General features: G+C 35.6%; 1 protein-coding gene and 3 pseudogenes across 1 annotated transcript; 1 reads left to right on the top strand and 3 right to left on the bottom strand.

The window, feature by feature from the left end:
- Window positions 1–9,585: 9,585 nt before the first annotated feature.
- Window positions 9,586–12,080, bottom strand: LOC140504939 (cold shock domain-containing protein E1 pseudogene; annotated as a pseudogene).
- Window positions 12,081–56,561: 44,481 nt separating this feature from the next.
- Window positions 56,562–58,148, bottom strand: LOC140507650 (ADP-ribosylation factor 1 pseudogene; annotated as a pseudogene).
- Window positions 58,149–75,083: 16,935 nt separating this feature from the next.
- Window positions 75,084–75,984, top strand: LOC140507649 (oxidoreductase NAD-binding domain-containing protein 1 pseudogene; annotated as a pseudogene).
- LOC140507648 (sodium-dependent phosphate transport protein 3-like) lies at window positions 75,981–103,671 on the bottom strand. Its single transcript, XM_072615654.1, has 6 exons — window positions 103,552–103,671; window positions 98,567–98,797; window positions 98,383–98,458; window positions 98,021–98,107; window positions 87,916–88,034; window positions 75,981–76,316 (listed from the first exon to the last, which is right to left on the bottom strand). Exons 1-6 carry the CDS (start codon window positions 103,669–103,671, stop codon window positions 75,981–75,983), a joined length of 969 nt encoding a protein of 322 aa, XP_072471755.1.
- Between the last annotated feature and the right edge of the window lie 40,508 nt (window positions 103,672–144,179).

Here is a 144,179-nt window from a genome sequence, read left to right as displayed (position 1 = left end):
AGTAGTAGTTACTTGGGATGAAGAAGTTTATTGCTTTAAGTTTTTTTAAATGGGCCACAGGATGTGTTTTTTAAGATAACTTTTTTCTTAACAATCTTCCTTCTACACACTTATTCCTGCTTTATCTATCCTTAATCTCATACTTTGTTATTCTCTGAATTAAGCTGCCTTCAACCTTTATTGTTTACTGAAAATATTTTCTTTCCATTGAGGATGTAGTATGGTGCTGGAGAAACCAAATATACACACACGCATATATGTTTTGTATATATATATATGAAAATTTGGAGGTTGTGAATTTGTAACTGTATTAATTATTAGAACATAATACTGGAGAGGCAACATAGCACAAAGCTTCACATTCTGACCCTAACCTACCTTTCCAGCTTCGTTATACATTAGTCTTCTTTTTCATATCTATGATACAGTCAATAGCATTGCAACTCCCAGATGACCAACTTATACTATACCCTTCCCCAAAACTTGGATTCACTTTATCTTCATTGAAAGCATGACAGATTGTCTCTATGGTTATGTATGATACACAAATGCCATGGTGTATGTGTATGAATCTATGTATGCACATATATATCTTCATATGTATGTGTATGAACACACACACACATACACACACACACACTCACTTTCTGTTTTGCCTCTGGAGTTAAATGCCAAATTCTCTGTTAGGCATTCAAAATACTTTGTACCACCCCCATAGCACAGATTACAACGTCTCTATGCAAATACACCTTTCTACACTAAGATCTCATTTCTAACTACTGATATAATAATTGAGAGGTTATTATTTCTGAAACACTGTGTAGAAGACCCTATTAAGATAAGAAAAAATAATGAGGTCAGGGTATAGTCAAGATGGCAGAGTAGAGTCATGGACTTGCCAGAACTCTCTCCCAAGTCCCACCAAATACCTGTAAAATTACTTTAAACAAATTCTAGAGCAGCAGAAACCACAAAAAGACAGAGTAAAATAAATTTACAGTCCAAGACAACCTGGAAAGTTGACAGGAAAGGTCTCTTGCATAAGACTGAGAGAGGAGTGTAATCCAGTGCAGTCTGGGCCAACAGAAATTGGGCCCCAGCAAACATGAAGCAGGCATCAGGGGACTGAATCACTGGCAGCTTTGGTGGTTTCCATATTTCTCAACCCACAAAAGCCAAAGACAATTAGTAGAAATGGTCTGGTGGACCTGGGTAAGAGAGAAACACACTCCATACCTACCCATAACCTAGCCCTGGCCCCAACAAATCAGGAGCAGGTGTTAGGAGGGAGTGAATCAACAGCAGCTGCTTCTTTAGGAGCTCTGAGCTCACAAACAGCAAGGGTATTGAACAACTGGTCAGATGATTACAGGGGTTTCTGCTGGCACCAAGGCAAGATTCTGTTCCTTTGCCCATACTTGCATCTGGGTCCCAGTCCTGGGTGGCAGTTCTAGAATGAGGAGCAGCACTGGCATAGCAGAGCTTCTGGTAGCAGTGGAGAGATAACCTTCCTCACAGTTCTAGGACAGAAAAGAGTGCTTGTGAAACAACTCTGAGTTACCGCACTTATCAGATTGGTTAACATGACACAACAGGAAGATAATAAACGTTGGAGAAGATTTGGGAGAGTTGGGACACTAATTCCTTGTTGATGGAGCTGTGAGTTGATCCAACCATTCTGGAGAGCCATTTGAAACTATGCCCAAAGGGCTACAAAAATGTGCATACCCTTTTACCCAGCAATACCACTTCTAGGACTGTATTCCCATGAGATCATAAAAATGGGAAAGGGTCCCATATGTACAAAAATATTTATAACAACATTCATTACGGTGACCAAAACCTGGAAATCAAGGGGATGCCCATCAATTGGGGAATGGTTGAATAAATTATGCTATATGAATGTAATGGAATACTATTGCCCTATAAGAGATGATGAACAGGAAGACTTCAGGGAGGCCTGGAAAGATATATGATCAGATGCTGAGCAAAAGGAGCAGAACCAGGAGAACTTTGTACACAGCAACAACCACAGTGTGCGAGGATTTTTTCTGGTAGACTTAGAACTTCATTGCAATGCAAAGTCTTAAAAAATTCCCAGTGATCTATTAAGGTAAATTGCCTTCCACATCCAGAGAAAGAGCTACGGAATTCAATCACAGATTATAGTAGATCATTTACTTGTGTATCACATTTTGGGGTTTTTTTTTTTTATAATTTCTCCCATTCATTTTAATTCTTCTATACAACATGACTATGGTGAAAAAGTATTTAATAGGAATGTATGTGTAGAACCTACATAATATTACATGGCATCTCAGGGAGGGAGGGGGGGTACAGGGGAGGAGGAAGAAGGGAAGGGGGGGAAGAAATAATCTAGGTTGTATGGCAGTGATTGTGGAACACTGAAAATAAATAAATAAATTATAAAAAAAAAGAAAAGAGTGCTTGTGGCCACTCATAGACCAGAGTATAGGCCAGGAGAGGAGGAAACACCTCAGGTTATATCATACCACCTTGAAGGAACTGAAAACTTACAAGTCCCTAGAAGTATTTCTGTAAATAACTGAACAAAACCCCTGAAGTTTGGAATAGTATGCTCTTTACACTAGAAGCAGAGCCTTACCATAACAAGGAGTTAAAAATAAGGTGATAAGCTGCAAAAATGACCTAGCAATGGGAAAAGAAATATTCCTAGGAGAATTTCTTTTGGAATCTCTTTCAGGAAGTGTTCCATGGATTCTTTCAATATTTATTTTACCCTATGGTTCTAGAATATCAGGGCAGTTTTCCTTGATAATTTCATGAAAGATAATGTCTAGGCTCTTTTTTTTTGATCATGGCTTTCAGGTACTCCCATAACTTTTAAATTGTCTCTCCAGGATCTATTTTCCAGGTCAGTTGTTTTACAATGAGATATTTCACATTGTTTGCTATTTTTTCATTAATTTTGTTTTATAATTTCTTGATTTTTCATACAGTCATTAGTTTCCATCTGTTCCATTCTAATATTTAAGGAATTATTTTCTTTGGTGAGCTTTTGGATCTCCATTTCCTTCTGGTCAATTCTGCTTCTTAGAAATTATTCTCCTCATTGGCAGCCAAATTCCAGTATTCCTAGGTCAAGGAGAAAATATTGCAAGCGGCTGGAAAGAAACAATACAAGTATGTGCAATTGCAATCAGGATAAAACAAGATCTAGGACTTCTACATTAAGGGATGGAAGGACTTGGAATATGATATTCCAGAAGGCAAACGAGATAGGATTAAAATCAAGGATAGCTTACCCAGCAAAACTGAGTATAATGTTTCAGGAGAAAAAATGGTCGTTCAATGAAATAGAGGACTTTCAAGTATTCTTGATGAAAAGACCAGAGTTGAATAGAAAATTTGACTTTCAAACACAAGAATCAAGAGAATCATGAAAAGGTAAACAGGAAAGAGAAATCATAAGGGACTTACTAAAGTTGAACTGTCTACTTCTTAAAAGGAAAGACAATGTTTGCAACTCTTGAGACTTTTCTCAGTATTTGGGTAGTTGGAGGGATTATATACATGCAGAGAGAGAGTACAATGTGAGTTGAATAGAAAGGTATTATTCTACAAAATAACATTAAGGGGTGAGAGAGGAACATATTGGGAGGAAAAAAGGAAAATGTAATGGGGCAAATTATCTCTCATAAAAGAGGCAAGAAAAAGTTTTTTCAATGGAAGGGGAAAGGTGAGAGGTACCTCTGTCACATAAGAATCCATTTGGAGGCTTGATATAACATTGTTTCTGAGGGAAACAGAAAAACTGAGGCAACTACCTGGTTTTTCTCCACCATCTCCAACAACTACCTGGCTCTCCCTCCTCAGAAATCCTACGGGTTTGTTCCAACTAAAAACCATAGCCAATGAGCCTGATGGGGAAATTCAAAACAAAGACATTTAATGAAATAGTATAGTAAGAAGTTACAACAATACATGCTTCTCATAAAACCAAGGCACACTATCCCAGAAATGTACCAGGGGTAGGGAATGTGTAGCCTTGAGGTTACATGAGGCCCTCTAGGTCCTCAAGTGTGGCCCTTTGACTGGATCAAAACCATAGAACAAATCCCCTTAATAAAAGGATTTGTTATGTAAAGTTTGGACTCAGTGAAAAGGTCGCACCTAAGGATCTAGAAGGTCACATATGGCATTGAGGCTGCAGGTTTCCCACCCCTAGACTCTGCACTATCATAAGGAAGAGTAAAAACACTTAAGAAATATGAGAATATACATGTTTAGGGAACTTTGTTGATCAGTAAGATGCATGGAAGGGTAGACATATTGAATAATATTTGCCTAGGTAAAAGAATGAAAGATTCATCTAGGGAGCATGAGTGGCTCCCTATACACATCTGGATAGGGTAACTGACATATCTAATGTAGTAGAACCACCAGTGTTTCTGACGTTGTTACTATATTATGTCCTTTGGGTCAATTCCCCATTGGTCTTTGACGGCCAGCATTTCTGCTACAAACATAGAAATTGTCCTGATCTTGTTTTGTTTTCTAGATTGTGGCATGAATTTTAGTTCTTAACTGATGGGCTACCTCTTCCTCGTATAAGGAAAAGTGGGCTCAGATGTCTTTCTTTTAGGTTAAACCCAGAGGCTTAGGCTATAACTCTTTTTGAAAGTCAGGACCCCTCATATACCTAGTTATAAGAACAGGAAAAAACTTCTAGGGGTTTGGCTTTCTTTCCATCATAATCGAAGTCTGTTAGTTATCAAAGCCTGGACTGTAATAGTCAATTCCTTTCCAAAGGGATAATTCCTTACCATAGCAGCCAAGATCATAGAACTCAGTGTAGCCAGTCAGTCAGAGTAGCTATATAACCTGTTGGTTTTAAGTTTATTTATTTATACATTTGTTTATTTTTAAAGCATTTATAATATATTTAGAGGCAGTTAGGTTGCACAGTGGATAAAGTACCAAACCTGGAGTCAGGAAGGCTCATCTGCCTGTATTTATATCTGGCCTCAGACACTTACTAGGTGACTGATTTTGGGCAAACATTCCACCCTGTTCCCCTCACTTTCCTTATCTGTAAAACAAGCTGGAGAAGGAAATGGAAAATTACTCCAGTGTCTTTGCCAAGAAAACCCTAAATTGGGTCACAAAGAGTTGAACAGGACTGAAAATGACTGAAGGACAATAATATTTTTAAAATATCAATTTGCATAGTATCATGTGCCTATTAATCATAAGTAGAAGAATGTACAATCTGAGTCCCAAAGCCCATTTGCACATCACTGTGCTCATGTATCTTTCAACATCCCATATTTCTGTGAGAAGTAGAGTTGGAGAGAGGTAGAGACAAGAGACATCCCATTTTCTAACTTCCAGCATTGAGAGAGAAGATACAGGGTTCCAATTTCTTTTAAGGTCCTTGAAGACAGGGAAAGACTTTTAGAAGGAGCTATAATGTAGAGGAGCTGGTAATCTTTATCATGTCCTAATCCCCATTTTGCTTCACTAAAGACTTTGAGGGATTTCCCTTTGGGTAAGATCAGAGAATCTCTCTCAGTTTATCTCAAATATCTTGCTCCCAATAGGAAAGCTCATTTACCATCTATTTTAAGTTACATTTTTCAATGTATACTTTATCTGATTTCCATTTTGCTACTGATGGACTAATGAGTTCATCTCCTATTTGCTGTCTTTATTCATTGTGGAACCAGCATCTGGTGAGAAGTCAATCAAGCCTTGAATAAATTTATCTTGGGACACTCCTTCCCCGTTGAGGGACAGTGATCAAGGGTAAGGTTTGAACCTAAAATTATTTCCCTTAGACAGACAATATTTAAGTGAACAGAAACATATGATTTTGCCGTTTCATCCTCTTTTTCAGGAAAGCAGAAGGTCAGTCTCTGACCCCACTCTCATGTTTCTCCTCCTCAAAAGAATAAAAGTCTACTTTGAAGAAGGGTAGGGGAAATAGACTCTAGAGTAATCTACTCTTGTCTTCCTGTGAGCTAATATAGGCTAAGCTAATATAATAAAAATGACAATTCTACCAAAATTAATTTACTTATTCAGTGTCATACCAATCAAAGTACCAGATAATTATTTTCTAGAGCTAGAAAAACTAATATCAAAATTCATCTGGAAGAACAAAAGGTCCGGAATGTCAAGGAAATAATGAAAAGAAATGATGGGGAAGGTGGCCTAGCCCTACTAGTTCTCAAATTGTGTTGTAAAGCAGCAATCATGAAAACCACCTGGTACTTGCCAAGTAACAGGGGGCTACACCAGTGGAATAGGCTAGGTACTCAAGAAACAGTAGTCAATGAATATAGCAATCTATTGTTGGATACACTGAAGGAACTCAGCTTCTAGGATAAGAATTCCCTGATTGACAAAAACTGCTGGGAAACTAGATAACAATGTGATGGAAACTGGACATATAGCCATGCCTGGTAACATATACAAGAATAAAATCTAAATTGATCTATGATCTAGGTATAAAGATTGATACCATAAACCAATTATGGGAGCAAGAATAGCATATTTGTCAGATTTGTGGAGAATGGAAAAATTTATGACCAAATAAGAGACAGAGAAAATTATGAAGTGCAAAATGAATAATTTTGAATACATTAAATTGAAAAACTTTTGCACAGGGAAATCCAATGCAATCAAGATTAGGAGGGAAACAGAAAACTGGAAAAGAATTTTCACAACTACTATCTATAATAAAGGTCTCATTTCTAAAATATATAGAGAACTGAGTCAATGTACAAGAATACAAGTCATTCCCCAATTGATAAATGGTCAAAGGATATGAACAGGGAGTTTTCAGAAGAAAAAATCAAAGCCATCTATAATCACATGAAAAAATGCTATAAATCACTATTGATTAGAGAGATGCAAATCAAAACAACTGAGGTAACACATCACACCTATCAGATTGGCTAAGATGACAAACAAGAAGATGATCAATGTTGAAGAAGATGTGGGCGAGTTAGAGCACTAATTCATTGTTGGTGGATCTGTGAGGTGATCCAACCATTCTGGAGAGCAATTTGGAACTATGCCCAAAGGGCTACAAAAATATGCATACTCTTTGACTCCTCAATATCACTTCTGGGACTCTACCCCAAAGAGGTCATAGAAACAGGAAAGAGTGCCCCATGTATAAAAAATATTTATAGCAACTCTCTTTGTGGTGGCCAAAAACTGGAAATCAAGAGGATGCCCATCAATTGGGGAATGATTAAACAAGTTGTGGTATATGAATGTAATGGAATACTATTGTACTATGAGAAATGATGAACAGAAACCCTTAACAGAGACCTGGAAAGACTTAAGTGAATTGAAGATGAGTGAAAGGAGCAGAACCAGAAGAACTTTATACACAATAACAAACATAGAGTGGGAGGAATGTTTCTGGTAGATTTAGTACTTCATTGCAATGCAAGTACTTAAAAAATTTCCTATGGACTCTTGAGGGAAAACACCTTCCACATCCATAGAAAGAGGTATGGAATAGGAGTACAGATAGAAGCTGACCATTTTCTTTTGTATTATGATTTGTTTCATTTTATGCTTTCTCCCATTCATTTTAATTCTTCTATGCAACATGTTTTTAACAGGAATGTCTGTGTAGAACCTATGTGAGATTGTATACTGTCTCAGGGAGGGACTGGGAAGGGAGGGTAGAATGTGGGGGAGGGAGGGGAAAAAAAGCAAGATATATGGAAGTGATTGTTGAACACTGAAAACCAATAAAATAATTTAATTTTCCAAATAGATACAATCTTATTACATAAAATTAAGAAAATTTTTCACAATAGAATGAGTGACTAAAATCAGAATAAGCAGATAAATTGAAAAAAATAATCTTTGCACCACATTTCTATGATAGGTTCAATTTCTAATATATATAGAAGAAAAAGATTCAAATTTATCAGATAAGAGCTATTTCACAAATTACATATGGTCAGTAGATAGGAATAGTCAGTATTATTTTTTTCACTGATATTATTTCATTTTTTTCCATTTACATGTAAAGATAGTTTTCAACATTTTTTTAGGTTTTCTATTTTCAAATTTTTCTCCCTCCTTCCATTGTCTTCCTTCTCCTCAAGACAGCAAGAAATCTAATATAGGTTATATGTGTTCAATCATGAATTAAACTAATTTGGTGTGCAGACCTCTCTAGGGAAGGGAATAAGCATCTATTAAGCAACTACTATGTGCCTGACACTATGTTAAGTGTTTTACAAACATTATCTCTTCTGATTCTCACAACACTGGAGATGTGCCATTACCATTCCATGAGCATTCTTCGTCTATAAAATAGTAGTAGACTGACACTTGAGTTGCAAAGATGATCTTTAAAATTATTTTTATTTTTTGGATACCTTCATTTTAGGTCCCTTAAAAATATTTTTTTTCTGTATAGAGGCATCAGTAGTAATGAATAGAGAACTGGCTTTGGTTTAATCACTTCTAATACTGTCTATAGCTGGTTTGTGGGCAGTTAGGTGGTGTAGAAGGTAGACTGCCAAGCCTGGAGTCAGGAAGATGCATCTTTGTGAGTTCAGATCTGACTTCAGCCTTACAAGCTGTGTGACCCTGGGCAGGTCACTTAACCTTATTTGTCTCATTTTTATCATCTGCAAAATGACCTGGAGAAGGATATGGCAAACCACTTCAGCATCTTTGCCAAGAAAACCCTAAATAGGGCCATTAAGAATCAGACATAGTTGAAATAACTGAACAACAACATAGCTGGTTTCTACATGATTGTTTGTATGTTGTCTCTCCTTTTGGATTATGGGCACATTGAAAACAGGGACTGTCTTTTACCTTTCATTTTATCAATAGTGTGTTTTGTTTCTTTTTTTCAGGCACAACTTTATTTTTTTTTATGTTTTTGTTCTTAAATCAGTAAAAGAAACTGGGGTCTAGAAGCTGGAGTATCCTAAGCAGCAAGTTTGTTCAGTATTCTTTTGTTTTTTTAAATATGTTTAAATTACCACACACTGATTGCACACCTCATCCAAACGAAATTCTGCACCATACGTACTAATCACAGTAAAGTTATTAAAAGAAAAACCCTTATATATACTCTGGAAGATACTTTTCACTGAAATCTAACAACTTCACTAAGAGGACTGTGACAAGAATATAAATGAGATATGAAAAATAACATTTTAACTTTTGACCATCAACTTAAGGAAATGGTTTAAATGCTTACACAAATTTTTAATTTTTTAAAAAAGGTAATATAGTCTACCCACATATGGTCCTCAGAATTAAAGCATAATGAACCGGAAATAACAGGAAAAGAATGCAACTGAGAGCTAAGGCAGAACACCTTGCCAAAAGTAATGAAGGTAGAGTATACACTAAATATCAAGTGCAGAATTTCATAAGGTCGACCAGATAACTGTCTATATTTTTCACTTACACAGGCAAAGTAGTTTTGCAATTACCAGTTGCATTAAATGTACCAAAGAAAGCTTCTAAAATTGAGACTATAATTTATAAAATTGAGCCTATAATTTTAAAATGGTTTTCTTAAATTTATTTTTTTTAAACATAACATACAGAAGGTGTTAGGAGGGAGATATTCAGAACCCTTCACGAGAATGCCCCCTACCCCACCAGATCATATCTGATTAAGTGATGTGCTTTTTAGATGGGGTTAGTCAATGACACCAGTTTGACAAATCTTTCTTTCTGCACCAATCCCATCGAGTTATCTGGTCCCCTTGACTGATGAAGAACCATTAGGTGAGGAGCACTGCCATCATCTAGAGTGATGTTCTTCAAGCCGTTGACCAATCGGTCAGGACAAGGAGCTGCAGCAGCCTTGAGATCTTCACAGACACACCAGACGTTGCAGGCACCACATTTGCTAGTACATTTATTGAGAATCACTGAAAATTCTACCTCATCTCCAGCCTGTAGCTCAATGCCATCCTGAACTTCCTTCACATGGAAAAAGAGTTTCTTGCTGTCTCCAGCTTCATAGTTAATGAAATCAAACTGATCCTTCACACATTTCTCGGTGACCCTACATAGGGGTGTGATGTTGTAGGCCATTGTTTGCACATTCTGACCCAGGACACACAACTGTAGTTTGACACTTTCCCCCTTCTGAAGGCAATTCCCTTTGTTAGCCATCCCAACAATACCAAATGGATAGATCTCACCTTTCATGTCCCCCTCCTCCACAATCTTAATTATGCCTTGGTATTCAGTCTGTGTTGGATCCACACTCCTCAGGGAGCAGATGACTTTACCTGAGTAGATGGTTGGATCAACTTCCTCAGTTGTGCCATTAACTGAGCGTGTTCTGTTCAACTTTTCTGCACTGACTTTGTTGCTTTTGCCTTTTGACAAGCTGTATTTGACCATATTCCCCAATTCCAGGCTATCAACATCACCAGAGAACTCACTGTAATGGAAAAAGATTTCCTTATAATGATTGGCTGCTTCAACAAATTCAAAATTATCCTTCAGGGTTGCCACGTAACCCAGGAACCTGTTGGCATTGGAGTTATGACTTAAAAATCAGACACAAGGTGCTGTCTGCTGACGAGTCCTCTTTGTTTCACTTGCAACAAATTCAACCTCATCTCCTATCTGAGGAGGAGTGGAGTCTTCCAGGTCTTTGGCTTGATATGCAATGGTCAGTTTCACCCCACAATCGTCATACACAATAATTCTATCTTCAGCCTCCTTTTCTTTGCCTTTATTTGGACTAGTGGTTTTGGGATTGGCAAAAGTGGCTTCTTTCTCTACAGTGCCAACAAAACTGTGATCTGAATGGGTGTGGAATGAAACTATGTCCTTAGGAAGCTTTTTAATCTGAATAGCATGATTTCTTTGAGCAGGCAGCATATCACGAACCACAGTAAACTCTACTTCATCGAAAATATGGAACTGGTTCCCATCCAAAATTTCACTGAAGTGAAAGAGCATGCGGGCATCATGATCCACACACCTTGATAAGCCCTAAACCATCTCTCATGGCACCAATCATACCCATTTCTCTGGTTTCATTAGTGCATTGAAGCATTGTTGAGAACTTCTACGTTGACTGCTCATTCTAACTTGTCATGTTGGTCTGTTGAAATGTTAAACCTAACACAGTAACTTTTCAATAGAGTCATCTTGCATATTGTATCTTTGTCTCCAAAAGAAAGTTCTTCAGGAATCACAAAATCTACTTTGATGTGTCCAGACAATGGATCATTATGGTTTTTATTAGGTACTTTTGAAATAACTTTGGTTACAGTTCCATCAAAATGTTCAATGTTGATATCTTCAAAAATAAATGTTTCTTGAGGCAGAGGTCTGACATATGTTGTGACTTCTTTACCATTTCTGTCTTTGATTGTGAATTCCATGTCATCTCCAGGCTGTAAGGCTTCTAGGTCACCCTTAAATTCACTGTAGTGAAAGAATATCTCCTTTACAACACCACCCCTTTCGATAAAGCCAAATGCTTCCTTCATGGCACAAACTACTCCTTGACAGTGACCTTGCTTCTTTTTCAACAGCATAATATTACTAGCACTTAGAGCACCAGTATATTTATTTGTGTCAATTATAAAATTTATTTTATCTCCATGCTCTGGCTGAGCATCTGCTTCCATGTGTTCGGGAGTGTAAGTCAGATAAAACACTTCCCCTTTGTGTTCATAGGATGCACTCCCTGTTGGACTCTGACCCGGGACAGCTGGAGACTTACTCTTTAAGTTGTGAGAAACAGTGCACACAACTTGTCCATTAATTGTTTCTTCTGGTAGGATTTGTGGTTTATTCTTCACCAATTTAACAGCAATAGATTTTCCAGTTCCCTGGCCAGATAATACTTCAAATTCAACATCATCTCCTCCTTTTAGCTCTTGCAGGTTGCATTGTATTGTGAAGAGTGGAAAAAAAAGTCTAGCTTGATGTTCTGAATACTGAATAAATCCGTAAGAGGTCAGCAGTTTTTCAATAACCCTAGTTTCATGCAGTGCTGCTGAAGTACCACTGACATAACTGTTGTGCCCATTGTTGTGGAGAAGGTTTGGTTCAAAGCTCATCTCACAGTGATAGTTAAATATTGCACTTTCAGTAGTATTTACTGATTCTTCTTTTTCAGCGCATGTTTCAAAGGATGAAAATTTCTAGTATATTATTTTTTTAAAAGAGAGAGAGAGTGAGAGGAAATAATCCACCAAGCTAACAGAGATCCAACTGCTGCTGCAGTGAGCAATGAATCTCACAGTACAAAACTGAAGAAAATAAAGACTACTAGCAGCATTGAGAAGTGCTCTTGTGAAGCTGTTGAGTAGGCACAAACTTCTTGTTTCAGATCAAGTGTTGCATCTTCAGCTTAAGTTTATTCTTCTTTGGTCTTGTTGGTTGTTACAAATGAGGTGTGTTCCCTGCCTGATCTGAACTTGAAGCAGCAGTTTCAGGTAGTAAAGTCTGTTCTGTTGCACTTCATATCCAATAGCTCTCCAGCGCCACCATGTATCAATACTGTTTAGCACAGTGGCTTACACGTACTAGGAACTTTATCAGCTGACTTTGGAGCCAAAATGACTAGGTTCAATTTTTGCCTTCAACAACATTGATTTCATGACCCAGGGCAAATTATTTAACCTCTCTGTTCTAGACAACTAACTAAGTCTATAAATTGCAAAGAATATGATGACCTGCAGTAAAGAGAGTTTCCACATCTGGAAGGAAGGAAACATGAATTTTATAAATATTTCCTACTTTACAGATATCTCATTCCATCTTCCCAATAACTTTGAGAGGGAGTATAAAACCAAGGACTCCAACATATGCAGGAGGGTCTCCTATCATAGGTTCTTAGATCTGACTTTCTAAAACGAAAACAACTTTTGAGAGGTCAACAATCACTTTAGTAAAGGACACATAACATTCACTTAGTTCAGGGGGAAAAGTCAGCACTCTGAACTTCAGAGAAAATACAGAGAAATCAAAATCAACAAACAGGGCTTCCAGCTGCCTAACTGTAAGCAATACACACATCACAGATCAATAGACAGATAACTGTCTGACCATACACACATAGTTACCAGAGAGAGAATACATCTGGGTTTTCAAAGCCAGAGGGCTCCTTAGCAGCTGCCCAGAGTCTCCTCTGGTCAAATAAGCACTTCCAATATGTAAGCCCCAAAGTAAAACCTCACCTCAGAGTATTTATACATTTTTAAGTGCCAGAGGGTATCACAACCCTTGAGAATCTGTGCCTCATTAGAAAATTAACAAAAGATGTCGGCCTTCCTGAAAATCTCCCCTAATCAGACTCCCCTTAATGGCCAGGCCCATTAATGGATGGGGAAGATCTTTAATCTCATTAACATTACATGAAAGGGCTATTATCCCCATTTTCAGACCAAGAATATAGAAGTGATGTGTCCAGGGCCATAAATGTAGTAAATGTCTGAGGCTAGATTTAAACTTAAGTTATTTTGACTCCAAGACCAATCGACTTTCCAATGAGAAACCTACCAGCCTCTAGCTGTATCAATGAGATCACATATTCCTTTTCCTCTTCTTGAAAATAATCAAATAAAATATATTGGGGAATGATAGATCTTCCCACCCCCACCCCTAGTATGTTTAGATTACATTTTGAGGTATTATGTAATTTATAGGAAGACACACTATGGATTATACTGTAAGCTGATCAGTTAATCATAAAATGACAAAGTTCATAGTTAATAGAGAGAAGGGAATAATGAACCATGTGCCAGAAGTGAACATACACACTGTACTAACAAAACCAATGCTCTTGCATAAAGCAAAGGGCTTATCTGTCAAATATACAAATTCCAGACCTTAGAAATTAACCCAGATCTACACATTTAACTATTTTCAATGCAGTAATCATACTTTGGATGGAAAAAAAAAAAGGTAAATTAAACACAATCTTCTTTAGCTCTGGCAGTAGCCAGGAACATTATTTTTAATCCACAGAAAGTGCAGTCTTGGCTTCCTTTCCAAATATGTTATGCCAAAGTTGAGAGAGAATTATAATAGACTGGATGGGAGTATGCAAGGATTTCTTTCATCAGGAGATGCATTTTGTGCAAAAACATCCCAATCTGTTGAAGGAAATAACAAACAACTCCTGCTTTATGTACAAGATGTAGTTAGCATTGTTAGAAAAGGTATCATCCTGCATATTTGTTCTGGTTGCTTTATAGTTATCTCAGAAAAGACTTTACTCTTAATTTTTTCATTTTTTGTTTTTGAGGGAGCTCCTGTAACTCTTTGTAATCCTGTATTTCCAGAAGCCACATTTCTTACTGGCTCTCTTCCTCTCTCACACTTGCACCACTCTGGTTTAGACCCTCACCAGCTCCTGACTGAACTATGATAATGGCTTTCTAGAGATGGAAGTTAATAATTTTGCTACCTGAGGAAAGCTATAATAAACATACCCTCAAATTAGCTTGGGGTGCTGGTGTTGTAGATACAGAGATAGTATCCAAGACAAGAGTACCTCTAGAGAAAATCCATAAGCATAAAGGTATTATAAGGGAAGCTACCACCCAAGAAAAAACTCACCTGATATGCAAGAAGGGTGTGAAAATTTTATCATTTGGTAGCTTTCTATTTTTAATTAGTCATTTTCCTAACTAGATTCCTGAAGGTTGAAGAAATAAAGACATTTTAAAATGGAAATGGAAATTTAGAAATTTCACAATCTCTCAAAATTATTATTTAAAATGTTTGTATCCTCTAAAATCCCTGGGCTAAGCCTCAGTAACCTATCTCCAGTTATCCCTCGGTAGAATGGGAAAACTTTATTGTGTTATTGGAATCTATTCCTGAATGACTGGGGAACTGGACCTATTGCTCAAAGATCTGATTTGTTTAATGCTTAACTCAGGACATAGCTTATGCTGAACAGAAACCCATCATATCTCAAGATTTATTTAAGGAATGTGAGGAGTTTTCTCCCACTATATATCTCAAGTAACTCACATGTCTTATCTGGAAATTACAGTTATGCAGCACAATCTACTACTGTTTATTTCTGTGATGTGAAACTTACAGATACTCAGGGGGGAGTGAGCCACCTCATTTAAAGCTTTTCTCTCTTCTGAATGACTTCTTTATAATTTACTTCACTTTAGAAATCTTTCATTGTCAGATTGATATTTCTAATTATACGTACTAATAAAAATTTTAAATAATTCCCTAATATTTCTATTGTAAAGTAGAAGATGCTTAAACTTGCATTTAATGACCTTAATAATCTAATTCCAGCTTCATTTTATTTTCTTCCAGAAGAAATAACCAGCTGTTATTCTAGCTATTATTTCTCTTCTTTTTGATTTTATAAGACATCATTCATACCAGGAATGTATAGTTTGATGATCTGTCATTTCTCTTTTAAGTTTTAGTTTAGAGCTAACATAACAAAACAGCAAGATGATAAATATTGAAGAAGATGTGGGAGAGTTGAAACACTAATTCCTTGTTGGTGGAGCTGTGAGCTGATCCAACCATTGTGGAGAGCAATTTGGAACTATGCCCAAAGGGCTACAAAAATGTGTATACCGTCTGACCCAGCAATCTTGCTTCTTGGCCTGTATCCCTAGAGATCATAAAAAAGAGATCATAAAAATGAGAAAAGGTCCCACATGTACAAAAATAATTCTTGCTCCTGTCTTTGTGGTGGCCTAGAACTGGAAATTGAGGGGATGCCCATCAATTGGGGAATGGTTGAAGAAATTGTGGTATAAGAATGTAATGGAATACTATTCTGCTATATAAGATTATGAACAGGAAGACTTCAGAGAGACCTAGAAGGACTTACATGAACTGGTGTTGAACGAAATGAGCAGAACCAGGAGAACATTGTACACAGTAACAATCACGGTGTGTGAGGACTGTTTCTGAGAGACTAAGCCTTTTACACCAAAGCAAGGACATAAAACCTTCCCAAAGAACTCTTGAGGCAAAATGTCATCCACATCCAGAGGAAAAACTATGGCATCAGAATGCAGAATGTAGCAGACCATTTTCTCTTGTGTTATGTTTTGTTTTGGTTTTTCTCATGGTTTCTCCCATTCATTTTAATTCTTCTATGCAACATGACTAATGTGAAAATGTGTTTAATAAGAATGTATGTGTGGAATCTATATAAGATTGCATGCCATCTCAGAGAGGGAGATGAAAGGGAGAGAGGGAATTTAAGACTTATGGAAAGATTGTTGAAAATTGAAAACAAATTGATTAATTAAATTTAAAAATAATATTGTGTGTGTAGAACCCATGTAAGATTTCATGCTGTCTTGGGGAGGGAGGAGAAAGGTAGGGACAGGGGGAGAAAATTTAAAATTTATGCAAGTGATTGTTGAAAACAGAAATGTAAAAAAAAAAAAAGATTTAGTTCAGGTCAAATCCATTCTGTGAAGTCAGTTAGTCAGCCAATTTATATATGCTCATTGATGGACTGATTATTTTTTTCTTATCCCTTTGACACTTTAAAAAATATTTTATTTTTAATTTATGAAATAAAACAAGCATTTCCAAAACATAGTATAATAAAAAGATCATTTTACATGAAATTATAAATTTATTGTGAACAACTTGCTCTTTCAAGTATGTAATAAAGTTATCATGTACATTTTTTTCGCTATTTTCTTCCTCCCCCATCCTAGAGATGGGTATCATTAGATACAAATATCTATATATATGCAAACCATTCTATACATACTTCTATTTATCAGTACTTTCTCTGGATGCAGATAGTGTCTTCCTTCAGAGGTCCTTTACAGTTTGGGTATTTATAATAGTCAAAATTGTTTAGTCACTCAAAGTTGTTCTTAAAATAATATTGCTCTTAATATATACAATACTCTCTCTCTTCTACCCATTTTACTCTTCATTATTTCTTGCAATCTACTCATGTTTTTCTAAGATCATTGAGGCAATCATTTCTTATAGCATAGTAATATTCCATTATAATTATATGCCATAACTTGTTTAACTTTTCTCCAATGGACAGCATCCCAGCAATTTCTAGTTCTATGCTGCCAAAAAGAGAGGTGCAATATATATTTTAGAGCATATAGTTTCTTTTCTTTTCCCCCTAATCTTTTGGAAACGTACCTAGCTGAGTCTTTGGGCATAATTCCAGATTGCTCTCCAAAGTGGTTGGAGCAGTTTACAATTCCGCCAACAATGAATAGATGTCTTAAGTTTTCCACATGCTCTGCAACATTGTTCACTTTATTCTTCAGTTATTTTAACTAATCTGATGGGTGCAAAATGCCAGTTCAAGGCTGTTTGAATTCACATTTCTCTAATCAATAATGATTTATATTTTATTATGTGACTACAAATTGTTTTGGTTTCTTCATTGGGAAATTCCTTGTTCATATCTTTTGACCATTTATTAATTGGGGAATCACTTGTATTTTTTAAAGATTTTTGAAAAGTTCTTTGGCATTTTCAAATTTTCCTAATGCACTCTTGCCCGCATGTAATTCTATCTTATATCATCATTATTTGTAACTAGATTGTGAACATCTCACATCTCCCCCAGCCAAATCTAAATTCTTTTTCAGGTAGGGGATATTTAATATTTGTCTTTATACTCTCATACTCTTCCAAAGGGTCTTGCACATAATTTTTTCTTAATAAAAATTTGTTGAAATAAAAGTTATTTCACAAACCAGCATATCAAAAATTATGGAACTGATTCGTATTGTCTAATACACAGATAATGGTTTACTTAACATTCTCCTGGTTTACTTTTACTCTTCCTCCTCTTCCTCTTTTTTTTCCTCCTTTTCTTTCCTCCTCATCTTCTTTGTCTTTCTCTTCCTCCTCCTTCTTCTTCTTCTTCCTCCTTTTCCTACTCCTCTCTCCTCCTCCCCCTCACTCTTCTCTTTCTTTTCCTGCTGACTAAGCATATTTTGGCTTCTAGTCTTAGCTAGATGTATCTTGATACACGATTATAATGAAATATTATTGTGCCGTTAAGATATGATGAGTATGCTGAATACTCTGAATACTCATCATGAAAAGACTTTTATCAACTGATGCAAAGTGAAAGAAACAGAGCCAGGAAAATAATTTGTGAAGTGACTACAATGTAAATTCAAATAACAGCTTCAAAAAAAATTGAAATGAAGTATTGTAACATTTTAAAACTAATTTTGGTGCCAAAGAAGGATATTAGAAGACACATCTCCCCCACTCCTTTTTTGAAGTGTGAGTTCCACAAATGTGGGAGATTTTATACGTTATCAGTTTTTTTTCCAATGAATTGCTTGGATTTATGAATTTCTTCTTTTTTTTTCTTTTGAAAAAATCTTTCTTGTAATGTATGGTTCCATAGGAGAAAGCAGTAGAGGAGGAAATCTAGGTAATATAAAAATATCTTTTGTTTTTGGCACATTGTAAGCACTGTATAAAAATTTATTCTATTTCCTTTCCCTTTGAGGAAATGCTTCTCTTCGTAGTTAAGTCCATTATCTTTAATGCTTCTACTATGTGCCAGCTATTGTGCTAAATACTGAATACTAAATAATTTTTCAAGAAAAATGTCCCTTACTAATGAAAAGAAATGCTTGGGAAGGTGGCCTAGCGCTACCAGACCTTAAACTGTACTATAAAGCAGCAATTATCAAAACCACTTGGTATTGGCTAAGAAACAGAGAGGTAGACAAGTGGAATAGACTTGGCACTCAAGATGCAGTAGGCAAGGAATATAGCAACCTTCTGTTTGATAAACCCAAGGACCCCAGCTTCTGGGATAAGAACTCATTGTTTGACAAAAATTGCTGGGAAAACTGGATAACAGTGTGGCGGAAATTAGGCATAGACCCATACCTGACACCGTACACAAGAATAAAGTCCAAATGGGTACATGATTTAGGTATAAAGATTGATACCATGAATAAACTGGAGAAGCAAGGAATAGTGTATTTATCAGATCTATGGAGAAGGGAAGAATTCTTTACTAAAGAAGAGATAGAATGCATTATGAAATGCAAAATGGATAACTTTGAGTACATTAAACTGAGAAGTTTTTGCACAACCAAACCCAATGCAACCAAAATCCGGAGGGATGTAGTAAATTGGGAAAAAATTTTTACAGCTAAGCTCGGGGATAAAGGCCTCATTTCTAGAATATATAGAGAACTGACCCAAATGTATAATCATACAAGTCATTCCCCAATTGATAAATGGTCAAAGGATATGAACAGGCAATTTTCAGAGGAAGAAATTAAAGCTATCTATAATCATATGAAAAAATGCTCTAAATCACTATTGGTTAGAGAGATGCAAATCAAAACAACTCTGAGGTACCACATCACACCTATAAGATTGGCAAACATGACAGAACAAGAAAATGATAAATGCTGGAGAGGATGTGGGAGAGTTGGAACACTAATTCATTGTTGGTGGAGCTGTGAGCGCATCCAACCATTCTGGAGAGCAATTTGGAACTATGCCCAAAGGGCTACAAAAATGTGCATACCCTTTGACCCAGCAATATCGCTACTAGGACTATATCCCCAAGAGATCATAAAAATGGGAAAGGGTCCCACATGTACAAAAATATTTATAGCAGCACTCTATGTAGTTGCCAAAAACTGGAAGTCAAGGGGATGTCCATCAATTGGGGAATGGCTGAATAAATTATGGTATATGAATGTAATGGAGTACTATTGTGCCATAAGAAATGATGAACAAGAAGACTTCAGAGAGGCCTGGAAGGACTTATATGACCTGATGCTGAGTGAAAGGAGCAGAAGCAGGAGAACTTTATGCACAGCAACAACCACAGTGTGTGAGAGTTTTTTCTGGTAGACTTAGATTTTTGTAATAACACAAGAACTTCTGAAAAAAAAAAAAAATCCCAATGGTGGACCTCAAGGCAAAAAGCCTTCCACACTCAGAGAGAGAAATATGGAAGTCACTCACATAATGTAGCAGATCATGTTTGTGTATGTGTATCTGTTTGTGTATCATGTTCTGATTTGTTATACGGATTCTTTCATTTATCTTAGTCTGACTACATAGCATGATGATAGTGAAAATATACTCAATAGGAAAGTATATGTAGAATCTATACAGAATTGTATGCAGTCGTGGGGAGGGAGGGAGGTAGTGGGGGGTGGGTGGGGAGGGATAAAATCGCAATTGTATGGCAGTGATTGTTAAACATTAAAAAAAATAAAAAAATTAATAATAAAAAAAAAAAAGAAAAAAGAAAAATGTCCCTTTCCCAAAGAAACTTACATTCTAATGGGGGAAATCAACACACAAGAAGGAGCTTAAAAGCATTGTGGGAGAGGGGAGGTAGAAGACACTGAGTGCAGAGTGCAAAGTCCAGAGAGTCAGAAACATTCTGGAAGGGAATGAAGAATGACCAGCAAGTACCCTTCCTGAAAATGTATACCCAAATAGAAAAGAGTATAGGTCAAAGGGGAAGAAGAATGTTTCAGTTTGAGAATGTAGCTGAGACATTGTTGTAAATTCCAGAAAGCCCAAATCACATGCGGTTGGGAAATGAATGACCTTTAAAAGCCCCAGGTTTTACCCTGAAACAAAATAGCCAGCAGATAATTGACATTGTATTCTACATGGAAGTCTTCATAATGTTGGAAGACCTAGAAGAAGCATTTAATCTTCTAGGTTCATCCTTCGTCAAGTATTCTGGGGGCAATTCAATAAGAATTGAAAAGTATGAAGCGGTATTGGTGGGTAGCTATAACATTTAAGGGAACACTCACTTCAATGAAGGCATATTATCTAAATAGAATAGAGAAGAAGTGATTAGAAAAGTTAGAGTGACTTCTCCTTTACTCTCTAGCGAAACAGAGGAAAAACCATCAGGTTGCCAGTTCATCCTGCAAGTGCCTTGTATCTGAGACTTAAGCATATTTTCACTTGAACATTCTGCTTACCTCTATAAATAAATCTGGGACTAAGAGAGAATGAAATTAATCCAGTAATAGACATAGGAAAAGATCAATAGACTGACCTATGAGCTTTTTGTGACAGAAGATCCATATTCAATTATGAGAAATAAAATCCCCAAACTAAGTCATATATGGTTTGATGGTCACATACAGATACTGCTCACACAGAGCAGGCCTTAGCACTGTGTCTCACACACATGAAGTGCTTTAAGAATATCTGCTGAATTAAATTCTCAGAATGCACAGTCCTGAGAGCATGGATTGTTTGTGCATAGGTATCCTTAGTTCCTGTCATAGTGGTGGGCATTTAGAAAACACTTGTTGAATTATATGGACCACAAACTTGGCTCCTCCCTCTAAGGTATCACTGCATTTTTGTTCACATCTCCCCTATATCCTTATCGTATTCTACATTGTATTTCAGTTATTTCAATATGTATCTTATATAATAAATTCCTTCAAGAAATAGGCTCCTGTAGGACTGTGAGCTCCTTGAGGGTGGGAACCATCTTTTGCTTTGTTTTGTATTCTCAGCTTACTAGTACTTAGCACAGTACCTAATACATAGTAGGTGCCTAATAATGTTTATTGATTGGCCTTTTATATCTGAATCTGCAAAACCCAGTGCAGTCAGTACAATGGGGAAAATGGACACTTAGCAAATGCATCTTAGAAATAAATTTAAATGAATTTCCATGTGTATGGTAAGAAAAAAATAAGTTAGGAAATGAGAGGGAGCATGACAAATGAAAAGGAAGGGAACTGGTACTTTTTGGTTAAGATCCAAATTCATATTATTTTGGGCAAAAGTTCTGTGCTAGAAGTAAAAAGATACTCTAATCCAATAGGTCTTATATTTATAGAAACTTCTGGAAATATCAGTGGCTCCCCCAAATTAATATTTTATTTCACAGTGATTTTCTGTGATTAAAGTTACATTAATTTTCCACAAGATGGCAATATAAGAATCATAATACAGCTAATTAATATTGAGTGATTTGATTTTGCTTCAAGATAATTACTTATTTAGAGGAAACTATCAAAGGATGAGGTCTCTTGTAATTATTAGCTTTTACTTGACAGTTCGAATTTCTTCATGATAGCATATTAGTGCTTCTGTCACCTTCTAGGGCTCCTACTTAATTTCTTCCCGGATTAGCCAGTTGGCTAAATAGATCAGGTTGTCGATTCAATTCAAATCAATTCAGTATGCATTTAGTACTCCCTAAGTTTCAGTCACTGTGAAAAAGTGAAAATGAGGATATGATTCCCATATCAGGTAAACTTTTAAAAATTGATTAAAAAATTACAAAATTGATTGTAGTAATTTTGGCATTGCATAGATAGCCTAAATGAATATTTTTTGCCCCTTATCAGAGATCCTATCACTAATGCACATGAAAAGGATTAGAGCATCCCAGGCAAAAGAAAGGAGATATTCATGTCATATTAGACACTATCTAGACAAGAAGTATCAAACATACCCTGGGGACTTCATACAGTCCATAAAACTCCTGATTATAGACTGAATCAGATTAAAATGTAATTGAGAAATGTTCAATAAAATAAATAAAAATACAATAAAACGTGGTCATATGTGGTTTTCTAACTTAATTTATAGCCCATGAGGACTCTAAGTTACTTATGAGTGATCAGTGCAAGTTTTCACATTATGTAGTCTGATCAAATCACATCTTGGTACTTCTTCCATTCCCTAACACAATCTGGAAAAGTAGAAATATAAATATATGACTATTCCATATTTCCTTAATGATTTATACATTGATTGATTCTCTATGTAAAAGTGGATTGAACTAAAAATCACCTGCTTGTTAAAAGACAGTACATAGGATAAGACAAAATTGACAGTTTCAAAACTAATATATCAAAATCTGCAAGCACACATAAAGTAAAGCCTTAAAACTTATTTTGGTCATTGATAAGTAGTTGTTAATATTTTAATTGTTGATACTATCATTGCAATATATTGACAGTTTCAAATACTATTTCATGATTCAGTTGTCTTCTATATGTATAAGCATAAAAAACATATTTGACTTTAATAGCCTACAGTTTAAGAATTAACTTAGGGATCTTAAGCTCTTTTATATATCTTTCATTATTCACCTTTGAACTGTTCACTGAATTATTCATACATTTATCTTGCCATAGGGTAAAAAAATTATCTGAAACAAAATTAGAACTTCAGTCTAAGGGTAAAAGTCAGAATGTAAACAAATCATTTGTAAAAATATTTTACAATGTTAGTGTTAATTTGTTCCTTATTTGGAAAAAAATAAAGCTCAAGGTATCATATGGGAATGGGATTCAAGAGATCTGGATTCTTATCCAATTTCTAACACTAACTAATTATGTAACATTGGACAAATTGCTGACATTCTCTTGTCCTTAGTTTGCACATATATAGGAGGGGACAGACAGAAGCCTAGATGACTTCTATGATCAATTTCTCATGTCTATATTTCTCTGGGAATTGTAACCCATTTGCTTCAGGACACTTTTCTCTGGATTATGGATATGTAGTTCTTACCTGACTGATCTTGATGCTGATGATGACAACTGCAACAGAAGCTCACTTTGAATAATATTTTGTAGCTTACAAGGAATTTTACTCAAAACTATCTCATTAAGTAAGTGGGACAAATGATGGCACCATTATGCCTTTGCACAGGTGGTCCCCCACACTTGGGATTTACTCACTCTTCACCTCAGCCTAGACTTCTTCAAAGCTCATCTCGATACCACCTTGAAGCCTTGGCCATTAAGTAGATGATAAGTCTAATACTGAAAACAGAAAAGCATTTAAAGATCAAAGTAAAAGCTGTGATTATGATTCATAGAAATGTGCTTGTGAGTTGACAACTATATTACATGATACTACAACATCAAGACATCGTAAAACTTGAGTCCATCCCTTGATTAGCTGAAAAGATGACTACTTGCTTTCTGAAGTTGTATTACAAATCACTCAAAACCTTACAACATACTTTAGCAAAAGATCAGTGATTGTAACTTCTGGACTTCATCACACATGTATTTATATAATAAAGAATCAAGTCAGTAGGCCATTGCATTCCTCTGACATCTTTCCTCTCTGATGTGTATATATGTGTGTGTATGTATGCATATCTATTTACATATATACACATACATGTATATACATACATATAAAAATATACATACACATGTGTGTGTGTGATTGAGATAAATTTGAAACCACTTCAAAAATACAGGCCAATATATAAGGATTTACTTGAATTATCTAGATAATTGCCTCATGTCTTTACCTGGCTTGTATCTATACACTCTGAGTTTGCTAAGTGGACATTGTTGTTATTCAGTCATGTCCAATTTTTCACGAAAGTATTTGGGGTTTTCTTGGCAAAGATACTAGAATGGCTTGCCCTTTCCTACTCAAAGCTCACTTTACAGGTAAGAAAACTAAGGTAAACAGAGTGAAGTGACTTGCCTAGGGTCACATGGAGGCTACATTTAAACTCACAAAGATAAGTCTTCCTGACTCTAGGCTTTGTGCTCTATCCACCAAGGCACATCATGCCCCAAGTGGAAATTATGAATTACTATGCGTGAACATTTTTCATGTAGTAGTAATGAAAACAGAAGAAATTTTAAAACTGAAATAGGCAACATTGATTAATTAGTTAGTTAATAAATATCAATGTGAATCTCAATTCTGTTACTTTTTAATTGTGTGGACTTGGTCAAGTTATTTTGGAGTCCTGAGTTTCCTAATATGTGACATAAAGGGGTTGTTCTGTTTACCTTCCCCTTGAAAGAATGTGAACTCTATGAGGCAGGAGATTTTTATTTTAAATAAACCTTTAAAAAAATCCTTGAGTGTAGCACAATGCTGTGTACATCACCAGCATTTAATGAATGCTTATTGGATTGAATTAGAAGGATGTGGATTTGATGATTGCATTTTTCTTTTCCAACTCTAGCATCACAGAGTTAAAATGATAAGCAACCTGTAAGGTCCCTAATCCAATCCTTTCATTTTACAGATAAAGAAGGTAAGTTCCAAGAGAGTTTAAGTAACTTACTCAAGGTTATATGGGCAGTAAGAGGCAGAGAAGGGATTTGTACTGGGGTCCTCTGATTTCCAGCCCAGTACTCTTTTCATTGTATCATTTTGTCTCATTTTTATAACAGAAAGGGACTGGTATAAGGAAGTCTCAAGTGAAAAAACTCCTACCAGTGCAGGTCAACATTTTCTCAGCAATTTATGGTCTTACAGAGTTAGCTAGATCACTAAGAGGTCGAGTTGCCCAGGCCACACAACCAGTATGCATCAGAAAGCAGAGTTTGAGTTCATGCTAACTCTCAGTTAATAAACATTAGAATTGCCACAATAAATTGTAACTCTAGAGTATTGAACTGGATTCAGGATGACCTGTATTAAAATCCTCCATCAAATAATTACTGACTTCAAAACTCTTGGCAAGTCACATCACTTCTCTCAGGCTCAGTTTCCTCATCTGTAAAATGAGAGAACTCTAAGTTCCCTCCCCAGCTTCAAAACTTAGATCTTGATGAGCCTTTGATGATCCCAGATATGACAATTTCAAGCTTCTGAAAGAGAAAAGGTGAGTCACGTCAGGAAGTTTGCAGATGTCTTTTGAGATTGAATTTTATCGTTAAAGAATTATTTTCATAGCTTTTTTTCAATTATTCTCATTATCTCTTCATTCTGACATATAGCATAACATGCATCAGAGAACAAGGAAAAGCTAATTTTTTGTGTTTGTGAAATAAAGAAATTGCTCTTTCCTTCTCAACTGACTGGAAGTTTTGTTATCACTGTGTTTTATGTAGCAAACTAATCTTCTGGACACATTTCCCCCTACTCTCCTAAATACCACATATGAAATTGGCCAAGGAAAGTCAAACATCCTGGTCATTTTACAATAAGGCAAAAGAACTGAGAGTTCTCCAGTCTCAGATGAAGCCAAAACATTATGCCCAAAGCACTGTTGGCACAAATAGGAATCAAAGACTCTCATTAACTGGATTAAGAATGAAAACTCATTTGAAATACTGAAAAAGTATTGGTAGCAGTGACTTTAAATCCATTTTGATCACTTAGCTAAGCAATTTATTTAGTTCTTTAATTACTTAACCTGTCCCAGGGAGAAAAGCAATTGATAATAAACTTAAAGAAATTAGGAAATGGAAGATACTTTGTTTTAATTCCAAGTACTGTCCGTCCCTTTCCAGTCCCCATCCGTATTCCTATCCTTGCCAAGAAAGTAGCAACAGATAAATAGTAGGAGGCTGTCAGCTCAGCACCAACTCTGCAACTTATTATTTAGGTATTAGAGTTTGGTTTCAACATTTAATTTTAACTACTTTCAATTTTCAGAACATCAAATGTACAGCATGTGTAATAATATCAAAATCAAACAATTGATGTTCAGATTACCTCTGCTTCATTACAATGATCATTAAAACAATGAGACTCTGACTTTGAGATTATTTGGTACAGCTTTCTATAACTTTTTCTTTTTTTAATAAATTCATTTATTTTCAGTTTTCAACATTCACTTCCACAAAATTTTGAATTTCAAATTTTCTCCCTATTTTTGCTCTGGCCCTATTCCAGAAGAGTATGTATTCTGATTGCCCTTTCCTCCAATATGTCCTCCCTTCTATTACCCTCCCCAACCCTTTCTCTTCTATATTTCTGTAGAGTAAGTTTGATTTCTATAACCCATTGACTATATATTTTATTTCCTAGTTCTATGTAAAAAAAAAACAAAACCCTCTAACATTCATTTTTAAAGGTTTGAGTTCACATTCTCTCCCTTCCCCCATCACCAGCCCTCCTCATTGGGAAGACAAGGAATTTGACTTAGGTTATACATGTATAGTCATGCAAAAGACCTCCATAACAGTCATGTTGTGATAGACTAACTATATTTCCCTCTATTCTGACTCACTCTCCATTTATTCAGTTCTCTCCTTTGACCTTACCCTCTGCAAAAGTGTTTGCTTCTGATTACCCCTCCCCTCAATATTTTGTTGCTTCTATTATCCTCCCCCATCTCCTCTCCCCTGCTTTCCTATAGGTAAGATAAACTTCCATACCCAATTGAATTTGTACGTTATTCCCTCCTGAAGCCAAATCCAGTGAAAGAAAGACTCACTTATTCCCTCTCACCTTCCCCTTGTTCCCCTCCACTGTAAAAGCTTTCCCTTGCCTCTTTTATGTAAAATGATTAACTACCTTCTAACTTTTCCTTTCTCTTTCTCCTAGTACATTGATCTCAACCCTTAATTTTCTTTTTCAAATTTCATTCTTTCATATTTGACTCAACCTGTGTCCCCCCCATATGTATATATATATATATATGTATATATATATATGTATATATATATGTGTGTGTGTGTGTGTGTCTCACACACACACACACACACACACACACACACACACATTTTCCCAGTCAATTACTTGACTTTTGAACTTTGTTAAGTAGAGGTCTCCAGAAGCAGCCTCCTCTTCAGCAGTGGCTACAGCTGCCCTGGACCTGGGTTTAGGGCAGGGGTTGGACCATACTCCCTTCTCAGCCAGGTGAGAGATTCTTCCCACTGACCTCTGAAGCTCTTTTTAGCTTTTGTTGGCTGAGAAGTCTGGAATCTGCAGCAGTTTGCAATCCACCTGCAATTCAATCCCCTAAGGCCTTCTTTAATTCTGTCTGTGCTGACACAACCCATGCCACACTGCATTCTACTCCCAGTCTATGCTTAGACCCTTTCTGTCGACTTTCCAAATTTTCTTGGGCTGGCAAATTGCTTCAGTCTGTCATTTTGTGACTTCTGCTGCTCTAGAATTTGTTTATGGTCACTTTTCACAATTCTTTTGATGAGCTTGGAAGGAAGATCTCTAGCTGGTCCCTGCTTCTCCTCCACCATCTTGACCCTAACTTTGTAGATGAAGAAACTCAGGCCTACTAAGGCCTAAAATCTTGCATAGCTCACATAACTGGAAGATTTTGGGAAGAGACACGACTTGAACTCTGATGGCTTTATTCTCAATCCAATATATTTTTTACTATACCATACTGCTACTTAATATGCATGATCAGCCTGTTATATGGAAATGGTGATTTAAATCTAAGTAAATATGTATATACATATATAATATATGTACACATACACAAATTTTACAAAATTACACACACATATTTATTTCCAGGTAACTTTTGTTTTAAGGTTATTAGCAAAGTGGGTCATTGATTGACCATTTGTCAAAATGGTTATAGCCTGATTCTATTTCATATTAGGTTTTCCTGGTCTTCTGAAGCTGACTGAGGAGAGTGACGGCTGCATGCTTAAGAGACTCTCAAGGTTGGAAGGAACTTCAGAAGCCATCCTGAACAAGAATCCTCCTGTAAAACATACCTAAGGAAATATTATTTAGCCTTTAATTGAAGAACTCTGAGTAGCAAGGTGGGACAGTGGATAAAATATTAGATTTGGAGTCAAGAAGACCCAAATTCAAATCAGGCCTCAGACACCTACTCACTCTATGATCCTGGGCAATATATTTAACCCCAGTCTACCTCAATTTCCTCATCTAAAAATGAATATAAGAATAGTAACTATCCCTCAGGGTTGTTGTGAGGATGAAATAACATATGTAAAGCCCTTTGCAAGCTATAATATTATTGTTATTTTTATTATTATTGTTGTTTTTATACTGTATACCGAGGGAACCCACTACACTTTTAAACAATTCTAATTTTGAGGAAGTTTTTCCCTCATATCAAGCACAAATTTCACCACAGTATTCCCACTGTTCTTATTTCTGCCTATGGAACCAAGCAATATGAGTCTAATACCTTCTGTATGACCTACCTAATGTATTCTACATTATAACCATTTAAATACTTTATGATAACTATTAAGTCCCCATGAAGTTTTTTCTTCTCTCCACTAATATTTCCCAGTTCTTTCCACATTGCCTCATTCAATGGGATTGCAGTACCTCTACTCCAAGAGGGGCTAAAGAAAGTATAGATCCAGGAGTATGGAAGGATTAAATTAGTTTAGCTCCTAGAAGTTATGTGCTATTTGATGTTTAACAATTGGCTCTCCCAAAGAGGCAAAAAATTATGCAGGACATACTTTTAAGTTTAATCTTCAATTAAAGTACAGACAAATTTGTAGCTTTTGGTGATTTCCAAAGTGTAAATGCTCACACTAAAATTTTATCCTTGACTCTCAAGTTAGTTGGAGTATTCAAAATGATGAGTTCGAGTATGAGAAATACTTATTTATAAAGATGGATGTAAAACAAATCCCTCATTTTGTAGGTCAATCAATCATTTTACAGGTCAACCAGTTAGGTATTGATGACAGTCCCAGTCCTCAAAGAAGTTACAATTTAAGAGCAGGGAACATGATGGAGTCTATTATAAAAGATTGCAACTGATGGGAAATGAAGAAATATCTGGGGAGTTCTCTTCAAATAGAGTCTTTGAAAGGAGGCCTTTTCTCTGCCATCCAGCCCTCCAATCAGAGGGGCAGAAGGTATAGATGAAGTGGGAGTACCAAGACTGATGCAATTTCGCAGGATGATGAATGTGCTAATAAAAGTTTCCTGGAATATGATGGGTAGCGTCCCAATGAGTGAAGTTGGTGGCAATGAAATTTTGGGGAGTAACATGAATCAGTAGCTCTCTACATTTTCATTTGTTTCTCTTTTTCCTTTATTTCCTTTCACACAACTTTCATGGAATGCTCCCCCTCCTCTTTCTGCTAGCTGACATCATTTAAGAATAAATTCAAGAGACCTTCTATTCACCTCCTTGGTATTTCCCATCTGAGATTACCTCAAAGTAATATGTATATGTATGTATGTAATATATATATTATATATATACACACATATAAATATACATAAATATGTATGTATATAAATACATATACATACACACATACACATACATGTTTGTGTGTGTTTATTTAATTTGCCAGTATAAAAGAGTTATATCTGAATATGTCCAGTGACCCAGTGTATAGAATCCTACCCCTGGAATCAGAAAGATATGAGTCCAAATCCTTCCTTAGACACTTAATAGTTGTTTGACATTGAGCAAGTTACTTAACCTTGCTTTGCTTCAGTTTCCTTAATTGCAAAATGAGGATAATAATAGCTCATATCTCCCAGGGTTGTTGGCAGGATCAAATGAGGTAAGCACAGAGCATGTATTTAACACGTGTTTGTCTACTTCTTTCCTTTTATGTAAACAATTGTTTAGAAATAGTCTGACCAATTACAATGGGAATTCCTTCAGGAGAGGGACAATTTTTGCCTTTATTTCCCCAACTTAGTGCCTCATATATAATTTGCTTAATAAATATTTTTAACTGAATGACTGACTGATTTCAAGGAAAACTGATGTAAACATAACTGATTTTTCATATCAAGATCATTTTTAGAATGCTGTCCCTGCTATTTACTTTCCTGAGGTCAAATAACTAACATGTAGTAGAGGCAGCTATCTGATCTCAGGCAAGTAAGTAGCAGAGACAATATTCTAAAAATGGTTTTCTTGATACAAAAAAAAAAAAAGTTATGTTTCCATCACTCTTCCTTAATTGAATTGTTTTTTCTAGCCCTGGGATATTGATATCCTTAATAAGATAAATTTTTTTATTATAGGAAACTTTCTGATGTGAAAAATTCTTTCATACATGCAACTCTTCTACACCATTGTTGTTCTGGATGCTTAGATTAAGCAATTTGGCAGTTATCACAGAAGCTAATGAGTTAGAAACATAAACCAGGGGTAGGAAAGCTGCAGCTTAGAGGCCATATATGGCCTTCTAGGTTGTCAAGCACAGCCCTTTGACTGAATCCAAACTTCTCAGAAAAAATCCTTTTATTAAGAGGATTTATTCTTTGAATTTGGATTCAGTTAAATGGCTATATTTGAGGACCTAGAGGGACAGAATTATTCTGTGAAGTTTGGATTCAGTCAAAGGACTGTACTTGAGGAACTAGAGGGCCACATGTGGCTTTGAGGCTGAAGGTTCCCCACTACTGATTTAAACTCAAAAATTCTTACTCAAAGGCTAGCCCTCTATACATTAAGCCAGGGTACCTTTAATTTGCTCAGAACTGTGGGAGACAGAACATTTCAAAGGAGTTTTTTAAAGAAAAGCAAGTTGAACAAAAGGTCTCTCCCTCCCTCCCTCCCTCCCTCTCTCTCTCTCTCTCTCTCTCTCTCTGCAAAAAGCATCATTTCCAAAGAACTTATAGGCAGACAACAAGTTAATGCAAGAATTAAAAACATATGACATTAATACATCGTGAACTTTTCTACTAATGAGGTCAGTTATTTGAAGTTTTAAGTACATTCAATTTCATAACTAAAGTATTCTTATTTTGTTGAAGAAACTTACGATGTTATCTGAGAGCAAATAGTTCTATTGGGAAATGGCATTAGCTTGCCATTATATTAATTCAAAACATGAACTCTTTTATGTAAAGCTGATAGTCTCTTTCCTGTTTGCTTCCTCCCCCTTATACTTGGTACTTGGTTAAAGGTTCTCTTCATGTAATGAAGAAATTAATTGGTAAATGATCATTCTTCTAAAGCAGTCAAATATGTCTATTGACTCACAGTTGAATCAACTTTGTACTCAGAATATTTTTTAATCTATGTCCCCTAATGTTCCTTACTTTTAAAGTAATTAACCTTATGCTTTATCTCAGAGAGATCATAAATACCTTCACTGTATAATGAAATTGGCATATTTGATCTCTCCCTCTTATAAACATTCATAGTATTTGTATCTTTTTTCATATAATTTTGTTTTTTTAAATTACAAGTTCTTGAAGAAAACACTACGATGAAGATTAGAATTGGGCAAGTAGAAACTAATGACTCAATGAGGCAACAAGAATCAGTCAAACAAAATCTAAAGAATGAAAAGATAGAAGAAAATGTAAAATATTTAATTGGAAAAACAACTGACCTGGAAAATAGATCCAGGAGAGAAAATCTAAGAATTATTGGCCTGCCAGAAACCCATGATGAAGAAAAGAGTCTAGACAATATCTTCCAGGAAATCATCAAGGAAAACTGTCCAGAAGTACTAGACTCAGAGGGCAAAATAGTCATCGAAAGAATCCACCGTTCCCCTCCCGAAAGGGATCCCAAACTCAAAACCCCAAGAAATATCGTTGCCAAATTCCAGAGCTATCAAGTAAAGGAGAAAATACTACAAGCAGCCAGAAAGAAACAATTCAAATATCAAGGACACACAGTCAGGATCACACAGGACCTTGCAGCTTCTACATTAAAAGATTGAAAGAATTGGAACCCAATATTCCGTAAGGCAAAGGAGTCGGGACTTCAACCAAGGATCAACTACCCAGCAAAGTTCAGCATAACATTTCAGGCAAGGAGAAAGTCATTCAACGAAATAAGGGATTTCCAGAGCTTCCTGACCAAAACACCAGAACTCAACAGACAATTTGATCTTCAAATGCAGGTCTCCAGAGAATCATAAAAAGGTAAACAGAGGGGAAAAAACAAAAACAAAAACTTGCTACTCAATTAGGGCAAACTGTTTACCTCCCTATAAGGGAAGATGATACCTGTTAATCTTGAGAACTGTGCAGCTATTATGATAAAAGGGATATATGTAGAGGGAACGGGCATAAAGTAAATGATGTCATGTCAAAAATATGATTTAAGTATGAGAAGGGAATGTAATAGGAGGTGTGGAAAGGGGGAAGCAGAAAATGGCAAATTATATCACAGGAAGAAGTACAAAACTATAGTAGAGGGAAGGAGGGGAGGGAGATGAGCATTGTTTGAGAGGTACTCTCATCTGATTTGTTCAAAGGAGGGAACAATAATCTTAAGTAGATAAGCCTAACTAGCTCTATAGGTAGTAGGAGGGGGAGGGGGAAGAAAGGGGAGGGTGGCTAAAAGGGAGGAAAGAAGCAATAAGAGTAAAGGGGACTAAAAGGGAGGGGGGTCAAAAGAAGGAGGGGAAGGCTGCAGGAGGAGGGGGAGAAAAGTGAATACTATTGAGGAGGGGAAGGGAGACGGGAGAGCTAAAAGCACAAATGGTGGGAAAGAGGATGGAGGGAAATACACAGATTGTAATCATAACTGTGAATGTGAATGGAATGAACTCTCCCATAAAACGGAGACGGATAGCAGAATGGATTAAAAGCCATAATCCAACAATATGCTGCTTACAAGAAACACATTTGAAACGAGGGGATACACATAGGATAAAGGTCAAAGGATGGAGCAGAATATATTGTGCTTCAGCTCATGTAAGAAAGGCAGGAGTAGCAATCCTAATCTCAGACAAAGCAAAAGCAGAAATAGATCTAATCAAAAGGGATAGGGATGGAAACTATATCCTGCTAAAAGGCACCATAGACAATGAAGCAATATCATTACTAAACATGTATGCTCCAAGTGGTATAGCATCCAGATTCTTAGAGGAGAGGTTGGGGGAGTTGAAGGAAGAAATTGATAGCAACACTATACTAGTGGGGGACCTCAACCTCCCCCTCTCTGAACTCGATAAATCCAACCTCAAAATAAACAAGAAAGAGGTTAAGGAGGTAAATAAAACTCTGGATAAGGTAGATATGATAGATCTTTGGAGAAAATTAAATGGGAATAGAAAGGAATATACTTTTTTCTCAGCGGTACATGGAACATTTACAAAAATTGACCATGTACTAGGACATAAAAATCTCACAATCCAGTGCAGAAAGGTAGAGATAATCAATGCATCCTTTTCAGATCATAATGCATTAAAAATTACATGTAATAAAAGGCCATGGAAAGAGAAACCAAAAATCAATTGGAAACTAAATAATCTAATTCTAAAGAAGGGTTGGGTTAAAGAAGAAATCATAGAAACAATCAACAATTTCATTCGAGAGAATGACAATAGTGAGACAACATACCAAAACTTATGGGATACTGCAAAAGCAGTTATTAGGGGAAGTTTTATATCTCTGAATGCTTACATAAATAAAATAGAGAAAGAGGAGATCAATGACTTAGGCTTGCAGTTGAAAAAGCTAGAAAAAGAACAAATTGAAAATCCCCAAGTAAATACCAAATTAGAAATACTGAAAACCAAAGGAGAGATTAATAAAATTGAAATTAAGAAAACTATTGAATTAATAAATAAAACCAATAGTTGGTTTTATGAAAAAACTAATAAAATTGATAAACCTTTGGTCAATCTGATTAAAAAAAAGAAAGAAGAAAACCAAATTACTAATATTAAAAATGAAAGGGGTGAACTCACCTCCAATGAGGAGGAAATTAAAACAATAATTAGAAACTACTTTGCCCAACTTTATGCCCACAAATTCGATAATCTAAACGAGATGGATGAATATTTTAAAAAATACAGATTGCCCAGATTAACAGAAGAGGAAGTTGAATACTTAAACACCCCCTTCTCAGAAAAAGAAATTGAACAAGCCATCAATGAACTCCCTAGGAAAAAATCTCCAGGGCCAGATGGATTCACAAGTGAATTCTATCAAACATTTAAAGAACAGTTAATTCCAATATTACATACACTATTCTTGAAAATTGGGGAAGAAGGAGTCCTCCCAAATTCTTTCTATGATACAAATATGGTTTTGATACCCAAACCAGGAAGAGACAAAACAGAGAAAGAAAATTATAGACCAATTTCCCTAATGAATATAGATGCAAAAATTTTAAATAAGATTCTAGCAAAACGAATACAGCATCTTATCAAGAGATTAATACATTATGATCAGGTAGGATTCATACCAGGACTACAGGGCTGGTTCAATATTAGGAAAACTATTAGCATTATCGATCACATCAACAACAAAGCTAACAAAAACCACATGATTATCTCAATAGATGCAGAAAAAGCTTTTGACAAAATACAACATCCATTCCTACTAAAAACATTGGAGAATGTAGGAATAAAGGGAACTTTCCATAAAATAATAAGCAGTATCTATCTAAAACCTTCAGCAAGCATTATATGCAATGGGGATAAGCTAGATGCATTCCCAATAAGATCAGGGGTGAAACAAGGTTGTCCATTATCACCACTATTATTTAATATGGTACTAGAAATGTTAGCTGTAGCAATTAGACAAGATAAAGATATCCAAGGAATTAAAATAGCCAAAGAAGAAACTAAGTTATCACTCTTTGCAGATGATATGATTTATCTAGAGAATCCCAGAGATTCAAGTAAAAAGTTACTAGAATTAATAAACAACTTTGGCAAAGTTGCAGGGTACAAAATAAACCCACACAAATCTTCTGCATTCCTATATATTAACAACAAAGTCCAACAGCAAGAGATAGAAAGAGAAATCCCATTTAAAGTTAGGGTAGACAGTATAAAATACTTAGGAGTCTACCTGCCAAAACAAACCCAGGGATTATATGAATTACAAGACACTTTTTGCACAAATAAAGCCAGATTTAAGTAAGTGGAAAAACATTAGTTGCTCATGGATAGGCGGTGCTAATATAATAAAAATGACAATTCTACCCAAATTAATATACTTATTTAGTGCCATACCAATTAAACTATCAGACAATTACTTTCTAGAGCTGGACAAAATAATATCAAAATTCATTTGGAAAAACAAAAGGTCCAGAATATCAAAGGGACTAATGAAAAGAAATGTTTGGGAAGGTGGCCTAGCGCTACCAGACCTCAAACTGTACTATAAAGCAGCAATTATCAAAACCACTTGGTATTGGCTAAGAAACAGAGAGGTAGACAAGTGGAATAGACTTGGCACTCAAGATGCAGTAGGCAAGGAATATAGCAACCTTCTGTTTGATAAACCCAAGGACCCCAGCTTCTGGGATAAGAACTCATTGTTTGACAAAAATTGCTGGGAAAACTGGATAACAGTGTGGCGGAAATTAGGCATAGACCCATACCTGACACCGTACACAAGAATAAAGTCCAAATGGGTACATGATTTAGGTATAAAGATTGATACCATGAATAAACTGGAGAAGCAAGGAATAGTGTATTTATCAGATCTATGGAGAAGGGAAGAATTCTTTACTAAAGGAGAGATAGAATGCATTATGAAATGCAAAATGGATAACTTTGAGTACATTAAACTGAGAAGTTTTTGCACAACCAAACCCAATGCAACCAAAATCCGGAGGGATGTAGTAAATTGGGAAAGAATTTTTACAGCTAAGCTCGGGGATAAAGGCCTCATTTCTAGAATATATAGAAAACTGATCCAAATGTATAATCATACAAGTCATTCCCCAATTGATAAATGGTCAAAGGATATGAACAGGCAATTTTCAGAGGAAGAGGTTAAGGCTATCTATAATCATATGAAAAAATGCTCTAAATCACTATTGGTTAGAGAGATGCAAATCAAAACAACTCTGAGGTACCACATCACACCTATAAGATTGGCAAACATGACAGAACAAGAAAATGATAAATGCTGGAGAGGATGTGGGAAAGTTGGAACACTAATTCATTGTTGGTGGAGCTGCGAGCGCATCCAACCATTCTGGAGAGCAATTTGGAACTCTGCCCAAAGGGCTACAAAAATGTGCATACCCTTTGACCCAGCAATATCGCTACTAGGACTATATCCCCAAGAGATCATAAAAATGGGAAAGGGTCCCACATGTACAAAAATATTTATAGCAGCACTCTATGTAGTTGCCAAAAACTGGAAGTCAAGGGGATGTCCATCAATTGGGGAATGGCTGAATGAATTATGGTATATGAATGTAATGGAGTACTATTGTGCCATAAGAAATGATGAACAAGAAGACTTCAGAGAGGCCTGGAAGGACTTATATGACCTGATGCTGAGTGAAAGGAGCAGAACCAGGAGAACTTTATGCACAGCAACAACCACAGTGTGTGAGATTTTTTTCTGGTAGACTTAGATTTTTGTAATAACACAAGAACTTCTTACCAAAAAAAAAAAAAAAATCCCAATGGAGGATCTCAAGGCAAAATGCCTGCCACACTCAGAGAGAGAAATATGGAAGTCACTCACATATTGTAGCAGATCATGTTTGTGTATGTGTATATGTTTGTGTATCAGGTTCTGATTTGTTATACGATTTCTTTCATTTATCTTAGTCTGACTACATAGCATGACTATAGTGAAAATATACTCAATAGGAAAGTATATGTAGAATCTATACAGAATTGTATGCAGTCGTGGGGAGGGAGGGGGGAGTGGGGGGTAGGTGGGGGGGATAAAATCACAATTGTATGGCAGTGATTGTTAAACATTACAAAATAAAATAAATAATAAAAAATAAAAAAATAAATAAATAAATAAATAAATAAATTACAAGTTCTTATTTCCTGCCATTCACACCAAAGGAAATTAAAAGAAGCAAAATTCTTACATATATATATATATATATATATATATATATATATATATATATATATATATATATAGATAGATAGATAGATAGATAGATAGATAGATAGATAGATAGATATAGATATATACATATATATAGATATGTGTGTGTGTATATAGACATGCGTATATACATATATATGTGTGTATATATGCACATATAATGCGTTTGCATATATATACATATATACATGTATACTATATTCATAAGAGTTCTTAAGTCTTTCAAAATTCTTCATTTTTACCATGTCATTGTTATAGTGACAATTATTTTTCCTATTCTACTCACTTCATTCTCCATGTGTACTTGCACAAGTCTTCTCAGGTTTCTCTGAAACTGCCTCTTTTGTGATTTCTTATAAATAACATTATAAATTAATTATTAATATTATTATTGATATAGCATAATTGTTCAACTATTCTTCATGAGTAATAAAATTAGACTTTATATTATGATTGTTTATAAAGTGACTTAAAGCACATAAATACAAACACTGTAAAACCATGAATTCTTTGAGGGCAGGTGCTATGGGCTTTTTTTTTTTTGCTTCCACAATACTTAACAGAGTAGTCTCCAGGTAAAGAGCATTTAAAAAATGTCTGTTTAATGAAGGATAGTTAACATCAATTCACTTGACCATTTATTAAGCAACCATTCTTCATTACATCCAAGACACATGGTATACTGACTCAAGAGTCAGAGGACCCGAGATCAATCCCACCTCTGATACCTGCCAAGCTGTGTTACCTTGGGCAAGACACTTAACCTCTCTACCCCTCAGTATCCTCATCTGTAAAATGAGAGGATTGGACTGGTTGATCTCTGGTACCTCTTACAGCAATAGGTCCAAGATCCTAGGACAGTATATGGTTGAGCTGCCTGTAACACAGTACACAAGATTCGTTCTTTGTAGATGAATTATTAAAAAGTAAACTGAAGTCATATTAAACTCACACAGGAAGTGAAAAAAAAAGGATAGGGTTCAGGACCACCCCAGAAATAAGAAAGATATATTTTCCTTGGTACTTTATTCATTTTCCTGTCTTTGAACATCAGAGGTGAATGTAAGGATTTTTACTTTCTATAGCAATCAGCAGGAGTGGAATCCATTGGCTTTTTCCACTTTATACCTCACAGGAGCAATTTAGCCTGGAGGACTGACTGTTAGAATGTATTTGTTGTCTGTTGGCATGTTTCCTATTAGATGCTTCCTTACCAGTTTTCCTCTCTCAGGGCATGTTGGCTTTGGAAGAACACAGTTTGCTTACCTATTCATAAGTAGGGACAGAATGGTGAAGTGGAAAAACTCTTGAACTTGCAATCAGAAAATGTAGCTTTGAGTCTTCAGTGCCATTTTTTTAACTGTTACCTTGGGCAAAGCATCTAGATTCTCTGAACCTCAGTTTCCCCGCTTGTAAAATAGAAAAGAGACTCAATTTCCTCAGATGTGAAAATTGTACGATGAGGCCAGACATCTAAGTTCCACTTCAGCTCTAAATCTTTGATTCTGTCGTCTTAAAATACATGCCATACCTATGATTACTATGAAGAAATCTCTTTATAAATGATAACTAGTAAGTGATTTTCAGTAATTCTCCTAATAAGGGAATAAAAGTTTCGAATAGCTAAATCTACTCCATTGGTCATTCCTAATGGCTCTAGAGTGATAAAGTTAGATTCCCTCTGATTACTGACACCTTATACCTCTCAGATTTAACAGCTCTAGAAAAATCTGCTTAACCCAGAACTTTTTAAAAATTAATTAATTTTAGTTTTTAATATTCACTTCCATAAGATTTTGAGTTTTAAATGTTTTCTCCCTCTTTCCCCTCTCCAAGATGTCACGTAAGCTGATAAAGACTCCACATATACGTTCATATTAAACACATTTTCACATTTTCATGATGGCAAGTTTGCCCGAGTTCTGGATAGTGGACAATGCTCTCATGCTTTCCCAGTCACCAATGGAGTAAAAAAGGGGTGCATGCTTGCTCCTATGATTTTTAGCATGATGTTTTCAATCATATTGTCAAATGCTTTCAATGAGGATGAACACAGCTGCAAGGTCAACTACCATACTGATGATAAGTTCTTCAATTTGAAAAGGCTACAAGCCAAGACCAAAAGGGAGGGAATGTTGGTGCATGGTTTTCTGTTTGTAGATTATTGTGCACTCAACACAACATCTGAAGTTGAAATGCAACAAAGTATGGATCAATTCTCTTCTGCTTAACCTAATTTTGACCTAATAATTAACACCAAGAAAACACAGGTGCTCCATCAGCCACCACCACACCATCCATACGTGGAACCATTGGTTACAACAAATGGAGAAGTTTTGAATGCTGTGGATAAGTTCACTTACCTTGGTAGTGTACTTTCCAGGGATGTACATGTTGACAATGAGGTTGAAGCATGCATTGGCAGGGCTAGCACAGTGTTTGACAGACTCTGAAGAAAAGTTTGAGAGGGAAGAGGTATTAGGCTGACTATGAAACTGAAGATCTACAGGGCTAGTATTGGTCTGATTAGCTGCAGTCAGACACACTGAATTTTCACTTTATCATGGTGATTTTATTTTGGTCTTCTTTGAGAACGAAGGACAACAACTAGCCAAACAATTATTTTCACATTAATCACTTTGTAACAAAAAATTAGACCAAAGGGAGAAACCATGAAAAACAAGAAACAAAAAATAGTACCAAAAAGACAGAGGAAATAGTATGTTTCTATTTACATTCAGACACCAAAGTTCTTTCTCAGGATATGGATGATATTTTCTATCATGAGTCTTAGACAGTCTTAGATCCTTGCATGGTAGGGAAGAGTTAAGTCTATCAAAATTAGTCATAAAAAACATAACTGTTACTGTATATGATGTACTTCTGGTCCTGAAAACTTCACTCAGAATCAGTTCATATAAGTTTTTCCAGGTTTTTCTGAAGACTTCCTATTCATTATTTCTTATAGCACAATGGTATTCCATTACAATCATATAGCACAGCTTGTTCAACCATTCCCCAACTGATGAGCATTCCCTGAATTTCCTTTTCTTGGCCACCACAAAAAGAGCTGCTATAAATATTTTTTGTACATGTAGGTCCTTTTCCATTTTTATGATTTTTTTGGGATACAGCCCTAGAAGTTGTATTGCTAGGTCAAAGAGAATGTATATTTTTATAGCCTGTTCAGTATAGTTCCAAATTGCTCTCCCTAGTACTTAGATCAGTTCACAACTCTATCAACAATTCATTAGTGTTCCAACTTTTCCACATCTTCTCCAACATTTATCATTTTCTTTTTTTTCATAGATGTAGTAGGTGTGAAGGTGTGATGCAGTACATTGGAGTTGTTTTGATGTGTATCTCTCTAATCAACAGCGATTTAGAGAATTTTTTCTTATTACTATAGATACATTTCATTTCTTTATCTGAAAACTGCCTGTTCATATCCTTTGACCAATTATGGAATGATTTATATTCTTATAAAGTTGACTGAGTTCTCCATATAGTTTAGAAAGGAGAGACACTGGTTGTAAAATTTTTTCTCAGTTTTCTGTTTCCCTTCTAATCTAGGTTGCATTGGTTTTGCTTGTGTAAAAACTTTTCAATTTAATATAATCAAAATTATACCTTTTGCATTTCATAATGTTCTCTATCTTTTCTTTGGTAATAGTCTTCCCTTCTCATAAATCTAACAGGTAACCTATTCCTTCTCCTAGTTTGCTTATAGTATCAAACTTTGTATCTAAAACTTTTACCCATTGTTACTTTATCCATGTATATGGTGTGAGATGGTGGTCTATGACTAGTTTCTGCAGTATGGTTTTCCAGTTTTCCCAGTACTTTTTGTTAAATAGTGAATTCTTACCCCAGAAGCTGGAGTCTTTGGGTTGGTCAAACAGTAACTTGCTATAGTCACTAAGTACTGTTACTTATGTACCTAACCTATTCCATGAATAGACTCTCTATTTCTTAGCCAGGACCAAGTAGTTTTGTTGATTGCTGCTTTATAATAAAGTTTTAGATCTAGTATGGCTTGTGTCCCTTGAGTTTCTTTTCTTAATTCCCTTAATATTCTGGACTTTTCATTCTTTCAGGTGAATTTTGTTATTTTTTTCTAGCTCTATACAATAATGTTTGATAGTTTGATTTATATGGTACTGACTATGTAAATTAACTTAGGTTGAATTGTCATTTTTATTACATTAGCTCGGCCGACCCATGTATAACTCTTATCATTCCAAGTATTAAGTTTAATTTTATTTGTATGAAAAGTGTTTTGTAATTGTGTTCATAGACGTCCAGGTTTCATCTTGGAAGATAGATACCAAAATATTTTGCAATGTCTATAGTAATTGTAAATGGAATTTCTCTTTCTATTTCTTGCTGTTGGGCTTTGTTGGTAATATAAAGAAATGCCTATGATTGGTGTGATTTTATTTTATATCTTCCAACATTGCTGAAGTTATTTATTATTTTAAGTAATTTTTTACTCGATTATCTAGGATTCTCTAAGCATACCATCAAATCATCTGCAAAGAGTGATAACTTAGTATCTTCATTGTCCATTCCAATTCCTTCAGTTTCTTTTCCTTCTCTTATCACTAAATCTACAATTTCTGGCACCATATTGAACAACAGTGGTTATGATGGACATTATGTATTCATACCAAATCTTATTGGAAATGCTTCTAGCTTATCTGCATTATGTATAATGTTTACTGATGGTTTTAGATAGTTGTTACTTATCATTTTAAGGAAGGCTCCACACAATGAGGAAAAAACAAATTACAAAATCAAAGACCATAGATTTTTACTATGGAGGTAGGGAAGAACAAAATCCAAATTCAGAAGAGGACAGCATTGATTAAGTACTCACAACTGAAACCTCAGAAGGGAATATGAACTGGTCTCAAGCCCAAAAACCATTCTTGGAAGACCTCAAGAAGGATTTTAAAAGTCAAATTTTAGAGGGAAAGAAAAATCATTCAATTCAAAATGCAAAATGGAAAAAAAAATATTTTGGGGAAAAAAATTTTTTCCTAAAATGGAAAAAAAATATCCATGAAGAAAAACAACTCCTTAAGAAGTAAAATTGGTCAAATGGATAAGGATATGCAAAACCTAACTGGAGAAAATAACTGTTTAAAATGTAAAATTAGACAAATGGAAGACGAGGTACAAAAGCTAACTGAAGAAAACAATTCATTATAAATTAGAATCAGACAAGTAGAAGATAATGACTCTATGAAGCATCAAGAATCAGTCAAACAAAATCTAAAGAATGAAAAAAAATGGAAGAAACCATAAACTATCTTATTGGAAAAACTACTGACCTGCAAAATAGATCCAGGAGAGATATTTTAAGAATTATTAGTCTACTAGAAAGCTATGATGTAAAAAAAAAGAGCCTCAATAATATCTTTCAAGAAGTCATAATGAAAACTTTCCTGTAGTCCTAGAACCAGAGGGAAAAATAGTCACTGAAAGAATCCACCAATCACCTCCTAAAAGAGTCCCCAAATTGTAAACATCAAGGAATATTTTAGTCGATCATCAGTTCAAGGAAAAAATACTTTAAGCAACCAGAAAGAAATAATTCTAATATTGTGGAACTTCAGTCAGGATCACACAGGACCTTGCAGCTTCTACCTTAAAAGATTAGAGGGCTTGGGATATGATATTCCATAAGAGAGAGGAGCGGAGACTACAAACAGGATCAATTACCCAGCAAAACTCAGCATAATTTTTCAGGCAAGGGGATTGAAATAAGGGACTTCCAGATTTTACTGATGAAAAGGTCAGAGCTCAATAGAAAATTCAGTCTTCAAAAACAAAACTCAAGAGAGGCATAAAAAGTATAAACATGAAAAATGTTATTCAACAAGGTAAAACAGTTTACATCCCTATGTGGGGGAATGATACTTATAAATCTTCAGAACTGTATCTTAACTATGGCACTTAAAAGGAATATGCACAGTGTAATGTTAATGGGTATAAGATTGCTCTGTCCATTAATAGGCCTCACATGGAGCCCTGGAGCAGAGCCAGTTAGGCTCTGGAACACAGGGATTCCCACAACTTCCCAATTAAGTGCTGATTTCCAAACTTCTTGGCCTAAGCCATTCAAGCACCAAGTCCTTGAGTGGAAACAGTATATACTGAATTGTTTGGAGAGAAAGGTGTGGGTGGAGAGAGAAGCAGGCAGAGAGAAACTGCATAAGGGAAGGACTGACAGAAGGAAACTTACTCATGGAGAGGCTGGACAGGAAGAGAGTCAGCACACCCTAGAGTGGATAAGTACTTTAATAAATCATGCCTTCTGGTATCCCAATGGGGATGTTGCAAATAAATAATTTGGTTTTGTCTTAAAGGAAGAGAGTTTGCCTTATTTTGCAAACCAACCATGGAGACACACATGTACGTTCATAGCAGATGCTATGGGCATGACATTACTTTAAATTTGTTTATGATAATGGGATTGAAATACATAAATCTCCACAAAGAATTAGTAAGCCTTTAGGGAAGAAAATTAGTATCCCTGAATGGGAAGATATACCTTATTACTCTTTGGGAAGAGAATGGACTAAAAGCACAGGACCATGGGAAAACCAGAAACCAAGGCTGCAGAAAGAAGAACCCATAGACTTAGAATGATGTTTACAAGTAATACCAATATAAACAGGGAAAGAAATGCAAGGGTATACAAAAAAGGATGGATATTATTGACAAGTTACCATATTGTGTGGAAAAGTAGAAATGAATTGCTGGAGGAAATGGTTCAGGTAGAAAAAGATTTAGATGATTTGCATGAGAATTCTTCTCTACTACAGCACCAGAACTCTCCTTTAGAAGAGCAAGCTAGAAAGCATCAGGTTATAGCAGAAAAGGCAGCCGTGAGACTGGTTTAGAAAAAGGAAGTGAAAAGGTAACAAAAGAAGGTGTATGCAGTCCTGGCATCTGCGGGATCTCATTGGGACCCAGAGACATGGGAGGAAGACATAAGGTTGGAAGATGAAGCAAATTCAGATGAAGAGGCTTCAAGGAATGTGGATGCTCATCCAATAATACAAAGGAAGCAGGCAAACCAGGGTGGGGAAGGCACACAGTGTTTAAGAAAGTAACAGGATTATACTCAGCAGGAGGTTATAGACATATTAAGCCAATTCATCCCCAAAATGGAGAATCATTAGTATTTTGGATGGTGAGAATCAGTCATAAGTGGGTTGGAGAAGTATGGGTCGATAAAATAGATTGATTGAAATTCATAGATATTAGTCAAAATCCCTTTTTAGAACAAGTTTTTAGGAATTATATTCTAGGAGGCAACAAGCGCACTAATTTGTTAGCTCTGACTGCTGAGGAATGCAATCAACAAATAATCCACTGACTCTATGTGGCCAAGTGGAGAAAGACCTTGGTATTCGCTTGAGGATTCTATAAGAAAGTTAAAGAAAGAGGTATGGAAACTGAGATAATGGTGGGAGACACAGAAGCCTATCATATCACTCCTTTAGTGGTCCCTCATAGAAATACAATAGTAAAAACTATTCCTGATTATAAATGCTTAATTCTGACTTTACTAATCGAGAAAATAGTTTACCCTTTTTCTGAGGTGCTAGATAAGATTTCACATTTTGGTGACCTAAGGGAATGAGGAAAAGATAAATTTCCTCAAGGGAGAAGAGAAAATAGCTAGTGGATTTAAAGTCAGAATAAATTAACAAAGAGAGCAATATTCACTGCCTTATTGAGAGCAGGAACAGAGTATGGAATAATAGATGATGTTACAACTAATGAACTACATAAGATGTACCAGGAAAAGGGACTTAATATTAGATGGGAAAGGGAAGTAAGAACTGTCCCCACAGCTCCTCCTGAACCATTGTTCCAAGTTTGTCATACCTGAAGAGAGAATAGGAAATTGGCCAACCCCTAGTACCTACAAAGGAAGTATGCAGACAGAATTAGTGACTGAGGCTATGATAGTGGGTTCATGAAATACAGAGGCATGGCTGATACCAATAAATGCCACAAGTCACTCAGAGGGCATGTGATACCATAATGTTAACAGGTAAATGTTTGGGAAAAAGCTGTTGAGGACAATCTTAGTCTCTATCTAGGAAAGGATCTTCCTGGCTTAATTTGCCCATTGTGTTCTTTTGGAAAGGAACATTTCCCACCTGACTATTCCTGAGATTGACTGTGAAGTTAAATTGATAATACATACTTGGAGACACGAAGAAATGTGAGATGGCCCTAACTGCAAGATAGCAGCATATATTTACTTTGCTTCTGATTATTGTCCAACTATTCTTTTTTTTGGCCTTTATTTAACCTTTTTTGCTAGATTTGCCTCTTCCAGGCTTAGTGAGATGATTGACTGTTTAGAGTGGACATTACTCTGTATCTGAGGCCATGATACCTCACCCCTGGATCTGGCATTGACCAAGCTCCAGATATCAGCTCAGGAACTGACCCTTCAAATGGAACTTCTTCTGACACCCACAGCTCTATGTCCAATCTCAGCAGAAAGCAGTTTTAGGAGATGAGACATACTTATCTTCACCCAATGAATTTTGGGTACCATTTGTTTGAGGGAGGAACGATATGGTACTTATACTCAAGCCAGTGCCCAGGGATCATATATTGCTTATTGCTTTAACATTCTTCAATCAAGACTGATTGTATATGTCTCATAATATGATTATTTTCTGTTATTCCTTTTTATTGCCATGGGAATTATGTTGATTCAATTTGCTCCTAAAGTCCCACTAGCCTATATCATGGCCATGAAAAACCTTGGAGATGAATATAATGTTAATGGGATTTAAGATCTTCCCTGTCCATTAATAGGCCTTACATGAAGCCCTGGAGCAGAGTTAATTAGGCTCTAGGTCATAGGGATTCCCACACCTTCTCAATTAAGTACTGGTTTCCAAGATTCTTGGCACTAAGCCAACCAAGTGCCAAGTCTTTGATTGGAAAAAATATATATTGTATTGCTTGGAGGGAAAGGTATGGGTGGAAACAGAAGCAGGCAGAGAAAGAAACAGGGTGATGGAAAAACTTGCCTAGGGGAACTTGCTCATAGGGAGGTTTGACAGAAAGAAATATCAGCACTCCCTGGATTGGTGATGAGTAACTTATTAAACCATGCCTTCTGGAATCACAATAGGGGTATCTCAAATAAATAATATGATTTTATCTTAGAGGAGGAGAGTTCATTATACTTTGCAAAACACCCCTTAGAATACTTATCCATATTCATAGCAGCTGCTGTGGATATCAAATGGGTGTTACACATAGACAGAGGGCATGGTTATAGACTAATGTGATGTTAAAAAACTTAATTAAGGGGTGCAAAGTGATTGCAATGAGATAAGAGGAAAGGGCAAGTTAAAAGGGGTAAAGTTTATCTCATGAAGAGGCACAAAAATATATTATAGTAGAGGGAAAGAAGGGAAGGAGATGAAAATTTTTTTTGAAGTCTACTCCCATTGGATTTGGTTCAAGGAGGGAATAACATGCTTCATTAGGTATAGAAATATAACTTGCCCTACAGGCAGTAGGAGGGGAAAAGAGAAGGAAAGGGGAGGGATGGATAGAAGGGAGGGAAGAAGTAGTAAAGGTAAAAAGGAAAGAAATGGAGGGGAGCTGATAGAAAGGAGAGAAGATTGAGGGAGGTGGTGGTCAAAAGCAAAACTCTTTTGAGGAGGGTAAGTGAGAAAGAAGAAATAAAAGCATAAACAGGGGGAGAAATAGGGTGGGGGAAAAGACACAGATAATTATCGTAACTGTGAATGTGAATGGGATTAACTATTCTATAAAACAGAGGCAGATAGCAGAATGGATTAAAAACCATAATCCCACAATATGTTGTTTACAAGAAACCCATTTGAAACAGAGTAATACACACAGGGTAAAAGTAAAAGACTGGAATAGAATATATTATACTTCACCTGAGATAAAAAGCGGGGGGCAGGTTGCAATCCTAACCTGAGAAAATCTAGAGCAAAAATAGATTTAATCAAGAGAGATCAGGAAGGAAATTATATACTGCTAAAAGGCACCATAGATATTGAAACAATATCATTACTAAACATATTTGCTCCAAGTGGTATAGCATCCAGATTCTTAGAGAAGAAATTAAGAGAGTTACAGGAAGAAATAGCAAAAGTAAACTAGTGGTGAACCTCAACTTCCCCCTCTCTAAACTTGATAAATCTAATCTCAAAAGGAGCAAGAAAGAAGTTAAGGTACTGAATAGAATTTTAGAAAAGGTAGATATGGTAGAGCTCTGGAGAAAATGGAAGGGGATAGAAAGGAATATACCTTTTTCACAGTGGTGCATAGCACATACACAACTGGACATGTACTAGGGCATAAAATCTTCACAATCCATTGCAGATAGGCAGAAATCGTCAATGCGTCCTTTTCAGATCATGATGCAATAAAAATCATATGTAATAAAGAGCCATAGAAAGATACATAAAAATTATTTGGAAACTAAACAATGTAATCCTAAATAATGAATGGGTCATGAAACAAATTAGAAAATCAATCAATAACTTCATTCAAAAGAATGACATTAATGTGGCAAATACCAAAAGTCATGGGATGCAGTGAAAATGGTCCTTAGGAGTGTTATATCTCTGAATGCTTACATGAGTAAAATACAGAAAGTAAAGATCCATGAATTGGACATGCAAATGAAAAAACTAGAAGAAGAACAAATTAAAATCCTCAATTAAATACCAAATTAGAAATATTGAAAATCAAAGGAGAGATTAATTAAATTCAAATTATTAAAATTATTGCACTAAAAATAAAACTAAGAGCTGGTTTTAAGAAAAAATAAAATTGATAAACTTTTGGATAATTTTATTTTTAAAAAGTTATGACACCCAAATTACCAGTATCAAAAATGAAAAGAGTGAATTCACCACCAATGAAAGACCAGTGAAACAATATTTAGGGTTAATTTTACCCAATTGTATGTCCATACATTTGACAATAATTGCATCTCAGAGAAAGAAGAAGACATCAATGAAATCCCTTAGAAAAAAACCTCTGGGGCCAGCTAGATTTACAAAGAAATTATATCAAATATTTAAAGAACAGTTAATTCCAATGCTACATGGACTATTTGGGAAAATTTATGAAGGAGTTGTCCTACCAAATTTTATCATACAAAATTAGGCTTTGATACCTAAACCAGGAAAAGCCAAAGCAGAGAAAGAAAATTATAGATCAAGTTCCCTAATGGATATAGATGCAAAAATTTTGAATAAAATATTGCCAAAAAATTATAGCAACTTATCATGAGAGTGATGCATTTCTATCATGTAGAATTTCTACTAGAATGTAGGGCTGGTTAAATTTTAGGAAAACTATCAGCGTAATTGATCATAACAACAAATCTAACAGAAACCATATGATTATCTCAATAGATAAAATACAACACCCATTCCTATTGAAAATACTGGAGAGCATAGGAAAAAATGGAGCCTTCCTTAAAATGATAAGCAACATATAGCAGCAAACATTGTATGTAATGGGGAATAAACTAGATGCATTTCCAGTAAGATCAGATGTGAAAGAAGGATGTACATTATTGCCACTATTATTTAATTTGCTATTAGAAATGTTAGTTTTAGCAATAAAAGAAGAAAAATTTGAAGGAATTAGAATAGGCACAGGAGAAACTGTAATCACTCTCTGCAGATGATATGATGATACCCTTACAGAATCCTAAAAAAATTAAGTAAAAAAACTGCTTGAAAAAATAAACACCTTTAGTAAATTTACAGGATATAAAATAATCCAGCATAAATCATTTTTATGTACTACTAACAAAGCCCAGCAGCAAGAGATAGCAAGAGGAATTCCATTTAAAGTTAGTGTAGACAGTATAAAATATTTAGGAGTCTGCCTGCTAAAACAAACCCAGGAACAATATGAACACAATTTAAAAAAATATTTTCACACAAATAAAGACAGATCTAAATGACTGGAAAAATATCAATTGCTCATGCTTTGACTGAGCTAAAGTAATAAATATGACAATTCTACCTGAATTAATTTACACATTCAGTGCCATATCAATCAAATGACCAAAACTTATTTTATAGAGATAGAAAAAAATAAAAATTCATTTGGAAGAATATAAGATCCAAAATATCAAGGTAATTAATGAAGAGAAATGACTGGGAAGGTGGACAGACAATAGCAGATTTTAAATTGTATTATAAAGCAGCAATCATCAAAACCACTTGGTACTGACTAAAAACTAGAGGGGTAGATCAGTGGGATAGGTTAGGTATACAAAAAACAGTAGTCAATAATTATAGCAATCTACTGTTTGATAAGCCTTGTGACCTCAAATTCGGGGATAAGAACTCATCATTTAACACAAACTGCTCACAAAATGAAAACAGTATGGCAGAAACTGGGCATAGACCAACATCTGACACCGTATACCAAGCAACGTACAAATGAATACACAATTTAGATTTAAAGACTGATACTATAAACAAATTTAAGGAGCAAGAAATAGTTTATCTGGAAGATTTATAGAGAATGGAAAAATTTATGATCCAACAAGAGATAAAAAACATTGTGAAACGCAAAATGGATAATTTTGATTACGTTTAATTGAAAAGTTTTGCACATACAAAGCCAATGTAACCAAGTTTAGAAGGGAAGCAGAAAACTGGGAATTTTAACAACCAGTGTCTCTGATAAAGGCTTCATTTCTAAAGTATATGGAAAACTCTGTCAAATTTATAGGAATATAAGTCATTTCCCCAATTGATAAATGGTCAAAGGATATGAACAGGCAATTTTTAGATAAAGAAATGATAGTTATCTCTAGATCTATGAAGAAATGCCCTGAACAGCTATTGATTAGAGAAATGCAAATCTAAATGACTCTGAGGTGCCACATCACACCTATCAGATTGGCTAAGATGACAAAACAGAAAAATGATAAATGTTGGAGATGATGTGGGAAAGTTAGAACACTAATTCATTGTTGGTGGAGCTGTGAGCTGATGCAGCCATTTTGGGGATCAATTTGGAACTATGCCCAAAGAGTTATAAAACTCTTTGGCCCACCAATATGATGTCTAGGGTAATATCCCAAAGAGATCAGAAAAATTGGAAAAGGATCCACTTATAGAAACATGTTTATAGCGTCTTTTTTTGTGGTGGCCAAGAATTAGAAATCAGGAGGATGCTCATCAATTGGAGAGTAACTGAACAAATAGTGGCATATGATATGTTCTGTTATTCTTATATGCATATATCTCTGTGTATGTGTATGCATACATACACATGCACATGCTTGTTTGTAGCCTTCAGTGGGGGAATAAAAAGTGCAGAGCAGAGAAAAAAGAAAGCACACAAAGACGTAAAGGGATAGCTTTGAAAATAATGGGGTGTGTTCATTATATAGGTTTTCTTAAACTGGAAACGCATTGCATTGTCATGGCATATGTGACACATAACACATATGACATGACATGTGTGACATGACACCATATTAACATGTACATGGTTTCATATTCTGGGCACCTTGTCTCATGTTATGTGACATGAATAGCATATGTAACACAGGACACATGTGAGACAGACACACATGAGACATGGCATTACATGTTACATGTTTCATGCTTTGTGCTACATGCTATGTTACATGTTTCTGGTTTTGTGTTATATGTTATGGGTGTCAAGTTTTGTGTTTAGTGACACTCATTACATATGTGATACATATGATGTGTGGTGCATTGCATATGTGCCACATGACATGCCACATGCATGAAATATGTGACAAACACCATTGTGTCATGCATGGCAAATGTGACATAAATTACATGAATGACATGTGTGTCACATGGTACCATTTTAATGTATGTAAATATATTTCTTATTTTGTGTCTTGTGTCTGGTGTTATGTGACGCATGTGACATATGTGATTTATATTGAATTTGTTCTTGTATTCTGCTGTGCACATAGCAATGTTTATTTTTTCTTTTCTTGTTTTGCAGTTGAAATAAATTTTAAAACTGGGGGAGGGGAAAAAGTTTATGAGGCAAAAGTTTCTGGGATTGTGAGGTAAAACTTCCTGAAGTAACAATGTTTGAAGCCATGAATGATATGAAATGTGAGGTAAATTTTCCTTAAGCCTAGTCTGCTTCCCTTAGAACCTACTGTTTGTTGATACAATGGAAGCTGGCCTGGAAGTGTTTACACCTCTCTCAGACAAAGCCTCAGTCCCTGGAATCTTCTCTGAGATCCTGTCAAGATATCCCAGGAGGACAACTGCTTTATCCCTTTATTTTTGCTAATCTACATCCATTTTTTTTTTTTGGTGATTTTCTCTCTGTTTGTGAAGGAAATCTGGAGAGCCTGAAAATTTCTGACCTACTCTTCCTTCTTCACACAATGCATCTCGTGTAATGCACTTTAAAACCAAAATGGTGATTTTTCTTGATTTCCCAGGCAACCAAATTTGGAGTCATTGAAAGCAAAAGAAAACACACACACACACACACACACACACACATATACACATTAATAGTATATGCAATACACTTGGCACTTTAAATAGCATTACCTGTAGGATACCTCATCGGTAATAATATTTGAGTAATATGTAGGGTATAGTACAAGCCCAGCTCAAATACATGCATGCCCACGTTACACAGAAATTGATCACAAATGACAAAGTAAATCATGGCTAACTAATAAAGCAGAGCTAACTATCTATAATAAAATTATCAATAAACTCACACATAGACATATCTGTGTATGTATGTATATACATATACATGTACATATATATGCATATGGATATATTCACGTTGTGTACGTGTCTATGTATTATACATAATAGGTATATTTGTATTATGTGCATGCATGTATTATATACATATGTATTTATTCAAATGCATACAAATATGTGTGTATATATACACATGTGTATGTATATACACATACACACACCTATTGAAGATTAAACTGCACTAAGAAATTCAGGACACACCTTGTATAGCTTACACTAAGTGCTAGTTTATATGCAAATAAATAATGAGAAAAAAGAATTAACAGAGCCATTGCTAAAGCATGAGCCTGTCACAGCAGGTTACACAAGCAGAACAATAAGCAAGCAAACCCAACTATTCATTTATTAATAGCTGTAACAATTAACATAAAATTACCTTCCAGGCACACTTCACATATGGAAACACTAGAACTGTATCCCAGACAAATTTGTAGCTATTTCTTCAGGATACTTGTAGCATCATAAGTTAATGCAATAAATGTTCTGATGGGTCTAGCTCCCCTGTTAATGGCGCCCAAGCTAATCAATCTCATAGGCTGACCATCAGTCAGGTGTATACAAACAAATTTATAATGACACTGATAGGCTTGTTATCAATATGTTTTTGCTCTGTAGGTTTTATCTGTACCCTAGATGTTACTGTTGCAGCTGTAGATAAGAAAGAATTTGCCTCTGGGTTTATTCCTCTTCCCTGTACTACACAATGTGCCCTTCCTTGGAAACATTATAGTGCACTTACTTGCTTCAAAAACACTTTCCACAACTGGTGAATGGTCTCTTTTGCACAGGAGGTGAATGTCCATTATTTCTTTTCCCTTGCTCATTTGAGACTCCAACTAACTCTTCCCTGGGCAAAATGTGGTTGCAATGCATGGTCTTGTCAGGACTGCCTTATTCTCTGGGGCAGTTTCGTAAGTAAGGAAATTGCACAGTCTTTGAAAAATTTTGAAGGCATTAACTTTTCAACAGTCAACTAACATATGAGAACCTTCAATACCAAAATTCTCTAGTGCTAATTTTTCCTTTGTTGAAGTTTTGAGTATGTATCATACCATCTCTTGTTTTCTCTTCTCTTCTGATCTCAAGCTGGGTTTCTTTCAACTTCACTCACATTGAATACACTTGAATCAGCTTCTGAGATTCTTAAACAAAATTTTACAGCTCTCACCCCACATGAGCAAGTATGACATAAAATCTGTCTTATTTTCTGGTCTCATTTTGTCCATGTAGTAGTAGTGACACACATTGTCCTTCCCAATATGCTCAAGCATGTGGTTGTTTTAAGTCTTCTTGTGGATGATAAGAAGTATTGTAGACTTTTTGGTGCCTGTCAATGTCAACATTTCCTTGAGTAGCTTTCTCTCAAAAGTTTTACCTTAGTTAGAGTAAATCATGACAGGGAATACATACATTGAAAAAAATTTTCCCCATAATGTTTTGGCAGTTGTACATGTTTCCTCAATTGCTTGGTATGTAGGAGCATATCTGATGAAATGGTCAAATAAAACTATGATATATGTTTGTGTACACATACACATACACATATATACATATGTGTATGTGTATGTATGTAAGTATTTATATGTGCATAATATATGTATGTATGTATATATAGGTGTGTATACATATATATGTGTATATACATATACACACACACACATATATGTATAGTACTTAAGAGTCTCCAAATATGTAGCACAGGATAGTAATGATTTTCTTTGTACACATAATGTACAGATTTCTTGTTGACATCTTTGCTGCCTGTCTTTGGAAAGTAAAATCTTTTTCTTAGAGGATGTGTCCTTTTATGACTCACACCTACAAAAAACATCACATAAGGCATTCAAGGCTATTGGATGGAATGCTTGGGCAAACACCAGAAGCATCCTGCTTCTATGAATGGGATCAGTACACATGATGAAAGACTTGATCACATAGTTCCAATTTCTGGCATAAGGTTAGGAGTAAGGCTCTTTCTTCTAAGTAGAACTTTTTTTGCTTTTTGGTTCATATCATTTCCTTAATTTTTCATCAGTCATGTTTTCCGCAACAGATAATTGAATAAAGTGGGTTCAATGTAACAAGGTGTACATTAGCAAGAGACATGTTATCTCATTTCTTTAGCTACTAGCATACTGCCCCTCCCCCCAACTACCTTGTATTTATTTTGTATTTATTACATGTACTTGTATGTGTCACATAGTTTTCTCCATTAGAACACAAACTCCTTAAGCATGGGGACTGTTTCATTTGTTTTTTTTTTCTTTGTGTACCAATGCTTAGCCCACTATCTGGCACAACATAGGTTCTAAATCAATGATTATTGATTTTTAAGAGGACATCTTAAAAAAACCTTAGAATATGGAATCTGAAAGCAATGCTGCTTGACCAAAAGCAAGACTAATGGCTTGACAGCTTTTGAAAGAGAATAGTTTTGTGGATATTTATGGCTCCTCTCCCTCACCCCCACTCAACTTCTGACTCCTTCTCCGAGTCTTCCTAACTGTCTTTCTCATATTTGCTCAAAAAATAGGGGAAAGTGTTCACTTAAATTATCTTATATTTATTAGCTTTTCAAAAAACATCTATTTTGAATATTTTTCTACTAGAAACTACTACTACTATTTCTACTACTATTTTTCTACTAGAAACAGTGAATTAAAAAGCTAAAAATTACAGAGTAGTCTTTCCACTAGATTTCTCAGGCTCCATGTCCTTGGCCAGTACTCAAGGCAGTGAGTTTAGGGTTTATGAGACAAATGATGAGGTGAATCATTATTTGAGAAATGTTGTAAACCTCACTTAAAGCAGGTAATTTCTATGACTATGACATGTGGAAATGTCCCAGTATTTCAATTTTTGCTAAATGGCCAATTGCAAAGACAAGTCCTTCAATTCAAATTCATTTGAGATCATGGAATTAGCTCAGGGGTTTTCCGTTTAAATCATAAAAAAATATAGCTTTATTCTACATCTAATTAATATATTAGCATTGACATTTGCTCTCTTATTAGTGCTTAATAAATACTTGTGGATTGATTTATTGTTCTTTAGTCATCAGTGATGGATTCAAATTAATTCTTCCAAACAAATTACCTGGTGTATTTATTTTTGTGCTAAACAACTGACTTTTCCCCAACTGCTTTTTTTTTGACCATTACTAATTGTGTATTGAAAGCAGTAAGGGTTTCCACATCAAACAAACCAGTTCTGAGTTTTTCCTGAGATAAAGCTTAATAACTCCTGCTTCTTCAGTATTTATCAAAATACAAAAGAAAAAAAAAGTAAAGATCTTTTTTTCACATGGCAAATCTGACCCTTGTAGTAATTAGGGGTAGTAAAGGACATTTCACACATATACAGATAGGGGGATTGTTCCAAAATGGGACCAAATACTTCTAGAATGAAGTGACTGCCCAAGCTCTCATGCTCAGTTTATTTTCTTTCAAAACCTAGACACCATAGAGAAATGCCTGGTATTCTTGACTGTTTTTGAAATATTTCCAGCCAAGCTTTGGGGCTAACGTATGCTGTGCTTCCTGTGGAGAGGTTTCAAACAGAAGCACCACACACACACTTGACTAAAATTAAAAGGCTGGTATTTTTGTTGTACAAATATATCACAAAGCTCTTCTCAATGTTCATAACCACCCATAACTATGTCCTTCCTAAGAGTTATTCAAGTGTGATGGAGAACTATTCACAGCCGGACCTGAACTACAAGGGGGAAAGTCTAGTTATAAACGTTTTATGACTCAAGATTTAATGCTCTCAATTTGCAGCCTGCTCTGAACCACAACCTCAAAGCTTTTTTTCCTAATAAGTATCCATGTGAGCACAAATATAAGCACAAATTCCATGAAATACATAAAGATCCAAAGACATAGCATTACATGGATCTCTATTTTAACCATGCAAAATTCATCAATTGTTTGATTTTTATCATCATTTTTCAAGTTTCAAAAGAGAAACTGCAGACAATTACAATGGTCTAGTATTCAAGTTGTTACTGAAAAACCTACACTAAGCATATTTCTCTGTTCTGTGTTCAAGTGTTTTACTTTTTTTTTTTTTTTAACTTTTTTACTATTTAAAAAAAAGATACACTGAGTTTAGGTTAAAAACCATCCACCAAACTGGATCTCAACACAGATTTCACAAGCCAGTAGGAGTAGTAGCATTCTGCTCTGGTGCTTCATTTTAACTCCCAGTAACCCAAATGTCAATGTGCTTAAAATTCCTTCCCAGTACTAAACGGTGAGTTGATTTTTTTTTTTTTTTTACAATAAAAAAAGCTGACTAATACTGCATAGGAGTGCCAGAACTGGAAACAGTTCTGGAACAACTGGAAACAAAAACTATTTACATTAAATAAGAAACCTGTTTTCAGGCTTGTAGTTGCCACATTTACAGCATGGTGCAATACATACTGTGACAAGGGGTAGGAAAAAAAAACAGTTCTGTCACTCAATACCACGAAATAGCATAGTTTGCCACATGAGAGTAATAAGAATGGCCAACAGGAAGAAATAAGAGGGAGAGAAGGAAAGAGGGAGGAGGAACTTTTGTTGATTCATTTCTGGTTTTGTAGCTGATTGGACAACCAGTCCAGTCCTTCACAGATCCCATCCCCTCTAGTGGCACAGGTGCCTTGGATGTACCAGTTTCTGTGACGAAGAGAATGCAGTCCAAGTTTATCTGTGATTTCAGCCGCATTCATGGCATTGGGAAGATCCTGTTTGTTAGCAAACACTAATAAAACGGCATCTCGAAGTTCGTCCTCTGCCAATATTCTCATCAGTTCTTCTCGGGCCATATTCATTCGTTCTCTGTCATTACTGTCAACCACAAAAATCAGTCCTTGTGTATTGCGGAAGTAATGGCACCACAGGGGTCGCATCGCGTCCTGGCCACCTACATCCCACACTATGAAGCAGACGTTTTTGTAATTTAAAATTTCTACGTTGAAACCTAAAGTGGGAATAGTAGTTACTGTTTCATCAAACTTCAGTTTGTACAAAATAACTGTCTTTCCTGCAGCATCCAGACCAAGCATTAGGATCCGCATTTCCATTTTGCCAGAGTCCCTTGAAGAGGTTAGCAAGTATATTCCCTGTGGTCAAAGAGGGATTTGTTAAACGCTGGCAAAAGAAACCTCCTCGCTCCTGAGCCTCCGACTTCCCATCTCCTCACCTGTGAGCAGCGGCCGCTCCTTTTTACTTGCTCTCCAAGCGTTGGTTCCGCTCCCCCGAGATGGCGGCTCGAGACCGTAGCCACGTCAGTGCTCCCCAACTGCTTTTCTAAACTGAGTTGTGTTGTTCGTCCTGTATAATTAAAAAAAAAAAAAAATTATAATATTGAGGAGCCAATGATGTGCTTTCTTAGATTCAGTTTTTCTTTACTATGCATAAAGGTAGTAAACCTTTAAGAGGGGGTAATTTTTAAAAGGTGAGTGAATTATTTGAGTGCTCTTTTTAAGTTTTAAGATGTCAAGACTTCTGTTTTGCATAGAAAAAGAAATTTCCCTGCCTTTATTTTAGATCTCAGGAAATTGCAATTCATCGAAAAATACTCCAAAATGACTGATGAGCTTGGCTCTTTCCCCTTGAGTGGGCTAATGAAAAGGTTGGTTACCATAGGCAGAACTGGCTGCATGTGTAGGGAAGGGGTGGTAAAGGAGGAAGCTGATAGAATTACTTTAAAATTGTCAAATATATTTTCTTATCAGCCAGGCTGTGTTTAGAGGTAACAATGGGTTACACGTAAAAGTCCAAAACCTGTGGAATATCAGATGCCATTTCGTAGAGCAAATATGGAACCCCTAAAGGCCTGCTCACTGAAATTACCTTGCATTTTTCTTGTAGACCTTGTTAAAAAGACTATTTTTACATGTTTTCCTGTAGATAGGATATAAGGTTATTGAGGGCAGGTGCTCTTTTGTTTTTGTCTTTGTAACTTCAATACTCAAAACAGAGTAGGTACTTAATAAATCATCCTTGATTAATTGACAAATTGAGAAGGTCAGCAACATACTCTCAGTCCTACAATACAGATACCAAATAGAAAGTTTTTTTTTTAAGGAAAGCTATTGTTGTTGTTTTCTTTTTGTTTTCAAAGTGAACTAAGGATACCATGAGGGTGATGTCTTGCCTCATACATGAAAGATTTTGTGAGTAGTGGAAGTGAGAAGTAATAAGGGCCTGAGTTAGGGAGGGAGGGATGATGGCAGGGATTAAGAGCAGAGAATGGATATGAAAGATGTTATGGATGTAGAACTGGTGAAAATTCAGCAACTGATTAGTGATAGAGGATGAGAATTATTAAAGAGGCAAGGATGCTTTTGAAGTTGTTCTAGTTATACAACTAAAAGGATGTTGGGGCTTTTGACACAAATGGGAAAATCAGGATGAAGACTCAGTATGAGGACATTGCTTTAGACATGTTATATTTGAGATAACTATGGGATATTTATTTAGAGATATCCTATAGAAAATTGGTGAGAGAGAACTAGAGCTCAGGAGAGAGATGAGGACTGGATATGAACATCTGGAATTCACCTAAATACAGATGCTAAGTGAACCCCTCAGGGCTGATGAAATTTTAAAAAAAGATAAGAGTCAAGACAAAGCCCAGGGATACACCAATATTCAGGGGAATTCATTATGGTTAATAACCCAACAAAAGAGACTGATACATAGCAGTAGTTTTCTAAACAAAACCTTTCCTGCTCCCTGCACCCATCTGTCATTCTCTTAGTCACCCATTTTTTTGTACCTCTTTTGTACTGATTTATGTATATGTTTTTTTTTCTCTTGGCTAAGTTTTAAGCTTCTATAGATCAGGGATAGCTATTCTCTTGTCTTTGTCTTAAGTAGAAACTTAATGTTTATTAATGGATTGGCTGATTAAACTTTGTATCATCTGTGCAGTGTTTTGCAACCAGTAGGTACTTAATAAACATTTGTTAAATTGAATTGAAAAAAGCCTCAGGGAGTAGAAGAAACTGGATTTCCTGATGGTTAGTATGGGGTGTGGGGGCAGGGGGGAAGCTTGTTTTGAAAAGTGGGATGACAAAATGTACACCTTCAAGTTCAGCCAAGTACAATTTGTATAGGACCCTTAGTTATGTTCAAGTTTAAAGCTTAAGCTATTTTATGGTGTATTTTAAATGATATCTTTGAATAACTCCCACTATATTTATTCTCTTCCCTTTCAATTATAGCAGATTTTGCAGATGTTAAACCAGATGGATCTTAGAAGTTTTTAAATGGTGCCTTAAAAACTATGTAATTAGTATGTAAAATCTTCTCTCAATTAATTACTCTTTTCAGTTATATAGTAAAGGCTTGGGAATATGTTATTAGTTACTTTGTACTACATATGTTCAGTTTTGGGGGGAAAGTTTCCTTTATAGACAAATTGCTTCATCTGCCCCTGTTACCAGAATACTCTTATAAACCACATCAGTTTCTCCTAGCATATAGTAGGGAGAGTGAAATTACTAGTCCACCTCAGTCACGTTCAGAAATAGCTCCCTAAGTCATATTTATCAAGAAAGGATTTTGAGAAGTGCAATTGTACTTTGTTGTTTTTAATGTTTGGTTGTTTTCAGGGGTTTCTGACTCTTCATCACTTCATTTGGAATGGGTTGTTATTTCCTTTTCCAGATAATTCTACAGGAATTATAGATCAGGAAACTTAGACAAAACAGTTAAGTGACCTTTGCAAGGTCACATACCTCATAAGTTTGAGGCCAAATATTAGATCAGGAATATGAGTTTTCTTGACTCCAGACCTGGCTGTCTATCCACTGAACCACCTAGCTATCCCTAATTATGATAAAACATTATTTTCCAAATCAAGAAAACATAGAATAGAAAGGCAAATCAGTAGGGCTGTTTTCCTCTTCTTGGACTTGGACACTCTGTCTTTCTTGATTCAGTTTAAAATTGAGATGGCTTTCTTTATTTAAAATATGTATTATTTTTTCCAATTATATATAAAACAATTTTGACATTCTTTTGTTAAAATTTTGAATTCTAAGACCTGTACTTCATTCCCTTCATCCCCAAAAAAGCAATTTGAAATATAATATGCATATACAGCTATGTAAATCATATTTCCATATTAGCCATGTTGTGAAAGGAAGCACAGACACCACACACACACACACACACACACACACACACACACACAGTTTAAAAAAAACAGCCTCCATCTGAATTCAGACTCCATCAGTTTATTCCCTGGAGGTGGATAGAATTTTTCAACATAAGTCATTCAGAAATATCTTGTGTAATTGTATTTCTGAGAATAGATAAATCATCTACAGTTGATTATGAAATGAAATTGCTGTTACTATGTTTAATGTTCTTGTTCTGCTTACTTCATTTTACATTAGTAAATATAGGTCTTCCCAGGTTTTCCTGGAAGCTTCCTATTCATCATTTCTTATAGTATTATACAATAGTATTCCATCACAATCATATAACACAGTTTTTTTTCGGCCAGTGCACAATTAATGTTTATACCCTCAATGTCCACTTCTCAGCTACAATGAAAAGAGCTGTTTGAATATTTTTGTACCTTTAGATTTTTCTCCTTTAATCTTTATTGGGTACATATTTAATATTGACATTGCTAGGTCAAAAGGAAAACACAGTTTTATAGCCCTTTAGTCATAGTTCCAATTTGTTCTCTGAAATGGTAGGATCAGTTTACAAATCCAGCAAGAGTGCATTAGTGATGTATTTTCTTTCTTGTTCCCCCAAAATTTGTCATTTTCCTTTTCTTTCATATTAAATGTGTGGTGTGGTATGAGGAGGCATCTCAGAGTTATTTCAATTTCCATTTCTTTCATCCATAGTGATTTAGATAATTTTTTTCATATAGCTATAGATAGTTTTGATTTCTTTTACTGAAAACTGCCCCTTCATATCCTTTGGCCATTTATCAAGTGGGGAATGATGCATATTCTTATAAATTTGACTCACTTCTCTATGTATTTGAGAAATAAGACCTTTACTAAAGTAATTTCCTCTAGAATCCTGCCCTCCTCCAATTTCCTGTTTTCCTTTTTATTTTCACTGAATTGCCTTTTTTGGTGCAAAATATTTCTAATTTATGTACTCAGAATAATCTATTTTACATTTCATTATGGTCTCTACTGCTTCATCATAAATTCTTCCTTTATCTATTGATCTTCCAAGTAAAATATTATAGGCTCCCCTAATTTGCTTGTTATATTACTCTTTATGTTTTAATAATGTGCCTATTTGACCTTATTTTTGTATGATATAAGATGCTGACTTACGTATTGTTGTTGTTAAGTCATTTCAGTAATATCATACTTTTCATGCACCAGTTTGTGGATTCTTGGCAAAGACACTAGAGTGATTTGCCTTTTCCTTCTCCACTTATTTTACAGATGAAACGAACAGTTAGGTGACTGTCAAGGGTCACACAGCAAGTGTCAAAGTGAGATTTATCTCAGGAAAATGAATCTTCCTGACTCTAGACCTAGCATTCTATACACACCACCATCTAGTTGCCTATCTATTTATTCCAGTTATACCAATATTCATCTCTAGTTATAGGTAAGTAGTACCTCATTTGGGGAGAAGGTACTCTATGCACTGTGACACCTTGAACACTGGTCTATAATTAAATTCTGCCTGAACTTTTTTCCACTGTTCCCAGAAAATTTTTGTTAGTGAGTTTTTGTCCCCAAAGCTGGGATCTTTGGTTTTGTGAAATAGGATGTTTATTTACTAATGTCTACTAATGTGCACCTAATCTATTCAAATGATTTGCCACTCCGTTTCTTAGCCAGTTTCAGATTGCTTTAATGATTACTGCTTTGTAATGCAGTTTGAAATGTAATACTGCTAGCCTACCTTCCTTCACTTTTTAAAACTGATTTATTTGATATTCTTGACCTTTTGTTCTTCTAAATGAATTTTGGTTTTTTCTGTAGGTCTATAAAATATTTTTTCATACTTTGTTGTAGCACTGAATAAGTAGATTAATATAGGTGGAACTGTCATTTTCATTAAATTGGCTTAACCTATCCACAAACAATTAATATTTCTTCGATTGTTTAGATCTGACTTTATTTGTAGAAAAAATATTTTATAATTGTGTCCATATAGCTCCTAGGTTTGTCTTGGTAGGTAGAATTTTACGTATTTTTTATTGTCTAGAGTTAATCTAAATTGCATTTCTCTTTCTGTTGCTGCTGGACTTTGTTGGTAATATATAAAAATGCTGATGGATTTGGTGGGTTTATTTCATATCCTTCATCTTTGCTGAAGTTGCTAATTATCTCAAGTAGTTTTTTTTAGTTGATTCTCTAGGATTCTCTACACCATCATGTCATCTGCAAAGAATGATGGCTTTGTTTCCTAATTGTCTATTCTAATTTATTCAATGACTTTTTTTTCTTATAGCTATTATTTCTAGAGCAGTAGTGAATGATAGTGGTGATGGTAGGCATCCTTGCTTCACCTCTGATCTTATTGGGAAGACTTCTAGTTTATTACAAATGCAATTTGTAATATTATAAAACTTAAACAAGCTGTTACAAATAATTTTTCCTGATGGTTTTAGATACATGTTACTTATTACTTTAAGGAAAGCTCCACTTAATCCTATGATCCCCTGTGTTTTTTCATTGGAATGGGTGAAATATTTTGTCATAAGCGTCTTCTGCATCTATTGAAGATTATCATATGACTTTTGTTATTGATATGATCAATTATGCTAACAGTTTTCCTAATTATTGAACCAACTCTGCATTCCTGGCATGCTGCTACAATCTTCCACTTGGTATTTTCTTTGAATTTTCATATCAATATTCATTAGGGAAATGCCTGTAGAAGGAGTTGGGAACCTGAAGCTTTGAGGTCACATGTGGCCCAGCAAATCCCTTGTTCAGTGAAGTTTGGATTCATTCATTCATTGCACTTGAGGATGTAGGAGGTCTCAAGGCCTCAGGTTCCTAACTTCTTGTCTCTAGTTTTCCTTCTCTTTTTGCTCATCCTGGTTTAAATAATAGTAATTTGTTAGACTTTTCCTTTGCTAATTTTCCCAAATACTTTATATAGTATTGGAATTTACTGTTCTTTATATGTTTGGTAGAATTCCCTAGTGAATCCATCTGGCCCTGGCGATTGTTTTCTTAGGGGGCTCAATGATGGCTTTTCTGATTTCTTTTGTCTGAGATAGTGTTATTTAAGTATTCTATTTCTTCTGTTAATCTGGGCAATTCATATTATTTTTTGTAAATATTCATCCATTTCACTGAATTACCTTTTGTGACTAAACCTGGCTCACACTAAACTGGTAGCTACTAAAATTTAAGATATTTTGGGGGGTAGGGAACAATCTAGTGTCCAGCTGTATCTTTATCCCCTTGTTTATTTTTGAGTTTTTGAGACTCTATATAGGACATTTTTTAACTCCATCAAATTTCATCTTCCTGGGCTTGACTTACTGTTCTTAAGTGTCAAGATTTTTAAAAATATATATTGATCTTATATTCCTGTCAAAATAACATGAATGATAAGGTCAAATACTTCTTCAAAATCTAGGTAAATATAAGTGCTGCATTTTGTAAAAGGCTTTAATTTTTTAAATATAATTGCATATTTTGAAACTCATTTTTTTGCTGTTTACTTGACTATGATTATTCTTTTTTTGGTAGAAATATCTTTATGTTCTTGACTTAAATCCAATTTGATCATAGAGATTAATTCTATAATTTTATTTACATAGAGAAACTCTTTACTGACAAATTGTTGCTCCAAAAGTTGCAGTTATTTCATGGTTGTCATGTAGATGAATCTCTTAAATTTATTGACAAAAAGAGTTACCCAGAAAAGAAGTCTCAAGCACTTGACCTTCACCAACATGCAGCCTGGAGAGCTCCAGAGCTTAACCTGAACCAGATTAAAATATTAAGTGGAAGAATTTAACAAAATGTGCAAAATTATAGGAAAACATAGATAATACTACATTTGAAAACTAAATTCAAAAGTAAGGGCCTAATCTAAGGATTAATATTTCCTCTTTCTATATGGGTTTGACACCACTGGCTTAGAGTATTTGAAATATTATTGACTTGCCTAGTGTCACACTACCAGCATATGGCAATGGCAAGACTTGAACCCATTGTCTTTAATGCTCCAGTGGCTGCCTCTCTAATGTTTCTTTTTGATATTGTATATAAAACTTTTGTGTCCATAGCCATTAGTCATACTGATTTATACATCTCTTAATCTACTTTATTATCTTCAATTAGGTATCCAAATTTGTTAGAGTGCCTTATTTCTCAATCATTAAAATATATGACTCTTTAAAAGTTTAATGAAACTGACTTAAATTTTTCATTAGCAGGTGACTTTTCTTTTGCAGTTAATATATAGGTTCCCTGATTTTTCTTTCTGAGATTAACTTGTTTAGGATATCAGTTACTGTTTTATTAAACAGAACATTTTGTAATTATACATTTATTTTTAAAAGTATTAAAATAATTTATATTCTAGTGAAAATTACATGCTATCTTTACTGATAAACCCCATTAACAGTTACTTTTAAAACTTTTTCAATACCTCTTCATTTAATTCTTGTTTTCTTTTCACTGTTTTCTGATTTATTTTCCCCTTCATACAGGTCATGAGTCTATGCTTGCAGGGCTATATCTAAGTTCGTTTTCCTTCACAAAGCCAAGGGAACCATAAAACATGTCAAAGTCTGTTGTTTTGCTGCCACCAAAATGGGATCTGAATCCAAGGACAAAAATGATATATGGCATCTTCTTGACCAGGTTTTTTTTCTTTCAAATTTCTATCTTACATACATACATACATACATATCTTACATACATACATACATACCCTTTCTAGGGTAAAGGGCATCTATAACCATCAGTTTGTGATAAAGAAGTCAGTTTGGCCATGCTGTCATTCATGGAAGAGGTGAGTTCCCAGAGAAGTAAGGGAGAAAAAAATGTATTTAATTAAAATCTTCACTTCTGTGATATAGCAATTTTCAATCATTTTCTATTTCCTGTTCTTTTCTATGGATTCTTTATTTTATTTTTATTTTATTCTTTAACACTTTAGTTTCTCTATCTCTCTACCCTTCTACATATCTGTCTTTGTCTCCTTCTGACTTTATTACTCCCTCTCATCCTTTGTTTGCTCTTTTCTCTGTCTTGAACTCAGTACTAGACTGTGTAAGGGCAAGCATTAAAACCATTTCACATCTTTGAGCTATCTCCAGCAAAGAAAAAAAGCAATGAAAAACACTGAGTCCTTTCCCATCTTATTATAAATAGTGTACCTGTTGTACTTTGGTATAGAGTGATTATTATGTTTTGAAAAAGGCAAATAAATCTTGCCTATTGGTAGTATTTTATTCATTCTTTCTTTCATTTTTGCCTTCAAAAATTCATCTTTCTTTTTTCCTTTATTCCTAATATGGACAGTGCAATACAGGATTGACATAACAACTCTGGAGGAGAAATTGTCTATAACTTGCTTTATGTCTAACAGAATTTGGCATAAATATGTGTACAATTTGCTTTCTTTATTTTTTCAAATTCTAAAATTTAAATATAAAATAAGGAAAGAAAAACATTTCCATGTGCACAGCAGAACATGAGAGGATTCACAATATACAGCAATAAATTTCCATTTCAAGAAAGCTTAGAGAATATTTCCCCAAGAAAATTCCTGGAACAATGGAATAAACTGAAGGGGTAAAGAGTCTCTTAGCCCATATGACTAGGAAAAGCACAAAGACTGGTCCCTTTTGCTGTGGCTGAAGGGACCAGAGCTGTGCCAGACCACCCCACCTCAGAAAACTGGGAGGAGATCCTGAGCCCTGGGGGTTGGAGCCCACAGCTGCAAATACCAGACCCATGCCTTGCCTCAGCACCCCAGGGGAATTGGGGAGACAGTAGCACAGATGGGTTCATCAACCACTGAGCTTGCTTATGCTCTAGCTCAGCAGAGGAGACCTCCTGTGGCCAGACCACCCTTCCTCCACACTTAATTCACCCAGCTCTAGGGCAACTCCAGAAAAACCGAGAAAGATTTCACCTGTCCTCTGCTCTCCAACACCAGTCAGTTCAGCACCATGTAAACTACGGCACTTTAGCTTCTAGCTGAAGGCAAAATACACAAAGCCTCAAGTTCTAGGCACAAGAACTGTAGAACAGAGGTCCTGTGCCACAGAAGCAGGGATGTACTTTAAAAGGGAGGTGAAGCAACCCAGAAAGGACCATATACTTTCTATGGGGTTAAAGACCAAAACACTAATATCAAGGAGGTCAGCATTGAGACTGTACTCCCAATTGACAGAAGGAAAGGGAGATGCAAAAATTAGTTGAAGAAAATAATTTGATAAAAATTAGAATCAGGGAAGTCTATGAGACATCAAGAATCAGTAAAACAGAATCTAAAGAATGAAAAAAATAGAAGAAAATATAACATATCTAATTGGAAAAACAATTGACTTGGAAAATAGATCCAGGAGAGAAAAATGTAAGAATAATTGGTCTACCAGAAAATCATGATGAACAAAAGAGCCTGGACCATGTCTTCCTAGAATTTCAAGATTCACAGGGCAAAATAGTCATTGAAAGAATCCACTTTTCACCTCCTGAAAGGGATCCCAAACTAAAAACACCAAGGAATATCGTTGCTAAATTTCAGAACTATCAAATGAAAGAGAAAATACTGCAGGCAGCCAGAAAAAACAATAGCAAATTCAAAGAGCTACAGTCAGGATCACATGGGACCTTGCAGGTTCTAGATTGAAAGATCAGATGGATTGGAATATGATATTTCATATGGCAAAGGAGCAGGGACTAGAACCAAGGATCAATTGCCCAGCAAAGTTGAGCATATTTCAGGCAAGGAGATGGACATTCAGTGAAATAAGGGATTTTCAGACTTTCCTGATGAAAAGGGTAGAGCTCAACAGAAAATTCGATCTTCGAACACAGGTCTCAAGAGAGGCATAAAAAGGTAAATGGGAAAAAGCAAACAAACTTGTTTCTATTTTTTATGTTTTTTTAAAATTTTTGTTATTCTATTTTTGTTTTCAGTGTTCTACAATCACTACTATACGTTAGATTTTTTTCCCTCCCTCCCCCCTCCCTCTCTGAGATGGTATACATTTCTATATACATTCTACACACACATTCCTATTAAATATTCTTTCACCATACTCATGTTTCATAGAAGAATTAAAATGTATGGGAGAAATCATATAACAAACCAAAATGTGATAGAAAAGAAGATGATCTGCTACATTCTGCGACTGAAATCCATAGTTCTTTCTCTGGAAGGGAAAGGCATTTTGCCTTAAAAGACCATTGGGAATTTTTTAGGTCCTTGCGTTGCAATGAAGTTATAATTCTACCAGAAAAAATCCTCGCAAGCTGTTTACCTCCTGTTGGGGTTGGAAGCTCAATTCTGTGTGGACAGTCTCGGGCGGGTAAAGGTGGGAACTTCTAAATCTTAGAGCTCTCACGAGACCCCCCCAGGAAATGGCTGGGAATCGAGGTGAAACGAGCTATCTCGTGTATTTCCGCCTCTTCCTGTGAGAAACGTGATGGGAGAGAGATCTCCCCGCCCTCGAGATTGTCCCAGATCTGGGCACACTATTGTTATCTAACAGCACGGTATTCAGATGCAAACTATGCGACTGGAGAGTTAAGTAGGATCAGGGAAGTCTGAAAGCTCTCTTAGCACGTGAGGAGCCAAGGAGGACACAAGGCTCTGCTTTTCCTCTTCTCCTTCTCTCCGCTCCCCCTCTCTCCCTGCTTGTACTTCTACTTCCAATCTCTTATTGTAAGATCTTTGCCTCCTTGGGAGATTCTTCTATCCCTCCTAAGGAAGAATTCCCCTGCACTTGTAACTAGACCCTGAAATAAAGCTCAACCCTTGTTCGACTCTGGAACGTCCTTTCTCTCATACGAGCATCCGGTTTGGCCAACCGAAGACCTCGGGAGGTGAGGTAAGAAGACTCGGGTAGCCCACAGGCCTCTAGGCCTGGCAACCTCCCTATAAGGGAAGATGATCCTTGTTAATCTTGAGAATTGTATATTCATTATGAAATATATTTTTTTTTTGCTTTTTTATTTTATTTTTTAATTTATTTAAGTTTTCAACATTCATTTCCACAAAATTTTGAGTTCCAAATTTTCTCCCCATTTCCCCCCTCCCCCACCCCAAAACGTCAAGCATTCCAATTATCCCTATCACCAATCTGCCCTCCCTTCTAACATCCCTCCCTTCTCTTATCCCCATCTTCTCTTTTGTCCTGTAGTGCAAGATAAATTTCTATACCCCATTACCTTTATTTTTTATTTCCTATTTTCATGCAAGAACAATACTCAACAATTGTTCCTAAAACTTTGAGTTCCAACTTCTCTTCCTCCCTCCCTCCCCACACATCCCCATTGGAAAGGCAAGCAATTCAATATAGGTCATATATGTGTAATTTTGCAAATGACTTCCATAATAGTCATGTTATGTAAGACTAACTATTTTTCCCTCCATCCTATCCTGCCCCCCCCTTCTTCTCTTCTCTCTTCTGACCTTGTCCCTCTCCAAGAGTGTTGACTTCAAATTGCTCCCTCCTCCCATTGCCTTCCCTTCCATCATCTCCCCCACCCTGCTTATCCCATTCTCCCCCACTTTCTTGTATTGTAAGACAGATTTTCATACCAAAATAAGTATGCATTTTATTCCTTCTTTCAGTTGAATGTGATGAGAGCAAGCTTCATGTTTTCTCTCTCACCACCTCCATTTTTCCCTCCACTGAAAAATCTTTTACTTGCCTCTTTTATGAGAGATAATTTGCCCTATTTCATTTCTACCTTTCTCCTCCCAATATATTCCTCTCTCACCCCAATTATTATATTCTCTCTTTTGTCCTTATCCCTCCACAAAAGAGTTTACTTCTAATTAACCCCTTCTCCAATTTACTCTGCCTTCTATCATCCCTCCACAGCCCATTGATCCTCTTCTCCCCTACTTTGCTGTAACATAAGATAGATTTTCATATAAAATTCTGCGTGCATGTTATTCCCTCCTTAAGCTAAATGTGATAAGAGTAAGCTTCACTTTTTCCCTCTCACTTCCCCCCTTTTCCCTTCCAGTGAAAAAGCTTTTTCTTGCCTCTTTTATGAGAGATAATTTGACCCATTCAATTTCTCCCTTTCTCCTCTCAATATATTCCTCTCACACTGCTTAATTTTATTTTTTAGATATCATCCCTTCCTACTCAACTCACCCTGTGCCCTCTGTCTATATGTATATAATTCATCCTACTACCCAAATACTGAGAAAAGTTTAGAGTTGCAATTATTATCTTTCATGTAGGAATGTAAACATTTCAACTTCAATAAGTCCCTTTTGATTTCTCTTTCATGTTTACCTTTTCATGCATCTCTTGATTGTGTTTGAAAGTCAGATTTTTCTGTTCAGCTCTGATCTTTTCATCAAGAATGCTTGGAAATCCTCTATTTCATTGAATGATCATTTTTTCCCCTGAAGTACTATACTCAGTTTTGCTGGGTAGGTGATTCTTGGTTTTAATCCTAGCTCTTTTGACTTCTGGAATATCATATTCCAAGTCCTTTGATACCTTATTGTAGAAGCTGCTAGCTCTTGTGTCTTCCTGATTTTATTTCCACAATACTGGATTTTTTTTTCTTTCTGGATGCTTGCAATATTTTCTCATTGACTTGGAAACTCTGGGATCTGGCTACAATATTCCTAGGAGTTGTTTCTTTTGGATTTCTTTCAGTAAGTGATTGGTGGATTCTTTCAATATTTATTGTACTCTCTGGTTCTAAAATATCAGGACAGTGTTCCTTGGTAATTTCATGAAAGATAATGTCTAGCCTCCTTTTTTACCAAGGCATTCAGGTAGCCCCAAAGTTTTAAAATTATCTCTCCTGGATCTAGGTCAGTTGTTTTCCCAGTGAGATATTTCACATTATCTTCCATTTTTTCATTCTTTTGGTTTTGTTCTGTGATTTGTTGGTTTTTCATAAAGTCATTAGCCTCCATCTGTTCCATTCTAATTTTTAAACAACTATTTTCTTCAGTGAGCTTTTGAACCTCCTTTTCCTTTTGACTAATTCTGCTTTTGAAAGCAGTTTTCTCCTGGTTGGCTTTTTGGACCTCTTTTGCTACTTTGGGTACTCTGTGTTTAAAGGTGTCATTTTCTTCAGCATTTTTGAGGTGTCCTTTAGCAAGCTGCTGACTCTTTTCTCATGATTTTCTTGCATCACTCTTATTTCTCTTCCCAATTTTTCTACCACCTCTCTTACTTGATTTTCAAAATTTCTTTTGAGCTCTTCCATGGCCTGAGACCATTGCACATTTATTTTGGAGGTATTGGATGAAGAAGTCTTGACTTTGATGTCTTCCTGTAATGTATGCTTTGTTCTTCCTCATCTGAAGGGATGGAGGAAAATACCTATTCACCAAGAAAGTAATCTCCCATAATCTTATTTTTTTTTCCTTTTTTTGGAATTTTCCCAGTTACTTGACTTTTAAGTCCTTTATCAAGTGGATGATATACTCTAGGGACCTATAAATTCTCAGTTCTTCCAAGGTTGCAGAATCAAGGCAAAGGAGTTTACTCCTCTCATGGGCTCCACTCTGGTCTGGGAGGCAACTACAAGTTTTTTTGCTGAGGATCTGTGAGTAGGGTTCCTTCTCAACAACCCCTTAGAAGGTCTTTCACCATGCCAGTGCTCTTTCTCACCTCACAGTGGCCAGTCAGGCCTGATATACATATCATCTGCTTGATTCACCCAGGGTCTTTAGGTCAAAGTCTCCAAAAATGAGCCCTGCAGTCACCTGGGGCTGGAGCTAGGGCAGGACCCTGCTCCCTTATCACCCAGGTGAAAGAGATTTCTCACTGACCTTTGAAGATGTCTCTGGCATTTGTAGGTTGAGGAATTTGGGGATCACAGTTGCTGCCCATGATTTGGCACACTGAAGTCTACTGTAGTCTTTTCCCTGTTGAACCACATAGTCAAGGCTGGGCTGTGCTCTACTCTGAGTCTAGTGTGATATATTCCTGTCAACCTTCCAGGTGGCTTTGGGCTGAAAATTTCTTTCACTGTGTCTTTTTGTTGGTTTTCCTACTCTAGAATTTGTTTAGAGTCATTTTTATAGGTACTTTATGGGTTTTGGGGAGACAGCTACAGCAACTCCATCCTTCTACTCTGCCATCTAAGCTCTGAACCTCCAACCTAGCAAATCTTATGGGACACTGCAAAAGCAGTTTTTAGGAGAAGTTTCATATCTTTGAATGCCTACATGAATAGAACAGAGAAAGAAGAGATCAATGAATTGGTCATGTAGCTGGAAAAGCTTGAAAAAGAACAAATTGAAAATTCCCAAGTAAATACCAAATTAAAAATACTGAAAGTCAAAGGAGAGATTAATAAAATTGAAATTATGAAAACTATTGAAATAATAAATAAAACCATGAGTTGGTTTTATGAGGAAAAACAATAAAACTGATAAACCTTTGGTCAATTTGATTAAAGAAAGAAAAGAGAAATCCAAATTACCAATATCAAAAATGAAATGCATGAACTCACCTCCAGTGGGAAGGAATTTAAAACAGCAATTATAAATTATTTTGTTCAACTGCATGCCCATAAATTCAAAAATCAAAATGAGATGAATGACTATTTTAAAAAATATAAATTGCCCAGATTAATAGAAGAGGAAGTTCAATACATAAATACCTGCATCTCAAAAAAAGAAATTGAACAAGCCATCAATGAACTACCTAGGGCCAGATGGAGTGAATTCTATGAAACATTTAAAGAACAGTAAATGCTAATACTATATAGACCAATTTGTGAAAATTGGTAAAGATGTCCTACCAATTCTTTTTATGATCCAAATATGTTTCTGATACCTATACCATGAAAAAATCAAAACAGAGAACAAAAATTATAGACCAATTTCTCTAATAAATATACATGGAAAAATTTTAAATAAGGTATTAGCAAAAATAATACAGCAACTTATCACAAGAATAATACATTATGATCAAGTAGGATTTATGCCAGGAATGCAGAGCTGGATCAATATTAGAAAAACTATTAGCATTATTGATCATATCAGCAAAAAAAAACCACATGATTATTTCCATAGATGCAGAAAAAGCTTTTGACATAATACAACACCCATTCCTATTGAAAAAAAAAACTGGAGAGCAAGAAATAAATTGAATTTTTCCTAAAATAATAAGCAGTATGTATCTAAAACCTTTAGCAAGCATTATATGCAATGGGCATAAACTTACTGCATTTCTAGTAAAATCAAAGGTGAAACAAAGTTGTTCTTTATCACCACTGTTATTCAATATTGTACTAGAAATGTTTTCTTTGACAATAAGAGAAGAAAAAAGAAATTGAAGGAATCCGAATAGGCAAAGAAGAAGCTAATTTATCACTTTCTGCAGATGATATGACGAGATAATTTGAGAATCCCAGAGAACCAAGTAGAAAACTATTTGAAATAATGAACAACTTTGACAAAGTTGCAGGTTACAAAATAAACCCACATAAAACAACTGCATTTCTATATATTACTTTAAAAAAAGCCCAATAACAAGAGATAGAGAAATACCATTTCAAGCTATGATAGACACTGAAAAGTATCTGGGAGTCTACCTGCCAAAACAAACTCAGGGACTATATGAACACAATTACAAACACTTTTAACACAAATAAAGTCAGATCTATGTAAGTGGAAAAACATCAGTTGCTCTTGGGTAAGCAGAGCTAACATAATAAAAATGACAATTCTACCTAAATTAGTTTACTTATTCAGTGCCATTCCAATCAAACTATCAGATAATTGCTTTCTAGAGCTATAAAAAATAATCTCAAAATATATCTGGAAAAACAAAACGTCCAGAATATCAAGGGAACTAATGAAAAGAAATGTTAATGAATGTGGTCTAACCCAACCAGATCTCAAATTGTATTATAAAGCAGACATCATGAAAACCACTTGGTACTGGCTAAGAAATAGATGGGTAGACCAGTAAAACAGGTTAGATACTCAAGACACAGTAGTCAGTGAATATAGCAATCTACTGTTTGGAAAACTCAAGGACCTCAGCTTCTGGTATAAGAACAAAAATTTCTGGGAAAACTGGATAACAGTGTGATGGAAGCTGGGCATAGACCAAAGCCTGACACCATACACAAGAATAAATTCCAAATGGATGCAAGATCTAGGTGTAAAGACTGATATTATAAACAAATTAGTGGAGAAAGAAATAGTTCATTTTTCAGATTTTTGGAAAGTGGAGAAATTTTTGACCTAACAAGAGATAGAGAATATTGTGAAGTGCAAAATGGATAATCTTAATTTCATTAAATTGAAAAGTTTTTGCTCAAACAAATCCAATGTAATTATGATTAGGAGGGAAGAAAAAATCTGGAGAAGAATTTTTACACTTAGTGTCTACGATAAAAACATCATTTCTAAAATATATAGAGAACTGAGTCAAATTTACAAGAATACATGTCATTCCCAAATTGGTCAATTGTTCAATAGTCAATAGTCAAATTATATAAACAGACAGCTGTTAGTGGAAGAAATTAAAGATATCTATGCTCATCTTTAAAAATGCTCAAAATCACTATTGATTAGGGAGATGCAAATCAATACAACTCTGAGGTACCGCATTGTACCTATTAGATTGGCTAACAAGACAAAACATTAAGATGATAAATGTTGGAGAAGATATGAGAGAGTTGAAACACTAATTCATTGTTGGTGGAGCTGTGAGCTGATCCAACCATTCTAGAAAATCATTTGTAACTAAGCCCAAAAGGCTACAAAATTGTGAATACCCTTTGACCCAGAAATATCACTTCTAGGACTGTATCCCAATGACAGTGTAAAAATGTGAAAGTGTCCCTCATGTACAAAAATATTTACAGCAGCTCTCTTTGTGGTAGCCAAAAACTGGAAATCAAGGGCATGCCCATCAATTGGGAAATGGATGAACAAGTTGTGCTATATGAATGTAATGGAATACTCTTGTGCTATGAGAAATGATGAATAGGAAGACTTCAGAGACATCTGCAAAATCTTATATGAACTGATGCTGAGTGAAACTAGTAAAACCAGGAGAATGTTATACACAGCAACAACCGCAGTGTGGGAGGAATTTTTCTGGTAGACTTAGTACTTCATTGCAATGCATGGATTTAAAAATTTCCAATGGACTCTTGAGGCAAAACACCTTCCTCATCCAGAGAAAGAGCTATGAAGTTGGATTGCAGATAGAAACAGACCACTTTTTTTTTTATTATGATTTGTTTTGTTTTATGGTTTCTCCCATTCTTTTCAATTCTTCTATGCAACATGTATTTAATAGGAACATATGTGCAGAACCTATAAAAGGTTGTATGCCATCTTAGGGAAGGAGTGGGGAAGGAGGGGAAAAAATCTAAGATATATGGAAGTGATTGTCAAATGGATAATATGTAATGAATTACAAATGATTTTTGTTCAAATTATGATATGTAGTTGGGCAGATATCTCTTAGTATTTTCCTCTGGTATTTATATGTTGAACAAAAATAGTGTACTAATACCATGTTATGTACTGCTGAACAACTTTTTAAGTGCTAAAAATTAATTTATATACTGACCAATCTTGTCCCTAGAGCATTTATGACATATAACTTCTTCCTTCTGACAGAGACAGTGTCAAGTGTCAAGACAAAGATTTTTGTACATGTCCATTGCTTGGATTCATTTTTCTTTAGTATGTATATTTGTTACAAAGGTTTCCTTTGGAAGTGTGGGGGAAGACTATGCCTGTGATCCTGTTTCTGCCTCAGCTTCCACTAAATGCTTTCCCATGTGTTCTGACCTCTGTCTACCTGTACTATGGATGCAGCTTTTGTTATTCCCCCCTTATTCAGAGCATCTACTGGAATGTTCTTCCCTCAGACGGCATTGTATGTATGAAGCCCAAAGGCTGGCATCACTTCAACAGGAGCTGCATAATGAAATCCCAGAGGAAAAGTGATCACTTGGAGAGGACAGCAGAAATCTTTTGAGACAAGGTTGTGTCTTTGGCTATAGTGTGTGGATTGATGAATCAGAAACTGTCCAAGGACTCTGTTTGCTGATCACCAATAAAGATTTTACTTTCAAAGCCAGCCAATGCTCATTTTACAGCGTTGATTTCTTTATTCCTGGTGTTCCCATGGCTGCTGGATTCTCAGTTTTTTCAAGTCCAAACCTGTTAAAACAAAAAAGTGTTTTGGAATTATCAGTGAAATATATCAACCATCCTCCCTCTCTCTGGGTCCATAGCAAGTGTGCTCCTGGCTCTGAAGTGACCTTGGAGTTGGTGGAAAATTCTTTGACCCTCAGTCTTCAGATTTGTCTGTGAACCTGGTGCTGATAGCTGATAGAGTTGGGATCAAGCCTCTCAATTACATCATGCTGCACATAGCTGATATTTACAGACATTGGGAGAAAAAAGGAAGTGGTTACAAGATAGGAAGAGTCAGACTCTTCTGTAGTGAGAAAAATATGGGGAGTACAGCCCAGCCCAGCGTGTGGAGCACAGCTGAATCCAGTGTATGGAGTGCAGCCTAGCGTGCAGAGCGCAACCCAGCATGTGGAGCACAGCCCAGTGTAGAGCACAACTCAGCAGGGATAGGACACTGAACAGGCTTCAGGGAGCCAGCAGCATCAGCAGCTCCTAGATTGTTTAACCCACAAATGTCATAGATAACTCCAAAGGTCAATGGTAGGACTCTTTCACCCAGGAGAGGAGAGTGCAGTCTTGACCACTGGCAGAAGGCACTACAGTCACAGCTTTCATTTTGGAGCCCTCTGTCTAGAACTCCTGGGGTAATTGAGCAGCTGATCTGAATCTTAGCCTTGAGCTTGGCCCTGGAGTGCGGAGGAGATCTGCTGTGTTGGAGCTGGAGGTGGTTATGGTGAGGGAATTCTAATTGCAGCTTCTGGGCAGAAAAGTTTTTGATTGCTCCCAGACCAGTGTGCAGGTCAGCAGAGGAGCAAACTAAAAAGACATAAAAAGACGATTTGTTCTTTTTCTAGCTTTTTCAGCTGCATGCCAAGTCTTTGATCTCCTCTTTCTCTATTTTATTTATATAGGCATTTGAAGATATATAATTTCCCCTAAGAACTGCTTTTGCAGTATCCCATAAGATTTGGTAGGTTGTATCATTACTGTCATTCTCTTGAATGAAATTGTTGATTGTTTCTATGATTTCTTCTTTAACCCATTCTTTAGGATTAGATTATTTAGTTTCCAATTGATTTTTGGTTTTTTCTTTCCATGGCCTTTTATTACATGTAATTTTTATTGTATTATGATCTGAGAAGGATGCATTGATTATCTCTACCTTTCTACACTGGATTGTGAGATTTTTATGTCTTAGTACATGGTCAATTTTTGTAAATGTTCCATGTACCGCTGAGAAAGAGGTGTATTCCTTTCTATTTTCATTCAGTTTTCTCCAAAGATCTATCATATCTACCTTATCCAGAATTTTATTTACCTCCTTAACCTCTTTCTTGTTTGTTTTGAGGTTAGATTTATCAAGTTCAGAGAGGGAGAAGTTGAGGTCCCCCACTAGTATAGTTTTGCTGCCAATTTCTTCCTTCAACTCCCCCAAGCTCTCCTCTAAGAATCTGAATGCTATACCACTTGGAGCATACATGTTTAGTAATGATATTGCTTCATTGTCTATGGTGCCTTTTAGCAGGATATAGTTTCCATCCTTATTCTTTTTGATTAGATCTATTTCTGCTTTTGCTTTGTCTGAGATTAGGATTGCTACTCCTGCCTTTCTTACATGAGCTGAAGCACAATATATTCTGCTCCATCCTTTGACCTTTATCCTATGTGTATCCCCCCGTTTCAAATGTGTTTCTTGTAAGCAGCATATTGTTGGATTATGGCTTTTAATCCATTCTGCTACCTGTGTCCATTTTATGGAAGAATTCATTCCATTCACATTCACAGTTATGATTACAATCTGTGTATTTCCCTCCATCCTCTTTCCCACCATTTGTCCTTTTAGCTCTCCCTTCTCCCTTCCCCTCCTCAATAGTATTCACTTTTCACCACCTCCTCCTGCAGCCTTCCCCTCCTTCTTTTAGCCCCCCCTTTTACTCCCCTTTACTCTTATTGCTTCTTCCCTCCCTTTTAGCTTCCTTCCCCTTTCTTCACCCTTCCCCTCCTACTACCTGTAGAACTAGTTAGAATTATCTACTTAAGTTTATTGTTCCCTCCTTTAAACAAATCAGATGAGAGTACCTCTCAAACAATGCTCATCTCCCTGCCCTCTTTCCCTCTACCATAATTTTGTACTTCTTCCTGTAATGTAATTTGCCATTTTCTGCTTCCTCCTTTTCACACCTCCTATTACAATCCCTTCTCATACTTAAATCATATTTTTACCATGACATCATTTACTTTATACCTGTTCCCTCTATGTATACCCCTTTTATCATAATAGCTGCACAGTTCTCAAGATTAACAGGCATCGTCTTCCCTTATAGGGAGGTAAACAGTTTGCCCTAATTGAGTAACAAGTTTTTGTTTTTGTTTTTCCCCTCTGTTTACCTTTTTATGATTCTCTTGAGACCTGCATTTGAAGATCGAATTGTCTATTGAGTTCTGGCGTTTTGGTCAGGAAGCTCTGGAAATCCCTTATTTCATTGAACGACTTTCTCCTTGCCTGAAATGTTATGCTGAACTTTGCTGGGTAGTTGATCCTTGGTTGTAGTCCCAACTCCTTTGCCTTATGGAATATTGGGTTCCAATTCTTTTTATCTTTTAATGTAGAAGCTGCAAGTTCCTGTGTGATCCTAACTGTATATCCTTGATATTTGAATTGTTTCTTTCTGGCTGCTTGTAGTATTTTCTCCTTCACTTGATAGCTCTGGAATTTGGCAACGATATTTCTTGGGGTTTTGAGTTTGGGATCCCTTTCAGGAGGGGAACAGTGGATTCTTTCGATGACTATTTTGCCCTCTGAATCTAGCACTTCTGGGCAGTTTTCCTTGATGATTTCCTGGAAGATATTGTCCAGACTCTTTTCTTCATCATGGGTTTCTGGCAGGCCAATAATTCTTAAATTTTCTCTCCTGGATCTATTTTCCAGGTCAGTTGTTTTTCCAATTAAATATTTTACATTTTTTTCTATCTTTTCATTCTTTAGATTTTGTTTGTCTTGCTGTCTCATTGAGTCATTAGTTTCTACTTGCTCAATTCTAATCTTTATCAAATTGTTTTCTTCAGTCAACTTTTGCATCTCCTTTTCCATCTGAACAATTTTTCCTTCTAAGGAGCTATTTTCTCCAGTTAATTTTTGTACTTCCTTTTCCATTTGACCAATTTTCCCAATTAGGTTTTGGGTTTCCTTTTCTGTTTGATCAACTGTTCCTTTTAGGGAGTTATTGTCTCCAGTTAATTTTTGAACTTCCTTTTCCATTTGTTCACTTTTCCTTTTCAGAGTGATGTTCTCATCAGTGAATTCTTCTTTTATAATTTTAAAATCATTGGCCAGTTTTTCTTCTATTTCCTTCTTCAGCTGTTCCAGGAGAGCTGCTTGTGCTTGCGAGTAGTTCATAGTCCTTTCTGAAGTTTCAGATGGAAGTACAGTCTCAGCTCTGACCTCTTTGGTGTTTGTGTTTTGGTCCTTATACCCATAGAAAGATTCTATGGTTTTTTCATCCTTCTGCTTTTTCTTGTTCATGATGTTGATTGAGTGTTGTAGCTTCTGATTCTTTCACTCAGAAGCTGCAGAACTTTGTGTTGAGCTGATGCATGAAAAAGCTAAAAGCAGGTTTTTGTTTTGTGTTTCCCTGATCAACCCTGGGGTTGGCTTGTTAAGTGTGGGGGAGGAGTGGTCTAGTCACAGGAGATCTTCTCAGCTGAACTGAGGTTAAGGCAAGCTTAGGGGATGGTGATCCCAGCTGCCCTGTTGTCTTCCCATTTCACCTGGAGGGCTGAGGCATGCCTAGATGGTAATGCACGTTCCCAACCCTCCTGGGGCTCCTCTCCTGGTGCTGAGGCTTGCCTGGGTCCTAGTGCGAGTTTTCTCTGCCCTGGGTCCTCTGTCCTTCCAGTTTGCCTCCACCACAGTAGGAGGAATCCCCCTTAGCTATTTTCCTAGCTTCAGATGTTATGAGAATATTTGCCCCCTTCTGCTGTTCCCACTGATCCAGGATTTTTCTGGGGCAATGTTTCATGGTTCTTTCATGGTCATTAAGGGGGAAAGAGAGAGCATTTACTGATCACTCTGCCATCTTGGCTCCCGGAAGTTCAAGTAGGTGACTTACTGAAGTTTAATCTTCGAGCTGAAGGTCTCAGCAGCTGCTGCACTGATATCTGGTGCTCAGCGGCTCTAACTGGCTCGATTCAGCTTGTCTCCCATTCTCAGTGCCACTCTGCCAGTTCTTCTCACTGCTCTCAGGTTTCTCGGGTCCCTTCCACTCCTCTGTGCTGACCATGCTGCACTGTGCGCTGGGGGCTCACCCCCATGGAACAGATCCTTCCCATGGACCTTCCAGTCTAACCTGGGCTCTGAATCCATCATAGTCTATCTCCCGTTGGATTCCACACCTCCAAAATTTGGTCATATTTTCCTTTCAAAGATATCCAAAGGAGTTTTTCCAAGAGCCTAGGTGAGTCATTGCTCTCATTCCATCATCTTGACTCCTCCCTTGGAATATACCTTTTTCTCAGGGGTATATGGCACATATACAAAAATTGGCCATGTACTAGGGCATAACAACCTCAAAGTCCAGTGCAGAAAGGCAGCGATAGTCAATGCATCCTTCTCAGATCATAATGCAATAGAAATTGTATGTAATAAAAGGACATGGGAAGATAAACCAAAAATTAATTGGAAACTAAATAATCTAATCCTAAAGAATGAGTGTGTTAAATGACAAAAAAGAGAAGGAGCTTAGCAGCATTTATATCCCTAAATGTTCATACCAATAAAATATAGAATGAGCAGATCAATGAATTGTGTGTACCACCATAAAAAAGAAAAACTTGAAAAAAATTGAAGATTAAACACCAAATTAGATATCTTGAGAATCAAAGGAGAAAGGACTGAAAGAAAAGGCAGGAAATTTATTATGCTAATAATAAAATTAGAAGATGGATTAAAAAACAAACCTTTCTTTAATTTTATCAAATGAATAAGAAAACCAAATTTACAGTATCAAAAATAAAAGTGGTAAATTCACCACCAATAAAGAGTAAATTAAAGCAAATATTAAGTTATTTTGTCTAATGACATGCAAGAAATTTGACAATGTAAGCAATATGGTTGAGTATTTCCCCCCCTCCCCCAAATTATAATTGCCTAGATTAACAGAAGAGAAAATAGATCAAGTAAATAAACACATGCTGGAAAAAAGAAATTGAACAAGTCATAAATTACCTCTCAAACATAAAATGCCCATGACTGATGGATTTACTAGTGAATTTAACCAAATATTTACTGAACAACTAATTGGTAAACTATAAACTATTTGAAAAGATAGAAGAAGAAGTCCTACCAAAATCCTTTTACAACACAAATATTGTTCTGATACCTAAAGTGGGTATAGCAAAAAACAGAAAGAAAATTATAGACAAATTTCTCTAATGAATATTGATGCAAAAATTTACATGAAATACTAGGAAGGAGATTATGAAAACACATCACAAGAATAATACACTGCAAATAGGTGAGATTTATACCAGGAATGTAGGACTGGTTCAATATCAGAAAAACCATCATTGTAATTGACTATATCTATATCAAAACCAATAGAAATCATATGATAAACTCCATAGACATAGAAAAAGCTTTGACTTTATACAACGCACATTCCTTTTAAAAACATTAGGGATAATGGGAAAAATGAGGCTTTCCTGAAAATTATAAGTGGCATGTACTTAAAATCATCGACAAACGTTACCTGTCATGGGAATAAGCTAGAAACCATACCAATAAGATCAGGGGTAAAGAAACTATTCCATTATCACCACTATTATTCATTGGTTTTTACTTTAAAATTTTAGCTATAGCAATAGGAGAAGAAAAAGAAATAAGGGGAAATAGAACAGGCAATGGAAAAAGAAAATCCTCACTCTTTGCAGATGATATGATGATATATTTGTAGAATCCAAGTAAAAAGTACTTCAAATAATTATTTACCAAAGTTGCAGGATACAAAGTAAACTTCTATAAACCACCAGCATATATGTATGTGTGTATACACACATATTTATATATGTAAGTATATGTGTATATGTATATATGTGTGCATATATATATATATATGTGTGAGTGTATATATATATATGTGTGTGTATGTATGTATATATGTATGTATGTAAACATACACACACAAGAAATCCAGCAGCAAGGGATAGAAAGACAAATTCCATTTAAAATAACTAAAGTCATTATAAAATACTGGTCATTTTACTTTACAAGAGAAACTGAGGAACTATGTGAACCCAGTTAGAAAACATGTTTCAGCAAAGATGGCAGAGTAGAAGGACAGAACCATAGAAACTCTCCCCCATAGCCTATAAAATACCTGCAACAAATGACTCTAAACACATTCTAGAGCAGCAGAAAACACAAAAGGACAGAATGAAAGAGATTTCCAACTGAAAGCAGCATGGAAGGCAGATACAAAAGTTTTATCACACTAGCCAAGAGCAGAACACAGCCCAGGCTTGGCCATGCTACACATCCCAGAGAAGACTGGATCAGGCTTCAGGGAGCAGAATCACAAGCAGAAGATGCAGTTTCCAGATTTCTCAAGCCACAAATGCCAAAGACAACTTCAAAGGTCAGTGAGAAAGTTGTTTCCCCTGGGTGAGAAGGGAGCAGTGTCTGACCCTAGCCCCAGCCCCAGGACAGCAGCAGCAGCATCCATTTTTGGAGCCCTCCACCTAGAGATCCTATTGGAATCAAGCAGCTGATCTTGGTCTGAGTCCTGAGTGTCTGTCCTGGGGTGAGGAGAAGCACTGACTTATGGAGTTGTTAGAAGCTCTGGAGAGGGAATTCTACTAGTAGATCCTGGTCAGAAAATCCTGTGGCTGCTCCCAGAGCAGAGTACAGGTCAGGAGAGGAGTAAACTTGATTATGCCACTTTGGAGGAACTGAGAACTTACAAGTCCTTAAAGTATAGCCTCCACTTGACAAAGGACTCAAAATTCAAGTTACTGGCTGGGAAAATGTCCAATTAAGGGAAAAATTAACCTATAGAAGGTTACTTTCTTGGTTAAAAGATATTTTCTTTCATCCTTTCAGATGAGGAAGAACAAAGCACACCATCAGAGGAAGACATAAAATTCATGTCTTCTGCATCCCAAACCTCCAAAAAATATGCAATAGTCTCAGGCCATGGAAGAGCTCGAAAAAGATTTTGAAAATCAAGTAAGAGAGGTGGAGGATAAATTGAGAAGAGAAATGAGAGCAATGCAAGAAAATCATGAAAAGTGAGTCAACAGCTTGCTTAAAGAGACCCCCAAAATGCTGAAGAAAATAACACCTTTAAAAATAGACTAATGCAATTAGCAAAAGAGGCCCAAAAGGCAATGAGGAGAAGAATGCCTTAAAAATCAAAATTGGTCAAATGGAAAAAGAGATTCAAAAGCTTCTTGGTGAAAACAGTTCTTTAAAAATTAGAATGGAGCAGATTGAAGCTAATGACTTTATGAGAAACCAAGAAATTCCAAAACAAAGCCAAAAGAATGAAAAAATATAAAACAATTGCAAAACATCTCATTGGAAAAATATTCAATCTGGAAAATAGATCCAGGAGAGATAATGTAAAAAATATGGGACTACTTGAAATCCATGATTAAAAAAGAGCCTAGACATCATCTTTCATGAAATTATCAAGGAAATCTGTCCTGATATTCTAAAATTATAGGGTAAAATAAATACTGAAATAATTCACCAATCACTTCCTGAAAGAGATCTGAAAAGAAAAAAAAATTTCTAGGAATGTTATAGTCAAATTCCAGAGTTTCCAGGTCAAGGAAAAATTATCCCAAGTAGACAGAAATAAACAATTTGAGTGTTGTGGAAATACAAGCAGAATAACACAAGATCCAACTAACTCTACATTAAGACATTGAAGGACTTGTAATATGATATTCCAGAGATCCAAGGAGATGGAATTAGAACCAAGAATCACCTACCCAGCAAAACTGAGTATAATAGTTCAGGGGAAAATATGGTCATTCTATGAAAAAGAGGACTTCCAAACATTATTGTTGAAAAGACCAGAGTTGAATAGAAAATTTGACTTTCAAACACAAGAATCAAGAGAAACATGAAAGGGTAAACAGGAAAGAGAAATCATAAGGGACTTAATAAAGTTAAACTGTTTACATTCCTACATGGAAAGATAATATTTGTAACTCTTGAAACTTTTCTCAGTATTTGGGAAGTTGGAGGGATTATATACATATGCATATATACATATATATACATACATGTATTCATATATATACATATACATATATATACATATATGCATATATATACACATGTATATGTATATATATGCATATGTACTCATATATATGCATATATATATAGAGAGAGTGTCTTGAGATGAGGGGAGGGGAGAGATGGGGAGAAAATTTGGAAATCAAAGTCTTGTGGAAATGAATGTTGAAAACTAAAAAATCAATAAATAAATTAAAAAAATAAAACACTTCACACAAATTAAATCAGATCTAAACAATTGGAACAAATATTAATAGCTTATGTTCAGGCCAAGCCAATATTACAAAAATGGCAATTCTGCCTAAATTAATCTACTTATTCAGCGTTATACAAATCAAGCAAACAATAATTATTTTACAGAAGTAGAAAAAATAAGCAAATTCATTTGGAAGAACAAAAAGCCAAGGATATCAAGGGAATCAATGAAAAATAAATTTGATTGTACGTGGCCCTACCAGACATCTAATTGCATGATAAAATGGTGATCACCAAAAGATCCTGACTCTGGCAAATAAATAGAGTGATGGATTAGGGGAATAGATTAACACAGTAATTTCATTTTGATAAACTCAAAAATCCATACTTTCAGAAGAAGGTCTCGCTGTTTGACAGAAACTTCTGGGAAAAATGGATAATGGTATAGCAGAAACTAGGTATTAACCAATATCTCACATTCCATAAGGTCAAAATATCACTAAACCTAAGGGGTGATACCATAAGCAAATTAGAAAAGCAAGGAATAGTTTACCAATCATATTTATGGAGAAAGGAAAAATTTAGGACCAAACAAGTACTAGAGAACATTTTTAAATAAAAAAAAAAGTTTTTGCTCCCCAAAACCAATGCAATCAAAATTAGAAAGATAGCAGAAAACTGGGGGAAAATTTTTACAGTATCTCTGATAAAGGCCTCATTTCTCAAATACACAGATAACTGAGTTAAATTAAGAAAATTACAAGTTATTCTTCAAGTTATAAATGGTCAAAGGATATAAACAGGCAGTTTTCAAGTGAAGAAATCAAAGCTATCTATGGTCATATAAAAGTGCTCTAAATCACTATTCCTTGGACAAATGCAAATTAAAATAACTCTGGGGCATCACCTCACACCCATCATATTGGCTAAGGACAGAAAAGAAAAAAAATGATAAACATTGCATATGTGGGAAAATTGAGACAGAAATCTACTGTTGATGGAGTTGTGAATTGATCTAACCCATTCTGGAGAGCAATTTGCAACTGTGCCCAAAGGGTTTTAAAATTGTCAGTCTTTTGATTCAGCAATACATCTCCTAAGTCTATATCCCAAAGAAATTATTTTTAAAAATGAACTATTTGTAAAAAACATTCATAGTAGCTCTTTCTGTAGTGGCTTAGAATTGGAAATTGAGGGGATGCTCATCAATTGAGTACTGGCTGAACAAGTTTGTAGTATATGATTTTAATGGAATATTATTGTGTTATAAAAAATAACAAGCAGGGTGACTTCAGAAAAAAAAAACAAAGAAAGTTTTTCATGAATTGATGAAGAGTGAAGTGATCAGAACTGGGAAAACATTGTACACAGTAACAACAAGATTATACAATGAACAACTGTGAATAACTTAGTAGCTATTCACAGAAGACAACCAAGACAATCCCAAAGAACTTACTGATGAAAAACATGCTATCTGCTTCTAAAGAGAGAACTAATGGATCTGAAAACAGACTAAAGAGAACTATTATTTTCTTCTTTCTTCTTTCCTCCCTTTCTCTATTCCTTCCCTACTTCTTTTCTCCCTTTCTTTTTTCTTCCCTTCCTTCTTTCCTTTCCTTCCTTCCTTCTCTTCCTTTCTTTCCTTCTCTCTTTCTTTCCTTCTCCCTTTCTTTCCTTCCTTCTCTCTCTCTCTTTCTGTCTCTCTCTCTCCCACTCTCTTTCTGTTTTCATTCCATGATATAGCTAATATAGAAGTATTTTTGCAACATTGCAAACATATAACCTGTATTAAATAGTCTAGCATCTCAGGTATTGGTGGAGGAGTGAGGAAAGCATAGATTTCAAAACTACGAAATTCAAAACTATGAAATTGGAAGTTAAAATTATTTTTATATTTAATTGGGGAAAATCAAATGTCAAAAACTTAAATGATAGTAAGATAAGTGATTGTAAAAGTATGCACCATGCTTATGATCTTTTAATTAGCGATCAATAATTCATAATTATTTCTCATTTCTAACCCCATTGAGAACTCCTATTTCCCAAATCCATGTTTCTAGCTGAATTTGACTGAAGAAATCAATTCACACTAATTTGTTGGTGATTAATAAGAAGTCATTTTTTTGGAACTCGGGGTTATTTGGGTTTTAAAAGTTCATGTCTAGGATCATTAAAGATGATCAAACCAAAACTATAAATTTCAAATTGTAGAATTTGAATTAATAAGTCAATCCTAAAGAATTTAATAAGTACTGCCTGTGTTTCAGGCACTGTGGCAACTACATTAAGATTTATTTTACCTTAAAGTAACCCTCAATCATGTAGACAACAACATGGGTATACATAACTGTCTAGATAACATCAGTTCTATGCCACCTAATGTTGCCTTTAGCTACTCACTGAATGGCACCTTGAGATCCTTATGTCCTTATTCTATGTATACCTCAAGTTCATTATATGGTCCTCATTTTCATTATAGTTTATAGTCATATGTTTACCATAGTTTACCAAGTAAAATAGTACTTTTAAGAAAAAAATGGTTAAGAGGGAAGACTCTTGGCTAGAATTCAGGACACCTGGTAACAAGTATGGGTTGTGTCAGTAACTCATTATGTGACCCTGGAAATATTATTTCATTTCTCTTGGTTCTCAATGTCTCATATTCAAAATAGGGATATTGACCTACAGGATCTCTAGGATCTGATCCAGATATACTCTTCTGTGAGGATACATAGGCTATTATCTCTCTTAAGCTTTTAATACCCTTTGCAACCTGGCCCAACCTATCTTTGTAGCTTTATTAGAAATTAATATCCCTTTTAAACTCTGATCCATTCACATTTACCTTTTCCTTATTCCTCTCCCATGACTCTCCACCTTCTCTCTCCATAAACTGGCCATCCCACAAAGAATTCAATTTTTCTGTGCCTCTGCCTCATAGAGTCTCTTCTGCATGACATCTTTCCTGATCCACTTAACTTCTAGGGTCTTCCTTCCCTAACTACTTTCTATTTAATTACTTGGAAAATATCTATATTTATTCTCCTTATATTTATGCCATATATGTACTTATATACACACAAATACATTTATCTACCTATTAAAATGTAAAAGTCTTCTGATTATGAGATATTTTCTTCTTTGTACTTCTATCCCTCTTACCTAGCATAGTGCTTGCTACATAGTGCTTATTAATTGATTATTCAATCAACTCAAAATAAAAACGTGCTTAAAATGGTGAATCAGGTACTCACATTTCTGATGCCATAATGAAACATATTGTTGATGAGGATTGGTAATGATACTATCATGGTAGCATATATCCAGAAATAACAAAATGTGATAATCTTAATGGCCCAGACTGATAAGGAGCAAGTCATAGCCTTAATAGGTAAAGACCAACCAGTGGGCGTGACCTGAAAGAAAACACAATAGTTATGTAATGGAAGAGTAGGTTAGAATTCAAAGAGTAAAGTGTGTCTCCTATTCATAGTAGCATTTAGGGGCACAATCATAACCTGATTATATCTGAGAAATTCAGTTAGAAATATAACTAAAAGCTGCAAGCTTTTTTTTAACAGTGAGCACGAGATAAAGCTAAGAATATCAGAGGTGGAGTCCCGAGACCTACATTTCAAGTTTTGCTGCTATCACTTAGTAGTTGTGTGGGCTGGACAAACTCATGTTCAATTTGCAAGACTCGTCAATAAATTTATAGCAATTATTGGCCTATCTGGAACACTTGGTAGTTGTGATTTGCTGATAAGATACTTTATATAAAACACAGCATAACAATAAGCTGCTGTTATTAACTCACCTCTATGGGTAATGAAGAAATAATGTATTCTTTTTCACTGTTACTTATATATGGGTGAATCATGGGATTATCATAAAGCAGAAAAAAGGAGAGAACACAAAAAGCCACACCAATGCCTCCTGGGAGGAAAAGAAGATACAATGAGTGCTTCTAGATATCTGTTTTTGAGTTTATATTTTCTCATAGCTCTCGTGCTCTGAAGAACTTTCACTTCTTGTGAGCTGATAATCTTTTCGTTTTTCACTTCTCAAACTAAATCTACCATTTAAGTTTCTAGTCTTCATCTTCCCCTTATCCATATTTCTTCCTCAATCTCTAAGTTCAGTGAACATAGATGCCTTCAGTTAGTGAGTGCTTCTTATTAAAGTTATTATGTGAACTAGAAAGGGCCACAGAGACAACTGAGTTCCAAAGAATACCTGAAAAAAGAAGTCATTATACAAATGAATTGAAAACTTATTCACAAGTTGCATGGTTGTATTCACAAAGTTCACATTCATATGTTTGCTATCATATCTTGGCAATCATTTTGCCCTACCACTTTACCTCATCGCTGTGAATTTAAGGGGTAGCTTTCTGTTTATCAATGAGAAAAAAATTTTAAAATTGGGGAAATATGGAGACACAATTGGCTTTGATTTCTGAATGAGGCAGAACAAATTCACATGGTCCACTATACCTAGCTATCCCCTGATGTTGTGGAAAACCCCATGATGCTCAACATAATTTAGGATGAAGTTTGGAAAGAAGTTTTATTTCTATCACAAAACAGGTAGTGAAAGATATCCTTTAAAGACAAAAGTTTCTGTTGGACAAGTGACCTTTTCTTATAAGCAATTTCCAGCTAATCGTATAACAACATGAAAAAAAGAATCAATGGCAATTATGCTGAATAACTAACTACTGCTAAGTACAGGGTAACAATGATTCATTCAAGCAAGCAATTGGTCAATAAACATTTATTAAGTGGCTACTATGTACTATAAACTGCGTTAAGGAATAGGAATATAAAGACAAAAATCACAGTCCCGACATCAAGAGTCTCACAGTGTAATTCAAGAAATAATATGCATATAAGACATAACACATATATAGAGCAAGTAGAAAGCAACCTGAAACAGGAAAGTACATGCTTCTCAGACATGGGTTGGTAGCATAGTACAACTTTGTTTATCACTGTGAGAAGACTGACACTGGAGATGTTAGAAACATGAATGAAACTTTTTCTCAGTGGTTTGGATTTACATGAGGGTCCAGCATACCTCTTTTTCTGTCCAAATCATATCCTTAAAATGCTCATCTTTAGTGGTACTTATTTAAATAGAGGATTGCTCGAATCTTTTGGTTTTCACACAATCATCCTTAATATTTCACCTAGGTTATCTTCTTCCCATCTACTTTCCAAACTCCTAGATCTTACGCCCTGGGAATCAATGCATTTAGTTTTAGAATTTCTGCCCTGGGTCATGTTCTGGCCTAACTGGTGAATGAGTGAGCAAAGGGTGCAATATCTACCTGGTCCTAGAAATGCTTTATACAACACATGCCCTTCGGTATTGTACTACACTTCTACTTCTTTATCTTAGAACCATAAGAAAATTTTGACTGTAATTGCTAACTGAAAGGGAGTGTCAGTGAAACTTCTTATTGATCTATTCACTCTCCAGTGACTTCTTTAACAAAACAACAAATAAATACGCCCTGAACACCATTTCCCTATATATATTTTCTCACCTATTACAATATAAACTTCTGGAGTGTAGAGACTATCTCATTTTCATTTATTTCCTCTGAGATTTACATAAATCTTAGCATATAGAAAATCTTTAATATTCAGTGCTTGTCTCAATACTATTGGGCTGGGTCCCAAAGGTTGATTTGCACTGCCTTGAACTTCTAAGCTGCACTGGGGGCTGCAAACACCTGGTTTGGAGATAACTCCTGGACCTTTTGGAACACTCAGGGTCTCAACTTCCAATATATAACAACAAAAAAATTAAAAAAAATACTGAGGGAAAGAACCAAGGCCTATATGCAGAGTCAACATGTTGATCTTGGATGTTGAGTGTTCAAACCTCTCTCCTTATAGTCCACTCTCCTTTCATTGGTATGCCACCAAGCAGGAAAAAGTCAGTAGAAGAACAAGGCTCTGGATGACCAGAGACTTTTGAATTCACCATCGGTTTGTGTTCTATAGACAGTAAAATGTTCCTCCTTATCACTGGATTAATAAACTATAACCAACTACAGAAAATCTGGACATGCTTTAGATCTCTCCAATGCACTTCTATTACACATCATTACAGCTCTCCCAGAACCAGAATTCTCAGTCTCTTCCATGTGGTAAACTGTATTAGTTAGTCAGATTTATGGCAGTTCAAAAGGGCAGGGCTTTTGACTAATCTTTTCTTATACTTCACAATGAAAAATACCCCTTACTTTTCCTTCACAATTCCTTCTCTGTCTTCAGCTCAATTCCTTCCCTTGTTTCTTTTTCAATAGCTTTTTTCCCTCCAAATGTGAAAGTTGCCACAAATAAATTACACCTGATCTTAACTATTGTAGCATCGTATTCTCTGGTAACTCTCATTTTGTGTAGGGCAGAAAGTTCTTAGGAAACAAAATTGCAAAGAGCTTGACAGGTAGGTCAGTGTTACTGGATTATAGATTGTATGAAGGAAGTACAATATAACAAGAATGGAAGGGTAGAAAAGATTGAGATGATAAAGAAGTATACGTGCAAAACATAAAATATTACATTTTATGATAAAGGTGTCAGGAAGTCACTGAAATTCACTATTTAGTGGTGAGATGGAATGATTGGGTCTATGCTTTAAAAATTATCTTGATTGATGAATGGAGGATGAACTGGAATGAGGAGAGATTTAAGAAAGAATTCATTTAGAAAGTGGTTTCTGTAGGCCAGGTAGGAGGAGAAGAATACTTGAACTAGAATTTTGGTGGTATGAGTGGAGGAGGGGGAAGGAACATATATGAAACCTGTTTGGAAGGAAGGAATTGCAAGATGATCAGAATGAACAATAAATTAGATCTTTGAGGTGAATGAGTGTGAGGAGTTAAGAATGACAACAAGCTTAAGAGCCTAGGTGACTTGAAAAATGGTCATCCATAACAGTAATCTGGATATTAGGGAGAAGAGATGGTTTTGGTGAAAAGACAATGAATTCTGTCTTGGACATATTAAGTTTGAGATGTCTTGGAGATATTCAATTTAAAATGTCTAAAAGATAGCTGGCTAGTTATGCCAGTAATTCAGGAAAAATAATAGAGCTGAGATAATCTGCATAGAAATGAACATTGAGCCCAAGAGACTTAATGACATCCATAAATGATACAGTAAAGAGAAAGAAGAAAAGAGGATCCAGGACAGATTCTTGGAAGATGGCCACTATCAAAGACAAATTTTGTGAAGACCTGGAGACCCTTATCATCAATGTGCCAAAAGATGACATGTTTATATTTCTGGGTAACTTTAATGCTATAATAGGCTCAGACTACCAGACATGGCAGGGTGCTTTCATGAGGAATGGAGTTGGAAACAAAAGTGATCACTTAATAACTGAAGACTTGTTCACCTTATTATCTTTTCATCATCAACTCTGTCTTCCATTTACCTAAATGCAATAAAACTTCATGGATGCTCCCTCACTTTCAACATTGGCATTTAATAGACTGTGATTGTAAAGAGAAGACATAGACAGGGCATGAGAGTGATGAAGGTAATAGGTGGTAGAGTGCTGAACTGATCATAGACTTATCCTCTCAACCTAAATATTCACATTCAACAAAAGCAGCAGCCTCAAGCCAAAATCACTACCAAAAGAATTAACGTCAACAAACTAGAGCACTTCTCCAAGCAGGAACAATTTGTTGAATACTTGGAGGGAACGTTGAACCAATACACAGGTGGCAACAGTGAAGCATAAAAGAAGTGAACAGCTTTCAGAGATTTGGAGTACAGAACTGCATTTACTTATTTGGGTCAGAATATTCAGAAACATCAACCTTGGACTGGTGGAAATGAAGGGGAAATTCAGAAGCTGCTAAATGAAAAATATCTCTACAGGTTTTATTGGCAGTATACTTCATCTATATCTAAGAAGGCAGCATTTAATTCCACCAAAAGTAAAGTATAAATGAAACTTAGAGTGTTGTAGGAGTCTTGATTCACTAAAAAGACAAACAAAAATCAGTTTTATGCTGATAATAACGATCCAAACCACTTTTATTATGCCCTGAAGGCTATTTATGGACCAAAGACCCATCTCACCTCAGTGCTGATGAAGCCACATTGATTAATGATAAGGACATGATCCTAGAGAGATGGGCTGAACACTTCCATAATGTTCTTAACAGATCATTATCAATCAATCCTAAGGCCACTGACCATTTACCTCAGATAGAAGTCAATTCTTTCTTAGCTGAAGTTTCAACTAAAGAAGAGGTTTTGAATGCTATTAGGCTCCTCTCCTGTGGCAAAGCACCTGGAGCCAATTCTATTTCACCTGAGATTTACAGAGTGGGGACATCCCTTCCTGATAGAAAAGGTGATTGAAATTTTCCAGGTTATATGACAAGAGACTTTATCCTCCAGGAGCTGAAGTATGTCTCCATTGTCCGTTACTATAAAGGTAAAGTAAATAGATTCCCCTGTGACAGTCACAGGAGGGTCTCTCTCCTAGTCATTGCTCGCAAGATTCTTTTCATGATATTCTTGCATCACTCTCATTTCTTTTCCCAATCTTTCCTCTACTTCTCTTACTTGTTTTCAAATCCTTTTTTGAGCTCTTCCATGGACTGAAACCAATTCATATTTTTTCTTGGAGGCTTTGAATGTAGGAGCTTTGACTTTTTGGTCTTCTAATTTTATGTTTTAATCTTCCTTGTCACCAAAATAAGATTTTACAGTCTGACTTTTTTTGCACTGTTTGCTCATTTCCTCAGCCAATTACTTGGTTTTTGAAGTCTTTGTCAAGGTAGTCATCTGCTTCCAGTGAGAGGGATGTGATGTATTATCCTAGACTTCAGGGATTTTATACAGCTGTTTTCAGAAATATTTCTAGGTACATGCAAATTTTCAGTTCTTCCAAGGTTGTATAATCAAAGGAGAGGTATGTACCTCTCTCCTGGTCTGTACTCTTGTCTGTGAGCGACCTCGGGTACTATTTTCTGCCTTGGAACTGTGAAGAGGATTTCCTCTCCTCTGCTGCCACAAGCTCCAATCATGCCAGCACTCCATCTTGCTCCAGGATGGCCATCCAGGACTGTAACCCAGACCCAAGCAGGGAAAAACAAGAGAATCCTACCTTAGTACCAGCAAAGATTTCCCTGAAATCCCCCTCTGATCAGTTACTCTATTCCCCTAAAATCTGTGGGCCTGGAGATCCAGAAACAGCCACTACTACTGTTGCTCCTGCTGCTGTAACTACCATAGGCTCCCCTGTCCCCTCCATTGCCCTGGTGCTGGGAGCAGACCACACTCCTCTCTGACAGATTTTTTCTACTGACCTTCCAATTTCTCCTTGGTATTTTGACATTGAGAAGTCTGGAAACCATCACAGTGATTCAATCCCCCAAGGCCAACTCTGGCCCTATATATTCCAATGTGGCCTATACTAGACTGTGCTCCATGCCCAGCCCAGTGTGGTAGACACTTCCTGTTGACTTTCCAAGCTGTCTTGGGCTGGATCTTTGGTTAACTCCATCATTTTGTGGATTCTGCAGCTCTTGAATTTGCTTAGAGTCATTTTAAAGGTATTTGAAGGGGTTTAGGGGAGAGCTCAGGCAAGTCCCTGCTTTTACTCCACCATCTTGGCTGTGTCCCCTGCTGACAAGATTCTTGTCAGAGTTCTCCTTCATAGACTGATCCTTCACCTCAGCTCATCTACCTCAGAGCCAGTGTGACTTCAGAAAGGATCAAGGAATAGTTGATATGACATTTGCTATTCAACAACTCCAGGAGAAATAATAAGAGTAATACAGAGGTCTGTACACAATGTTTGTAGATCTGACCAAGGCCTATGATACTGTCAGGCATGAGGGCTTATGGAAAATTATGTCAAAATTTGGTCGCCTGGAGAAGTCATCAGTATTGTATATCAGTTTCATGATGGCATGCTTGCCCAGGTTCTAGATAATGGATGATGTTTTCTCACTTTCCCAGTCACCAATGGAATGAAATAAGGCTGTGTGTTTGCTCCCAAGCTTTTGCGCATGAGGTTTTCAGCTATGTTTTCAAACATCTTCAATGAGGAGGAATAGAGAATTAAGGTCAGCTACCACACTGATGGTAAATTCTTCAACTTGAAAAGGTTGTAAGCCAAGACCAAAGTGAAGGGATTGTTGGTGCATGATGTTTTTGTTTGCAGAGGATCATGCACTCCACATAGTCTCTGAAGATGATATACAATGAAGCACGTATCAATTATCTATTGCTTTTGCTAATTTTGGCCTAAGAATTAACAAGAGAGAACAAGTACTCCATCAGCCAGCATTACACCATCCATATGTGGAACCATTGGATACAGCAAATGGAGAAGTTTTGAATGCTGTGGTTAAATTCACTAATCTTGCCAGTGTACTTTCTGGGGCTGTATACAATGATAATGAGGCATATGGACACATTTCCAGAGCTAGTTCAGTGTTTGGGAGGCTCCAAAGGAAAGTATGAGAGAAAAGTGGTATTAGACAGACTGCTCAGCTGAAGGTCTGCAGAGCTGCTATGGTGACCTTGTAGCTGTATGCCTGTGAAACCTGGACAGTATATCAATATCATGCCAAGAAACAGAGTCATTTTCATTTGAATTGTCTTAGGATGATTCTGAAGATCACCTGGCAGAATAAGGTACCAGACACTGAGGTTCTTTCTCAAATTAAAATGCCAAACATTCAAACTCTACTGCAGAGATTACAGCTATGGTGGGCTGGCCACATTGTTTGAATGTTAAATATACACTTGCCAAAAAAGACTATTTTATGGAGACCTCATATAGGGCAAATGCTCACATGGTGGTCAGATCAATATAAAGAAGCTCTCAAAGTCTCCCTTAAGAACTGTGGAATTGCTTAAGTGACATTGGAAACACTGTCATAGGACTACCCAGAATGGTATGCCTTCATCAGATGGGCTCTATAGACAAACCAGAATTGAAGTGACTCAAAAAAATATAAGATGCCCAGATATAGAGAATCCATCCCAAATGTTCATAAGGACTATGTGCCTGACTGGTAGTAGAGCATCTGAGCTTGTATTGGTCTGATCAGCTACAGCTGTACATATTGTAACTTGACTCTAACCAAATGATGTCATTTTTGGTAAGCCTTGAGAAGAAAGCACAACTAACCAATCAATCAACTATTTGTACTAAAATTTTTAATAATTACAAGTATCATCTTCCCATATAGACAAGTAAACAGTTCAGCTTCATTGAATCCCCAGTGTTTTCTTTTCCCTTTTCATGGCAAGTGTAATTTCCAGAGATGTCCACACATGAGATGAGGTTGGCACATATAGTGACAGAGCTAGTTCAGTGCTTGGTATGCTCCAAAGGAAAATATGGAAGGGAAGAGTGTCAAACTGAAGGCCTACAGAGCCATTGTGCTGCTCTCGTTGTATGCCTGTGAACTGCACAATACACAGCACCATGCCAGGAAATTGAATTACTTCTATTTGGTTTGTCTTAGAAAGATTCTGAAGATCACCTGGATGATGAGGTACTGGACACTGAAGTCCTTTCTTCAGCTGAACTGACAAGCATTCAGACAATACTGCAGAGAGTTCAACTCTGATGGGCTGGCCATATTGTTTGTATGCCAAATATACTTTTGCCTAAAAGACTATTCTATGAAGAACACATGCAAGGCATGAACTCATGCAACTCATGTAAACTCTATACAAAGGAAAGAAAAAGTAACATATGGACCCTCTCAAGGTCTCTGTGAAGAATTTTTGAATAGATTAGGAGATAGGGTGATACTGGAAAAGGATGTTTCAGCATGGCATGCCTGCATTGAAGAAGGTTCTGTGTTCTATGAGCAAAGAGGAATTGAAGTGACTCATGCAGAGGGATGTGCAGATCTAGAAATGTCTTCATTCCAAATGTTCATATAGCTTAATTGCGCCAGTCGAGCCTTTTGAGCTTGTGTTTGTCTGATCAACCACAGCTGACCACGTTATATACTGACCCTAACATAGTGATTTTATTTTGGTGTTCTTCAACTATGAAGGACAAAAAACTACTATATTCCCTGCCCATTTTTATTCATTTCCTTGCTTATTTTCTTCACATACATTTTTCTAAGCTTTTCTATATGTTGATATTTTACATTTTTTTCTAAGAAGAACAAGGACAAGCTATCAACAACCATCGCAATAGTTTTCATTCATTAATAATCAGAGAAAGACAAGTAAAACTTTTGAAAAATTACATTTCATCTGTTTCTGTCAAAAACTTCAAAACTCAGACTAATACAATTTATTACACAATGAGTGAATTAACAAGTGAAAATAAAAGCATTTATTAAGTGCAAAGACCTCATTGGAGGGAAAGCTTGGCAAATCTGGACAGTGTAATAAAAAAAGAGACATCTTGCTGATAAAGGTCCATAGAGTCAAAGTTATGTTGTTTGTTTTTTGTTTTTTTTTCTGCAGGAATGTATGCTTGTGAGAATTGGATTACAAGGAAGTCTAAGTACCAAAGAATCAATGCTTTTGAATTTTGTTGCTATAGAAAACTTTTAAGATTCCCTCTGGACAAGGAGATCAAATTAATAAATGCTTAAAGAAATTAATTTGGAAATTATTCATTGGAAAGTCAAATACTGAAGCTGAAGCTTGAATAATTTGGCCACATGAGAAGATGGGACTAATTGGAAAAGGCTTCGGAAAAGACTTTTGGAAAGGCTTTTGGAAAGGCATTGGAAAAACTTGAAGGCAAAAGGGAGAGGAGATGTCAGAGGCTGAACTGGATAGATAATGTCAGAGAAACAACAAACATGACCTCAGACAGACTTTGAGAGATGGTGGAGGATAGAAGGGTCTTTTGTGCTGTAGTCCACGAGGCCACAGAGTCAAACAACAGTAAGTGATGGAATATCATCATCCATGTAAAACATTGTGCCCAGCAATAGGAATAGAATAAGAAAGCAAGATAAGTCTCTGTTCTTACATTTATATTCTCATAGCAGGAAATGGCACTTATTAGAGGTTTAAAATGCAAATCACATAGAAAGATCCCATGGTCCTTAGAGTATAGTGGCAAGGCCAAGGGCAATGCATGCTTTATTGATATTTCCACTGATGAAACCACTTGACAATGCTTGGATTTTGGCAGTGAAAACTTTCTCATTGGGGTCTTCAGCAGCTGTGGTTCCCGGAGAAGGCAGGGGCTATAGCACCTACAGAAGTAGCTGCCAGGTAAGAACTTCAAAAATTGTCATTAGTGGCTAACTGCCTGGAAAGGCTGATTAAAATCCAGACTTTAACCAAATTTAGGAAACAGATATAATAATTTGAAAATTATTTTTATGAACCAGAAAAGTTCTAATAGAAAGAACACTGAATTAATAGTCACAATCTATGTCTTAATTTCCATTCTACCATGAAATTGCTGTGCTACTGGCAAAAAATAATTTCTCTTTGTTCACTTTCCTTATTTTCAAATTAAAGGAATTGAATAAAGTTTTCAAGGTCACTGTCAGTCCTGATGACCTCTGACCTCTTCATATAAGATAATTCAAAGCATAACTTCAGGTGTCCAATAGAGTAATCATGAAAATAATGGTGATAACTAGTATTTATATAGAGTTTTTAGGTTTGCAAGGCATATTACACATACTGTTTTATTTTTATACTCACAATAACCCTTGTAAGTAGGTTCTATTATTAATTCCTTTTACAGAGGAGGAATCTGAGAAAGACAGAAGTTAAGTGACTTGTCCAGGGTCATGTAGCTAGAAAATTTTAGGGCATGGGTTTATACTTAAGACTTCTGAACTCTAGGCAGAACACTCCTTGTACTGCTTCACTCAACTAAATATCAGCTGTGAAAATAGAAACTCTGGGATATATAAAGTAATAACTTACCAAAAATATACAAGATATATGGCCAACCTAGAGAATGAGAGATTATTCCTCCCACAAGGAATATTGTGAAGTTTCCAAGCAATGCACCTGATTTTAAGAAACAGAATAAATTGTGAGTTATAGTATTGCAAGTAAAAGACTGTGTAATCTACTGTAGAACACCCTTTTTGGGGAGGAAAATGAATAACTAGTGTTCTTAAATACCACAACATTGAGGTTAACTGAGGAAAATCTCCAAAATAGACAGGCTTTTGGATTCAGGATGCCAGATTTAAGGTTCTTTTATTCTAGTGACCTAAACATGGAATAAAGAGTTGGAAAGGATAACAATGCATGCAGCTTCTGTAATTACGGGTCCTTACCAGATGCAGAAATTCCACTGAGTAGGCTACATTCTGTGAGGGGAGTCCATTTTTTCCAAAAAAGAAGGTACAGCTGCTTGCATAAGTGCCTAAAGTAAAAAAAAAGTGTTAGTATTGTCTTAGATCTCTAAACAGAATTGGATGATATATTCTTCCTAGGGTTAATTAGAAAATATTTTGCTACCTGAAAGATGCCTGTTACCCGGGTCAGGATGGTGCAAAACACTCCCTGAGCTGCAGCAAATGGAGTTAAAATGGTCAGAACAGAAGTCATTGCCAACCCAATTGATAATGATTTCTTTGATCCAAGTATTCCAGTTAAATAGCCACTTGGAATGAATGAGAATAGAGCACCATAGTAGAAAGAACTAAGGATTACCCCCTGGATTTCTGGACTCCAGGCATAGATGGGAACCTGTAAGGCATGGAAATTTCATTTATTATGGTTTCCTTATGGAAGAATCAGCAGTTCAGTAGATGCCTGAGAGTTCATAATAAAATAACAATAGAAGTAGGGGAGAAGCACTAAAGTTTAGGAGAAAGAGTAATGGATTTGGAATCTGGGAAACAGGGTTCAAATCCCATCTTTGCTATTTAGTATTTACTATAAGTTAGACTAAATAGTTTTTGATGCACCTCCATTTCTCAGATTCTGTGGTTTTTGATACCTGTGTGACCATGATCAAGTCATGTCTCTGTGTCTTACTTTTCTTATCTGTAAAATGAGTGGTTTAGACTAAATGATACTAAAGTTTCTCTTATATCTCTAAATCTGTGTATACTCCCCATCAAACCTTTATCCACCCAGGGAAACACACCTATCTATAAGTCCCATCTTACCATTCCTTTCAAAAAGATTACATAGAAAAAAAGAGGGAAATAAAAGAAGCAAGGTCAAAGGAATAGAAGAAATGAGAGAAGGAACAGAGAGAATGAAGTTGTGGTAGACATTCTATATTTACATTTGTTTACTTTCTATGTTTTACTGCTGTGGGGAGAGTGTCTATGTAGCTATGGAGTCTCTGAGTCAAAGGTATGGTCATCCTGGTCACTTTCTTAGCATAATTCCAAGTTGCTCCCACAATAGTGGATTAATGTGCATCAGTCTTTTTTTGGCAGACACTGATAGGATATCACTACTATAAATGCATGGAATGGCATGATATGCTTAAGAATACAAAATATTCTTATACACACTCTCTCTCTCTCTCTCTATATATATATATGTGTGTGTGTGTGTGTGTGTGTGTGTGTGTGTGTGTGTGTGTATGTGTGTGTGTGTATGTATAACAAGAAAAACTTTTTTTAAAGTGCCCACAAGATTATTATTACAATTAGAAAAGAGAGGATTCTAGGAAGATGGTGGAGTAGGTTAGAAAATTCCAAGCTCTCTAGATTTCCTCCATAAATTAGACAATGTAGATCTTTAGGGCAAATGTAGAACAACAAAAATAAATAAGAGTTGGGGCAGAACACAGATCCTTCTGGGACAACTGGAGGAGAATGGAAGAAAAATCCCATTACTGAGTTTTGGTCCCCATGAAGTGTAAGCATCTCCAGGTTAGTTCTGCTGAAACAGCAAGCAGCCTCGGTCCTGGGGATAACCATGTTGGGAGGTAGCCTTGGCCCCAGTCACTGGAATCTTCACCACAATTTTGACCTCCTGGACAGTGTTGGGAGTTGGTCATCTGAACAGAGGAAGATTGAAGAAACTTCTGCTGTTAAGAGATGACAGGCCCAATAGTGCTGCTAACACATGACACTGGGCAAGAAGGAACCAGCACAAGTCAGGTAAGTTCACAAGTAGTGAGTCAAGGATGCTGCTGACTGTGGGCACTTATAGGAGGGTGGAATTCTTAGTGTCAGATCCAGGTCATAGGGGGGACCTGAAAGAGGACCTAAGGCCAGAAGCACCATCTCCTGCACTCCAGGACCAGAAGTGGTTACAAGTTGCTATAAATAAAAAATAAAAGGAGTAGATAAAGGAGAAAGTACCAAAACCATGAAACGTTACTATGGGAATAGAAAAAACCAGAGATTGTCTTCAGAGGAGGATACTGAAGCAAAAAATCCTCTCCAACCCCAAAGAGTCAAATGGTCACCTGCCCAAAGAGAATTCATAGAATAACTTTAAAAAAGGCTTTAAAAATCAAATGAGAAAGATTAGAGTAAAAGTAAAAAAAAACAATCAGAACAATCCAAGAAAAACAAGAAGATTATGAAAAAAGTCAAACAACTGTAAAAGGAGATCCAAAATCTTAAGGAAGAAAATGACTCCTTGAAAATTAGAATTGGGCAAGTTATGAGACCAAGAAATAACAAAATAAAATATAAAGAGTGAAAATAATGAAGAGAATGTGAAACATCTTAAAAGAAAAAAAATGATCTGGAGATAAAGAAAACAAAAATCATCAGTCTACCTGAAAGCTGCAATCAAAAAAAGAATCTTGATACAATAATACAAGAAATAATTGAAGAAAATTGTCCTGAAGTTTTAGATAAACAGGAGAAAATAGAAATGAAAAAAATGCACTGATCACCATCTGAAAGAGATCCTATGGGGAAAATCTACAGCAATATCATACTAGATTCTGAAACCCTAAATTCAAGGAGAAAATACTAAGAGAAAAAACAAAAATTTAAGTGTGGTGGATCCACAATTAGAATCACACAAGATTTAGTAGCAGCTACACTAAAAGATGGCAGGTCTTGGAACAGTGTGCACTGAAGAGCAAAAGAACTGAGGTTGCCACCAAAAATATCATACCCAGTAAATTTAAGCATATTCCTGAATGGGATAAAATGATATTCAATGAATTGCCAGATTTTTTAGAATTTCATTGCAAAAAGACCTTAAATCAATGGAAAGCTGATATACACGATATGAGATATAAGGTGAACATCAAAGACTAACTACAAAGAACTCAATAAGGACAGACTGTTTACTTTTTATAATAGAAAATGCAAATTATATGTTTAAGATTATTATTAGTAATTGAGTAGCTTGAAAGAGACATTAGGGTAGAGCTTAGCATGATGTAATACTAAAAAGTAAACCATCTAGGAAAAGGAAAAAGGAGTAATCATATGATACAAATGAGGTACAAGAGGAAGAACTGACACAGAAGAACTAGATGAGGGAGGAAGGCTTGTAGTTCTGGAACCCTACATTCATCAGGAATGGGTTAAAAAGGGAACAATGCATCCATCTATCTATCTATCTATCTATCTATCTATCTATCTATCTATCTCTCTATCTATCTATCTATCTATCTAATCTATCATCGATCTATGGAAGGGAATAAAAGTCTTCTAAATTGAGAGAGAAATAAAAGACCAAGTGAATTGGGAGAGGGAAAGGATAAGGGACAGACCTTTGGTGGCAGTGCAGAGGTGAGGGATGGCAGGGTAAGTATTAGGAAGGTAAGGTAGTGAGTAGAAGTAAAGTAGAGAAGTCAGGAGGGATAGGAAAGAATACACACACAAAATAAAGATCAGGAGTATAATTTATTAGAGTAAAAAGCAGGGGTAGTAATCACGATATCAGACAAAATGAGAGCTAAAATAGATTTAATCAAAAGAGAAAAAGAAGAAAATTACACTAGATATCAGCCATTTTAATCATTATTGTTTTAGACTATTTACAATAACTACACAGCATAAGGTTGGAATATTGCTGTGGTACAGGAAATGATAAACTGGCAGATGCAGAAAAGTATTGAAAAATTTAGACCTATGAAGAAAGATGTTATCCACTCTCAGAGAAACAGAAGACAAACACATATTGAAGTCTTACACAGATGTATATGCATATATGTACATGTATATATATAATATATGTATATGTCTATGTGTGAGTATATAGACATCTAAGTATATGAGTGTGTATGTAAGCATATGCATGTGTATATATTTATATATATGTGTGTATATGGGTGTGTGTGTGTGCATGTGTGTGGGTGTGTATCCATGCTTAATTGTAGCATTCTTGGAAGAGGGGAGAGGAAGGGGGAACAAATGAACAAAGAAAAAGTGCACAGCAGAGAACAAAAGAAAACTTATTAGGAAGCAAAGAAAAGATGGACATCTCTGAACAAAATATATAGTATTTATTTTTAGGCTTTTTTGAAATGGAAGTTTATTACTCTGTATTTTGAATCCTCTCTTACATTCTGCTGTGCACATAGCAATGCTTTTTTTTTCTTTTCTTATTATGTGTTTAAGTTTTAGTGATCATGTTTAAGAAAAAAGAAATTGTGAGTTCAGGATGCCGATAGCAAGAATGGTATGAAATCTACCTCAGTCCTAGAGAATAGCCACTGAAGGTCAAGTAAAAATCTGAGTCTGAGTCATATGTTACCCAAATTGAAGTCAGTTATTAACATCATAAACTAATTGTTTATTCTGTAACAACTAAGAAGATATTACTCATTTATAACTAGTATTGTTCTCTCAGACCTTGTAGAGTCCTGTCATTCGGTTGCTTAAAATATTTTTAATTCAGACTCATTTACTGATGAATCAAGCACAAATGACTTAGCGTACAAGATCTTCTACCATAATATTTCACCACACCTGTTTTAACTTACATAGTGCCCTTCCCTCATGTCTCCTGTATCCTAGTCAAACAGGCTTACTTACCACCCTGCATTCATCTCATGCTGTATTGCTCCTGCACCTTTCTTAATGCTGTTAACTAGACCTGAAATACCCATCTCCTTTATTCCAAGCCCATTGCCAATCTACTGATTCTTCCAGATGCTATTTTTTTCTATTGTCTTACTAATACCCATAGACAGTAGAAATTTCTACTTTAACTGATCGTAAATACAATAGTGTAGGAAGATACTTTGTCACCTTCATAGTGGTAGTTAAATGTGATATCATTATTGGTGTTGTTATCTCATATATATTTTTATTCTAATTTGTTATTATTTTATTTTTAAATATATTTATAAATGCATGTTTTGCCTCTCCAATAGTATATAAGCTTTTGAAGAAAGACACCATATTACATTTACATATTATATACCATTTTATACACATTTGTAGTACCTCTAGGATCTTACATAGCATATTACATACATTAAGTGAGTAATAAATATTTGCTGAATGAATGGATAATGATGCACCAAAGAAAGAAGGAAATTGAACCACTTATCAACTTACCCCTGCATTTGGCAAATCCTCATACTTCCCCTCAGTGGAAAAATTGTATTGATTGGACAGGCCAGTGTTATTTACCACGGATACAATGGCAATGCTCAGACTTCCTCCTTGTGAAATCATTATCCAATTACAAGAGGACTGCCAACACGTATCTCAATAAGCAGAATCCTTGGATCGGAGATCAAAACCATAGTCATAATGCAATGTTTATAGGAGCAAAGACTAATATTCATTTTATTTTTAATAAAACATAACTCAGCAATGGACTAATACTTTTTCTCTTTAGTGCTACATGGATTTGGGTGGGCATTGGGAAGCTAGATGGTGCAGTGGATAGAATCTTGGACCTGGAGTTGGAAAGGCCTGAATTCAAATCTAGCTTCAGATATTTCCTAGCTGTGTGACTTTAAGTCATTTAATTTCTATTTTCCTGTATCTACATGCTTAAAATGGATAAAATAATTGGACTTAATTCCCAGAATTTTTGTGAAGATAAAATAATACATTTAAAGTATTTTCATTCTGGGAACCAAAATAGTGGAGAGAGCAGGAAATTACACGAATGCTCTCAAAATCACCTCCAAACAGCCATAAAAGATTACCCCAAAAGACATATTGGAACAGCACAACTAGCAAAAGGATGGGTTGAAACAATATGTGTACAAACATGGTATGCAGCAATAGCAGCATTGTGTTCTGATTAACTGTGATATTTACCTCTTCTCAACAATACAATGATCCAAATCAATTCCCAAGGACTTGTGATGGAAAATGCTAACAACATCCAGAGAAAGAACCATGGAGGCTAAATGCAGTTTGCAGTATGCTATTTTCACTTTTTTTTCTTTCTTGTGCTTTTTTTTCCCTTTTGTTCTGATTCTTTTTTCACTACATGATCAATGTGGAAATGTTTAACATGGTTGTGTGGTTGTGTGGGTGTGTGTGTCTCCTACATCAGTTTATTGTCTTAGGCAGTGGAGAGGGAAGAAAAGGAGGAAGAAAAATTTGAAGCTCAAAATTTTACAAAAATGAATGTTGCAAACTATATTTACATGTAATTGGAAAAAATATTGAGATGGAAATAAGTTATTGTGTCTTTTTTTCTTTATAATGTTATTATAGAAGTTCTTTTCCTGGTTTAGCTTATTTCACTATACATCAATTCATGCAGTTCTCCCTAGACCCCTCTGCAATTTTTCTTTACAAAATTTACCATAGCACAATAGGATTACAATGCATTAATATGCCATAATTTGTTTCATCATTTTTGTGCACATGGGACTACCTTAGTTTCCAGTAATTTTGGTACTACAAAGTATTTCTATATTTTAAATTTTTCTAGGTATATGTGGCTCCTTTTCTTTAAAAAAATTTTAGGGGCATATGTCTAGCAGTGGCCCAGGGTACGATATGCACAGTTGAATGAGTTTCAGACCAGAGATAATTTTTTTTTTCCTGAACGACTGGATCAATACATAGTCCTATCAACAATGCTTTTGTGTACCTGTTTTCTCAAAGCCCCTCCAATATTTGTCATTTTCCTTTGCTTTTTGCTTTTTGGTCATTTTCGCTAATCTGGTGAATACAAAATTATACCTTAGGGTTCTTTTAACTTGCATCTTTCGAGTTGTGAGTGATTTAGGAGCATTATTGTACATACTTGTTGATAGCTTAGATCATTTTCATAATTAAATGAGTGAATGGTTTTTGTCCTAATAAATTTGAATCTGTCTGTTTTTATAAGAGATCTGCTTTATAGAAACTTGAAGTAAAAATTTCCCAGTTACCCATTTCCATTCTAATTTTATTTATATAAATTTTGTTAGTGCAAAAAATTTTAAGATTTTATGTAAGCAAACTTGTTAATTTTATCTTCTGTAATAATCATTGTCCTTTCTTTGGTCATAATCTCCTCCTATCCATAGATCTAAAAGATGATTACTTTCTCTAACATATTTAAGATATCACATTTTGTATCTAAGATATGTTTCCTTTTGAAGCTTAACTTAGTAGTTGGTTTATCCCTTATTTCTGTGAATCTGCTTTCTAGTTTCCCCAGCAGTTTTGTCACTTAGCAAATCCCTACCCCAGCAAGTGGGCTCTTTGGGTTTTTCAAGTACTACAAATGATGTGTCCCTAATCTGTTCCACTTATCAATCTCTCCAAGTTTTAATCAGTATCAAATAATTTTAATTTTTACTGCATTGTAATGTATGTTGAGAAGTGGTACTGTTAGACTCTTTTGCTTCTCACTTTTTTGCATTATTTTCCCTCAGATTATTGACCTTTTATTTTTCATTATATATTTCATTATTTTTGTAGCTCTAAATGTATAATTCTTTAGTAGTTAAATTATTGTAGAATTGAAAAAGTACATTAATTCAGATATGTATATTGTCTTATACACACATATAAGTTACCAATGAGCAATAAATATTCCTTCAATTTTTAGTTTCTTTCTAGAAGAAATAAATTTTAATTGTATTCATATTGCTCCTGAGTATATCCTGAGTTTCTAGAATCCTCGATATTTGAAATTCTCAAATTGTTTTGAATGTAATTTCTCAGGTTTTCTTGCTAATATACAGGAATGGTAATAATTTATTTGCATTTATTTTATATATTCTGACTTCTGTAAAATCACTATCTTAATTATTTTAAGAGTTTCCTAGATAAGCCATCATATCGTGTGCAAAAAAATAACTGTTTCTTCTACACCTATATGTATTTTCCTAATTTATTTATCTTTTCATTGTTTCATTTAGCATTGTTAATGATTGTTTCAATAGTAGTGATTATAATGACCATCTTTGTTCTATCCCTGACCTTATTAGAAACACCTCTATATCCATTACATAAGTTTACTCTGGATTTTATATTGTTATTACAGAGCATGTTTTTAAATGGGTATTTATTCATATTCTTTTTGTTTTCTTTAAAAGAAATAGTTTTGGAATTTTGTCAGAAATGTTTTCAATATCTATGTTGCTGTTGAGTCGTTTTCATTCATGTCAGATTCTTCTTGACATTATTTGAGGTTTTCTTTGCAAGATATTGGAGTGACTTTCCATTTTCTTCTCTAGCTCATTGTATAGATTAGGAAATTGAGGCAGGGTACAACAGGGTCTCACAGCTAGTAAGCATCGCAAGCCAGATTTGAACTCACAAAGATGAGCCCAGAACTGTGACCGCTTAAATGCCCTTCTATTGACATAGTCAAGTTTTGTTTTGTTTTTGTTTTTGCTATTAATATGGCATTAAGGTTTCTCTCATATTGAACATACATGGAATTTCTGTCATAAATTCAATTTGATCATAATGTTTAATTTTTAAAAATATGTTGTTAGAAGCTAATTACTCATAACTATTTATGAATATGTGTATGAATCAAAAGATACTAGTCATGTTATTTCACAGATTTCTTTCTCCATTTTGTTTTTCTTTCTGTTTCCATAAAAAATTATATTTACGTTATGCATATACTATAGAAGAGTCCATTCTTTTTTAATTGCAAATGGTGAATAATGGAATTTTAAAAATGTATTTCTGATTTTTTTTACATTTCTGATAAAGCTTATGCCCAAATATACATTTTGGTAAAAGTATCATACATAACTGAAAAATAGGTAAATTGTTCTGATACAATTCAGTAATTGCCATTTATTTGTTTTTTCTATTTTTCTTAAATTCTATTAATTTCTTTACCTTGTTTCTTGTTAATCTTTGTACTATATTTGTTTACTTCTGAAATGTGTACATTGAAATGGCCCATTATTACCATTTTACATTTATTTCTATAATGTGAAAACTTTTAAAGTATTTATATACTGTATTACTTAGTGCATATATAGAGTGTTGATATGAATCAATATTTAGCCTCCTTTAAGAATGTCATTTCCCTCCTTATTACTTTTTATCATGTCTATATTTATAATAAATTTTCATGAAATACTGATTATTGCCTCTGTTTTTTTATTTCATCTGAAATATAATAGGTTTTGTATCAGATGCTCATTTTAAATGTCTGAAAATCTTTACATTTAAAGCTTGTTTCTTTAAATGATTTTTTGAATCATGCTCTTTTTTTTTAATATGTGCACTTTAATTTGAACTACTTTGAAGTCATCATACAGGTAAAGCTCCTTTTCTCCCTCAAGTATTGGTGTTGATTTTATAGAATACCACCGACACAATGAAAAAGCTTTCATTTATATCTATGATGGGTGTCAGGGAGTGAAAGGAGGGGCATTATGACTCTGACAATTTTTTAAAAAACACATATTTAGGTGAAATGTACAATTTTTAAAATGATCACATAATTTGAATGTACTGCTTTCCTCCTTGCCATCTCTCATCTGAATTAACATAAGTAACACTTTTGTGTAGGGTAGTATAGCCTTCATAGAGGCAAGTAAATCTTTGTAACAATGCATTATATAATGTTTGGAATGATTTTTTTTAAATGTGCAGAATCCTGAAGCTGCACTGTAGAATTTTGGACATATTTGCCTCCAGTATACTTAAGAATATTTATCGCCTTCAACATTCTCCATTTATATCCTGAGTCAACTGAACAAAAAACAAAGTCAATCATTCCTTTTTGGGAAAATCTGTCATATTACACTCTTTGACAAAAACAGCAGCAGCACAGTAGCAAGAAAATTTGACAGTCTATTTAAAAGCATTTGTCGTGGAGGGCCAAGAGTCATTTTACTCTTCCTCGCTAATTCACATCTGTTGGAAGGTGGACAGAAAGGTGAGGATTGAGACTCCAAACCAGACTGAGTACTGGCGCCCATGCATGGCGATGATTTCTTTATTTACTATGCTGAGAGCTGTGGCATCCTATTTTATTCTACATTTCTACTTTCTTTTATGGATGAATTCATTCAATGTTCTCAGTTACAAATATTAATCATACATGTCCTCTTGTGCTTCTTTTCTTTATTTCCCTACTCCTTTCTTTATAAATAAGGTGTTAAAAGAATTTGCCCACACTTGTCATAAATAAATGAATTGGTTTAGTTCTGCTCCATCACCACTACATTTTCTTCTCCTTTTCCTACCACAGTTCATAGGTTTCTGTTTTTTAAAATATCTTTACAATTCTGGCTTCATGCTTCCCCTCCCCCAGCATGTCTTTTTTTCCTCTTTCATTTGTTTTTCATTTTGTAAATTTATTTTCAGTGTTCCACAGTCACTACCATACAACCTAGATTTTTTTTTATTTCCCTCCCTTCAATTCCCTCCTCCTTTTTAAGCCCTTGCATTACAATGAAGTTCTAAGTCTACCAGAAAAAATCCTCACACACTGTGGTTGTTGCTGTGTAAAAAGTTTTTTTGGATCTGCTCCTTTCACTCATCATCAGATCATATAAGTATTTCCAGGCCTCTCTGAAGTCTTTCTGTTCATCATTTCTTATAGCACAGTAGTACTCCATTATGTTCATATACCATAATTATTCAGCCATTCCCCAATTGATGAGTATCCCCTTGATTTCCAGTTTTTGGCCACCACAAAGAGGGCTGCTATAAATATTTTTGTACATGTGATACTCTTTCCCATTTTTATGATCTCTTGGGGAAACAGTGTTAGAAGCAGTATTGCTGGATGACAGAGTATGCACATTTCTGTAGCCCTTTGGGCATAGTTCCAAATTGCTCTCCATAATGGTTGGATCAGCTCACAGCTCCACCAACAATGAATTAGTATGCCAACTCTTCCACATCTTCTCCAACATTTATCATCTTCTTGTTCTGTCATGTTAGCCAATCTGATGGGTGTGATGCGGTATCTCTGAGTTGTTTTGATTTGCATCTTTCTAATCAATAGTGATCTATAGCATTTTTCATATGACTATAGATACCTTTAATTTCTTTCTCTGAAAACTGCCTGTTCATATCCTTTGACCATTTATCAAATGGGGAATGACTTGTATTACTGTACATTTGACCCAGTTCTTTATATATTTTACAAATGAGGCCTTTATCACAGGCACTATTCACAAAAATTCTTTTCCCATTTTCTGCTTCCCTCCCAACCTTGGTTGCATTGGATTTGGTTGTACAAAACCTTTTCAGTTTAATATAATCAAAATTATCCATTTTGCACTTCATAATGCTTCCTATCTCTTCTTTAGTCAAAAATACTTTCCTTCTTCATAAATCTGATAAATACACTATTCTTTACTCCATTAATTTGTTTATAGTAACAATCTTTTTACCTAGATTATGTACCCATTTGGACTTTCTTCTTGTGTATGGAGTCAGGCATTGATCTATGACTAGTTTCTGCCACACTTTTATCCAGTTTTCCCAGCAATTTTTGTCAAAGGGTGAGCTCTTATCCCAGAAACTGGGGTCCTTGGGGTTATCAAATAATAGAATGCTATATTCATTGCCTACTGTGTCTTGAGTGCCTAGCATATTCCACTTGTCTACCCTTCTGTTTCTTAGTCATTACCAAGTGGTTTTGATAACTGCTGCTTTATAATATAATTTGAGATCTGGTAGACCTAGGCCAACTTCCCTAGCATTTCTTTTCATTAGTTCCCTTACTATTCTGGATCTTTTGTTCTTCCAGATGAATTTTGATATTATTTTTTACAGCTCTAGTAAATGATTATCTGACAGTTTGATTGGTATGGCCCTAAATAAGCAAATTCATTAGGTAGAACTGCCATTTATATTTTATTGGTTCAGCCTATGCATGAGCAACTGATGTTTTTCCACTTACTTATATCTGACTTTATTTGTTCAAAAAGTGTCTTTAGAACTGTGTTCATATAGTCCCTGGATTTGTTTTGGCAGATAGACTCCCAAATATTTTATGGTGTCTACCCTAGTTTTAATTTCCCTTTCTTTGACTTCTCTATCTCTTGCTGTTGGGATTTATTAGTAATATATAGAAATGCAGAAGATTTGTGTAGGTTAATTTTGTATCCTGTAACATTGCCAAAGTTGTTTCTTCTTTCAAGTAGTTACTTACTTGAATCTCTGAGATTCTCTATATCATCATATCATCTGCAAAGAGTGATAACTTAGTTTCTATTAACCTATTCTAATTCTTTCAACTTCTTTATCTTCTCTAATTGCTACAACTAACATTTCTTGTACCAAATCAGATGAGAGTACCTCTCAAACAATGCTCATCTTCCTCCCTTCTTTCCCTCTGCTATAATATAATTTTGTACTTCTTCTTGTGATGTCATTTACCATTTTATGATTTCTCCTTTTCACATCTCCTGTTACCATCCCTTCACATGCTTAAATCACATTTTTATCATCACATAATTTACTTTATACTCATTCTATCTCTATCTATGTATATCACTTTTATGTTTTATAATAGATATACAATTCTCAAGATTGACAAGTATCATCTTCCATTATAAGGAGGTAAACAGTTTGCCCAAATTTAGTAACAACTTTTCTTTTCTCTTGTTTGCCTTTTTATACCTGTCTTGAGACCTGCGTTTGAAATTTGAATTTTCTATTGAGTTCTGGCCTTTTTTTCAGGAAGATCTGGAAATCCCTTATTTCATTGAATGTCCATCTCTTTGCCTGAAATGTTATTGTGAACTTTGCTGGGCAATTGGTCCTTGGTTGTAGTCCCAGCTCCTTTGCCTTATGGAATATCAGATTCCAATTCCTTCAGTCTTTTAATGTAGAAGCTGCAAGGTCCTGTGTGATCCTGACTGTAGCTCCTCAATATTCGAATGGCTTCTTTCTACCTGCCTGTAATATTTTCTCCTTCACTTGGTAGTTCTGGAATTTGGCAACAATATTTCTTCGTGTTTTTAGTTTGGGATCTCTTTCAGGAGGTGAACGGTGGATTCTTTCAATGACTCTTTTGCCCTCTGGATCTAACACTTCTGGGCAGTTTTCCTTGATGATTTATTGGAAGATATTTTTCTGACTCTTTTTCTCATCATGGTTTTCTGGTAGGTCAATAATTCTTAAATTTCCTCTCCTGGATCTTATTTTCCAGGTCACTTGTTTTTCCAATTAGATATTTTACATTTTCTTCTCTCTTTTCATTTTGTTTGATTTTATTTGACTGATTCTTGATGTCTCATAGAGTCATTAGCTTCTACTTATTCAGTTCTAATTTTCATCAAATTTTTTTCTTCAGTTAACTTTTGCATCTCCTTTTCTGTCTGTCCAATTATTCCTTTTAAGGAACTATTGTCTCCAGTTAGTTTTTGTACTTCCTTTTCCATTTGTCTAATTTTCTCAGTTAGGTTTTTACTTCCTTTTTCATTTGTCCAATTTTCCTTCAGTGAATTCTTTTTTCATACTTCTAATATCATTGGCCATTTATTTTTTTCTTCTATTTCCTTCTTCAGTTCTTCCAAATGTGCTCTTTGTGCATGTGAGCAGTTCATACTCCCTTTGGAAGTTTCAGGTGAGTATTCAGTCTCAATACTGACCTCTTTGGTATTCATGTTTTGGTCCTTGTCCCCATAGAAAGATTCTATGGTGTTTTTCTTCCTCCTTTGTTTCTCACTCATTATGGTGAGGCTTTGTGTGTTTTGACCTTTGCTTCTTTCAGCTAGAAGCTAAAGAACCTTGTGCTGAGCTGACTGGTGTGACAAAGCAAAGGCCAGGTGAATTCTGTTTTTATTTCCCTGGATTAGCCCTGCAACTAGTTTGTTGTTTGTAGCAGAGGGGTGGTCTTGTCATGAGAGATCTCCTCACCTTAGCTAGAGCAAAGGCAAGTTTTCAGTTTCCTGTATAGCACTGAGGCACACCTGAGATCCTTGTGGGAGACTCCACTCTCCTGGGGCTTCAGATCTCTTCCTGTTTGGTTCACTGAGGTGGGGCTGTCTGGGAAAGCTCTGGTCATCGGCCACAGTAAGAGGAATCCTCCTTAGCAATTTTCCTAGTCTCAGGAAATAGGAGACTATTTGTCCCTTCTGCTGATCCCACTTAACCAGGGTTTTTCTGGGGAAATATTTTATGGTTCTTTCAAGGTCATCAAGGGGAGGGGGAGAGAGCATTTACCAATCACTCCACCATTTTGGTTCCTGGAAGTTCAAGTAGGTGACTTACAGACATTTAGTCTCTGAGCTGAAAGTCTCAGGTGCACCTGCTGCAGAGATATGTGGGGCTCTGTCTGACTCTCACTCGCTCAGCTCCACTTGACTCTTGCTCTGAGCTGCTTCCTCATACTGCCCCAGGGCTTTCTTGTTCAGCCCTGCCACTGCTAGGACACACTTTCACTGTGTACTGTGTTCTCCTACACCCCTGTGGAACAGATTCTTCCTGTCTATCTTCTAGTCTATCCTGGTCTGTGAAACTACCAAAGTCTGTCTCCTCTTGGATTCTGCACCTCCAAAAGTTGGTCAGATTCTCTTTTTAGAGGCATCTGAGGCACTTTGTCTAAGGGCTTAAGTGAGTAGTTTCTCTCACTCTCCCATCTTGGTTCTCACCTCCAACACATTTTTTAAACAATTATGAATAGTCTTTTATATCTGGAAAATAGTAGGCACTTAATGCTCATTGACTGATATTTGAATGATATGAAAAAAAGTGACAGTCCCTATATGATACATTCATACATGCATATATATATATATATATATATATATATATATATATATATATATATATATATATATATATATATATATATATATATATATATATATATATATATATATATATATATATACATACATATATTGTCCTAAGGAAGGTACCAGATTCATCTTCTTTTTCTCCATCCCACGTTTATATCTATGCTATTGAAATGAGAGCAGGAAATCATTTTTCCCATCCTAAAATTCTGTATCCTTATAATAATCACATACATTTTCCTGTGGTAAAGAACACATTCAAATATAGTTTGGAGCAATAAGAGGTAGAGGTTTTAATTCATTTTGTGAATCTTTACAGTAGGATAATTGTGATATTTTTTTCTTTATCTATTCCTTCTAGAATAGCCATCAGACCACAGCTTTAATCTGGGTTTTAAAGAATCGATACATCATTCTTTAAAATTTCAGTTCTTAAACAACAATTTAAAATTTGCATTGTTTTGTTATTTTTATAGCTTCCCAGTGCTAGGCAAAAAGGCATCATTACAAGAGTGCTGACTTTGAAGTTAAAGAGTCTGATTCCTACTCTCATACATATTGCCTGTATGACCCTGAGTAAGGCATCTAACCTTTCAAACTCAAGGCAAAGGGGCAAAGGAGCTGGTAATATGCATTGGAGGAAGGAGTTTACTCAGAAGGTATTTTCTATACTAATGAAAACATAGATTCAAATCCCCAAATTGTCACTTCTTAAAATTACTCACCTATAAGTTTTCTTCATCTACTTATATTTGATTGTAAAGATTTGGTTTTGTGTGTATATAAATGTGTGTCCCTCTGTGGATTTTGTGTATAACAAAAAGCACTGAATCTGAAATCAGAGATGGAATGTTCAAATTCTGGCTCTGGCACATACTACTTGTATGTCAAAGATATGACACTGAGTTTCTTCATCAGTAAAATAAAGAAGCTGGACTCAATGATCTTCAAATTTTTTTCTAGTTTTACATTCCTGTTCTGTCTTGCAACGTTTAAGACCAGAGATTGTGTGTTGCTTAAGGTCGTCATATTCCATTGTCCCTTGTTTAGATTTTGATTTCATAAATGAGGGAAAAAGTAACCATCCGATGCAGTTGAATGGAGTTCATAAGTTCTTGGTATCATCGTCAATGTCAGAGACAGGTATGTGTTTCTAAGTATATCAGAACTTTACCATTCTTTTGGTTCTGTTCTTGTTCATCTGCCAGGCCTAGAGGCCTGTGGGCTACCCGAGTTTTCCCTTACCTCTATCGGAGGTCTTCGGTTGGCCAAACCGGATGCTCGTATGAGAGAAAGGATGTTCCAGAGTCGAACAAGGGTTGAGCTTTATTTCAGGGTCTAGTTACAAGTGCAGGGGAATTCTTCCTTAGGAGGGAGCGAAGAATCTCCCAAGGAGGCAAAGATCTTACAATAAGAGATTGGAAGTAGAAGTGTAAGAGGGGAGAGAGGGGGAGGGAAGAGAGGAGAGAGGAAAAGTGGAGCCTTGTTGTCCTGTCCGCTCCGCGCCCCTCTGCCCAAGAGAACTTTCAGGCTTTCTTGATCCTACTTAAACTCTCCAGCAGCATAGTTTGCCTCTGAATACCTTGCTGTTAGATAACAATAGTGTGCCCAGATCTGGGACAATCTCGAGGGTGGGGAGAGCTCTCTCCCATCACGTTTCTCACGGGAAGAGGCGGAAATACACGAGATAGCTCGGTTCACATCGATTCCCAGTCGTTTCCTGGGGGGTCTCGTGAGAACTCTAAGATTTAGAAGTTCCCACCTTTACCCATCCGAGACTGTCCACCTGGAATTGAGCTTACATCCCCAGCATCCTTTAGCATTCATCTCTTTGCATATTCATTACATCAGTACTCTCCATTCCTGTGGTACTGATGTCTGCCCCAGAAGCCATTATGTGTTTTTTCTAAAGATTGATTTCCACCTAAAAAAGGAATACCATACATAATTACCAATAGAATTTGTTTTCAAATATTATGTCATATATTCCTCTGTTTTTTGCTACATCAGAGTCCACATCACTGAGAATCCTGTTCTATCCATATGTGGTGAGTTTAGATTTGTTTTGGTTGGGATATGTATTGTGATCAACCCTGGGGCATTTTGTTGGTTTACATATTCAAATTCTAATGCTAACGTTCTAGAAGGGATTTATTTGCTTTTTGGCACTTTGCCTTGACTATTACATCTGTGAATTTCTTGGTTATTTTTTTAGCGTCCAAGGATCTATTATCTCTTTGGACACTGTTAAATTCCCAGTAAATTAGGAAAGTTTTCTCTCAATTATGATTGTTTGCAAAAGTTAATCTGTTTCTTAAAATAATTGTGCATAAATTTTACATAATATCAAAGCACACATTTTACAAATAGGATAAAAAAGTAGAGCCTGGGTTTTTAATCTTTTGTGTGTGTGTGTGTCATATATACATTGAGTCATCTGGACAACTTCTTAGGATAATGTTCATTGGTATCTACCATTAAAGAAGACCAAACAAGTTTATAAGCTACCTAAAATATATCCTTTAACTTTCATATCTGGTTTAGAGTAAGTCTTTTTTTCTTTTTTGGAACTACATGCATTGGGGATTTGTCTGTAGTTTACAAAGACCTGTGGTTCAGCCTGACTTGCAACAATAGCACTGGAATGTGGCCTCCTTGAAGTTTTTTTTTTTTATTATCATATCTGTTATAGCCATTGTCTATTTACTTTGTACAGAGTATTTTGCAATTAGAGTTGTCACCTTGTTTTTGAACTTTCTCTAATAATTACTTCACAACCAGATACCTCTCATTAGCTAACATTATATTCTCTCTCAATCCCTAACATTATATTCAGCTCCCTGGAATAAAGGGAATATGATTTTTTATCCAGTGGTATGATTATCTTAGACCATCTAGGTAGTGTGGTGGATAGAACGCTAGCACTAGACTTAAGAAGATTCATCTTCTCGAGTTCAAATCTGGCCTCCTACACTAGCTGTGTTACCCTAGACAAGAGACTTAACCCCTTTTGCATCATCTGTACAATGATCTGGAGAAGGAAATGGCAAATACTCCAGTATCTTGGCCAAGAAAACCCCAAATAAGGACATGAAGGGTTGAACAAACCTGAAATTACTCAACAACAAACAAATCATCATCTTCCTTCTTCAGTATGTTAATGATTTTCCCCAGTTCCAAGTTTCCCTTTGAAGGTTTCCTTTCCAACTAATGTCACCAATATATTGAAACTAGTGCTTGTTTTACTCAAAATGACAAAATATTGATGATAATAAACCTTCGATCTAGCCATGGCACTAGCTAGCAGGTTAAAAATTCTTTTGCACAACTGCTTCTCATTTAAGTTGTTTTAACCATTAGGGGAGAGGTGCCAGGGTTCAAAATTTAAAGCAGAATATAACAAGAGACACCAACTGATTTCTTCTCAAATTCTGTCAATAGAAGGGTGGTCATAGAGAGATTTCTGCAGTAAAAAGGGGAAGGAACTGGGTAGGGTTGCACCCTGTACAACTTCCGACTTTTTTTTTTTTACTTTCAGACTATATGTGATCAATCTGGAATAATATGACAAATATCGGGAAAGTTGGAAGAAGGAAGCTTTATGCATCAATGAGAGAAAGGGCAGAACTCATACATACTTAGAAAAAAGGAAATGCTGCCCTACGATGCACAGGTAAATGTTCAACTATCTCTTGAAAAAATATACTAGTGACAAACTTCTAAATCATAATATGCACTAATACTTTCTTAAGTGTAGACAATCAATAAAACTTCAATTCAAGCCTTGATCTGTAATATTTGCTGATTTCTAAATATAAATGTTTACATTGAAAACTGAACAATTGGATTTCACAACTAGTTGGCTCTAGCATGGCCCTACCTGAGAAACTCATCTCTTCAGAGAACCTATCCTTTTTTTTTTTTTTGACAGAAAAATCATGAGGATAAATCTATCAATACTTAGGTGCTGGTATAATCAGCACCTGAAACATTGTTCAAATACTATTAACTATCAAATGTGAGTTCTAATTTTTAAAAAAAAAATTTTCTGAATGTAACACAAGATATCTCTGATGCAATGTAAAAATATCAGTGAACAAATAGGTTAGTGTGCTCAGATTGAGGAAAATCTGCTTTATCATGTGTACTGATTTTTCCTCAGAGGAAAGAAAACAGAAGTAGAGGCATAGGTAAGCCATCCTGTGTTGGGGAGAATATAATTTCTTAAGAGCAAAAGGAAGTTGTATTGGGATGCAACTTATTTTTCTTTTTAATTTTATAGTACATCACAGGAGTAAGCAACAGGAAACTGGAAAGGATTAATGAGACCAGAAAAATAAAACCAAAAAACTTGAGATACAGGAATGTTGAAGGGAAGTGAGCTCTTAGAAGTTGAAAAATATAAATGGAATTTTCTTTTGACAGATTTGGATAATAAACAGTAAGTTTACTTCGGGAAACTCCTGGAATCAAAAGATAATCTCCAGAGGTGACTGAAGCCCGGAGACTCAGTGTTAGCTCCTGGAAGAGAGTTTGGAGTCTAAATTAAAGACACTAAAATGGAAGTACTGATTTTAATGGGTCCTTATTTACTTCACAGCCTTCAAATGAAGGATGATGAGTTGTATTGAATTCTAGGCTGGCCAGATCATAGCCAGAAAATGGCCAGCTATTGACTTAGTCTTGGAAATGAGACATTAAGAAGTTCAAATGTGTCTCAGGGAGCATCAGGAGAAGAGTGGAATCTGAGAAGCACAAACTGATGTTTGACCTCATACTTTGGTAAAGAAAACCAAAAAAATGTCAGAATCAATTTTTGGAGCAATTAATTTGGAGCAATTCTGAAATAGTTCAAGCCTTGTGGATATCAATTTCTGATATTAACCAAGTTATTCACAGGAAAACTCTGTAGTAATAATTGTTAATAAAATAATTGCTCATCAGTTTGAGAATGGCTGAAAAAAGAGTTTGTGATTGTAAAAGAATGCTAATGTGCAGTTGTAAGTTGCAACTACAAGGAATTCTAATAAACTTGGAAAAATGCATATGAACTAATGAAAAGTGTAAAAGCAGAACCAAGATAACAGCATACATAATGATTATAGCATTGTAAATGAAAAGATACTAAAAGAAAGTTCAGTTTTATGTAATAGGGGAAAATATGCAGGTCCCAGAAAATTTATACTGAAATGTATCACATCCCTCAGGACAGAGAAGCAGAGAACCACTAGAACAAGCTATGTTATCTATTTTCATGTATACAGTCTCTTATTCACATGGTATTACTTGATTCTTTTACTTTGTCCTAGGAGGAGGATTTAATCTGGAGGTGGGTTAGGAAATGCCTGTGATGTAAAGACATAATTATATCAAAACAATATATGTTTTAAAAATTAAAACAAAATAAAATTAAAACATGCCAAATAAATTATTGTCATTCCTGTAGAAAACAAGAGGAAACATTTATCCCTCTTTTCAACACAGGAAGTTAAAAGGAGAGAGAACATAGACATTTCTGTATTCATACATTTCTTTTGAGAGGTTTTTGTTTGTTTGTTTGATTTTAAGGAAGGTTTTGATGGGCATTGGTAGTGGAATGGGTTGGTATGTTCTCCAAGATAAAACAAAGCTGTAAAAATAAAAACATTAGTAAAACCAAGTTCAAAATTAATACAAAATAAATTTACACCAAACAATTCATTTAAATTAATTTCTTTTGCTCAGATAGATAAAACTACAATTTAGAAGGAAAATTCTAGAAATGGTATAGGTCTCTTGTGGGAAGTGAGGCTCAGTAAGTGACACAGTAAAAAGAGGATAATAACAAACCTGAAATTTTATGTGGTGCATTTAAGTTTTCAAAGCATTTAATATAAAAGGTTTTTTTTTAAGTTTGTGAACAGTACTCAATGGTAGACTGTTCAAATAATATGATCTATATTCTGCAAAGTACAAAACCAAGTCCCAGAAGTTACTTATCCAAAAAAGATAGAAATTGAAATTGAAAGCAGTTCTTCCCACTTAGAACTCAGTTGTCTTTGACTCCACCACCACAACAGGTCCAAATGAGAGAGAAAGAGGGAGAGAGAGAGAGAGAGAGAGAGAGAGAGAGAGAGAGAGAGAGAGAGAGAGAGAGAGAGAGAGACAGAGAGAGAGAGAGACAGAGAGACAGAGAGACAGAGAGACAGAGACAGAGAGAGAAATAGACAGAAAGACAGAGAGAGAAAGAGAAGAACTGTGCAGTCAGGGAAGGCTAAACCTAAAAGATGAAAGAATGCTAAAATATATTATTAATGTGGAACCCTAAATGAATTATGAAAGATGAGTATTTTAAATAACTCTAAGAAAAGAATAGAGGAAGACCACAGCAGAAAAGTGGTAACAATCTGGTCTAAGGTAAAGAAAAAGACAGTTGAGGCTGGAAGAAATTTGATTCTGTTTTAGTCTCCTGCAGTTATTGGCTGAGTGAAGTTTTTGTTTGCACTAGCTTTCCCCAAGACTCCTAACTGCCTACAAAGGGCAGCTAAGAAAGCTAACTTCCTTATCTTTTGAAAAGGTGAGTAGCTCATTAGAAACAATTATAGCCATTTTCAGGAGTCCCTGGTACATTAAATGGTTATTGTCCTTCATTCTCAAAGAGGACCAAAATAACATCACTATGCTAAAGTCAAGTTTCAGTGTGTCTGACAGTGGCTCATCAGAACAACATGAGCTCAGAATGCTCTGTCATAGACAGGGCACAAATAGCCTGTGTAAAGATTTAGGGTGGATTCTCTAAATTTGCACATCCTGTGTTTCCTTTAAGCTGTTTCAATTCTGCTTTGCTCAGAGAGCACAGCACCTTCTCTGATGAGGGCATGTATGTCATGCTGAGCTGTCCTGTGCTACTGTCTCCCATGTCACACAATTAATTCCAAAGTTCTTGAGAGACCTTGAGAGTGTCCCTGTATTGCTTCTTCTGACCTCCATTTGAAAGCTTGCCCTGTGTGAAGTACATTGAATACTTGAGATGTGAAAAGACATATTGACAGCAAAGTTCCACACCACTAGTTAGACAGATTATTTATCGACTGGAACAGAAACAAATGAAGGAAGCAAGGGGAAATTTGCTCTGGTTAGCAGAGTACATATGCTATTCTTGTGTTCATGGCAGTTCTGTGTCAGCTAAGCATGAGTCAAACGTAGTTTGACTCCACTACTATAGAAAAAGATGGTAGCAATAGAAATAGCTTCCTATTCTCCAGGGAAGTAATCTGGGAGAATGAATTATGCCTTGAATGATGGAAAAACTATATCATAATAATAAAATTAATTGGTACTGAGTACCTATTTCCATAAGATATTAAAGTTTTATTCAGAAAATCCCAGAAAATTAGGAGGGAAATTAAATGTGACAATTAATAGTTTGAGCAAAAGTTGTTGTTCAGTTGTTTGCAGTCATATTTGACTCGTTGTGACTACGTTTGGGATTTTCTTGGTAGAGATATATAAGGGGTTTGCCATTTCCTTCTCCAGATCATTCAACAGATGAGGAAACTGAGACAAATAGTATTAAATGATTGGTCACACACCTTAATAATTTTCAGAGGCCAAATCTAAACTCAGGAAGAGGAGTCTTCTTGACTTCAGGGCTGACACTCCACTGCTCCACAAAAGTCATCAGTATTTCTATGCAGTAATAACAAAAAAGGGGCAAAATGATAGAGAAAATGCTTTTAAAATCTGTATAAAATCCATAAGTTAACAATGAAAGTCAACAAGAATTTATTAAGCACTTTCTGCATGTGAGGAACCTTGGTAAGCATTGGGGCTACATACACAAGCAAAAGGAAAGACATTCCAGTTCTCATAGAGTTTAAAACACATGAAAGAGAGCTGGAAAGGGATGAAAGCAGGAGGAGAAGAAAATTCCTCTTAAGAGGTCATAGCATTTAAGTTACAAAAATTGAACAGTGGGGAAGAGAAAGAGGATTTGCCAGCCTGGGGAAAATAAAGTTCTCAGGACCAGTTCACCATTGGGAGAAGTGGGTCATAATAACAGGGATGATGCTGAATGAGAAGTCTGGGGGCACTGATAGATTTTAGGGTGAGTCTTCAGATGAAGTATGCATGGTGTTGAAATATGGAGTATTTTTTCCCTTGGATTTCTTCCTTTGAGAAATCCTTCAGGTTCATATGCTTAACCTGCTGTAGGTAAGCCAGGTTTATTATTTTTTTAATTGCATCTTAATATATTTTCATCTTGCCCATCTGGCATACCATAATGCTTTAAAGTCATTACTTTTGAAGGTTCAGGTAAAGTGATTGGGTTCATTTTTATTTTACTGCTTAAAGTGTGTCAATTCCTATCTTCCTTGTTGCAAATCGGTATCTACCCACAGGTAAATTTACATTCATCCATCTCAATATTTCTTTTCTAATGATATATTTAGGAATGGGTACAATTACCATGGCATATTTTTTCTTATGTAATTGTCCAGACTTCATCGTTAGTTTGACTTGTCTGGCCGATATTTCAGCCCCTGTGATGGTGATAGAAATTCCATATTTAAATTTATCAGGGTTTCCATATATAAGGGAGGCCTTTGTTCCAGTATTTATTAATGCTCTAGTTACAGTGTTTGCTCTGTTTTTCCAATACTGTGTTACCTCCTTGGTTCTTTTGTTTCTGCTTCACTATTAGGTATGCTTCTGCCTGAGAAACTTCTTCTTCTAACATTATTTCACTTCCTTGCTCTAATTTCCTTTCACCATAGCAACTAGACTAGATCTGTACAAAGGTCATATGTGCATTTTTTGTCAGCCTTCAGTCTGTTCTAAGCTAAATGAAAAGCCTTTTCTTCCACCTGAGATCCCCCCATTCTGCTCTTTTAAAGAAGAGCTCAAAGGCTGAGAATTCCCATGCAAGTTAGCTAACTCTTTCTCCATCTGATTTTTTTCCTTAAGCAGCTAGTGTCTACTTTTACAGATAATATGGTAACCTGTTAATAAAACCCAGCCTCTCCCACTTACCTCTACAAAAATGTGCATACCCTTTGACTCAGAAATATTGCTTCTAGGGATGTATGCCCAAGAAATCATAAAAATGGCAAAGGGTCCCACATGTACAAAAATATTAATAAGAGCTCTCTTTGTGGTGCCCCAAATCTGGAAATCAAGGGGATGCCCATCAATCAGGGAATGGCTGAATACATTGTGGTATATGAATCTAATGGAATACTATTCTCTTGTGAGAAACAATGAACAAGAGGATTTCAGAGTAGCCTGGAAGGACTTATAGGAACTGATGCTGAGTGAAAGGAGCAGCACCAGGAGAACTTTTTACACAGCAACAACCACAGTGTGCAAGGAATTTTTCTGGTAGACTTAGTACTTCATTGAAATGCATGGACTTAAAAAATTTCCAATGGACTCTTGAGGCAAAACACCCTCCACATCTAGAGAAAGAACTATGGAAATGGATTGCAGACAGAAACAGACCATTTTCTTTTGTATTAGGTTATGTTTTGTTTTGTTTTATGGTTTCCCCCATTCATTTTAATTCTTATACGCAACATGCATTTAATAGGAAAAATAAATAAATAAAATCTGGCTTCAAACACTTACTAGCCATGTGACCTTGGCAAGACGCTTAACCCTATTTGCCTCAGTTTCCTCATCTGTCAAATGAGTTGAAGACGGAAATATCAAACCATTGCAGTATCTTTTCCTAGCAAACTCCAAATGGGATCATGAAGAATTGAAGTAAAATAAATGAACAGCAACTAGACATGATATTCTCTGTCACCTAGTTCTACTCCTCTTGTTCATACAAAGAATTCTCTCTATAGTGCCAGAATTTAAGACAGTCTGGAAAACTTTTGGAATCTCACATTTTTTTTTTCATTTTTGTACATATACGTTTTAAAAAAATGTTTGCAACTTAAAAATATTTTATTCTAACCCCTCCCCCTCATTTTCCAGGTAGGGAAACTTTGGTTCAGATATATGAAGTCACTTTACCTAAGGTCCCCAAAGTAGCAGACCTGGGCTTTGAACCCGGGTCTTCTGATGCCAAATTCGATACTCTTTCCATTATGGCACACAGGGCTCTGTTACCATTTTAAAATGATTTGTATGTCCTCCTACAAAAATATTGTATGGTTTCTGGTTTTGCAGGTTATGTGAATGAATTTCCAAAGCTAGAACACTTAGGAAATATTCTTTATAAGTAGATTTGAATTCTAAAGGGAATCAGAAAAAGAAAAAAGAAACTGTCCTGCTCTTCTCATGAGCCTTTCCAAAACAGATGAGAGCATTATAGATTTATTACTGGAAGGAACTGTAGAGTCAGAGTTCAACCTTATCTTTTTTGCAGATGATAAAACTGAGGCTAGAAGAGTTAGGTGAATTGTCCAAGGCTATACAGCTATTAAGTGTCAAAAGTGGCTTTGAATCAAGGTCTTCCTGACTCTGCATCTCAAGAAGGAAATGAGGAACAGAAAAATAAGGGAAAACTCAGCAATCTGGTCACATAAGAGAAAGGAATAACCAGAGACAAGAAACATTTTATTTATTCAATAGTGCATCTTCCTTGAAGGCGAGGATTTTGTTGTTTTTCTTATTGTTATTATTATCATGCATGTGTTTTTTCTCTTCATATCCCAACCTCCTAGTGAACTATTTCAATGTCTGAAACTATTTCCATGAACATATTTCAATGTCTGAAAAATAATAGGTTTATAATAAATACTTATTGGATTGAAAAAATGGAAAGAGTGACCTAACTTTCAATGAGGAGGAAATTAAACCAATAATTACAAATTAATTTGCCCAACTGTATACCCATAAAGTTGACAATCACAATGGGATGAATAATTACTAAAAAAAATACAATTTGCCCAGATTAACAGAAGAGGAAGTGGAGTACTTAAATAATACCATTTCAGAATAGAAATTTGAACAAGACAAAAATGAACTCCCTAGGAACAAAATCTCCAGGGCCAGATGGATTTACAAATGAATTCCATCAAACATTTGTAGAACAGTTAATGCCAATAGTATATAGATTATTTGAGAACATTGCTGAAGAAGAAGTCCTACCAAATTCTTTTTCATGATACAAATATGCTCTGATACCTAAACAAAGAAGAGCCAAAACAGAGAAAGAAAATTATAGAGAAAGTTTTCTGATGAACGTAGATGCAAAAATTTCAAATAAGATATTAGCAAAAAGAATACAGAAGGAGAAAATCCTAAGCACTAGCAGGGTGAAGCCAGCAACTGCCAAACCAGGACTCAAGGCATGCCTCAGCATCCCAGGGGAATCAAGAAGACACTGATGCAGACAGGATCACAAAGAGCTGAGCTTGTCTAGGCTCTAGCTCAGCAGAGGAAAATTCCTGTGGCCAGACCACCCTTCCCCCACACATAACAAGCTAGCTCCAGGGTAACTGTGGGGAAACCCAAAAAGATCTCACCTGACCTCTGCTCTCCAACACCAGCTAGCTCAGCACCAGGTAAGCTGCAACATTTTAGCTTCTAGCTGAAAGAACCAGAGGCCACAACACACAAAACCTCAAGTTTTAGGCACAAGAACTATGGGACAGAGCCAACTATGCCCCAAAAGCAGAGATCTACTTTAAAAGTCAGGAAAAGGGTGATTATCATGAGTAAGAAACTAAACAGAAAAGAAAAGAGCATAGAATCTTTCTGTGGGTATGAGGCCCAAAACACAAATACCAAAGAGGTCAATATTGCAACTGTACTCCCATCTGAAACTTCAGAAGGGAATATGAACTGGTTGGAAGCACAAAGAGCATTCTTGAAAGAGCTCAGGAAGAATTTTAAAAGCCAAATTAGAGAAATAGAAGAAAAGCTGACTAATGACTTTAAAAATATGAAAAAATAAATCACAGAAGAATTTAAAAGGACAATTGAACAAATGTAAAGGGAAGTACAAAACCCAACTGCAGAGAATAATTCCTTAAAAGAAACAATTGAACAGATGGAAAAGGAGATGAAAAAGTTAACTGAAGAAAGCAATTATATAAAACTTAGAATTGGGCAAGTAGAAGCTAATGAATCTATGAGACATCAAGAATCAATCAAACAAAATCTAAAGAATGAAAAGACAGAATAAAATGTAAAATATTTAACTAGAAAAACAACTGACCTGGAGAGTAGGTCCAGGAGTGAAAATCTAATGATTATTGATCTAATGATTTATCTAACGATTATTAGAAAGCAATGATGAAAAAAAGAGCCTAGACAATATCATCCTAGAAATCATCAAGGAAAATTACCCAGAAGTCCTAGATCAAGAGGACAAAACAGTCATTGAAAGAATCCACCATTCACCTCCTGAAAGTGACACCAAACTAAAAACACCCAGTAATATCATTGCTGAATTCCAAAACTATCAAGTAAAGGAGAGAATACTACATGCAGCTAGAAAGAAACTATCAAATATCGAAGAGCTACAGTCAGGATCACAGAGCACTTTGCAGCTTCTACAGTACATGTAGACGGAATCGAAGTACGATATTCCATAAGCAAAGGAGCTGGGGCTACAACCAAGGATTAATTACCTAGCAAAATTGAGCATAATATTTTGGGCATGGAGATGGACATTCAATGAAATAAGGGATTTTCAGACCTTCCTGATGAAAAGGTCAGAATTCAATAGAAAATTGGATGTTCACACACAGGTCTCAAGAGAATCATATAAAGGTAAACAGGGGGAAAAAAAACAAAACAAAAACTTGATCCTCAATATGGGCAAACTGTTCACATCTCTATAAGGGAAGATGATACTTGTTAATCTTGAGAATTATATATTTATTCTGAAATATAAAAGGGATATACATATATGGAGGGAGTGGATATATATTTAATGATGTAATGATAACAAACGTAATTTAGGGGTGTGAATGGATTGGAATGGGAAATGTGAAAAGGAGAAGGCAGAAAAAAATAAATTCCATCACAGGAAGAGGCACAAAAATATATTTCAATAGAGGGAAAGAGGAAAGGGAGATGAACATTGTTTGATGAAAATTCCAGAGCTCAAAAGAAAATTTGATTTTCAAACACAAATCTCAAGAGAGGCAAAAACGGGGAATGGGGGGAAAACTGGTTATTCAATATGGGCAAACTGTTTACATCCCTATGAGGGGAGATGATACTTGTTAATCTTGAGAATTGTATATTTATTATTATGTATAACAGGGACATATATAGATAAAAGGAGTGGGTATAAAGTAAATAATTATGTCATAAAAATGTCATTTAAGTGTACAAAGGGATTGTCAAGGGAGATGTGAAATGGAGGAGGCAAAAAAAGGTAAGTTACTTCACAGAGAAGAGGGATAAAATGTATTACAGTAGAGGGAAAGAGTGGAGAGAGATGAGCATTGCTTGAGATTTATTATCTGATTTGGTTCAAGGATGGAACAACCAACTCAGATAAGAATAGAAATCTAACTATTTCTATAGTCAGTAGAAATCTAACTATTTCTATAGTCAGTAAGAAATCTAACTATTTCTATAGTCAGTAAGAGGGGGAAAGAACAGGGAGGGTAGTCTAAAAATGAGGGAAGAAGTAGTAAGGGAAAAGCAGAATAAAAGCAAGGGAGGCTAAATGAAGGGAAGGAAGACTAAGGGAGGCAGTGGCAAAAAATTAATTCTATGGTGAGGGGAAGGAAGAAGGGAGAACTAAAAGCACAGAAGGGGGGAAAGAGGTTGGAGATAAAGCCACAGATACTAACCATAATTCTGAATGTAAATGGGATGAACTCACCTATAAAACAGAGATGGATAGCAGAATGGATTAAAAACTATAATCCAACAATATGTTGTTTACAAGAAACACATTTGAAACGGGCTACACACAGGATAAAGATTGATGGTTGGAGCAGAATGTTTTGTGTTTCAGCTAATGTAAAAAGAGGAGGGGTAGCAATCCTAATCTCAGACAAAGTAAAAGAAGAACCAGATCTAATCCCAAGAGGTAAGGAAGGAAACTATATCTTACTAAAAGGCACCATAGACAACAAAGCAATATCATTCCTAAACATTTGTTCTCCAAGTGATATAGCATCCACATTCTTGGAGGAGAATTAACGGAGTTATTGGAAGAAATAGACAGCAAAATTACTAGTGGGGGAACTCAACCTCCCCCTCTCAGAACTTAATAAATCTAACCTCAAAATAACCATGAAAGAAGTTAAGGAGGGGAATGAAATTATAAATAAAGTAGATATGATAGCTCTCTGGAGAAAATTGAATGGGGATAGAAAGAAATATACCTTTTTCTCAGCAGTACATGACACATACACAAAATTTCACCATGTACTAGGGCCTAAAGCATCTCAATCCAGTACAGAGAGGCAGAGACAGTCAATGCATCCTTCTCAGATCATAATTCAATAAAACTTATATGTAATAAAAGGCCATGTAAATATAAACCAAAAAGTAATTGGAAACTAAATAATCTAATCTTAAAGAATCAGTGGGTTAAAAAACTAATCATAGAAACAATCAACAAATTCATTCAAGAGAATGACAATAATGACACAACCTACCAAATCTTGTGGGATACAGAAGAAGCAATTCTTAGGGGAAGTTTTATATCTTAGAAAGTATACATGAATAAAATAGAGAAAGAGGAGATCAATGAATTGGGCATGGAGCTGAAAAAGCTAAAAAAAAAGCAAATTGAAAATCCCCAAGAAAATACCAAATTAGAAGTATTTAGAATCAAAGAGGAGATTAATAAAATTAAAATTAAGAAAATTATTGAACTAAGAAATAAAACTAAGAGTTGGTTTTATGAAAAAAACAATTGATAAGCCTTTTGTCAACTTGATTTACTACTGAATTCTATCAAACATTTAAAGAACAGTTAGTGCCAATACTATATAGACTACTTGGTGAAAATTGGGGGAAAAGGACTCCTACAAAATTTTTTTATGATAAAAATATAGTTCTGATAGCTAAACCAAGAAGAGCCAAGAAAGAGAAAGAAAATCATACAACAATTTCTCTAATGAATCTTGATAGATAAAATTTAAATAAGATATTAGCAAAAAGAATGCAACAACTTATCATGAGAATAATACATTATGATCAGGTAGGATTTATACCAGGAATCCAGGGTTGGTTCAATATTAGGAGAACTATTAGCATTATTGATCATATCAACAACAAAACTAACAGAACCCACATGATTACCCCAATAGATGCAGAAAAGGATTTTGAAAAAATACAACACCTGTTCCCATTGAAAACACTGGTGAGCATAGGAATAAATGGAACTTTCCATAAAATAATAAGCAGTATCTACCTAAATCCAATAGCAAACATCATATGCAATGGAGATACTATAGATGCACTTCCAGTAATATCAGGTGTGAAACAAGGATGTCCATTAACGTCACTGTTATTCAATATGGTACTAAAAATATTACCTGTAGCAATAAGAAAAGAAAAAGAAATTGAAGGAATTAGAATAGAGAAAGAAAAAAACTAAGTTATCACTCTTTGCAGATGAAATGATGATATACTTAGAAAATCTGAGATAATCAAGTAACAAACTACTTGAAATAATAAATTCATCAAAGTTGCAAGTTAGAAAATAAACCCAGATAAATCATCTGCATTTCTTTGTATTACTAAGAAAACCCAACAGCAAGAGACAGGAAGAGAAATTAAATCCAGGGTAGACACTATACAATATCTGGGAGTCTACCTGCCAAAACAAACCCAGGGACTATATGAACATAGTTACAAAACACTTTGCTCACAAATAAAGTCATATCTAAGTAAGTGGAAAAGCATCAGTTGCTTGTGGGTCAGCTAAGTCAATATAATAAAAGTGACAATTCTACCTAAATTAATTTACTTATTCATTTCCGTAGCAATCAACCTACCACATAATTATTTTCTAGCACTACAACAAATGAATTCAAAGTTCTTTTGGAAGAATAAAAGGTCCAGAATTTCAAGAGAACTAATGAAAAGAAATGCTAGGGAAGGTGGCTTAGCCTTACCAGATCTCAATTATATTATAAAGCAGCAATCATCAAAATCACTTGTTACTGGCTACAAAACAGAGTGGTAGACCAATGGAATAGCTTAGGTACTCAAGACACAGTAGTCAATGAATGTAGCAATCTACTACAAGGACCCAGCTTCTGGGATAAAAACTCATTGTTTGACAAAAATTGCTGGAAAAACTGGATAACAATGTGCTGGTAACTGGGTAGAGATGAGTGCCTGAAATGGTACACAAGAATAAAGTCCAAATGGATACATTATCTAGATATAAAGATTGATACTATAAACAAGTTAGGGGATCAAGGGATAGTGTGTTTGTCAGATCTATGGAGAATGGAGAAATTTTTGACTAAACATGAGATAGAGAACATTATGAAGCACAAAATGGATAATTTTTTTTTTTTATTTTTTTTTTTTATTAATTTTTTTATTTTTTTTAATGTTTAACAATCACTGCCATACAATTGCGATTTTATCCCTCCCCACCCACCCCCCACTACCTCCCTCCCTCCCCACGACTGCATACAATTCTGTATAGATTCTACATATACTTTCCTATTGAGTATATTTTCACTATAGTCATGCTATGTAGTCATACTAAGATAAATGAAAGAATCCGTATAACAAATCAGAACATGATACACAAACAGATACACATACACAAACATGATCTGCTACATTATGTGAGTGACTTCCATATTTCTCTCTCTGAGTGTGGAAGGCTTTTTGCCTTGAGGTCCACCATTGGGATTTTTTTTTTTTTCAGAAGTTCTTGTGTTATTACAAAAATCTAAGTCTACCAGAAAAAACTCTCACACACTGTGGTTGTTGCTGTGCATAAAGTTCTCCTGGTTCTGCTCCTTTCACTCAGCATCAGGTCATATAAGTCCTTCCAGGCCTCTCTGAAGTCTTCTTGTTCATCATTTCTTATGGCACAATAGTACTCCATTACATTCATATACCATAATTTATTCAGCCATTCCCCAATTGATGGACATCCCCTTGACTTCCAGTTTTTGGCAACTACATAGAGTGCTGCTATAAATATTTTTGTACATGTGGGACCCTTTCCCATTTTTATGATCTCTTGGGGATATAGTCCTAGTAGCGATATTGCTGGGTCAAAGGGTATGCACATTTTTGTAGCCCTTTGGGCATAGTTCCAAATTGCTCTCCAGAATGGTTGGATGCGCTCACAGCTCCACCAACAATGAATTAGTGTTCCAACTCTCCCACATCCTCTCCAGCATTTATCATTTTCTTGTTCTGTCATGTTTGCCAATCTTATAGGTGTGATGTGGTACCTCAGAGTTGTTTTGATTTGCATCTCTCTAACCAATAGTGATTTAGAGCATTTTTTCATATGATTATAGATAGCTTTAATTTCTTCCTCTGAAAATTGCCTGTTCATATCCTTTGACCATTTATCAATTGGGGAATGACTTGTATGATTATACATTTGGGTCAGTTCTCTATATATTCTAGAAATGAGGCCTTTATCCCCGAGCTTAGCTGTAAAAATTTTTTCCCAATTTACTACATCCCTCCGGATTTTGGTTGCATTGGGTTTGGTTGTGCAAAAACTTCTCAGTTTAATGTAAAAATGGATAATTTTGATTACATTAAATTGAAAAGATTTTGCACAAACAAACCCAATACAGAAGCAGAGAACTGGGAAAGAATTTTTGCACCTAGTGCCTGTGATAAATGCCTCATTTCTAAAATATATAGAGAACTGAGTCAAATGTACAAGAATATAAGTTATTCCTCAAATGATAAATGGTCAAAGATTATGAACAGGTAGTTTTCAGAGGAAGAAATTAAAGTTATCTATAGTCATATTGAAAAGTGCTCTAAATAACTATTCATTAGAGAGATGTAAATCAGAACAATTCTGAGGTACCACATAATACCCATCAGATTGGTCACATGACAAAATAGGAAGATGATAAATGTTGGACAAGATGTGGGAGAACTTGAACACTACTTCATTGTTTGTGGAGCTTTTGAGCTGATTCAGCCATTCTGGACAGAAATTTGGAACTATGCCCAAATATGGAACTATGCTAAAAAATGTGCATATCCTTTGACCCAGCAATATCCCCTCCATGACTGTATCCCAAAGAGATCATAAAAATGGGAAAGGGACCCACATGTACAAAACTATTTATAGTAGCTTGCATTGTGGTGGTCAAAAACTGGAACTCAAGGGGATGTCTATCAATCGGGAAATGGCTGAACAAGTTGTGGTATATGAATATAATGGAATACTACTGTGCTGTAAGAAATGATGAACAGAAAGACTTCAGAGAGGCCAGGAAAGACTTACATGAACTTGTGCTGAGTGAAATGAGCAGAACCACAAGAATTTTGTACACAGCAACAACCACAGTGTGCAAGGAATTTTTCTGATAGAATTAGTCCTTCATAGAAATGCAAGAACCTAAAAAATTCCCAATGGAGTTTTGAGGCAAAACACCCTCCACATCCAAGGAAAGAACTAGGGAATTGGATAGCTAAATGAAGTAGACCATTTTCTTTTGTGTTATGTTTTGTTTTGTTTTATAATTTCTCCTATTCATTTTAATTCTTCTATTCAACATGGATAAGGTGAAAATGTATTTATTAGGAATGTATGTGTAGAATCTATAGAAGATTGCATGCCATATTGGGGAAGGATTGGGGAGGGAGGAAGGGAGGAAAGAGGGGGAGCAAGGGGAAAAAATCTAAAGTTTATAGAAGTGATTATAGAAAACTGAAAACAAATAAAATAATTTTTGAAAAATAGAATGTATGTGTAAAACCTTTTTAAGATCGCACACTGTTTCAGGGAGGAAGTAGAAAGGGAGGGTGAAAAGAGTGGAGGGAGGGGAATATATGGAAGTGATTATAGAAAATTGAAAACAAATAAAATAATTTTTTGAAAAAGATTATATTTGTAGAATGTTTATAAGATTGCATGCCATCTCAGGGAGGGAGGGGAAAGTGAGGGGAGGAAAGTGGGGGAAGGAGGAGAAAATCCTGGGATATATGGAAGTCATTGTAAAAGCTGAAAGGAAATCAAATAATTTAAATAATCCTAATAGACTCATACACACACACATACACACACACACACACACACACACATACACACAGAACAGAGTAGGCCAAATGGTAAAAGAGGTAGAAAATTTCAATGAGGAGAAGAATGTTTTCAAAAGGAGATTGGCCAAATGCATAAATATGTACAAAATAATTCACTGAAGAAAAGAAATCATTAAAAAACTTGAAAAAGAGAATTTTATGAAATGCAAAATGGATAATTCTGATTACACTAAATTAAAAAAAATTTACAAAAATGAAACCATAACCAAGACTGGAAGGGAAACAGGTTGAAAACCCAAGTGATTAGAGAAATACAAATAAAACACTGGAATGTAGGAACACTAACATATTGTTGGTAGAGTTGTGAACTGATCACACCATTCTAGAGAACATTATGGAACTATGCCTAATGGGCTATAAAATTTTGCACACCCTTTGATCTTATGTCTGTATCCCAAAGAGATCATATAAAAGGAAAATGGACCCACATTCACAAACTATATATATATTATATATATATATATATATGTATGTATGTATGTATGTATGTATGTATGTATGTATGTATAAACTTTTTTTGTGGTGGCCAAAAATAGGAAATTGAGGGGATGCCCATCAATTGATGAATGGCTGAATAAATTGTGGTATATGATTATAATGGAATATTATTGTGCTATAAGAAGTGATGACCAGGTGAATTTCAGAAAAACCCTGAAAGATTTACACCAACTGATGCCAAGTGAAGTGAGCAGAACCAGGACAATGTTGCACATAGTAATTGCAACACTTTTTTTAAAAGGAGAGAATTTAAGAATTATTATCAAAAAAGAACTTAGATATGATAGTTCAAGAGATTATAATGGAAACGTACCCTGTTTTCTTAGAGGTAGAGGGAAAAGTAGAAATTGAACAAATCCATTGATCACTTCCTGAAAGATAACACAAAATAAAAACTCCCAGGAATTGTAAACTCAAAATTCAGAGCTTCAAGGTAAAGATGAAAATACTGCAAAGAGTCAGAAAGAAACAATTCAAATATGGAGCTTTAGTCAAGGTCATCAAAGATTTATTGGCTTCTAAATTAATGGAAAGGAGGATTTGAAATATGATACTTTGGAGAGCAAAGGATCTATAACTATAAAAAAGAACCATCTACCCAGCAAAACTAAGTACAGTCTTTCAGGGGAAAATGGACATGTAATGAAATAGAAGATTTCTAGGCATTCTTGATGAAAAGACTAGAGCTGTCTAGAGAATTTGACATTCAAATAGAAAACTCAAGAAATGTTTTGAAAGGTAAAGATGAAAGAGTAATTATAAGGACCTCCATAAAGTTTAACTGTTCACATTCCTTTATGGAAAGACAATACATGTAACCCCTAAGAACTTTAATATCATTAGGACAGTAGAAGGGCTCTGCATAGACAGAGGACATGAGTATGAGTTATGTTACAATGATCTACCAAAAAAAAGTAAGGATGAGAAAAAGAGATGCCTTGGGAGAAATGGGAAGGTAAAGGTAGATTAGGGAATTACTTTTCACATGAAAGAGGCCTGCAAGCAAGAGCCATTATAGAGCACGGGAAATGGAGGGACTATAGAGTCCTGGGGAGTATTTTGTTTAGGAATATCACAGAGTTGGTAAGTGGAGCCAAGGGCAGGAGATTTATGTGATTTTTTTCATAAGCAGAAATAGTATTGATTTAATTGTGTTTATGTTATTGGAAACTTTGAGGGCAGAGAGGTTGGGAGGACAGCATAAGCCAGGGCAACTGGCTAAAGCTTAGAGAGGTTGTAAGGTCAAGCAATTCTGAGCTCTGCAGGAAATAGTGGACCTGAGAGGGCCTTATCAATTAATCTAATGGAGCCTCTTCGTGGAAGTTCTGGAGATTAAAAAGGATGCAATATATTTTTTTGGCAACCAGAGGTTGTGACTTGCCCAGGGTCACACAGGTACTAAGTTTCTGAGGCTGAATTTGAACTCAGGTTCTCATAACTCCAGGGCCAGTGATCTATCCACCACATCAACCAGCTGGCCAGAGTTGCATTTTCAACATATGATTTCTCATCCTGGTGACATGACAGCTGGTAAGATTATTGAGGAGAAAAGGAAAGCATTATTATTTTTTTTTTTATTTTAGAGTCAAGGACCAAATCAAAAATACGGAATAGAGAAAAGAAACAAAAACATATCCTAGACTTAAATATTGGAATTTAGAAAGAAAAAAAAAACATGTCATGTACATAGCAAAAGAAAAGAGAAGATGCAAAATATTTAACAATAAATTTTCATTTCAAGAAAGCCTGTATGATGAATAATACACATTGTGTTGAGAATCGTCCATCAATTCTTCGCTTCTTTGGCAGTTTTCTTTTATTCTCTTTTATTTTCTTTATTCTCTTTTTTCACTTTGTTCTTTTTTCCCTCTCCCACCCCTCAGAAGGCTACAATAAAGTTTAGATATGGTTCTTTATAGCTATCTATATCCACATATAGATAGATATAAACACACACACACATATATATGTATATATATAGGCATACATACATGCGTACATATATAGACATATATTTTCCCCAAAACATTCTTCTCCTTTACTGTCTTTATGTTTGTGCATCTCTTGTTTCCTATCCCTCCTGCCTCCTCTACTTTACTTCTACGCACTACCTGGCCCTCCTATTACTTGCCACGCCCCCCCCTCAAGGATCTTTCCCCATCCTCCCATTCCCCTGAATCTAAACACCCTTTTCTACCTCCTTCTCCCTATTCCCTAAACCTCCTCTCTAATGATCTCTCCATTATCCTCTTCCTCCTCTCTATGCTCCTACTATTTTATTTCCTCTGTATTTAGAAGATTTTTATATTGTTCCAAATATATATGGATTGTTCCCTCTTAAACCCATTCCCAATTGAAAGTAGGTTATCAGTCCTCCTCCCTCATCTCATTCCTCTGTATTAATTATTCCTTTTGCACCTCATTTTTATAAAATAATTACTCTTCTTAGTTATTCCTAAAAGGTTTTACTTTTTAAATTAATTTGAAGATCAACTTTATCCCAGTCTTTGTTATGAGCTTCCCAATTATTAATAAGAATCTTAGACATACATTTTATATTTTACATATTTAAAAGGTAAACTGTCCTTAAGAATCCCTTATAATCAGTTATTGGTATATATCTTATACTTCTCTTGGTTCTTGTACATCAAGTCTTCTATTAAGTTCTGCATTTTTTTAATGAAGTCTTGAAAGCCTGAGAGTTTATCAAATGCATATTTTTTTTTCATCCAGGATAATACTTAACATTTTGTTCTTCAATATATTGTGTTCCAAGACTTCCAGTCCTTTAATGTCTGTGCTGCTAGACCTGTGATTCTAATTGTGGCTCCACCATATTTAAATTGTTTTAATATTGATATTTTTAATATTTTATCTTTGGGCTGGGGGTTTTGAAATTTAACTATGATATTTCTATGAATTCTCCTCATAGAACCTCTTTTAAGTGGTGATTGATGTATTTTTTTTCCATTTCTACTTCCCTACTGCTGCTTGACTTGTTCTAATGATTCAGGACAATTTTCTTTAATTATTTCTTGTATTATTTTATCAAGATTCTTTTTTAATCATATCTTTCAGTTAGTCTGATGATTTTTTTATATTTTCTCTTTTTGCTATATCCTCCAAATCTGTTGCTTTTTTCTTATACGGTGTTTCACTTTCTCTTCTATTGTCTTATTATTAACACTTCGTTTACTTATTTATTGATGTCTTATAATTTCATTGGCTTCACTTTGCCCAATTTTAATTTTCAAGGTGTCATTTTCTTCCTTAATATTCTGGCTCTCCTTTTCTATGTCGATCTGAAAGTTTGGTTAAGAAAAGGCAACAGGCTAAATGCAAACATTTTTATTATTCCCTTTAAAGTTAGTGATTATGTGGGTCCATGGAGCCAGGATTGGATCTGACTACCTAATATCAAAAATGCCAGGTTTAATCTGTTTTTGGATAATCCAAGGTGGTCTGTGTCCTTCAGATTGATGGTATCCATGACTGATTAGCTAGACCATTAGAAAGGAATTCATTATTTGCATAGGTTGTAAATACAATAAGATAACTGAGTTTGACAAAGTTTCAAATGAAATTATGACCTAAGATGTCTGTGTTTTCTTTACCATTAACAAACCATGACACAGTATATGTCCAGAAAATATTAAGATATGTAAAACGTTCCATTTTTCAAGATAGTGCCTTGGGTTAAGAGTCTTTTAAGGAATGCTAAGTCAGCCCTATCTGGCTTTGTTGACATAGGAAGAGGCATTCTCTGAGTTTGCTACAGAAAACAAAGAGACTGTTAGGTCCAGACTCTCCTTAATTCAAGCTCTGGCCCTTATTAAAGTCCAGAATTTATATTAAATGATTATCATCTAATTGGTTGACTCCTTTCACAGCCTTCTTGTTTTTCTTGGATTATTCCTTCCTTTAGTTTTTAAAATCTTTTTTAAGATAAATTCTTTTTGGGCAGATGGCCATTTGACATTACTCTTTGGGGGCTTCTTTACTTCAATATCCTCATCTGATGATGAATTTCAGTCATCTCTATTCCCATAGTAGATTTCTATAATTGGATTCTTTCTCCTTTGCCTGTGCATTTGTTGTGGTAATAGCTAATTTTTGTAATCATCTCTAGCCCTGGGATATGGGAAATGGTGTCACTTGCCTCAGATCTTTGGTTCTTCCCTCTATCTTGGAACCAAAGCCAAACCTCCTGTAAGTGTCCACAGCCACAGGTTTTCTACTTCACTGCTTCTACACTTTTCAGGACTTCTCCTGTTTCCTTCGCATCTCAGCTGCTCTTCTTAGGGCAGCTGGGTCTGTAGTTTCTTATCAGCAGAAGTTCCCTCAATCTTCCTGGGCTTAAACACCCAACTCCCCCCACTCTCCCAGGGTAAAAGTTCCTGTTGCTGGGGAAGAAGTAGCTTCCCAAACCAAATACCTCCAGGGCTTGCAGCTTGTTCTTTAAGTAGTTTGAAATGTTGAAATGAAACTTACCCTGGGGTTGTTTCCTCTTTACAGGGACTAAATCTGGTCCTGGGATTTTTCTTCTGACCTTGAATTATCCCAGTAAGACATAGTGGCTATTCTTTTTTATCTCCACCCACACTTTGTTCACTCTAAGTTGGTATTTTAACTCTTTTGTGGGAAAATCTCTTGAGATCTTCGAATTTTCTGACCTACTCCAACATCTTCCCAGAATCTTCTCTCAAGGAAAAAGTTATTGATCTCTGATTTAAATAGTTCATCCCAGGTGGGACTCATCCATCAGACCAATGGGCCTGTAGGGCAGGAGTTATACACTACACCATCTTTTTGAGGGTTAAGCCCTCTGAGCACTTAGCTGTCTCAATTTATGTTTCACAGTTTTCCTCTGAAAATCTCAAAGCTGTTCAGATTTAGACCTACTGTTACGTACAGCAGAGGAGTCAAACATGTGGTCTGTTCCAGATAGGGCCCTCAACTCTCCCTAATACAGTTTGAGCCAGATTAAAATATAATTGGGAAATGTCTAACAAATCAAATACAACAAACCATATGTAATATTGCATTTTAAAACTAAGTAAATATGAGGCTGGCAGGGATCTTTATGAATGGATTAGTGAGACTCATCTATATTAGACTTTCACACCAAAAGGTATTTTATACCCAGAATGTCTATATAAAGGGTAAGGAATGGAAAGCTTATCAGTATAATTTATCAATAACAATAACAGAATTGACAGAAATCCTATAATTATCTTAATAGATACAGAAAAAAAGCCTTTTGACAAAATATAACACCAATTTTTTAAAAAAAGTGCTAGAGAACATAGGAATAAATGGAGTTTTCCTTAACATGAAAAGCAGCATCTATCTAAAACCATCATCAAGCATTATATGAAATGGGGATAAGCTAGAGGCATTTCCAATAAGACTGGGATGAAACAAGGATGTCCACTATCACTACTGCTATTCAATACTGTATTAGAGATGTCAGCTCTATCAATAAGAGAAGAGAAAAGAAATTGAAGGAATTAGAATAAATGCAAAGAAGAAACAAAGTCATCATTCTCTGATGATGATATGATGATATACTTAGGGAATCCTTGAGAATCAAGTAAAAAGCTACTTGAAGTATTAAGCAACTTTAGTAAAGTTTCAGGATGTAAAATAAACTCACGCAAATCATTGGTATCTCTATATATTACTAACAATGCCCACCAGCAAAAGATAGAAAAAAAATTCCATTTAAAGTAACTGTATATATGTGTTCACACACACACACACACATACACATACACAGACATACCCACTTGGCATATAAAATATTGGGAAATTGACTGTCAAGACAAACCCAGGAACTACATAAATACAATCACAAAACACTTTTCACACAAAGTCAGATCTAAGTAATTGAAAAAAATAAGAGTTGCTCATGGGTAGGCTGGGCTAATATAATAAAAATGGCAATTCTACCTAAAATAACTTACTTTTTTAGTGTCAACAATAAAACTACCAAAAATTATTTTCTAGAACTAGAAAAAATAATAAGAATATTCTTCTGCAAGAAGAAAAGTCCCAGAATATCAAGGGATTTAATGAAAAGAAATGCAAGGGAAGGTAGCCTAGCCTTTCCAGATCTAAAGTTATATTATAAAGCAGCAATCAAAACTACTTGCTACAGCATAAGAAACAGAGTGATGCATTAGTGGAATAGGTTAGGTACACAAGACAGTAGTCAATGACTATAGTATTATACTGTTTGATCCTGAAAGACCCTAGCTTCTGGGATAAGAATTTACTATTTGATAAAAAGTGCTGGGAAAATAGGAAATAGAATGGCAGAAACTAGACATAGACCAACATCTTACGCAGCATACCAAGAGAAAGTATAATGTACTACCATATTATACAATACTATACTATAAAGATACTATAAACAAATTAGGAGAGTAAAGATTTATACAGAAGGGAAGAATGTATGACCAAACAAGAAATAGAGAACACTATGAAATGGAAAATGGATAATGTTGAGTACACTAAATTGAAAAGTTTTGCAGAAACAAAGCCAATGCAACCAAGATTAGAAGGGAAGAAGAAACCTGGCAAACATTTTTTTACATTCAGTATCTCTGATAAAATCCTCCTTTCCCAAGTATATAGACAACTGAGTCTAATTTATAGAATGTAAGTCAGTCTCCAATTGATAAATGGTCAAAAAATATGAACAGGAAGTTTTCAAATGAAGAAATTATGGTTATCTATAGTCATATGAAAAAATTCTCTAAATCACTATTCATTAGAGAGAAACAAATCAAAACAACTCTGAGGTACCACATCACACCTCTCAGATTGTCTAACATGACAAATCAAGAAAATGATAAATGTTGGAGAAGATATGGCAAAATTGGAACACTAACACATTATTGATGGAATTGTGAAATGATTTCTGGAGAGCAATTTGAACCTGTGCCCAAAGAGCTATAAAACTGTGCATACCCTTTGATCTAGCAATACTACTACTAGGTCTGTATTCCATAGAGACCATAAAAATGAAAAAAGGATCTACATTTACAAAAATAATCATAGCAGCTATTTTTGTGGTGGCCAAGAATTGGAAATGAGGCAATGTCCATCATTGGGGAATGGCTGAAACAATAATGTTATGTGAATGGAATGGAATACTATTGTGCTGTAAGAAATGATGAGCAAGGGTGGAGCCAAGATGGCAGACTAGAAAGACACACTTATGCAGGGTCTACCCCATAGCCCATAAAATACCTGTAGAGGGACTCTCAACAAATTTTGGAGCAGCAGAAGTGGAGAACAACAGAGTGGAGGAGATTTCCAGCCCATGGTGACCTAAAAGGCCCATGGAAATGTCGGTTGCACTGGATGTGGAGCCGAGCACAAAGCCCAGCCCAGCCCAGCCTTGGCCAAGCAGCGTGATGAGACTCTGGGAGGAGGACACCTCGGGGGCAGAATCTCCAGTCCCAGCAGCAGGTCCTCAGATCCCTCAACCCACAGGCACCAAAGGTCAGTGACAGGGTTTTAGCAGCTGGCCAGGAAGGGAGAAGAGCCTTCCCATAGCTCCATCAGCAGGCAGCAGCAACAGAGCCTCCACAGCAGCCCATACAAAAGCTCCATTGTTGGAGCATAAAAAACTCTGGGGGCACTGAAGAGCTGAGTCTTACCTCAGCCCTGGGTGGAAGCTCTGGCTGAGCTTGTCTTTGTTTCACATTGAATGGCTGCCCTGCCCATCCAGCTTACCTGAAAATCAGCCCCTAGTCCTGACTTGGGAACTGGAGGCCAGGTGGCTGTGGAGAGGTAAATGCTAAGATTCTGGGCATGAAAATCTCTCTCTGTATCCAGACCAGTACACGCTTGATCATGCCACCTCGGAGGAACTGTAGATCTCACAGATTTCAAGAGTATACCCTACTCTTGACAAAGGACACAAAAATCAAGTAACTGGTGGGGAAAATGCCCAAAAAAGGGAAAAAAATAAGACCATAGAAGGCTACTTTCTTAGTCAACAGACATCTCCTCCCATCCTTTTGGATGAGGAAGAACAATGCTTACCATCAGGGAAAAACATAGAACAGGCTTCTGTATCCCAAACATCCAAAATAAATATTCAATGGGCTCAGGCCATGGAAGAGCTCAAAAAAGAATTTGAAAATCAAGTTAGAGAGGTGGAGGAAAAACTGGGAAGAGAAATGAGAGAGATGCAAGAAAAGCATGAAAAGCAGGTCACCGCCTTGCTAATGGAGACCCAAAAAAACGCTGAAGAAAATAACACCTTGAAAAATAGGCTAACTCAATTGGCAAAAGAGGCTCAAAAAGCCAATGAGGAGAAGAATGCTTTCAAAAGCAGAATTAGCCAAATGGAAAAGGAAGTTCAAAAGCTCCCTGAAGAAAATAGTTCTTTCAAAATTAGAATGGAACAGATGGAGGCTAATGACTTTATGAGAAAGCAAGAAATCACAAAACAAAACCAAAAGAATGAAAAAATTGGAGGTAATGTGAAATATCTCATTGGAAAAACAACTGACCTGGAAAATAGATCCAGGACAGACAATTTAAAAATTATGGGACTACCTGAAAGCCATGATCAAAAAAAGAGCCTAGACATCATCTTTCATGAAAATATCAAGGAAAATTACCCTGATATTCTAGAACCAGAGGGCAAAATAAATATTCAAGGAATATTTCACTGCTTGAAAGAGATCCAAAAAGAGAAACTCCTAGGAACACTGTGGCCAAATTCCAGAGTTCCCAGGTCAAGGAGAAAATATTGCAAGCAGCTAGAAAGAAACAATTCAAGTACTGTGGAAATACAATCAGGATAACACAAGATCTAGCAGCTTCCACATTAAGGGATTGAAGGGCATGGAATATGATATTCCAGAAGTCAAAGGAACTAGGACTAAAACCAAGAATCACCTACCCAGCAAAACTGAGTATAATACTTCAGGAGAAAAAATGGTCTTTCAAGGAATTTCAAGCATTCTTGATGAAAAGACCAGAGCTGAAAAGAAAATTTGACCTTCAAACACAAGAATGAAGAAAAGCATGAAAAGGTAAACAGGAAAGAGAGGTCATAAGGGACTTACTAAAGTTGAACTGTTTACATTCCTACATGGAAAGACAATATTTGCAACTCTCAAAACTTTTCAGTATCTGGGTAGTTGGTGGAATTACACACACACACAGACACACACACACACACACACATACACACAAAGAGAGACAGACAGAGAGCACAGAGTGAATTGAATAAGATGGGATCATATCTTTAAAAAAATGAAATTAAGTGGTGAGAGAGAAATATATTGGGAGGAGAAAGGGAGAAATGGAATCGGGCAAATTATCTCTCATAAAAGAGGCAAGCACAAGACTTTTCAGTGGAGGGAAAAAGAGGGAAGGTGAGAGAAAAACATGAAGCTTACTCTCATCACATTTGACTAAAGGAAGGAATAAAACGCACACTCATTTTGGTATGAAAACCTATCTTACAGTTCAGGAAAGTGGGGGAGAAGGGGATAAGCAGGGTGGGGGGGATAATGGAAGGGAGAGCAGTGGGAGGAGGGAGCAATTTAAAGTCAGAACTCTTGGAGAGGGACAGGATCAAAAGAGAGAATAGAAGCAATGGGGGCAGGATAGGATGGAGGGAAATATAGTTAGTCTTACACAACATGACTATTATGGAAGTCATTTGCAAAACTACACAGATATGGCCCATATTGAGTTGCTTGCCTTCCCAAAGGGAATGGGAGGGCAGGGAGGGATGAAGAGATGTTGGAAGTCAAAGTTTTAGGAACAGCTGTCGAGTGTTGTTCTTGCTACTAGGAAATAAGAAATACAGATAATGGGGTATAGAAAGTTATCTTGCCCTACAGGACAAAAGAGAAGATAGGGACAAGGGAAGGGAGGGATGTTAGAAGAGAGGGCAGATTGGTGATAGGGGCAATTAGAATGCTTGTCATTTGGGGGCGGGGGAGGGGAGAGATAGGGAGAAATTTGGAACCCAAAATTTTGTGAAAATGAATGTTAAAAGTTAAATAAATAAATTTTTAAAAAAAGAAATGATGAGCAGACAGACTTCAGAGGTCAGTATGATAATGTATACTTTATCTTAGTATACAGTATAAGATGTTGGTCTATGCCTAGTTTCTACCATACTATTTTCTAGTTTTCTCAGTATTTTTTAAATCAAATAGTGAGTTCTTATTCCCAAAGGTGGAGTCTTTCAGGATCAAACAGTAGATTACTATGGTCTTTGACTACTGTGTCTTGTGTACCTAATCTATTTCACTGATCGATCACTCTGTTTATCTTATAGCAAGTAGTTTTGATGATTGCTGATTTATCATATACTTTTTAGATCTGGTAAGGCTAGACTACCTTTCCTTGAATTTCTTTTCATTAATTCTCAAACCTGGAAAAATGTGCATGAATTGATGCTGAGTGAAATGAGCAGAACCAGGAAAATATTGTACACACTAATAGCAACTTTGTGCAATGACTAAATTGGTAGACTTAGCTCTTTTCAGCAATGCAACGAATTAAGAATATTGTGAAAATTTCATGATGGAAAATGCTATCCACCTCCAGAAAAGAAACTATGGAGTCTGAATGCATATGAAAGCCTACAATTTTCTTTTCTTTTCTTTTCTTTCTAATGATTTTTTCCTTTGCATCCAATTCTTTTTTACAACATGACTAATGTGGAAATATGTTTAATACGATTGTACATGTCTAACCTATATCAGATTGCATGCTGTATTGGTGTGGTGATTGGAAGGAAGGGGGAGAAAATTAACAACTTATATTACTATAAAAGTGAACCTTGAAAACAAGATTCATATTTGAATTAAATAAATATATAAATATTTGAAAATGAAGGGCTAAGTAATTCAGGTAAATTCAGCAATCAATGCATTAGTAATCCTATGTGTTTGTTACTGTGCTAGGCACTAGGAATTCAAAGACAAAAACCAAACAGGTAACTGCTCATAATGAATTTATTTTCTACTGGAGAATAGTGTACCTCAAAGTAAATCAATATGAATATACTTACAAAGTAATTTCAGGGTCAAGAGAGTATCCAAAACTGGTAGGGATCAGATAAACCACATGTATGATGTAACACTTGAGATCAGTTTGAAGGAAGTAAAGAATCCAAAAGTCAGCAGAGGAACAGCAGTATTCCAGTGAATTCAAATAGGACAACCTAGCTGGGATACTCTGTAGAGGTAAGAACATAATGTGTGAAAATGGTTTAGAAAAAATAAATTGGAGCCAGATTATGAGGGCTTTTAATTTGAAACCTTAAATGAACATTTATTATGTACTTCTTATGTGCCAGGCACTGCTAAGAGCTTT

Source organism: Notamacropus eugenii, chromosome 5 (genome assembly GCF_028372415.1).
Source record: "Notamacropus eugenii isolate mMacEug1 chromosome 5, mMacEug1.pri_v2, whole genome shotgun sequence".
Classification (NCBI taxonomy): Eukaryota; Metazoa; Chordata; class Mammalia; order Diprotodontia; family Macropodidae; genus Notamacropus; species Notamacropus eugenii.
The sequence above is the reverse complement of the archived record's forward strand: the minus strand, read 5'-3'. Positions and strand labels throughout refer to the sequence as shown.

Coding starts and splice junctions, on each gene's coding strand:
- LOC140507648 (XM_072615654.1), bottom strand. CDS start 103,671: ATGATTTCACAAGGAGGAAGTCTGAGCATTGCCATTGTATCCGTGGTA. Junction 98,108..98,382: donor CAGTGGAATTTCTGCATCTG/GTAAGGACCCGT, acceptor TCTTAAAATCAG/GTGCATTGCTTGGAAACTTC. Junction 76,317..87,915: donor TTTCTTCATTACCCATAGAG/GTGAGTTAATAA, acceptor AACCACCTCCAG/CTCCAACACAGCAGATCTCC.